This window comes from Sinohyriopsis cumingii, chromosome 2 (genome assembly GCF_028554795.1).
Source record: "Sinohyriopsis cumingii isolate HCF-2022 chromosome 2, ASM2855479v2, whole genome shotgun sequence".
Classification (NCBI taxonomy): Eukaryota; Metazoa; Mollusca; class Bivalvia; order Unionida; family Unionidae; genus Sinohyriopsis; species Sinohyriopsis cumingii.
The window spans coordinates 30,352,591-30,496,769 of record NC_142962.1 but is presented as its reverse complement, the minus strand read 5'-3'; the positions used below and the strand labels follow the sequence as shown (position 1 = coordinate 30,496,769).

Below are 144,179 nucleotides of genomic sequence, written 5' to 3'. Positions count from 1 at the left end.
AATTGATATTAAATTTTTCACCATCCGTGGTTGTTTATGATCGGCAGGACTTATTCGCCCATATGGACAATGTATCGTTCGGATCTTGGCGCACGGACAGACACATGAAGACGTACTTAATAAGATACACATAATATTTACTGTTGTATTGCTTTAATTATATGCTTCAAATCATTGGTATAAACATCGAAGTATGCGATGCCTTCGCAAAAGATCAAGGATAGAGGTACGTATCCAGTTTATGAAGATTGGTAACGTCGCAAAGGATACGGGGTAAAATATACCTACTTTTCTAGGTTGCATTTTCACACATTTCTATAGGCATAAGATCGATTTAGACTGATGAGAAACCTATCAATTAATATCAAATTTGTCAAAATCTTTGTTTGCTTACGATTGGTATGACTTATTCGCCTCTGAGGTAAACGTTCGTGTTGTAAAATGCTAGGCGCACAAAACAGACAAATGCTTATCATCGAATTATATGGTACCATCGCAATGCGGCAAGGGTAGAGGGCACGTAGGTAGGATATGATGATCGGTAATGTCGCAAGTGACACCGAGTGAAAAATATCAACCTTTTTACTTTGCATTTTCACACATTTATATTGGCACAGATCCATTTGGACTAAAGAGAAACCTATCAATTGATATCAAATTTGTCAACATCGGTGGTTGTTTATGATTGGTATGACTTTTTTGCCTATATGAAAAATACTCTTTGAGGAAGGCATTGGGCTCACGGACAGACACATGAAGACTTACTTAATAAGATGGATACACGTATTATATACTGTTGTATAGCTTTCCTTATATGCTTCAAATTTATAGTATTAGCGTTGAAGTATGTGGTACCGTGGCAAACGGCAATAGTAGAGCAAGTATCAAGGATATAGATCGGCAAGGTCTAAATCGAAACTGAGTAAAAAATACCAACTTTTTTATTTTGCATTTTCACACATTTCTATGGCACAAATCGATTTAGACTGATGCGAAACCTATCAATTGATATCAGATTTGTCAACATCGGAGTTTTAAAACTATTATTATGACTTATTTGCCTGTATGGAAAAAGTTCTTTGAGAAAGACATTGGGCGGACATACAGACACATAAAGATGCACTTTATAAGATGCATACACATATTATATATTGTTGTATAGCTTTCCTTATATGTTTGAGATCTATAATATTAAAATTGAAATATATGGTACCGTGGCAAACTGCAATGGCAGAGACACGTATCAAGGATATGAAGATCGTTAAAGTCGCAACCGATATCGAGTCAAACATACAAACTATTTTATTTTACATTTTCACACATTTCTGTTGGCACAGATCGATTTAGACTGATGAGAAACCTATCAATTGATATCAAATTTCTCTAAATCGGGGTTTATTTACTATTGTAATGACTTATTCACCTGTTTGTTAAACGATCGTATAGAAGACATTAGGAGAAAAGTCAGACAAATGAAGACGTACTTAATAAGATTCACGCACATAATATTTACTGATGTACAGCTTTATTTATATTCTTCAAATTTATAGTATTAGCATCGAAATATGTGGTACAATCGCAAAACGGCAATGGTAGTTTCACGTAGCAAAGGATATGAAGATCGGTAATTTTGCACGCGATATTCAGTAAAAAGAACAGTCTTTTTTATTTTGCTTTTTCACACATGTCTGTTGGCAGAGATCGACTTAGTCTCATGAGAAACGTATCAATTGATATCAAACTTGTCAACATCCCTGGTTGTTTGCGATTGGTATGACTTATTCACCTATATGGAAAATATTTGGTTAGGAAGGCACTAAACGCAAGGACGTACAAATCAAGACGTACTTCATAAGATGCATACACACATATTATTTACCGTTGTGCAGCTTTTATTATATGTTTCAGATTTATAGAATTAGCATCGTAAAAATGTTATACGATCGCAAAACGGGAATGGCAGATGGACGTAGCAAGGAATCGATGATCGGTAACGTTGCAAGCGATACTGAGTGAAAAATATTAACTTTTCTATTTTGCATTTTCACCCATTTATATTGGCACAGATCTATTTAGACTCATGAAAAACTTGTCAACTGATATCAAACGTGTTAAAATCGTTCTTTGTTTGCGATTGGTATGACTTATTCGCCCATATGGAAAACGTTCGTATAGGTCAGATGTAGGCACACGGAAAGGCAGATAAAGACGTGCTTAATAAGATACATACACATATTTTATAATTATGTACAGCTTTAATTCTATGCTTCAGATCTATAGTATTAGCATGGAAGTATGTGCGACCATCGCAGAACGGGAACGCTGTATGAACGTAGCAAGGATATGAAGATCAGTAAAGTCGAACCCAATATTCAGTAAAAAGTACACTTTTTTGTATTTTGCATGTTAACACATGTCTATTGGCACAGATAGAGTTAGACTGATGAGAAACCTATATAATAATATGAAATTTGTCAAAATTGGTGTTTGTTTACTATTGGTATAACTTATTCGTTTATATCGAAACCGTTCGTATAGGAAGGCATTGGGCGCACGAACATATATATGAAGACTTACTTAATAAGATACATACACATATTATTTACTGTTATACAGCTTTAATTATATGCTTCAAATCTATAGTATTAGCATCCAATTATTATGTGCTACCATCCTAAACGGCAAGGATGGAAGCATCAAGGATACGAAGATCGGTAAAGTCGCAAGCGACAATGAGTCACAAATAGCAACTTTTTATTATTCATTTTCGCCATATTTTTTTATTGTGTGTGTGTGTGTGTGTGTGTGTGGCATAGATCGATTTAAACTGATGAGAAACCTATAAATTGATATCAAATATGTCGAAATCGGTGGTCGTTTACGATTGGTACAACTTATTTACCTATGTGGAACATGTTCGTGTAGGAAGGCATTTGGCGCACGGTAAGACAAATGAAGACGTACTTAATAAAATATATTAACATGTTATGCTGTTGTTTAGCTTTAATTTTATGCTTGAAATCAGTAGTGTCAGCATCGAAGTATGTTGTAAACTCCCCCTCCCCTTAGTACGCTACTGCAAGCACACTTTGTCAAATTCTAACAGGCACTAACTTTCTTGAAAATTATAATTATCAAAAAAATTCTGGATTCGTATATTATAACCTTATAATGCGCCTTCATTTTCCCTCAGGTAGGTCTCCAGGTCGAGTTGTCAAGAACAACAGGAACCAATATCGTACATTCTTTGTTAAGCGATCGCTCCGGTGGTGCAGTGTCTCTACAGAGCGTCCGCCTTGGATGCGAGAGGTCGCGGATTTAAACCCCGGCCGAATCATACTAAAGACTTGTAAAAATGGTACTAGCAGCTGCCTCATTTGGCGCCCATCATTAAGAGGTTAGTGTTCGGATTGGTCGGACAGGTGTCAGGATAATGGGATTGGGTGGGACAAAATGCTGTATGTTTGTGGCATGATGCCACATTGCTACACATCATTATAAACTGTCACAATGCAGACATGGTAGCGATATGATTGCATTTTTTTAAAGCTACGTAAAAAATTACACACACACACACTTTACTAGGGTATTTGCTATTTAAAGAGATGGAATCTTGTTCATATTTCAACCGCTTTTTATTAATGATCATAGCTGTGACCAACATATACGATAATAATAATCCCGATGATGATGATGATGGTTGCTGTTCATGATTTGTTTTATTACTACTGCTCCATGGTTTTATTATATATCGAACTTGAAAACAGAAGCACTACCAGCAATAAAGTAACTTTGAAAACAAATCGCACTTAGTCAATATAAATAATATTGACATCAAAATGAACGTCAAATGCTCTTGTGCAAATGTATCGAAATGAACTATCACAAGCCGGGTTTTTATTTTATTTTTATAATTTTTTTTTTTTTTTTTTTTTTTTAATTTACATTTCTAAACCGAAATAAGTAGTACTTCAAGGCTCTGTCTATGGTATAAATATGTTCATGTACACTTTTCCATTGTAACTTTAAGTGTATAGACTGCAAATACGATGAAGCACAAATCGAGGACGTCGAGTGGTAACATTGGAACAATATTACTACTTCGGTCCAGAAGGATAGCGACCTATATATATATTCCTGCCCACTACCATGTAGGATGTATCAAACTGTATATTACTCAAGCGCTCTTTGTCGAGCGTGCTGGTGTGTGTGTAAATATAATAACTTTAACTGAAATATATACAATTAAATTATATTTAAAAGTGATGCGGCACCTGGGAGTAAAGCAAAAATGGAAGAAACAAACTTCCGGATCGCTACTATCAACAGCAAGGGGATATACAAAGCGAAAGCAGACAAAATAGCCAAAGAAACAAACTTTGAGATAATAATGATACAAGAAACACACTATGGAATTAAGCCAGAATTCAAAATTTTAGTAGAAGACAAACTTAACGCAATAAAGATAAGCAACAATTTTACAAACAATGATATTAGAGTGGGTTGCAACAATAATATTTTTTAATAAAACAGGCAGTAAGCTAGTAAAGGTTTGAGGTGGGGGAATTTTTTAAGGGACGGTTGCTACATGTTAAAATGTTGAATTGCCATATTATAAATGTGTACATGCCAGCTAATAAAAATAAGAAACTAATTTTAAAGAAAACTTACATACCTACCTACAACAATATTCGATGGAAAATCTAATCATAGGGGAAGATTTCAACTGGGTAGGGGACGAAATTGACAGAACGGCTGACCTAACAAGTGACAAAATATACCGAACTGAAATGGTAAATTTATTAAATAAACACAATTTACATGACATTCATAGAAAACTGAACATTTTAAGAAGAGAATTTACCTTTAACTATAAATAAAACCAGTCTAGCAGGTTTTATAAATTTTACGGGAATTTTTATGATCCATTAATATATATTAATGCTGCAATAACCAACCAAAAACTATCAGACCATTTCATGTTCACTATTGACCTAAAAATAAAAAATAAAAATAATAGAAAAATATGGGCCAAATAATAAAATAAAACGAGAAATTGAAACCTTCAAAAATGAAGAAAATATTAATATAATAATTGATTGGGATGTTTTTGAAAAACATAATGAAAAGAATATATATTCAGTACTCAAACAGAGGGCGGAAAAACAGAAAAAAGACAAACACGAACTCAAATTTGAACTAAGCAAAACAACAAACGACGATGGAGAAAAGAAACGATTGACAGACAAAATTATAATCGTTGAAGAAGACGAAAATCAGCGGAGAATAATAAGGGCGGGAAAATTTATAGAGATCTACAACGAGGCAAAAAACATATATAAGCGAGAAGAATTTAGAAAAGGGGGTGATACAATTTTAAACAAAATCAAAATAAACAATGTAACCCATACTGTAAAAGAAGATATCCTAAATAATATTTCCCAATATTATAAAGAACTATACACCACACAGAACATATACTTCAGCACAATCGACAGCTACTTAAAAAATGTCGACTGTGAGATGACATCAACAGAACATAGAGACCAATGTGATGACGTCATCTCAGATGAAGAAATCACAAAAAGTATATCTACACTCACAACAATCGACAGGGAACGATGGACTCACCGTGGAATTCTATCAAAAGTTCCACGGTGAACTGACCCCGATCTTAAACGCTTTGTATAACAATATATTTTTAAGTAAAAATAAAATGACTAAATCTATGAGGGAGGGAGTTATCACACTTATATACAAAGGGAAAGGGGATAGAGACGAGATTAAAAACTGGAGGCCCATATCACTTTTAAACACGGACTATAAGATTTTAAGTAGTATTTTAACAAATAGAGTAACGGGTAGGATAAACAAAATAATTATTGTAAATCAAACTTGTGGGGGAGGGATATACAAAACAAAATTTTAAACATTAAAACTATAATTAACTACATAAATGAAACATGTATGATGAGTGTTATGGTACTCTTCGACCAGGAGAAAGCTTTCGACCGATTTAAACAAAACTATATAAAGAATGTTTTTAAAAAATTTGATTTCAGACCCAGTTTCTGAAATGGACCAAAATCCTACAAACTGGGATAATTTCATGTGTACAATTAAACGGGAAATGCACGAAATAATTTGAAATAAAACGATCAGTGAGACAAGGATGTCCACTATCAATGCTACAATACGTAATGGCAATAGAAATCCTAAGTCACACGATAAGAAACAACCCAGAAATACAAGCAGGGGCGTATTAACCATTAGGCAGACTAAGCACTTGCTTAGGGCACCAGGGCCAAAGGAGGCACCACAAAGTTGAGAAAAGGGTGAAAAGAAAAAAAAAAGCGAATGAAGATTTGTAATAACAAATTGATAAAACTAGTGCCAATTGATCATAATGTTCTGTTTCTTGATCATGGTACACCCTAGGGTTATCTTCCCAGGTGTACGTTGAAAGGAGGGGGTCACCAAGATTTGTCAGTGCTTAGGGCACCAGTGAGCCTTAATCCGCCCCTGAATGCAAGGCATACAAATACCAAACCTAAAAAAGAATAAAAAATGCTCTAACATGCATATGATTGCACCAACTTTATAAGAGAGGGGAAATGCTATATGCATCTAGTAGAAGAATTTGAAAAATTTGGTAAAGCGTCGGGTTCCAAAATAAACCACAACAAGCACGAAATCTTAAAAATAGTTAACTGGAGGGGCAACCACCCTGGATTGCCCCCCCCCCCCCAACACACACACACACACACCTACTGAGAGACACGGTAAAGGCTCTAAGGGTTTACTTTGGTAAAAAAGAAAAGAAGCTGTAGAAAACTATGAACATATTATCAACAAAATAAGAGAAAATATGAAAATCTGGCCATGGCGCCATTACGTATCATGGAGCGGGCCCAAGTGGCCAAGACTTATTTATACTCAAATATTAACTACATAATTAAATACATATATATGGATAATACTATTTTAAACAAAACAGACAAGGAAATAATAGATTATATATGGAATCATAAAATGCATTATGTAAAAAAAGAGACATTATCTAGGGCCAAAAGTAAAGGGGGCTTGGGGTTGCCGAGCCCCCTACTACTATAATTAACTAACATAATCAATAGATTAAAAAATTGCAATCAGACCCGGCTACAGCGTGGGAAGCACTGTACATCTACTGGTTCGGCTTCACCTTGAGAAACCGACCAGAGATATACAAAAATAACAAATTAATATAAAAAATTGAAGTGCCACGCAAATTTAAATATATAAGAGAACTAATTTTAAAATATAGAGACAAAACAGATTTATGGAAAATAGAAATAAGTAAAAGTGACGCTTGGATTAGAGAGGAGGTAACCAAAAATATAAAATGTAGATTAGAGCAGGACAACTGGGGGGTAAATTGGACAAATTACTTGGAAAAATTGGTGAAAATAAGATCTGTCAAACACAAAGTATAATTTTTTAAATACCTGCACAACACCTGGCTAACAGACGAAGAAGCAATCAAACGTCGTATGCTCAGGATAATGCCGAAATGCCCTTTATGTAAAACAGCGAACTTCACCAAACTACATACGATTGCCCAATGTGAAAAAACTAAACATAATAGGATAAAGTTAATAATGGAAATTTGCAAAAAAATATAAGTATAACAAAAATAACATTTTATTCATAGATGTAGACTACGAAAACAAAATCGTTCTAAAAATGTATAGACTATATAGTAACTACGATGATATCCTGTGAACAGGTGATAAAGATTTTTAAATAGGATACGCCGTAAAAATAAGAATATTAACCACAATACGAACTCAGTACGTCTTACGACGAACAGATACTTACCGTCAGGCTGATATAACGCAATTTATGTTGGAATTGGGGGAGAGAGGAATAGGTATGACAGACCGAAGGGTCGCGTAGCGCAATTGCGAGCTGATGCCATACCCATACCCCCTCCTCGCACCCCACAACAGCCATATTTTAAAGAAAATTTCAAATTATATTTCAAATATTTCAAAGAAACCCATATAACTTTTTTTTTAAAAGAGAAAAGGGAAGAAAGGAAGAAAGAAAACAATAAAAGAATTTTGTAATTTATTTTTTTTTCTTTCTATGAAAAAAAATTCTAAAGACATATATAGTAAGGGATACAGGGAAAATATAAGGGGGAAGTAAATAGCGATGACATCATGGGGCTAAGTCACATGGCGCTAAGCGAAGTGGACAGGCCCATCAAAAGTCTTTGAAAACACGCCATGTAGAACATAAACAGACAAAACAGAGACACAAATACATACTGTATAACACTTAGTTTAAAACCCTACTAACTTCTTCTATATCTTAAAATCCATACAGCTCCCGCACTGCATGGTTGACCACTGCACAATAATGTGGTCTCATACATACGTTTGGATCTTTCAATAAAGCATAATCAGATAAACTAAATGAAGGAAGCCTAACGCGACCCTGGAGAAACACATAAAGAATAAAGAAGCGTGAACCTTGGATCGAGCGTAACCTACCTATCAACATCTTTAAAACCTATTATGAGGAACGATCATATTATCACTCGAATAATAAAATGAGAAATTATTTTTTTTTTAAACAAAATCTAAATAGTACACCATTCCATCGTCAAAATTAGAAAACCATAAAACAAATTAAAAGATACAATATAACATCATAAAGGAAGAAATACAACTGGGAAAGATAGTTGATCTATACTTGCTGTCTCAAACATAAAGAAAATATAGCATACATACAATATAGCACCATTACATATAGCAAACACTGAGACCTAGGCGACATATAGCAAAGGTCACAAAATATTTCAAGGGAAGGAACTTCGAGCAAGGTGAGGGAAACCAGACTCGGACGAACAACCCTTTAGATAACACTATGGAAACATAAATACCCCATCAAAATATCTACAAACTAAATTTTTTTATATAAAATTTTGTTTTAAATAAAACATACAACACACCTGAGGGGGAAAGACACAAACATAAAATACTTTTTAATTTTTTGGAAATGGGGGGGGGGGGGCATATTTCCGGCGGCCCCCCCCCCCCAAAAAAAAGTGTGTTTGTGTGTGCGTGTGTGTGTTACTATACCCATTACATTACTTGCAAAATATATATGGTGCTGACATTTTCGGCAAGAGGGAGACATACCGATATTCTGCATATAATTATTTTAATGTTTGTCAGAGCGAGAGTATTGGGGCCTGATCTGTTCAATATATTTCTCAGCTGATATAGCGGGTATAATAGAGCCCCCCCCCCCCCGAGTTCGCCACAGAGCGCTCGTGTAATATACGGTTTAATACAAAATACATGATCGTGGGCAGGAATATACAAATTTTGGTCGATATACATGATCGTTGTTATCTATTCAAACGAGGGCCATGAAATACATTAGCAAATCCCTACAGTATTTAAGGCAGGCGATTACGAATTATTTAAACCACATTCTTCATCTGTCACAGATTTTATAATCATTTTGAAGTGGCTGCTTTATCTCGAGGAAAACGAGCGGTAAGTGTTATATAAAACAAAATCTTAATAGCAATTTGATCACTTTTGCGTCATTTTACAGTAAGAATAGTAACAAATAGAGGATAATTTCTTTTCCTACGTTAGGCCTAATACCTGGTATGTTTCTTAGTGTGATACACACACAAAAACCAAAACAACACCAACAACATTTTAAAAAACCCACAAAAACGAGTGGCGCGCCGAAGCCACGGGCTAAAATGTTTTTTTAAATATTTATTTATAGTATCAATCACAAATTGAAATATATCCAGTATTAGAGTTGGAAAAGAAAGTTTTATTTTTGATATATTTTTTTAAAATTATCTCATCCTAGCGAAACACTTTCTGCAAATGACCTTAATAAAGGAAAATAATAAATTAACCTAAACCACTTTGAATGTCGACCGTAACTTGTATTTACACGGCATCATGCGCGGAAGAAAATACCAACTGAACCGGGATTTCAGACAGCAGATGAACTTGATTCATTGAACTTCATGAGCACAATCAAACAAATGCAACAGTGAAAAAGTGGAACTATGAAAAATCGAGAATGTTAGATTTGCGGAGGATTTATTCCGAATTATTGTCTGCTAATAAAGGATTCATGTCAGTTGCTGTGTCAGGGATGCCCACACAGCACGCCGTCCAAATGTGAAGTTGCGTCGTGCTGAAAGACATAACACTGTGCCATAATTTATCTTATGTCATGTAAAGAAGCTGCATAAATTATAGTATTTAAAATTTTCTTCATTTTGTAAGAGCTCAAGAAATTAATTCTGGTTTGAAAGACAAGATGACGGTAAAACTCAGAAGACGTAGCTGTACAGTACCGTTGGTGTTTGAGACATCATAAAAAAGGTAACTGCGTTAACTTCGCTTTTTGTTTGGTAATATGTTGGAGATCATCTTTTGCAGACCTTCTTTGAGCTTGGAGTAGCTTTTACATTCTAAACATTTTTATTTGCACTTATCTGCTTAACATGTATTGCTGGGATATCATATAGAATATGAAGTCAGTATAATGGTACTATATTTTAAATATTTGAATGATAAATTACTGATAAATGATATAATGATAAACTACAAAATAAATAATTTGCCCATTATCCAAAATATGTTAATTAAAACAAACATTGAATGTAAATTCAGATATAATGAGCAGTTGTAAGAAGTCAGAAATAACATTTTATCAATTGAACCAGTTATGTGTTATCATCATCAGTTGTAAAATAAACACATGGAGACAAGTATGCTTAAATTCTAAAATGAACACACACACACACATATGGTATTTTAATTTAATACAGAAAAGGTGACATTGATATATGCAGACCAATAATTTTTTTCTTTTTCAGATACAAATTAAAAAGCCTAATTCTGAGAGTTTCACCTACAACATTCATGATGGAAAAGGGCCACTAATTAAGAGCTGACATATGTGGAAGAAAAATACCATCCATGTTGAAAAGGGCTAGAGGTAATGTGAGAAAACATAATTTATCAATCTGAATTAACATTATTGTTGCTATTTTATCTCAACTGGTCAAAAGGCTAAGTGGGTTTATGTAATGGTCCAGAGTGTGTTATTTATTTCACATCCCTTCTGTCTTTCAACAGTAAGAAATTAGCTACTTTGGAGTCCATAGTTCTGATCAATTTGTTTATATAAAACTTGGTTTTGGGCTTAAATCAACATCTTGGATAAATCTAATAATGAGCAAAATCCAAGTATATACACGAGGTGATCATGTATAAGATTAGTTGAGTTCTTTTAACCAACCTAAAAGCCATACTTCCACAATATAGACTAAAATCATTAAGTTGTCCTCGAAGTTTGATGAGTGTTAACCATTAATAATAATAAAGTGATCTTTCACCTGACTGAGCATGTTACCACCGCATGCAGTATTTATGCATATAGTGCAGTTTTTACTAAATTTAGAATACATGCTTATATAAATGAGATCTAGATTGAAGAAGTGAAGATGCATACAAATACACGAGGTTATAACCACTACTGCTGATTCAAGTTTGATCATACTTGGCCATTGGGCTTCTATAGTCAAGCTTCACAATGATGCTTATTATGAGTGTGATAAAGGTATGTTAATGAAGTGACCTTGCATCTGATTGGCAGAGTTTCTTACGACTTGCACAACAGTGTTTATGGTCAAATTTAGATCTGACTTGGTTAATTATTTGCTTGTATGTCTGAGGCTGTAAGCAAATTCTATGCAAATAATGTGGTGGTTCTACATCTCACTCGCCATTCTTGCTACTGCTCTTAAAACTATTTCTCATTAATTTTATCAGACTTGGTAAATAGATTTATCTCATCAAGATATAGCAAAGGAGCAATTTTGTAAAAAAAATATTCATATTAAACTCAAATTCTGCATCTGATTGGTTGACCTTGCAAATACTATAAGGGCTCTATTTCTGACAAAAAGATTATTTTGATCTAATGTAGCAGAAATGCTTATATGATCAAAACATCTAACATATTTGATAACAAATAAGAAATAGTTTTTCATGTAAATTTGATAAACATTGATAAATCGGTTCATATCATTAAAAGCTTGGAAGAGTTTGATTACATGCGAGACCTTCACATATTAATCATGCTTTATTTAGAGAATTATTTTTGTCAGGATTTAGTAAAATAGGTAAAATCAATATGGACTGGTTTTGTTATGTACAGCAACACTAGTTGTTTACTGAGTACTGAGGGAATTGGAGTAAGGCAAGGGTACATTGCAGTAGGTAACCTGGTTGACTTGATAACAGGATTGTAACAAACATTTTTATCAGGAGTCTATCATACATACCATTGATTCACTGCAGATCCTGCCCCCATTAGTTACCTTTTAATACATAAAGCATTTGGGTTTTTTATGTCACAAATCCCATAGGGATTAAAATTAACATCATAGGTCTCACTGGATAATTTTGTATTTTGACATACACCTAATTTTTAAGGTAGAAGGCATGAACCTAATTATCACAAGCCTAGCATTTCTAAATTCACACATAAGCTAAATCTATAATGTGGTTTAGATTTACTTTGAGTTAGGCATGGAAATAGGTTGGCTTGTTAGTGACTGCCTGTCACAGTTAGATGAGCATTGGAGATCAAATGCTTGATCTGCAAATGAGCTGCTGACCTTTATGTGTGTCTGCTACAGAGGCAAATATAAAAAAATCTAGATGGTTGAGGGTGGATGAAAAAAGTATGCTAATTTGTTATAGTACTAGTGAACTTTATTCATGCATAAGCCACATACTGATTCTTTTAGCTGCCTTGTCACAGAAAAATATTGAAAATAGCTATTTCTTGTCAAAAATGAATGTAAAATTTAGGAGATGGTGGCAGTGATGGTTCAGTATAGAAATCAATAGCTGCATCAGGAATTAACCTGATTACTGCAGTCAAAATCTCACATGTATGCTTTCTACAAAAATCATTAGTTTGTTTTTGTTAGTATCTTCAGTGTAAAATTATTCTCATTTTTCTGTAATTGGTCATTGTCGGATGAAAATTCACCAGATAAAATGTCCAGTGAGACCATAAAATACACAATTAGAAAATAAAATAAATTTATTCTAGAAAGAAATATTGCATGCAACTCTGTGACACAAATGAAATTAATGAGAAAACACTTAAACAAATGGCTAACATTACTCATCTGGCTTATATAACTTAACAGTTGGCCATTTCACTGTGGAGTAGTCAGGTATATCTAGTATTGTAAGAACAGAGCCTAAACAGTAATCTCAAAACTTTTATCAGATCAATTGCATACTTAGGTTTGGAAAGTATTACATGGGAATTATGTTAATTTTTAAAGATCAAAATGTACCTGCATGTTTTGACCCTACCAGAACCAAACTAAAAGCTCAAATGTGTGCAGTGCTTTTTGCTCGTCACAACATAATTGGGATTATAACTGCTAACCCTACCCTCTAGCACACATTTAAGATCTTTAGAGTTTTTAAATACAGCCTTCTAATTATATAAGTTTCATTACATTGGTTAATAATTAGTCACATGTGATGACACTTGTAACTAATCAAACCACAGCCACTGAGAGCAGACTAAGCACTGATATTTATGTGGTACAGTGGCAATATACAGTCCGTCTGCTGCACATTTAGTTACCTGCCCATTAAACTGACAACACATGAAACAAACTGGACAATTCTGAAAGCCTTGAATTTGACTTTATTTATCTGTATGGTAGAACAGAACATGAGTTGAAAAGCTTTTAATGAAAGACCTTGATATCAAACCTAATAATAACTGCAGGAGTTATATTATGGATAATTAACCATTCTCTCAGTTTCAAACTGGGCATTCCATCCCATGGGGTTCTAAATGTAAACCAAGTGTAACTGATATCCTAATGAACTGTAAAGACCATAGCAGCACAACAGCAGGGGGCCAGATATGTCCAGATCCAGGAATCATAGACCAGTTTCAAACTGATAATGAGCCACATAAAAATGACACATCTGCTAGAACTTATGTGATGAAGATAACTTAAACTGCATTATTATTAATCCTCCTCCTCCACATCATCATAATTGAGATGCATCATATATGTTTTATTGTAAAATAGTTTATGCAACATAATTCAGTGAAGACCTTTACTGCCAATTTACCAGTGAACCATTTGTTTCAATGAACATATTTTATGTTGTAACAAGGAGCATCATTTAAACATTATGATACACTTATCATACCTGTATATGAAATCTAAATACTAACACTTATACTTGCAATACTACTACTAATAAAAACACCTGCACTGATAATTTGATTATGTTCAATTGGACTTGTATCTAAATGATCACCAGCTGTATGAAAAGACATATTTTAATATATAGATATTGGATGGAATACTAGTTACCACAATTGAATAGTCATATGATAAATGATATATTATTATTTTAAACAATTTATATTTGCAGTGAAACATACTTTTACATTATCTTCCCATAAATTTCATTTATAGAGCAGTATACTCTGCATTCATTAAATTACTGAAATGGTTAATAATACAACAACAAATACTGCAACTTCCAGAACCACAAAAATCAAAAGATATAAACAAAAACTTCCCTACATGTATCAACAGTTGTCACTTTATAGACAGAACCATGAAGATTTAGGACAGGATGTTAACAAATTAGGTATTCAAGTTAAAAAGAAAAAAATACCAAGTAAGCTTACTACCAAAAAAATCAAACATTAACAGTGAATTTTAGTACATTCCCAGGAAACAGAATATATAATTTTTCTTAACTTGATCTGATACATCTTAAATCTATAGAAAATGATTCATATTGTATGACTAAAATATTATGTAAACAAAAATTCCATCACTTTTTTCAGATGCAACATGCATACCCCAACCCATCCTTCTTGATCATAAAGTATACCAGCATTCCACTATAAGATGGGGAGCTGTAGTTGCTCAGTGGTTAGCTTTCTGGACCTGTGAAATAAGGTAGGTTCAAATTCTACCATCGGACCAACCTGGGTTAGCTACCATGGTGCGTCCTTGGGCAAGGCACTATACTTAAAGTGCCTTGGCACTAAATAACTTACTTGTGTTGCTTTACCATAAAAAGCCAAACCAAACACAAAACAACAACTTTAAAATATGAGTTGTGTCACTACTAAGTAAAGGAAAATCATACTGAAGAAATGTTTTTGTTAATACAATTTAATGGATCTAAAAATCTCTTTCTTCTGCAGGAGTTTAAAATGTTAAATTAAAAAGGTCATGGTACACATTGCTTTGTTCGTACACATCAGGCTCCGTATCCCATATCCAGCTAAAATTTTCAGTAGAGTCTGAATAAAAAATATTTTAATCTGGATGATAATATTCTTTCTCCATTCGTATATTACACCAGCAAGATTGATCCAGATAAGATTACATTTTACTATAACACTGATGATGAGTATGCCTCATAACAACTGACAAATGTGGAGAGAATGGAGTTAAAATGAACTCTGATTTCTTTTCAGCCATAACACAAGATGATCATTTATTATGAAAAAACCTGAATAAAGTTGGAGTTCATAACCATGACAGTCTTGATATAATATAAATTCAATATATTATTGTTGTCTTGAGGTATAGTTCTGTATATTACAATCTCACACAAGATCAGGGTATATTTTAGTACCATACAGTTAATTCAGGATTGTATTAATACCTATTCTGGTGAATGAAAACTGAATAAGTTTTACTATTTTGGAACCAGTTGCAATAAAGTTCACTACACAAGAGAAAATATGACTTTACTGTAATATCTAAAATGTAAAATCTGCAAACAGAATACTTGCTTGACTTTACACTTCAACTATATCATAATATTTATTTGAAATGAATTTATACAAATGGCATTAAATTGGGTTTCAGGCTGGTAATGACAATGGTCACACTGACTTAGACCCAGGGTGGGCAACCTTGTCACCAATTGCCACAAGTGGCAAATTGGCCATGTAAGTTTGGCTCAGTTGTGGCATCGTATGATGTTTTTCACTTCTCATTCGCCACACCTGTGGCTACATTGAAAAATAGTTTGCCCACCTCAGACTTAGACAACTAGTAAATTATGAAAGAAAAATGTCATTAAATTATGCTTTTCTGGATTGCTAGATTAATAAGTTATTGTTGACTTGAAGTTAGAATATTATGTCAGTGAAGATAACACTCACAGTGACTTTGACATTTTGAGCTTTTTGTGAAGACATTGGAATTATGTGTGTGAAGTGCTAGATTAAGTGTGTGTGTGTGATTTGGATTTGTTACATTACAAAAAAATGTAATGTAATTAAAAAAATTACTAGTTTAAAAAAACCTCAATCATATCATGGATTAAGTAATGATTAAATTGTATTGCAAAGATCAAATCAGCAAGGATAGCACTCACAATGACTTGGGTATTCTATATCCCTAAGAACATTTTTGGACCTATACTGTATAAGAAATTGAATCATGTATTGCAGCATAAGAAAAATTTCTCAGGCATGGAATTAGAGTCTTAAATACAGAAAATCAGTACATACAAAATAAACGTGTTGGTATGTGAAGATAACACTCACTTGACAATATAGCCAACTTCTTATAACAAATGATATAATTATATGTAGTTTGCTTGTAAAATAAGTTAGGAATGAATATTAATTATATAATTTAGAATAGAGAAAAGCACATTAAATTCCATCAATAAATATTTTGTGCTTAAATAAAATCTTAAACAAAAATGTACAAGTCCAAAATATTTTGTTTTAGTGCTATGTCTTACTACCCAAATAACGGCCATGTATATGTGTTCCAATGTCAATTGTCATCGGAATGAGTAGTCCAAGTTTCAGGAATAGCTCACACACTTGGCAGCCTATATCGACACTCTTCCACTAATTTATGTGTAATTAATATACTTACAGTGCTGTCTTTATCCTGGTGGAGTGAAAATATGACACTAGCAATTGGACACATTTTCATGTTCCATTGACATACATTTGAATTTGTTGCAATGCAACGGTAGTCGAGGTACGCCAAAGTTTGTTTAAGTAGGTTCATGTGGGGAATATGTTTCTTGAATGAAACAAAACATTGCTTACAGTTCCAATAGGCAAAACATATTTTTATTTGTTTCCTTAAAGAATAATGTTTCAGCTTAACCCGATTTGGGCATTCCTGACTTTCATCGCTTTCCAGCCAACTGAAATGTGGGCCAACAAAACTTGAAAACAGGTCTGGTTCTTTTGTGAGAATTTGAATTTATTAGAGAAAAGACATCAGGATAAGTGAAGTCTGACAAAAACATTATAACTTTACTTTGTAGAAATGCATTGTTATTGGTTACCAGTTGTGTGTGATATTTCGGAAAATTTGACTTTCATTACACTGTTAGTCGACATCAAAACGCTCCACACAGCACCCTTCGTTAGGCAGTAAGACCCATCAGCCCCCCAACAAATATATTGGGTGATGTGTCTTATGTTATCGGACTAGTCCAAAATATTGCTTAAAGTTTCTAAACTATATACAGAACAGTAAGAAACAACTTAAAGAAAATAAATAACTTTTAAAAAAGCTCATAGTAATTGCAATATTAGTTAGAAAGCTGCTGAGCTGTCTTCATACATGCAGCCCACAACACCTTATATACTTATGACATATTGCATAAAAACCCCAGCTTGTTAGAACCTTTAAACAAACATGGGACTTAGTATCGCAAAAGTACATTTAGTAAATCTGCACAATACTTATATTTAAAAAATTACCAACTTAATAGTTTACACATTAGTACCTAATGATTTTATAGCCAAGAAGAAAAAAAGTTGATTTCTAGTAGTACATGCCATGTTTACTGCTGCTGCTCATAGCAAGAGTTCGAAACCTGTGTTAAGCTATGCACTTTTACAGTATGATCGAGATACACCACATGACAAGATTAGTCAGCATGTGTTTGTATCAAGTGAAATAAAACAGAGAAAATCAAAACTTAAACACAGTGACATACAGAAACTTAATATTGGTATAAACACATTGAGAGTAGTGAAGTGGGACGATATAGCGTCAATGGGACTTACCATTAAAAACCACCCTGGGACGATATAGCGTCAATGGGAAATTTAACATTGTGGAAACCCCTGGGATGATATAGCATCAAGGGGAATTTAACATGGGAATATGGGACTGTTTAGCGTCAAGGGGAATTGAACAGGGTGGGACTGTATAGCGTCAAGGGGAATTTAACATGGGCAAAAAAAAAAAAAAATATCTTGGGCCTGTTGAGCGTCAAGGGGAAATGGAGCAGGGTCGGGACCCTATTTTAATAAGGTCCCGACCTGATGGGTCTATGGAAATGGAACAGGCGAAAATTGAAACAGGGAGGGGTCTCTATTTTTTATTTTTTTTAAAACAAAATAAAAAAATAAAAAAAGGGTAGGCAGTGAAAGTCAAGATCTTTTCGAGACCTATGAGTGGCCCTGAAAAGGGCCTTTGGGTTTATGTTAATATGCCCTTAACATAAAGGGCATCTGTGACTTCTTCTTGTTCTTAGGCTTCGCCTGACTGCAGGACCATAGACTAAAACTCTTTTGAGACATCCTTGCCTCTCCACATAGATCCGACGTATCCATAGGCTGGTATCTGTCCTATGGACAACTGTCCACTTGGATCGGACGTACATCGGTATGTCTGTCCTGAACATCATCGAAGACACAAGCGTAGAAGATTGAACGTTGGTCCACATGTTGAGGTGCCGAGAACAGGTGAAGGAATGCAGTGAACTACACTTATTTATAGGGAGAGGAAGGATTGAAACGGAGTTCACTGACCAATCCAAACACGCGTTACAAAATTCAGTCAGCCCACATCCAATCCGAAGAGAGCAGTCTGTGACGTCATGTGGTCTGTATAGATTTGCTAGCACCTGTGTGCAGTCAATTCATGCGACAGTTTTTCAACATGACGGAAACTCAGAAAATGATAAATTGGGGTGCACCAGCTGTGGAGACTACCCAAGGGAAACCGGACTTACTTTCAGAAGAGGTGAATTGGGATTTTGTGGATTTTCTTACCTCGCAAGAATTTGTTCCGGAACCTTCGTCACCTTCTCCTTCATTACCACACGTGGAGAAATTTAGACAGAGACAGAAAGAAGAATTGGAGAAATTTATACAACAGCAAAAGGAAGCGGAACAAGCTTTTCTCCTACAGCAACAGCAGCAAAAAGAAGAGGTAAGAAAAAAACAAGAAGAAGAAGAAGCAGCAGCAAAGAAACAAGGGTGTGAAAATCAAATGGTCACGGTACTGTTAGACATTTTAGCGGAGTTAAGAAGTCTGAAACAAATGTTATCAGACTTCTTTATTACGACCAAAGAGAATACGACCTTCCCGAGCTAAACACTCCAACCCTGTGACTAAGCCTCCCGTGCCACCCTTAGTGATTTCAACCAAATCATCATCATCAACACTACGCAGTCCAGAAGTAGGCCTTGGCCGTGGCAAATCCTTAAGGCAGTTAAAGTTGATTGCTTAAACTCACCCCTACACCAAAAAAGGCCCTTTTCAGGGCCACCCACGTCTGTCGAAAAGAGATAGACTTTCAATTGCCAACATCCATTCAAACTATAAAAAAAAAACATTTTACCTCTGTAGTACGTGTGTATGAGTGTGTGAGTGTAGGTTCTTATTTTAAAATCAAAACCCAAAGTCACTTACCTTTTAATACCTAATTTATTCTTTTATAAATATTTACAATCCAATTCACAATTCACAACAGAGCACTTTAAAAAGTTCATAAACTTCTTCTGTCTCATTGTTCACTCTCTGAGTTTTTTGAATTTCTTCACCACCACAGTCTTTTCCTCCTATTCCTCCTCACTTTCTTCTCTTCTTCTTTTCTTCTCCTGTTTCTTTTTCTTCACCTGTTTTCTTCCTCTTCTTCCTCTGAAGAATCCCTCTCTTCTTCTGACTCCTTGTTTCTTTTTTGGGCAATCTGGAGACCTGTGTCCTTTTTCTTGACAATAATAACAGGTATCTTGACTTTTGTCTTTTCTAGCCCCTTTTTTCTTTTTTGACGGTCTGGACACTCTGAAGACCAATGCCCTTTCTTCTGACAGATATAGCAAGTATCTTGACTTTTATCTTGAAAGGAAGGAGAGTAGTCCCTCGGCTGGTCTGAAGAGAATTTTTGGATGACCCCTCGCAAAGCTCTGATGAAACGTTCGATCTGGGTAGTCTCGTCCATCGTTGTGCTCGGTTTGAGAGTGAAATGAATAGTGAAAGGACAAGACACATACCCTTTTATATACGCTGGTCTGCTATGACTATAAATTAGTCCATGGTGTTTAAACTTTAGTCATTTGACTTTTTGCTATCAAGATGAAACGATCCAATTCATTTGAGAAGAAAGAAGAAGAAAGTAAGAGGCAGAAACGTGCTTTATCGCCTCGTACCAGGGCTAAAGTCTTGGCACAAATTCATGCCAGTGATTTTGAAGAGGACATGAGTGAACCAGAATCCAAACCCTCTAAACAAAGTTCACCACCCTTAGTCAACCGTGAAAAGTACTATTCCATTCAAGAGACGGAAGAGCATCCCTCTAGAAAATTTAGAACTACAGCTTACAAATACATGGTGAAGTTTAAAGATTTCAAGTCCGAAGTACTGTTAGAGAAAGCAGAAGGGTTCATCACCGAGATGTGGATTGAAATGCTCAGCATGTTTGGCCTCTCCACCCTGTCTGAGCGAAGGACAAGAACGAGTGCATTGTTCAACTGGTCTGCGCACGTTTGTCAGCCCTGCCTGTTACCAACAACATTTGAAGATGCAAGGTTCACAGAAGAAATGTGCTTGTCAGCTGCTGAGATTGTGCCCTACCTGTGGACAAGGCATACTTACCAATAATGCCAAGGCACACCTGTGTCGAGGAAAGAAAAAATGTCACATTTGCTGCCACATCGTGGACTTGGAACACGAATGCTATGTGCAAAAATACCAACCCCAACCAGAGAAAGAGATCGGTCACAAGAAGAAAGGCAATTTCATCTTTTTCGATTTTGAATGCATGCAAGAGACTGGTATTCACATTCCTAATTTCTGCGTGGCTCATCGAGCGTGCGAGAAGTGCATTCAAGAACCTATTTTCAGTCATTGCCTTCACTGCAGCAAGATTTCTGGAGGACGTGAAAAAATCTTTCGAGGACCGAACACGCTAGCTGATTTCGCTCGATGGGTCTTACACCCCATCGACAAGACGTGGATCCAAGAGGACATCGAACGTTACGGAGATTGTCATCGTCATGCCACAGTGATGGCTCACAATTTCTCCGGATACGATGGACAGTTTCTTCACAGATACTATACAGAACATGGCACCGAACGTCCTAAAGTCACTTTGAACGGAGCCAAAATCATTTTCATGCAAGTGGGACAAGTACAGTTTAAAGATTCGATGAGTTACTTAGCCATGCCTTTGAGTCGAATGCCTAAAACGTTTGGAATGACAGAAATGGCTAAAGGGTGCTTTCCACACTTTTTCAATACGGAAGCCAATCAACACACCGTTCTACCCCATTTGCCCGAGGCTCACTATTACGACCCTGACAACATGCGTACCGAACAACGAGAAGCTTTCTACGCTTGGTACCAGGCTCACGCCTCTGACCCTTTCGACTTTCAGGAAGAAATGCTAAAGTATTGTCGTTCCGACGTGGACATTTTACGGCGTTGCTGTGGAAAATTTCGACAACTGTTCATGGAACACGGAGGGGTCGATCCTTTCAAAGAAGCTTGCACCATTGCCAAAGCATGTTCCTTAGTGTACCGGCAATGATTCATGCCTGAAAACACCGTGGCTGTCATCAGTCCTCAAATGACCAACTATGTCAAACGTCAATACTCGGTCAAAGCCCTACGCTGGTTACATTACTTGTGCAACAAGGAAGACAAATGGATTCAGCATGCCCGCAACGGAGGGGGTGAAAAGACCATCAGAATGCATTCGGTCGATGGTTGGGACTTAGAAAACCCCAAGATTGTGTACGAGTTTAAAGGTTGCTTATTTCACTGATGCCCCGTCTGTTACCCTGACCGTGGCACTAAAAATCAGTTTTTACAATGAACCATGGAAGACTTGTACCAGGCCACATGTCAGCAACGCCTAAAGTTAGAACAGGAAGGATACTAAGTGGTGGAAATGTGGGAACACGAGTACCATCACCGTTTTGAAAACCGATCCCGAGTTTAAACACCTCGTGGAAAGTTACCAGTTCATGGACCCCCTGAACACGAGGGATAGTTTGTACAGAGAAAGGACCAATGCCACCAGTTTGCTGTACCAAGCCGACGAAGAGAAAGGAGAAGAAATCAAATACTTGGACGTGTGTTCACTGTATCCCTACGTGTGCAAATATTGTCGCTTTCCTGCAGGGCACCCACAATTGTTGACGGAACACATCGATTTGAAAAACATTCGACAATATGAAGGCTTGATCAAATGTAAAGTTTTGGCTCCCACTGACTTGTACCATCCCGTTCTACCTCACCATTGTCAAGACAAACTGATGTTTCCTTTGTGCCGTACTTGTGCTGAAACGTGCAACCAAGGCCTGCCTTGTCAGCACACCCAGGCTGAACGGGCCTTGACGGGGACGTGGGTCAGCGTAGAATTGTTCAAAGCTCTGGACATGGGATACCAACTGTTAGAAGTGTATGAAATTTGTCACTTTCCCAAGACAGAACAATACAACAAGGGTGACCCCACTCAGAAAGGCATTTTGGCAGACTACATGGATGCCTTTTTGAAACTAAAGCAAGATGCCAGTGGTTATCCGTCCTGGTGTCACACTCCCGAAGACCAAAAGACATTCAAAGAGAAATACTGGGCACAAGAAGGCATTACTTTAGATCACATCGAGAAAAACAAAGGCAGGCGATCGTTTGCCAAAGTGATGTTAAATTGCTTGTGGGGTAAAATGGCACAACGACCGTGTTTACCCAAGACAGAATATTTGATAGAACCTTCCTGCTACTTCCAGATGATTCACAACAAAACTAAATTCATCAAACACGTGGACGTCGTTCGTGAAGATTTGATCTTAGTCAATTATGAAGAAGATCTGGACTTTGTAGAAGCCGATCCTTTTGGAAATGTCATCATTGCAGCTTACGTGACAGCTCATGCTCGCTTAAAACTCTACGAAGCTTTAGAACTGTTAGGGGAACGCGTCCTGTACTTTGACACGGATAGTTGCATCTACATCGATCACCCGAGTCAACAGCACCCTAACATCGAAGGAGACCGTTTAGGAGCCTGGACAGACGAGCATTCTGACGACAAGATTCTAAGTTTCGCCAGTGGCGGTCTTAAAAATTACGGCTACGAATACCGGGACAAACAAGGAGAAGTGCACACGAAGTGTAAAGTGAAAGGATTGACTCTGAATTATCGTACCAGTCGAGTGGTGAACTTTGGGGTATTGAAAGAAGCTTTGCAGTCTAGAGAAGATGAACACTTTAAAGTGACCACCTATCAACCGAACAAGATTGTACGTTTACCCACTCACCACATCGTCAGTCGACCCTTGGAAAAAGTCTGTCAAATCGTGTATCAGAAGCGAGTGCGGCTTCCCAATCACTTTATATTGCCATATGGACATGTCGGTATAAAACATTGGTTGTAAGTGGATAGCCACTCACCAGAAGCATGACTATGCCACAGCAAGAATCAAGTGAGAAACCTGATGAGAACTCCAAGTTCAAACCCTACCATTTTCCAGTCTTCTTACCTGACTATTGTGATTGTGCCCGTCGATTGGACACATTTCAGAAATAGTTTACGGATAGGGAAGGATTACCTTCTTCGCATGTTTTAGCTAGAACAGGATTTGTCTACTTGGGACCTGAGTCAGGATTGGGATACGAAGTACAGTGTTTCGCTTGTGGACTGAAGTTACAAATGGATCTATGTATCTATAAAGGTTCAGCTATTCTGGAACACACTCGATGGTCTTTGCACTGCCCTTACCTTTCTATGGCCTTTCCACCCATTACACTACGGTACAATTATGACGGTACCTTAGAGACAGTACCTTCAAAAACTAGATATAAAAAAGGAATGATGTACAAGCTTGAGACTGCATTGTGACTAGTATAAAAAGGGGCTATGGTCAAGATCGATAGTTCATTGTGACTACCAAGACAAAGCGAGCAAGATGAATCCTTTCAGAGAAACACAAAACAAGTTCAGAAAGGCACAATTCAAGTTTGGGGCTTCTGAAGTGGAATGTGATTGTGAGCCTTGCGATGGGAACGATGCTGTACGCTGTGACCTTAGCGATGCCGTAAAGCATCATGAGAACTTTGTTCTCACTACCCCTCTCATGGAAAGTGATGCTGTGCGTGTCAAACCTGAGGGATGCGAAAGCGATGCTGCTCGTCCTCTTGGACACTTTACTGGGTTTCATTTTAAATGTGGATGTTCACCTTCACGTCTACCCCCCTACGGATGTCATCCAGACTTGAGCAAACTCCTGTCCATGTCACCCAGCCCTCATCGAAACGAACCTGTGAAAGACGAATATTCGTTCCCTGTGTGTTTGTCGGAATACTGCGACTTTGAAAATCGTCTTCAATCATTCAAAGGAAAATGGCCTAAGCATCTGGGAGGACCGATCCCCAAAGAATTAGCCAGAGCCAGATTTTTCTACTTGCACGAAGGGGATAAAGTCAAGTGCTTCAGTTGCGGTGTGTCACTTCACCACTGGGAACCACAAGATTCGGCCTATCTAGAACATGCTCGTTGGTCACCGAATTGTCATTACTTACCCTTAGTGGGACCGAGACATTGAAGTAACTTACCATGTCGTTAAAGAAGAAACCAGATTGGTTAGGAGTCAAATGTTGGACATCATCGAGACCAGTATTTAAACTTCATTTCAAAAACGATATTGAATCATTACCTAAAGAACTGCAAGAGAAGATTTACAAGGAAGTTTGGCAGGGGCTTGCCAGAGTGAAATCTCAATGGATAACTGTAGAACTTTTATTCCGAGAAATTCACAAGAGATAAGTGAAAAAAGTCAACCAGTGTGTTAGATTTCTCTGGGTCAAGGGTGCATTCATACTATTATATCGCTTTAGACCGTTTACATCAAAAGAGTTCAATGAGATTCTTGAACGTTACCCTGAATGGCAGTGGTCTGAAATTACTCACTATGTGGATTACTTTTGCTTTAGGAGAAGATTGTGAATTGTACGTTTTAAGTGATGATCTTGGTAATATAAGATTTTAGTCTTAGGGGGATGTTTTCCTTCACGTCCGCGCTTTAACTATAAGAACCCACAGTATTCGTCATTCAGACCGTGTGATCGACGAGAGAATCTAATCCGAAACCGGCTAAGCAATGAAATTATCTAAATTACACTAATAAATACTTACATAAAATATATATATATCAAATTTGGACCAATGGCGAAGACAAGGATTCGGTCTCCCCGAACTCTCCATTTATGAGAGGCGAGTGTGATCGACGAGGGAATCTAATCCGAATCTAGCCAAAAGTATTACAAAATAAATACACTCACAAAACAAGTACCAAATTCTGAACAATAGAAAAACTCATTTTATCAAAACTAGCCCACTGACTGATAAAACTCTACAAACAAATATCATTAAATTAAAAAACACCTAGTTCAAATACCAGGAAGAAATATACAGGGGGTGGGTGGTGGGAAAAACAAAACAAACCTTCTCCACTTCTCCTAACTTAATGCTCACCTAACACCCTAACTAACAGCTCCAAAAGTCTATCTTCTACATAGGTGACAGCTAAGACAAAAACTAGGTATAACCATATAGTCCCAAAATAGAACGTATAAGGTGGTCGCAAGAATAGACCATCAGGGATCCCCCGTATTAAGACCCTAAACTTACACATATAAGGTAGTCAAAAAAACCCAACGACTATCGGGCCCGGCGGCACAATGCTGCAAATATAACAAATATATAGAATACCACCCCAAAAATTACTTGTATAAGGTAGTCAAAAAAAACCAGTGACTATAGGGCCAGCAGCACAAGGCTGCAACCAAAATTTACAACTAGATAATTAGGACCCAAAAACAATTACTCAGTAAGATGGAAAAAACACCAACTCCATCCAGGGCCAGCAGCACAAGGCTGCAAAACCAATCGACAAATACTGTCACCTAAAAGCTAACATCGACCTCAATAGACTCTATCTCTCTTAAAAACAGCACAGAGTTTTTATGATTCAAAATTCCAAAGACGGAAATTTAGAACAAAAATACCCTGGATCGGAAAAACCCTGCTAACCTGTGGCAAGACAACTCCGCCCGAGCCTGACCACTTTCGCCCTTTGCGACGGACAGACATCAAAACACATACGTGCAGTGCACGCATCATAAATTAAAAATACGGACTAGATCGGGTCCAATCCCACTAGTCGCTAATCAATGCAAATGAATGACAGAGTGTGTGCTGGGTCCAATCCCACTCAAACAAAACATAGGCCTTACAATCAGATCGATGTGTACACAAAAGTACCTTGACCTGACGGCCCAATCAATTAGTGTTCTGTGAACACAGATATGCCTGGAGGAAGTGGCTCCATTCCTTCCTCCAAGGAGTAATCAGTTAGGTGCCTGTGGCATCATAAACCAGTGGTACATGCTCAATGCGAAGCGCACGCCACTATAATTCAACTCAACAACAACAACAATCGTTCAGACCATTCCACGGAATAAACAAAGAAGATGGAGGTGACAAAATTATTCAATCTATTAAGAGATATCTATTTTTGGATAATGGATGTTGAATATGTTGTAGGAAGAATAGAAAAGGAATGGAGTGATGGAAATAGGCAAGACTTGTTAACTATTCAAGTCAAAAGACTAAAGGTGGCCGGAGATCTCATCGCAGGGATGATAGAAGAAGAAGTCAACAAGTCAAGAGGATTTACTGACCCACCTTATGTCAGAGTGGGAAGTTTGAAGGAAGCACTGGACCATGTCATCCAAGTCGGGTGCTTCCTGGAAAAAGTATTGTATTGGATGGAGTGGTGATACGTAAAATGGGGGTTCGACCAGTTGACAAAAACGGAAGAAGTAATGAGGAAAGTGCTGACGGAAGAGGTAAAGAACATCAAAGAAAAGTGGTCTAAGGAAAGAAAAGAAGAAGAAAATAGAAAGAGAAAAAAAAGCCTTGAGAAACTCAACAATAACTGGATAAGAATACAGGAGAAATTCCGAGTGATAGGTCATCCTGACTGGATGCCTGAGTCAGAAATAAAGAAGAAGATGACAGGAATATTGGTAAAAGTTAGAAGATGGTTGAAGAAGTGGAAGAGTTAGAAGAAGAAGAAACCCAAAGGCACTTTTCAGGGCCACTCATAGGTCTCGAAAAGATCTTGACTTTCATTGCCTACCCTTTTTTTTTTCTTTTTTTTTTTTGTTTTAAAAAAAATAAAAAATAGAGACCCCTCCCTGTTTCAATATTCGCCTTTTTCATTTCCATAGACCCATCAGGTCGGGACCTTATTAAAATAGGGTCCTGACCCTGTTCCATTTCCCCTTGATGCTCAACAGGCCCAAGATTTTTTTTTTTTTTTTTTTGCCCATGTTAAATTCCCCTTGACGCTGTACAGTCCCACCCTGTTCAATTCCCCTTGACGCTAAACAGTCCCATATTCCCATGTTAAATTCCCCTTGACGCTATATCGTCCCAAGGGTTTCCATAATGTTAAATTTCCCATTGACGCTATATCGTCCCAGGGTGGTTTTTAATGGTAAGTCCCATTGACGCTATATCATCCCACTTCACTACTATTGAGTATATATTTATAAATCTGAAATGGTTAATTAAAAATAGTTATTAGTCAAATTAACAAGGATGCCAGTTACTAGCTTTGATACTCTGTTTTTGTTAACTGAAAACATGTAGACTCAAGCCACATCTATAATGATAATTTCTGGCACTTTCAAGGCTGATATAGCCCTTTCATTAAAACCTGCAAACATTTTTGACAATTTTATCTGCACACATTGCTGTACATTTTATACACATCTGACTTGCCAGTATTTCTCCCAGCCATTGAGCTACCATTGGCAGAAGAGATCTTTTTGCGAAAAATATTTCCAAATCAAATCCTGTTTGGTTACTTGTAAATCGACATGGAATAGCACAACCCTAGCACAAATATTACTATCCCTACTTCGTGGAGACATTGAGGCTATGACATTGTAGCTACTCAACCTTCTGTCGTATGACCATTTTGAATTTTGCGCTAGATATGGCTGTTACCAAATACCGGTGTCTAAACAGTACATAGGTGCTTTCTGGAAAGATTTGCATGCAGTAAGATTGCACATCAGATCCACAATATTTCCATCAATATCAACACAGATTGGAGGGGGGCCTTTGAAATTGTTTCTACATATTTAAACAGGTTTTCAATGAATTGTTGCTTTTTGTTTTTATTAGCAGGTATTTATACATTTATAAAATGAGTGTCCTGTATCACAATATGTATCAATCTTCCTGCAAAAAAGTTTCCCTTGTTTTTTTGCTCCCAAGTTACTCCCATTTTATTCTTGATAAAAGTAGCTACCCCTCCCCTTACATCTCCTTATAATCATTCACAATTATAACCCCATTTAATTTTTCCTCATATGAAGTTATTAGTTCTTTAGTCAACTTATTATGTGTTTCTTGTATGAAAATCATATCATAATTTGTCTTGTTGTTTAGTTTAATTATTTTTTCCCTATTTATTCAGTTTAAATTTGCTGAGGCTATATGGAAGTTTTTTATATCCATTTTCGCCTCTCCACCAGGTTGTCGCATTTTTGGTTATACATTAAGTATTATTAGTTTTAATTTAGAATTGAAATATCACCTAGGGGATCAAATAGTAATTTATTAGTCAACATGTAGACCCACTCCATGACCTTCTTGAATCTGTAACCCAGAAATTCCGATTAACTATGCATCTTTTAGAATCATACAATACATTATATAAAATATGGTAATGTATACCTTAAAACAATACTGCATTTTAATCCAAGTTTCCAATTTTGCAAGAAGTTGTCCCGCACATGCAAAATCATCTGCTACCCAATATGTAAACTTGTCGCCAGAACATAAATTCTTAAAAAATTCCCCAGCGTATAGTCTGTTTCTAAATTCTTTAGTAATTTTCCCCCATCAACAAGACGCAAACACATTGCATCCTATTTCATTGTTGTTTCTCTTCCACATAATAGCTTATTTTTTATAAAATGTTAAACTTTACTAATCTTTTTTCAAGATCACTTTAGTTTGCAAAAATATATCTTGTCATTTATTGGCATTCTACATTGAATTTTGTAAACTAGCTATAAACCTGACCTAATTACTCAACTTAACTGCTGACAGAAACAGTCTACAGTAAATGTATTTCATTTCTATAGCTCGATGGATAAACATTACATCTTTTAAAGCTGTGCACAGAATAGGCCGACATATCACGAGTCAGGAAAACATGGGGGTGGTATCCCCTGTGTCCAAAATTAATATCATTTTGAATAGAATATTCTAGTGACAATTGCCTCTTTTCAAATGGTAAGCATTGCTTTTTTTTATTTTCGTCAATCTGTCAAATTTGGTATGCATTTTGCTTTAATATTTGAGATGGAAACCTTAGGTGCATAGAAATGTCAGACAGCATTGTACATCATGGATGGTGTCCAACATACTTTTATGATCATAAAGCAAAATCCCATTGTTTTCGTTATGGCCACTGATTTAAAAAATATTCATCCAAGCTAAATATAATAATAATAATAATGAGGACTTTGTATAGCGCCTAATCTTTAGAAGCTCTAAGCGCTTTGCAACATTAGACAACATAAAAACATACACAATGATATGATTACAAAAACAAACACCATGAAATTAGAAAACATAAAAAACATGCTGAGAATATTTAAGGTAGTTAACATTATTAAGTCATTAAGTTTGTTTTTGCAGTCAGAATAAGTAGTTTTGAGAGCACTCTTGAATGGGATCACTGCGTCTTTGTGTCTAAGTTCAGTGGGCAATTCATTCCATGTTGCTGGGCCCTGGTATGCAAAAGAATGCTGTCCATGTGACTCTGTTTTCATAGTGAGAATAATGAGTATATGATTGTCGGAAGAGGAGTGTAAGTATCTTTCTTGTGTGTACACATAGGTGAGGTCGGATAGGTATGTTGGACTAGAGTCTGTCAGTGAAACGTAGCACAGAGAACTAATGTTGTGTTTGATTCTGGATCGAATGGATAGCCAGTGTTGGGTACAGAGCAGCGGGGAGGTGTGCTCTGATTGTGGTACTCTAAGTATGATCCAAGCAGCTATGTTTTGAACTTTTTGAAGTCTCTGCAGTAGATATTAAGATGAACCAGACAGAATTGAGTTACCATAGTCCAGTCTTGAAAGTACTAATGAACACACAAGTGTTTTAGTGGCATCAACTGAAAGATATCTGAGAATGGAGCTGATGCGTCTCAGCTCAAGATATGCAGCCTTGCATATGTTCATGACATGTTGGTGCAGTGTGAGAGTACTGTCCAGAGTAACACCTAGGTTTTGTACTGATTGTGTGAATTTAATGTTGGTGTTGCTGATATTTATTGTGTGAGGTAAAGGACGTGAATGAGAAAGTCTTTGTGTTGTAATCAGAATGGCCTCAGTTTTATCATCATTCATCTGCAGCTTGTTACAAGTCATCCATGATTTCACATCAGAAATGCACATCTCTACACCTTGGATGGTAGCATCAACTTCAGCTGGGTGGCTAGATTTGTATATTTGGGTGTCATCAGTGTACAACTGGTGAGACACTGGATGATGATCTATGACACTTGAGAGCAGCTGAGTGTATAGAGTGTAGAGAACAGGTCCAAGAACAGACCCCTGTGCAACACCACAACATAGATCAACTGGGCTGGAGTGTAATCTATTTGCAGACACAAATTGTGTCCTGTGGCAAGGGCGATATGCAGATTGTACATTGCTAAAAAGACTGTTTGAATTCAGACAAGATGCAAGCTGGGATTGAACAACCTTTTGTAAGATTTTTTATATGAATTGGAGATTAGAAACCGGGCAGTAGTTCTTTAAATCCTTATGGTGTAGTGTTAGTTTCTTCAGCAGAGGTTTTACAATGGGAGTTTTGAAAAATGATGGAAATTATGCTGATGAGAGAGAGGTATTAATAACATCAGTTAGTGAAGGCAATACTGGATCTAAGCACTCAAGCAGCAGTAATGTTGGAATTGGATCAAGTTCACATGACTTTGGTGCACTCTAGGATGATTACTTAAAAATGCATTTATTGGTGGTGAGAGACTAAATACATGACTTGATACTTGTGTTTAGCATTAATTGGAAAGCTGAAGATTAGTAATCTTTTGACATACATATCTTAATTGTACCATTTAATTTACAAAATTCAATGTAATTTGCATTGGTAAAATGTGTAGCACAAGAAAAGTCATTATGAATCAGAGATAAATCATATCTTTGTTTTGTCTGGAGCTTGACTAATTTATTGCACATTTCTGTACACTATTTTGTCTTTAATCCAGGATTATTCACTGCATTCGGATGCATTTCATGGTGAAAATTCACCAGCTGGATTTAAAAGTGGTGAATATTGCTAGCGATTGTTCTGCAAACCCTGTATGTCACAAGGAGTCAGTGTATTCAAGGACTCATACAGTATTTACAAGTTCTCATTGACATTTCAGATGAAAATGAAGAACTGAAAAAAGATGAAAATCTCAAGTGGAAACCTTTCTGGTCAGCCATCTCATCCAAAACCTCCTGAAATGGAGAGTATTTTGCAGACTCCAAGATTTCCTCTTATCCTGCTGGTATGTTCTATTTAGTTTATCTGGTCTCTTTTTATTTTTTATCAATTGCTTTTATACCATGCCACAATTGGAAATTCTTTATCAAAAGTATGTATAAATTTCATCATTTTTCTGTCTGTTTAATAAGATGTGTTTAAGAGTACTTACTTACTCATGATGCTGTATATATGAGATTAGATGTTTTGTTAAAAAAGAATGCATTTTGTGATATATTGTATCACTGCTTTATATACAGTGGTCATTGCAACCAGTATGCATTTTGTTTACATGCCAAAAAATCCAGTCTGATTTCTTTGTTTCTTTTTTACTGCAATTAAGGAGTAGTGATAATCTTTATACTCTTAGCTGCATCCAGAAGGACAACACCATCACCATCCCCATCCACTCTGGAGTGGAGAATATAAAGATTTCTCTCTGCCAGTTCCTCTGCAAGTAGTAAGTATTGAGGATGGAAAAAAAATGTACATTATAGAATAATGAAACAAATACTACAGGTGTTGACTTTTATATAATCTCTTATTTCATTTACAGCTCTCTAAATACGAGTAGGTCAATTATACACTGTATTTATGAATTTAATTCTCATCTAAGGTAGTAGAACTGTTTTATGTTTGACAAAATGTTGGGTAATTTGTGGCCATACACTAAAAACACATTTTATAGCATTTAAAAATGCTTATGTTCAATGCACGTAAAACTCATTGGTTTGTTGTCACTTCAGTTGATAATAGTCTTGTCATCTTGTAGACATTTTGAATGTTAGTGTTCAATGCTAAGGTCATATACATTGATTCAACATCAAAATTTGTTTGCAAAATGGAAGATTATGACATGAAAGCACAAGCTCTTGTAGCTTAGATACTGTTATTTCAGAACATTGTGAGATGTTAATTAATTAAATTATAGGTCATAAAACATACTGTTCAAGACTTATTTGTGCAAATAAACAATGAATTGTTTTTCATTGATGTGTCGACTGTTCATCATTCCATTGGTTTTTTTTATTTTTCTTTCTGATGTATACCATTGTCTTGTGTAAGTCAGACGCCTAAACCATCTACATTGAATGCAGACTTTACAGACACCAGCAGTGAAACAACATATCCAGGGAATAAAAAAATAAAGGATTATGGGAAAAGTTTTCATATAAACTGTACAAAAACCATGTATTTCATTCCATAAATATATTTCATTGTTAAACCCATGTTCACTGTACAGATCTTTTTAAGGAGGTTATAATAATGATCTTGATCTTTCAAAACTAATTTCATCACAAATCTGTTACAGATTTCCAGTTCAATGTACTTATGAAACTGGACACAAATATTGAGAATTTGTTGGAGCAGCTGGCCCTCCAAGTTCATACACAAGGCCCAGACACAGAATATAGAGAAGAAATTCTTGCAATGCCATGTGATTCAGTGGAGGAACTAGAGGGCCTTTGCCAGAGGTTGGAGGAGAATCCCAAACTCTCCAAGAAGATGGTAAATTGGGGCTTTATTTTCTATTTAAAAAAACTGTTATAACCTTTATTTGCTGTTGTGAACCTCAATATGCATTATGCAAGTTCTGCAGTGCCTGTATAATTATTTTTGGGGGTGGGGTGAACATGTAGTGGTCGGCTGTTTTGTCTTACGGATGTAGGCCAAAACATGTTTAGAGATGAACATGTAACAGGCATTTTACTACATTTACACTATTACATATTATGTGGCTACTTTAATTCAATCCTTGAGTGAATGTCATTTATGAAGTTAATAGATTCACGGTGGTTAATTTGGTTTATAATTGCTATTAGTACATTGTGTTGCATAGTTAATGTTATCAAATTTTTTTCAAGTTAGAGAAATTAAATTTGCTTGCAAAACCATGGCAAAAAATAACTATATACAAGCATATTTTGTCACATCGATCATGAAATACTACTACTAATAATAATATCAAAATCAAATAATAGTAATATTATTATTATTATTATTTTCAGATATGCTACTTGAGCTCCCTTGGCAGGTTTACAATTGGGGATAGTGTCCGCAGGATGATGAAAAAGCTTAAAACAAAAAGACTGGCCAGAGTATAGTCCAAAGGGACGTAAAGGGAAAAAAGCATTTCAAGAGCTTGTGATATGTCAGGTTTTGATAAGTAAGTATGGCTTGATTTAAATTGTGTTTTTCATGTGACTTGCCAGAGATTTTTAAATGAATTGATAAAGTAACTTGAGACCACATTTCAAAGTACATGTTTTAAAAATATTCCATTGATTATTGCTGGCATTTAGAAAAATGCAATGCATCCTTTGTTGTGAAACTTTTTTAAAACATTGTATTACTCTTGCAGAAGCCTGCTTGAAAACTAATGGCAAAGCAAAGGCAAATGGAATGGAAGAGACCATATCAGAGACCCTCAAATATGCACCCAACCAACGCAGAATGATAAAAAACAAGGTAATCCAAATGACTCTTATTTCATCAATATTGGATTCAGTTTCGTCTTTTAAAGCATAGTATTTGCAAAGCGGATGCATTTCTAAACTGATAACAAAACCAGCTTATCCTATTGCCCAGGACTATCAAAGCTAGAGTCCAGCTAACTACAATATGCATATATCTTGTCTGATCGGACAAGTGCCTCCATTTGGAATTTTTATTCACATGAAATATTTGGATGAAATAAATTCATCTTTGTGCAAATTGATTGCACCATCCACTTGCCAGAAATGATAAGTAAGTGCAAAGTTATCTTGTATCATGGCTTAACGATAGTAAGGGAAGCACAAGTGCAGTGAAGAAAATTTCATACATTTTTATAATGCTGATTAACATGACTTCTGCATATGTAACTAGTGCTGAGATGATATGACTTTATTTAAGCATTACAATTTTGTTTTAATTTGCAGGTGCCTGAGCAGAAGAAGTAATAGATAAACTTTACAGTGGAGTTGGAGACTGATTCTGATTCATAATCTTAATTAAATCTAGAAAATAAACATTAAAGTCATATTAAAATATCTGTTGTATTGTTTCCTTCTTTCATTTTTCTCTTAAAAACAAATGTCTGAACCTTTAGTCTGTAAATTCAGTGGATTCCTTATCAGCCCATCTACTTTTACTTTACACCATGCTACTTTAAAAAAAAATGAATTATCCCCATTGGGGTAGGTCCCCCCAACCCCCCACCCTACTTTGTCAACTTACCTGCCACATTTAAATCTAATGGAAGGCCCTGCTGTAAAGCCTGTTAGTAAAACTACCCAACAAGAGGATTTCATACATTTGCAACTCCTAGGTGGATGGTAATGTTTTCATTTTTGTAATGTAGATTTGGACATTCTTGCCACCAGTATGGAATATGTGTTTCAGAAACACAAGCAGCTTTCATCAGATTTCCATATAGGTTTTAGATGTTGTGAGTATGTTGTAGGAAGTTTTTTTAAATAACATCATATGAGATGATGCCATTGGAAATGGCAGAAAAGTGTCTGTATTGTTCACCAACTACACCTTGTTCTTACAAAATGTGGCTGTTACACATTCCCATGATGATGTCACTGACAGCCATCAGTGAGGAATGCCCCAACAAGCATAATACAAATTGCTTCCATTGTAATTGTTACAATTCCATTCTGACCACTCCGGTGTCCTAGTGGTTAGAGCGTCCGCCTCAGAAGCGGGAGGTCATGGGTTCAAACCCCAGCCAAGTCATACCAAAGACTTACAAAAATGGTATTAACAGCTACCTCGCTAGACGCTCAGCATTAAGAGGTTAGTGTTAGGACTGATCGGCCTGGTGTCAGGATAATGTGACTGGGTGCAACATCATACTACATGTTTGCAGCATGATGCCCCAGTGCTATACATCACTATAAACTGCCACACTGCAGACATCGTAGCAATATGACTGAAAAATTATTCAAGCTACGTTAAAAATCCAATCACACACACACAATTCCATTCTACGATCCAGAACCAACACTAATTCCGTACTACAGTTCTTGCATTTCAATCCAATTTTGCTTTTGAAATGTAGTGCCACTCAATTCATAATGAACCCATTCATTTCAAACACTCGCAAATACATATTATTCCTGTCTACAACTGAAAAATATCTATATAAAAAAACGTGTAACTGTGTTTTATGCAAGGGCATGGAGATGCACAAAAACTTGCACCTGAAGCTTGAATAAATCCCCGACTGTGGATAAGACTTTACCCATCGATTACCCCAGCTTGGGGATAAATTCCGACCGTGGCGATTTATTATATATCCTATGACTGCTCCAGCTTGAGGGCAAAATCCAAGCACATCCCTAAAAAGATAACAAGTATAGCGGCTCTTTACCTTCTGTAAATGCCACTTGAGCTTCCTGATGCTGTTGTATCTGCCATTTGACAGAATCATGAATGTGGATATATTTCTTAATTGCCTCTAGTTGTTGAGTTAGTTTAGCTGTATGAAATTCCTTTGTGCAGACTCGCTCATTATTAATATTACAACAGTGATTTAATTACACATTACCTGTCAGCACACCGATGATAAGTCAGTTATTTTATAACACACCAACAAGCTTGCCCCTTGCACCCCCCCCCTTTTTTTTTTATTTGGGCACCTGTGGACATGAATCTGCAAGGCTCAAATTGTCATTTTTAATATAAGATCTCAACATTTTTAAGGCCTTAATTTTAAAGACATCCTTAAAACCCCCAAAAGGTTATCAACTGGATCACCAGCCTTCGTTTAGAGTAACAGCAAGTATATATATATATATTTAGGTCTAAGGAAACACAATAAAAATGTTTGATTTAACAATGACATATTTGCCTGAGGTCTGTGATCCTGAAGTGAATATTAACTGTCCATTTAATTTCTTGGCTTTTCTTTACTAGGAAATTGATTATAGAGATTTCTGCGATGGTGAAGGCAATGTAAAAATTGGTTACTATAACATCCTTTTTACGCCATGTTTGAAAAAATAAATCCAATGGAAAGGTTATTGTCTGAACATCTTCATTAAATTAAGTTAATATAGGGGAAAAAACTTTAAGAGTTCATAAATATTTTTCAGTGCTGAATAAAGATATAACATAACACTTTCTGCTGTGATTTTAATAGTTTCTGAGAGCATGAAAAATTTCTAGAACTATAATGTATAAATGTTTTCAAAAGATTATATTAATATGAGGGAAAAATCTGTTATGAAATAAACCGACAAGATCTTGTATGAATTCATGTTATCTTTAAATATGATATTTGTGTGAAAATATCTGGAAGAAAATACAAGATGGTGCCACTCACACATACAATGTGGTTGCCACAGTAGCCATATTAAGAAACTTTTTATCGTTACTTCTGAATGGATAATTGTGTCAGCGTGTCAACATGTGTACAAAATACTTATGTTCATGTCTAGCAGGTCCTGAATGAGAATTATGGTGCTGTACAGACATCCTATAAGGCCACCAATGTGGCCATCCTGAAAATCTTGTTATAACTACTTCTCCTGAATGAATCGTCATATCAGTGAAAGACTTCTTATGTCTAGTTGGACGTAAATGAAAATAGTGCCAATCTAACCTCCAATATGGCTGTTTTAATGGGCATCTGGAAAACCCCTTCCTTGCTACTTCTCCTAGATGGCTGGTCATTTTGACATTGTGCTTTCACTAGATGACCTATTTGATGTCTGGTTGGCCGTAAATGGAACTATGCATATGGTTTTGATGTCTAGTTGGTCCTAAATGTGGTTTTTGCTGCTCATAAACTTCTAATGGTATTATAGTTGGTTCCTTAATGAAACTGCTGTACAAAATTAAAAGGCCTTCTGACTTTCTATCAAGTTGGATACAATTATCTTTACTAGCTAGGATTTCTTGATCCTCTTTTTTATACATCAACCCTTCGCATATGTAGTTAGCTAAAACAGTATTTTGAACAATTAATTGCCCTCTTGCAAATAAAATCCCAACTGCATGCTTTTACCAGTGTGAGAGCTCCTTCTATAAGTAGCTAAGTATTCAGTAACTGAATTTCCACATCCACATGCATCAACTCAGAATTAAAAGTTGCAAAACATATACAAATTTGAAAATCTTGAGACGTGTCACTTTGCATGGTGGGTGTTATGATTTAAATGCAACAAGGAAATTGAATTAGGGTTAATTTCTTTAAGCTGTATTCAATCATGGGGCCCTGGATTATAGAATGGTCTAGGCATACACATCACTAATCAACTCTCTCTAGTCCAACCAATGTGTGTATATGGGAAAGCTTGCCAGTAGCGTTATGTGTGTTGATTTCTTCCAATAAATATGTTGGCTGCCATGTAAAGTCTATGATGTCCTGAAAAATGGTGTTAAGCTCCATACAAGCAAGCTAAACAATCAATGATATAATGGAACAGTAGACACCATTTTAGCTAAATATGCCAAGAATTGATTTAGAGACTTGGTTAGTGATGATGACTTAAAATTGGCAAGGGATTAAAAAGATAAAAGAAATGACCTTTCATGGCACTGTAATATAACAAATGAGGAAAAACAAAAGTTTATTGCATTTGAACCTTTTGTTTTTTCACAGTTTCAATTTAAGTCATAAGGCCCCTTATTTTGCCTTACCAAACATATAGCAAGTTATTACCTCAAACCCTAGCACTAATAATGCCTCACAAGTAAGCAGTCTTTTATGAAGTCTCAGGTCTGAGTATATGTCTAGCAATACTTATGTCCAGTTTCTTTATAAAATTCTTTCTCACATGGTACAGTTTTCAGAGAGACACGATAAATTCAACAAGTGTGGTAATGAAGGGACAGGCATTCTTTATTTATGCACACATCCCAAAGGGACATTGCTATGTTTGAATCAACACTGAACTGAAGAATGGAGCATCAGTTGCATCAATTAAAATATTGTTGCCCACACAAAATACTGCAAGGACTATAATCAATTTATGAGTGCAATGGGCATGAATTACTGTAGCAGACTGGAGGAAGTAATCCGAATTTATTAATATCTTGAAGCTAAATATAGTAAAGTTTTCATCTATAATCTGTGGAATCGTTTTTGCACACAGTTTGCAGGATTTGTCTTTGGGTCATCGTTTTTCTTTTTCTTCATCTTTCTAGCTTATGGTATCTTGATAAGTCTTATGGTGCCGTGCAACTGCACTTGATGATTACCACAACCAGTGACATTGTATCAAATCTTCTGGGATCAGATGATTCAATGCAAATTCCACATAACCTATCACCATCCTCATGTTTGCCATCTGACTTACTAAGTTATTTTGCCTAAATAATAATAAAAACAATCTGGTCTGATGTATTGATAGCATTCTGAATGACCATAATATATTCTCTGTATCTACCCTAGAAAATCCTGAGTGGATCACTGTTTGGTTTTAATAAACCAAAGTAATCCAATGAAAGGCATTTTACAGACACAAGTGTCTGTTTCCTGTATGCAGTGATTAAATGATAGTATTATGTCTTTATTTTTTTAAAACTGATGATACATATGATCACCTTCAATGTGCAATATTAGTTATGTTAATTAACGAGTGGGCAATATTTGAATTTCAAAGATAAAAGTTTATGCCATGATCACTTTAGTAGGATGATTTGTCAAGTGAGGTTATCTTTTCTGTTTGAATAAATATTGTTAACTAAACTATTTTCGCAAGTTATGACATAAGAATGATTCAAAGAAAGAAAATTCATTAAATTGAACATATAAAATGTAATACTGCAACAGAGTCTAGATGAACTATTTCTTCAGAGACACAATCCAGACTCTGTGGCAGCAAAATTATCAAATAGGACACAACTAAGAGACAATCACATTTTCAGTCACAATGGTTTGACAATTATCAATGGCTTGAATTCATTGACTGTGAAGGCAAAGTGATTTGCAGTTACTGCAAAAAAAGTTCCCAAACTGTCACAGATTTTAAATTCTACCAGTGGACTTGTAAGTGTAGCTGACAAATTCAGGATTTAATCAAGCAATTCTCATGATAGTATTATACCTAATAAAGCAAAATGTAGCACAGTATATTCATGACACTTAGGCCAGCATGTACAAAATATTCCTCAAGTTACAGTTGCTAGCACTCCACTAAGAAATGTCATTTTATAATAAATAAAAATGTAATGGAAAAAAAAATCGATAAAGTGATTGCACTCTTTAACATAGCCTACTACCTAACTCAATAATGAAAATGATTTGGTTCATTATGTCTTTGTGTTTTATGGAATAAATGCATACATCTGATTGAATTTTAGGCAAGAGACTGAACTTTTGGGTTAAGTTAAAATGTATGTGGAACAAATGCATTTTCTAAAACTACTTGTATCAGTGTGCATTGTGACTTTTCTTTAAGATAACTCTAAATGGTACTGGGTATATATCATTTTCTTCAACTGCACACTGTTGTCTTCCATTTGATTTGATGACTTACAGCTATACTGTCTACACAGTAGGCCTCAGTATCAGGAAAAATTCTGTATACTTCAGTTACAGCTGAAATAAGTTTTGCATTAGTACCTGAATCAGACAAAATAGGTTGTGTTCTGGTGTGTGAATAGAAATGGCTAAAAGTAATATAGACAAAAGCCATAAGAGTACACAAGTTACATATGAAAACCACCAATTCACTTGCATGTGTGGCATACAAGTTCAAAGATTTGCTTCATGTTTATTTGTGTACACACATTGTTCAACTCCTAAGATATTTTAAGAGCTATTTCTCTATTGTATGCATAATTCATTTACAAATGTGATTAGTGGGCCACACCGAAAGCCATACTATTAGTTCACTTGGCAATATGGTAACGTCAGCTGAAAAGCATAATCATCCATTAAAAGAGCATTATGATATGAACATTAGGTATTTAGAACATATAGATTTTTCTTTTCCAAATGGAGTCCAAGTAATTATTGCCCAATCCAGGTATAATTTTGTACACAAGTAAAGAACAAAATAAGATAAATCTTCATTTATTTGCAATTGACAATACACTTCTTAATGAATATACACTTTTACATTTATCTTGTATCACTTGAATAAACAATATTTCTTTCAGTTCATTTTAAACTTTTATTTTATATCACTTGAGTAAACAATATCTCTTTCGTTTCATTTAACACTTAGAAACAGGTTCTTCAAGTTACAATAATCAACTCTGGAAACAATAAACAAACTGGAACTTTTGACCTAATTATATTACATTTACTAGGGTTAAAACAATAAATTCCTTAACATAATAAATTAACAGTTCCAGTTAATCAAACACAAAATCATCTTTTATACAGGGTGTGAACTGTTAATATTTACAGGATAAAGCTTATAGTTTCCAAATTGATTGAAGCTTACATGTTGCAGTTGCTGGCACATATCTATTTCCAGCATGGTTTGCATACATTCCACCTTTAATAATTTTGTTACTTCCCTACCCCACCCCATTCAGTAACAAGTATCAAAAATCAGGCTCATTCTAAGGCAAAGTCTGTAACTTGTGTACCACAGTCATCAGAGTGACAAAGATGCAAAACTTTATGATGCCTGTCAAAGGAAGAAAACAGTTTGTTGTTTACCCAAGTTTTGAACCAGTTAACTTGAATTCTCAGACCATCAATTGCTACAGCCCCACTAATTACAATTGTTAGGGAATAATGAGAACTCACCTTCAGTTATCTGTGTATATATATAATTTTAATAACCAAGAATACCGGATGTCTGGGAACATTATAGCATTCAATGGTAACGTCAGAACTGAGATGAGAGAATTAAACAAGCATAGTACATGACATAATATATCCATAAACTATTGACTGGGAAAAATACTACAGAACACCATTTCTGCTGGCAGTAAGATGTTGAACCTGTATGTCATAAATATCAGGTTGGAAATCTAGGACCAGTAATATTCATAATGGGCAGTACCCACCCCCCACCCCCCAAGTGAGAAGGGCCTGATTTGTAATCTAAGCCACCCAACCTATCACAGCCTTTATAGTACTTGAAACAAATATTGAGTAATAGTAAAACAAACTCTGAAAGTTATTAAAACCAATTTGTTATATTTCCATAACTCTGCATAGTTAACTGTGCAAGCAGACTTAAACATATCAGTGTATGACAGTTAAATTGAGCTATAACATCGATTAACAGAAGCTACGAATTCATCAACAAGCAGTGAACAATCATCTTCACAATAAATGTTAAACATTAGCATCCATAAGCTGTCAAGACAAGTTGTTACACTGGATATATAATCATCCATTTATTTCAAACAAGCTGTGAAAAACGAACCTCACGTCCGCTATATGTACGCTGGCCATTGCAAAGGATGCTTTAATAGATTAATGTTTATCGTCGTGTCTTGACAACCATTTTGCGCGCGCACACCGGAAAGTCATGCTATATATTTGTTACTTGTGAACGTATTCGTGGGCAGTACGCTATATATTGTTCCCGGGGCCGTATTCACGGGCAGAATGCTATATGTTTGTTCTTCGTGAACGTATTTTTGGGCAGTTACTTTGTCATCTTCAACCTAAAGGTCAAAACTGCCCATGAAATTTATATATCTGCCCACGAACCGAAAACATGAATAGGACTATAACATAAGTGTATATACTTATTTTCAACATATACATAATTACTATGTAAGAAATACAACCTATGTATATGTATTTTGATTTGAAATGTAAACTATATCATGTCCTTCCCGTAAACCCACTTTCGGGATGACTGCCCACAACGCACCTAAAACGTGTATATATATATATATATATATATATATATATATATATATATATATATATATATAGTATGTGTGTGTATTAACTGTGCTAATCAAGAAGCACTAATTACACTAATTGCTTCACAGTTTCACTGATTCAATCTAGGATTGCAAGAAACTGTTCGGAACTCTCGTAACCGTTCAGACTTAGTGTGACAAAATGAGCAATGCAAAGAAAATTGTTCAGTGTATTTTTTTTAAAGACCTAGAAATTAAAGCAGCAATCTACTAATGAGGCCAGATGCGAGCTCACATTCAGGTGATTTGATCGTTGATAATAAAGATGTCAGTGGTGATGGCCTAATCTATAGGGATCTACTTGAAATTAAAACGACTATAATTAGTGTGCAGAGAGGTATTACGTGGCTTAGTTTCTGACATTGTATCCCTGCTGTTTGAGAAACTTAAAGTCGAACTTATGAAGAAAGAGCAGACGAATTGTAAATGAAACAAACGAGTTGGAAGACAAAACTGAGTCATGGAACATAACTAGTTAAGAGAATAAGTAGAGAAATCAAGGAACGAATGTGGAAAGCTAAAACCATAAATACAAGATAGTAAAGATCGCTCCAAGGAAGCTATGAAAATCGCAAACCTCACTGATCAATGTGCAAGAAAAAAAAAATGGCATCATGATTTTGAACATGCCTGGATCCCAAAACGACGAAAGTCAGAGCAATATTTGCAGAGTTGGTGAAGAATGTAACAGGCCATGACTTAGATCAGAGGAACGTTCTTGCGATACATTGAATTCCTGGCAACGCAGAATGTTGATGATACTTTTCTATTATTAGATGGTTTTCCTTTGCCTTTGAAGACAACCATGCAGGTTTTAAATAACTGTGCATTGTTATCCGGTCTGTACTGAAATGTTTTTAAATCAAAAGCTAATTGGATTGGAAATTTTAAAAAAAAAATATTATGTAAACATAGGTCCGGAAATTTGTGTTAACTGGTCAACGTTCAGTTTTAAATTACTTGGAGTAGATTTCTCTTTTAACTTGGAGGATATGGTAGAACATAATTATTCAACGAAGACGCAAAGAACCGATTTGGCTGGTGGAGCAGAAGAAATTTATCCCTTTTTGGAAAAAGTACTTTGATAACATTCTTGCTTTTGTCTAAATGCAGACATCTTTTTGCCTCTCTGCAAAATCCTCCATGCCTTGTAAAAAAGGAATGAAAACATTATTTTTCAGTTCATTTGGGGTGGTAAAATGGGAGGGTTAAAAAAGACATTCCTATATCTTCTTTTAATGAATGGGGATTCGATGGGGCTCACTTGCACTCATTTGTGTGTTATTTAAATAAAAACTGATCATGCATCTTTTACAAAACATAGACGGTTTATAGCAAAAACTGAATTTAGAAGAAATATTTGAAAAATGTAGAGTTACGCTCCTCTTTAAACTAGAAGAAATTGAATTGAAAGAGATTCTAACATCAATTTAAATATAATATATCGTTACGTTAACTTTGCTTTCTGACAACGGACACATTAAATATCTATTCTTCATGTGTGTGTGTGTGTGTCTGTGTGTGTGTGTTATGTGAATTTTTAGCGTAGATTTTACAATTTTTCAGTCATATCGCTACGATGTCTGCAGTGTGGCAGTTTATAGTGATGTCATGCATTGGGGCATCATGCCGCAAACATGTAGCATGATGTCCGACCCAGACACCAGGCCTACCAGTCCTAACCATAACCTCGTAATGTTGAGCGCCTATCGAGGCAGCTGTTTGTACCATATTTATAAGTCTTTGGTATGACTCGACCTGGATTCCAGCCCGTCACCTGAGCGATCCTACTGTCAATTTAGTTAGTATACATAATTTTAAATTACGCATGAGGTGGAGAACAAAGTGTCGTACTTATTCAACATCTTTTTGATACATAAAGATCTCTATTAAGTTTTGATGAAATTTAAACCACAAACTTATAATTTCATACAATACTTTGCTTTTGTATAAAAAAAATACATGTGAACTGGAAAAAGATAAAGTATTTTTGAAAGCGGAAATAGTTTTCATTTAACTTTTTACATCAACTTCACTCCTTAGTATAATAGAAGACATTTAATTATAAAGAACTGATAAGAACCAAGACACAAAAGCCAAATAGTAAACATGAAACTTGGTCCAGGCGGCTAGAGTGTGCAATTGGTGTCGACGAATTGACCAACTATTGGTTTCGGCTAACCTTCGTGAGAAAGAAAACAAATTTTTTTTTCTTCAAATATTGCTTCAGGTGGCCCAAGTTCTTAGAGCGCGCGCCTCAGATGTGTGAGGTCGTGGGTTCAAGCCCGGCCGAGTAATATCAAAGTCTTATTTAAAAAGTTACTTGGCATTCATTTGTTACATACCAGTGGGTTTTTTTTAATTAAAGATTCATTTACTTGATACTGATAAATTCACAATTTGTAAGAAGTGAATAGAACAAATTGAGTTATTATTTTATGAATTTTTAGTTACTGAATTTGTCTTAGCTGTTTGATACTTACAATACATGAATGTATGTCTGTGTGTGCTGAATGTGTTTGGTGTCAAATTAAGGGAACATATGTAAGGATCGGGATGCAAAACCATATACGTTATTGCTCTATAAACCATTCCATTTGGTGATGTAAGGGAACGTGTACAATCCTCACGGTTTATGTTCAATACAAGAATTTTTAAAACCTCTCCTTAAACCACCCTGAGACAGTCCAGCACTCACTGATACCACCCTGAGACAGTCCAGCACTCACCGATACCACCCTGAGACAGTCCAGCACTCACCGATTGTCTTCAGATCACGATACCGAACACACGCTAGTCCAGGTTTTTGGTACTTGTAACTCCATAAATGAATGGCCGTATGGCCGTATGACCGGTGAGTTCCGAAGGACACCATTATTTAAGCCTAGCAGTGCTCACGTCAAAAATTGAAGATCAGTCAGTCAAACATGCACGTAGATTGAATTAGTACCTAACCCCACGCCATCTACTGGGTTTAGATATGCGGCCTATCATATCAAAAGAGACATATACTGCAGTAATACCGTCTCATCTGGTTAATTTAACAGTTTCCGGCTTCCGTAACATGATCTTAAACCTGTCACTGAGTATGGTGCTACGTTCCTCAGCGTCGTGTTTTAAAGCTATAACTTCAATTATATTTATATCTACTTAGTTAATTTGTAGACGGACATTTTCTCTTTCAATCACACTTTACATCTAAAAAATAGCGAATGTCATTCTTTCACAAGGTAACCAAAGCACAGTACCTTTATCAAAAGGACCTCCTTTTTAAGAAAACGAAAAGTGTGCATCATACCTTGCTGAAATTATGTCTCAGTTTTGTTTTGAAAACTGGATATTTTTAACGAAATCTCCTTTTCTTTATGTTAGCAACAAAGTTACTGCTGTAATTAAATATGTGTTTATAGGGGGTTTCACGGTTAGTATCTCCCCTTGAAAACACCAGAGGGCATCTCTGTGCAACTCACTTCCGGATAGTTCAATCAATTGAGATGGCAGATGCAGATCAAGAAAATGCGACAGACCGCTCACATTATGCAAGCAGGATCGATATCTCACTATCTTAAAAAGAAATTCTTTCAATATTTGATCAATTGTTTTTACATCTTTTACATCTCACTAACTTGCGCTGCTCCCAGCTTTCAAATAAATTTCTCTGCCCATTTCAGAACTTCATTATCTTTCCATTATTACCTTTTGCTCTAGTTTGTATTATTTGATTGTGCGAAAGTGTATCGCTGCGTAAAAAGTTCTTGCAATTTATCTCGCTTGAAGAATAATGAAAATATGTTTATTTTGTACAGCTTCAATCATAGCAGTTAATGGAGGTTGAACGAGAACGAGAAAAAAATTCTAACTTCTTATGGTTCTTTTATTATTGATTTAGACTGTTGCTTTTCTATTAATGTTCATTATGTCAAATGTCAACTACGCTTGAACAGACGGGCGCATGTACGAGTCTGCTTGGTGATTATTTTAATGTTATATCCTTGAACGGTTGGAAATTTTAGCGAACACAAGTACGTCACACCCTCTAGAAAAGACGCTGCAAAGTTAGCTTTCCATTTTATTTAATAAAAAAAAATACACAGCCGAGTTACAACTTAAGAAACACTAATGAATAGAATAGAATAGAAAGAGTGCAAACTTTATTTAAAACTACACCAGAATACAAGCGAGTCTTGGTTTTGGTGCTAATAGCTCTGTCACGTTTTAATCTGGGATTTGTTCAGTGCCAAAAGAGCTATCACTCTATGACAGATGAATTCCGAAGGACCCACATTATTTAAACTCGGCAGGGCACAAACCCACCCATATAGTGAAGTCCTTATCCATGTCACTATCGTTTAAAAAGAAACACTGACTATAATAATACTGTCTTGTCTGGTGAATTTCAGTTTAAAGCTCCCGAAATATGACATGAGCGTATATGACATACCCTCTTTTATAGCAGTGTTTGATAGGTAGGGTTTACATGTCATGTTAATTAGTTGAGACCAACATGCTAAGAGCTACGTCAAAAGATAGTGTTACCTTTGTATGCAAGAATAGCTGAATTGTTATCAAGTTACCGTAGATATGACACTAATAACCACTAATTATTCGTATGCACAAACAACACCTCACTACGCTTGAATATAAATAAAGCGCATGTATATTGAATGTCTGTAGATAAGGAAAGGACTTTGTGTATGTTTATCTTGTATTGCATTGCCCTTAGCATACAACAACAGCGGTAAGCTTGTCAACTATAACATAAAGTTTAAATTTTATATTATTTACGGCGCCGTGCATCATATGGTTTTGCTCTTCACCACGACATACCTTTACCCAAGGTTTCATGTTAAATGTCACAGAATAAAACGTTTACTTTTTAATAATTTCCCTAATAAATCCCAAACAGTGATATGCATAAATATTGCTTAAAACAAAAAAACACTTCTTCCTGTTTTAGCTTTGTAAAGCCAAAGTCAAAAATATGTAAACAGAATTTTATAGAAATAATTAGGTTAAGCTATGATTAGGAACAAAAGGATTCCACGTCTTTTGTACAATCTACTGTATGCAAGCTTGATTCACAAAATATTTTCTGCTATACCGAACGGAAATGAATCAGTTTAGTCTCCAACAAACACATATAAGCTTAACTAAAAAAAAAAAATTTAAAAAATCTACAACGAGACAAATACTTTTCACTGGCACTTGTGACCAAAAGGCTAAACTTCCAATTTGACTCATTAATAGTGTCTTGACGACATACACAATAAGGTCACAACAACCGAGAAAGAATCAGAAATAAGTGCAAATTTCAGTTTTGACTTCTACAACTAAAACCAATAAAAAAAATTTAAAGTGTCTGTTCTTACCCTGCATCATCAAGGTCAAGACAATTATTTCCTATTTGTAAAATGAAATATAACCAAAATGTAAACTAATAATAATAATAATGCAGAACTACACAAATCAGAAATACCGAATTTTTTCAACGAATCTCTCTCAACACCCCACCCACCCCAAATACGAGACGTTGAGCGAAAACCAACGGTTTTCCACTGACACACATACATAATGACTGTACAAATTTATCAAACACCTGAATAATTCATAGAAAAGCACAATCTTTTGATCGCAAAAAGGGGTAGGGGAGTATACCTTGATATACTTGATATATTCGATGTTTGAAGTCGGAACCCTAGGTGATTATCAAAGGCTAATTAATGCAAAATTCTGGAATATAACTGTATACCTTACAGCTGACACTTTCCAACATGATACCGGACAACTATCCTTTAGCTATGAATTAAAGAAACACTGAATGGGGCGTGGGCGGGAACCTTTGAAAACAAAAATGCAATTATGCATGTATCAGTACAGGAAATGCACAAATCAGCTAAACAAAACTATAATGAGATCATTTGACCTGGAAGTGTTGAGATGACAGTACCAAGACAAATTAAAGATTCTTACAGAATAAATATCAAGCGAGTCCAACAATAAACTCACACGGAAAGATTTCAAGCCAAAACTATAAACGAGAGAAATAAATGACATTCAAACATAAATCAAATGAACACATTTTACCGTCCATCCTAGGGTACAAAGAGAGGTGACAGTCTGAAATATATGACCCCGGAGTTGATAAAAATTTATTTAGAAATGGCGTTTTAGTTCGGTCAATACAAAAAGTAGCTAGGTCCATCAGAGAATCGATTACAGTTAATGCTGAGTTCCTAGGAATGTTTGCAACACATGTAAAGTGGATCACGTGCCACAGTGGGCCCAAACTTTATAATAAGGTTCGTATTAGTCTCAATATTTTAACTGATGTTCCAGAAACTTATTGCAGGACTTAATCAGCAACAAAGATATAAAACGGGACTAGTTTTCAACGCATCAAACATGATGCCTTCATTCTAACATGGCTCAATAGCAAATGCTTGTTACATATTTTTATATAGAGAAATATTTAATGAATACATAAATATAACGTAAACATTTATATGAGAATTACAATGTTACATGTCAAGCAATTAAACTGCAGGATGAGAGAGTGTTCTTTATTAAATTAATATTTTATGTGACGAGTTCTTCATATGAGATCGATATTTATATGAAAATCAACAAGAAACGATGTCAAGAAATATTACAAAAATTACATATTCTTGGCATATATATTGATCAAATTTACAAGAAAAGTATTGAATTAAGAATTTTAGCCAGAAAATATAATAAAAACGTACGTGCAATAAAATTATTAAAACAAGACTAATGTCTATTACATCATAAATGACGGCTTCGTTCAAATATGGTTAAATGGCAAATGCAAACAATCCAAAAAACAATTTGTTTCCTGCACGCAAGTGTGCATGAAGGGTTAAAAATCGATGTCTTTGCATTTATTTATGGTCTACTGTGTGGCTCATACCAACCACTGAAAGAAAAGACAGCTTTTACTTATGGCTCTCTTGTAACCAGAGCTGTAATCATCGTGGTAGATTATACATATGTCGATTATACAAACAAACTTAAGATATAGTAATATGATATAATTTGTTTCATGAAAGATTTGAGTATGCATAATTGTATCAGGTTAATTGGATGAAAACTTAAAAAGTAAAATCTGTTTGTTTTGACGTAAACCCAAAGTACATAACCTCTATGCATATGAATTTGCGTCAGACAGTTGGGCCAGTGAAGCTCAGGTTCCAGCCGGGGTTCAGAAGCAATACTTATGACGAATGGGCATTGTACTATTCAAAGCACTGCTTGGCATGTAGCGATGGCATCTCTGTGTATATTAATTTAGAGTATCATGCTAAGAGCTACTGCATTACCTTAGGGTAATTCAGTTATGCATGCAACTTTGAATGGTGGTCAAGTCACCTTTATTCTCTTGGTAATCACTTCAAATTAATTAAAGTGCACATAACCACACACGAAACTATCGCTGGATTTCAATTTTTAAAAAAAGAGGATTTTGTTTATGCCTTATGTTGTATGACCCTCATCATACATCAATTGGCGTAAACATATGGACCAGAAGATGTTTCCAAATGAGGCACAATGTATATCTCTTGATTTTCACTTTAATAATGACGTAAGGTTTCCATGATAAACACAAACTATATGACCCTTATGTGAAGGAATTTCTAACAAACAATGGCGTTATTACAGTAAAAACTGACAATGCACAACTTGTGAGAAAAAAAAAAATCACATCAAGCGCATAATTAACATTATGAGATTTGGTGATTGTAACCATGCTACCTACCATTATGAATTGATATGACATGGCGACAGTACTTCTAATATCGAAGTAGTATAGTTTCCATTGTTTTCTATATACAGTGCATTCTTAACAGCTCATTTGACAACTGTTAGTTTCATATGATGCATTATATTATTTTCGTTATTTCTTCGTGTATAAAAGTACTATTAAATTTGGTTGGTTACACTGACGGAGAGTTTCATGGACCTAACTTTCTGCAATACAGACTTCATCGGTCGCCAATTTGGGCCCAAGCAGAAACAAACATCTGTATGTCTATTTCTTCGTAAATGAAGATAGGACTATATATTGGCACTAAAATAAAAAATACTACGATATCTTGCCATGTCATTTCATATAAATAAAGTCTTTTTGTTGCAGTAATTTGTCCTTTAAATCTTAGTACTTTCCTTGAGACATTGCGATTAAAGGCATTTCATGAAATATGTTGTGTGTATCTTGTTCTTTCACAATCTTATATTATTAATCGGGCAAGAGCGTAAATATAGCACCGGAAATATAAATATACATATAGTTTCATCAGAAGATTGTTCTCTTTCGTTTAGAACTTCTTGCTTCAAAACCAAATAAGAAAAATTTGAAACCATTCTCTATATCTCAGAAAGCATAATAGTTAAGATATTTAAGGCACTATTATAAGTGACTGTTATTTGCAACAAAGACATTAAATTCCGTTTGTGACGCTGTTATATAGATTGATGGATTGGTTATTGTACTTTAAACGATCCAGTCCGGTTACTTATAACTAATATAATATTTTAAAGCTATATTGATATATAAATATATATATATTTTTTTAAAGGAATTACATTATTACAATGGCCTTTACTATAGTGGAGGGAATTCCTAATTGCAAACGAAGCTCATTGGTGAGTGACATCAAATTACCAATGCTCTTAATTAAGGAGAGAACAAGGTGGAGGCATCGAACTTGTTTATTTTGTACCATTTCCTTTTTTTATATTAAATCTTTCAATTGCCAACCAATTGCCACAGTTAACATAGCCTCGGATGTGTTATGTAAACAGATACATTCTGTTATTTGTGTCTGAACTTGAACCAACATCAAAGTCGCCTGTCTAGCGAAACATACAAACATATAAATATTTCTCCTAAACATATCCAGCCGATCATAATGAGACACAAGAGCTCGTTACATTTATAACTGCTGTTTGTATTTTTAATGTTAGTATTATTAATGTTGTTGTTGTTTTCATATAAAAACTCGGTAAATCTTATAATCTTCATATATTGCACTAGCCCTTAGCAAGAATCCATACGTGAATTCAAGCCTGTTGAAGGCTCAATGTTCTCTTCAAAACTAGTTTGAAACATCAATGTTGCGCAGAAGGGGTGATGACAGAAGGTAATAGGTACACCATTTTCGTTTCCTTCCGAACTTCTCATCGCTAATTAAGTACTTAACCAGACGTTGGCTCATTTTGTAAACATACCAACATAGTTTGGATGCTTTCACAATGACCCCTAATACGCAAAAGAGTATGCAGGAAACATTTAAACAATATGTAGCTATAGGGCTGATTAGCTTTCATTATATAGATGGTCGTCATAGAAGATATGTTAGGTTTGTTGTACTTTATTTAATGAAAATCTCAACGAGCATTGGACGACTGTAATGGAGAAAACCGGACAATAATCACCCTTAGGGTTATAGCTTAGTTATGATGGTTGAAAACTAATGGGAAGTGCAACGTAATGAAAGCAACCACTAAGGAATATGTCTTTTAATAGTTTCCTTTGATCAACAGGTGCTAGCATTTTTACCAGTGTTGATTTTATAGTTATCAATTTCAATATAACCAAACCTCACCAAGACAGTGATTTTAACAAATGAAGGTTGGGCACTTTTCTGCGAATCACAGAGGCAAGTAATTCATTTAGAAACTATTTTACATTGCGTTTTTCTGATTAATTAATTTAATTATCGTCTGGTACTTATTTGAGGGCTGACGGTTGGAACTCACGATCACTTGTAAATAGAGAATTTTTTAAAAAATTTGCTTAGTCTTGTTTCGAAATAAATAACTATCAATATCATGGTGTACACTTGTAGCTCTTCAAAAGCATTCTATGTTCACTACACGGTAATGGAGGAAAGTACGGTTCACGAGAGATAAACCTGCGATAACCAAAGCAACGTGTCGAGGGTATCTTACATGTAAACAGGGAGCGTGCTGATAATAAACCGATAAATGGAATGAAGTTCAGACAGTTACAGAGAATGAGACTTTCATTATCACTCCATTGTAGTGACCGTGACGGATTCGTAATGTCTGTTAAGTCTTTTATATACAAAGCTCTATCTATCTATTTTTTCTATCTATCTATCTATCTATCTATCTATCTATCTATCTATCCATCCATCCATCCATTCGTCTGTCTGTTCTCTCTCTCTCTCTCTCTCTCTCTCTCTCTATATATATATATATATATATATATATATATATATATATATATATATATATATATATATACATATATCTGTGTGTGTGTGTGTGTCTATATATTAAGTGAATTACATATTTTTATTTCTTTTTAATGTATATAATAGTTTAGTCCCTTTTTGTTTCGTAGCTTTTTTGTTTTTTAGAATGTTTTTAAAGTTCATCTCCTACTAGGTACATGTTTTTAGCACTAGCGTGTAGTATTTCAAATGTTTGTGCAAGTCAGTCCAAATCATTCTACAACATATATCCAGTTTCATTGTCCTCTAGAATATATAACAGAGGTTCTTATAACCAACTCATTTACTCATGTAATGTTTTTTAGTAGTATGTATCCAGTCATACATACTTTTATTATTCTACTATATTACGAAAGACTTTTTATTCGTTTTATGGTGTTAAAGTTTACTAGTATCATATTCATATTAATTATTATTGGCTTGTATGTGCGACATTGTTCTTAACACTTCTCATCTGTCATTCAATCATTCGGAACACATCGTGCTCTGTGAATAATTCTTATTTGACTCTCCTCTGCATACATCTGGTGTGATCAGTTAATCCGTGAGTATTGTAATAATGAGCTATATCCTTTTAATTATTTTTGAATAAATGCATTTCTAATCTCTTCTAATACACCATTCAACTTTGATGTTTCTCTACGTGTCATACGTGCAGACGAACCGGTGTGTTTAGTTTAATATGTACCATAACATATTTAATGTCTTGAGAATTATTCGACCTGTTTAGAGACGATCGAAACGTTTGTTTCGGTTACAAAGATAATTATTTAAACCTTTCAAAGTTATTGGTACAGTCATAGAAAAAAAATCTTTCCTCGCATATTTTGGCTGCATATTTGCTAACTGTTCCAATATTTTAGTAAATATGTCATCGCTCAGATAATTCGGTAATTGCTCCAATGATTGTCTCGTTAATTTTGAGCAGTCCACAATAATGACGATTCCTCCATTTCATTGCACTCGCTAAACGACATGTATTATCTTGGCTGTTTGGCATGGCCAATACCATCAGGTCAATATCTTGCATAATTTGACTCCATCATGAAAAGATAAATGTTATAACTGGACACGTGGACATGTGGATATGTGTAATTCAAACTGTATCTTTATGAGCAGAAAATATATACGTACAGGTCAAATTATCATCATCACAAACTTGATTTCTCCCACAGATATGACAAATACTTGGTGAGTTGTCTTTCTAGCCTTCACAAATGAAAATCAAAGGTTCTGCATATTTTGTCGCAACTCGATATGGCAAACCATAGGCTTCTCGATATGGCATATACTTTGCTGAAGTGTGTTTCTCGTCCTCACAATGAAAACTGTTTGACATTTTTCTGTCTCAACACATGCATTTTGACAGCTATATTTATGAAAGGATTGTAAATTAAATTAATGCAGCCCTTTCTTAATTAGATTCAAGGCTTGTTTTCTTTGTGTACTGGGGTGTTGTAGATTCTCTATATTTACTATCTGTTTGTGTCGATGAAAATGTGTGTCCAGTTAGTTTTTGTTTTTTGTCGATGAAGTTGTGCTTTCAGTTATTATTGCTGTGCCGATGAAGGATGAAGGAGTGTGCTAAGTTAAGTTTTTGTCCTTACTAGCTTTAAACTTAATGCTTTAAAAAAATCACAAGAAAAGACGAATAGAAACTTTAATGACTGCTGACATTTGTTGAATTTGACACACCTTTTGCATAGTCTTTTCTTTTCGTCTGATTTTGCGGTGCATTTATAGCAATAAACCTTTTTGACTAAAAAAATGTCTGTCCGTTGCGACTGATTATCATTTAGATAATAATCTTAAAGGAGTTTTATTCCAATGTAATGGACTTTCAATCGACGTAGTTATTAAGTCCATGACACTGAATATGTTTTTCATCTCGAAATGTATTTCTTTTTCCATATATATGTTATTCGCACTAGTCTAATATATGTGTCTTCTAAATATTTACAGGTATATCCATTTGTTTCGATATCCTCTATTTTACCGGTCTTCCGTCAAATAATGGTTTTACATCACGATTATTATTACAAGCCATGTTTTGATGTCTAAACATTGCCCCAAGTTAGAGTTAATTTCTCACGCAAGGTTACCGTGATCAGAAAGAAGACCCGACATCTTGGATCGGCACAGGTGTTAGAACGAGCGACTTCCCACCTTCCCACCTATGTGTTACAGCTTAGTCTTACGATTAGAGGAATCCGCGATGGACCCGGGCGTGTTTTAAATCCGTCCCCACGTGGACAGACAGCGAGAAGGACATTGTCCGCTAAGTTTGATTGGATCGGATCAAAGCGACACCCAATTGGAATTGTGATAATAATTTCGATCCGAATCATACCTTCTAACTAGCAAATTGGGTTATTCCTGGGAAGCCATTCGTAATTGGGCGGTAAAACTTAGGAGATTCTAAGGAAAGAGAAAACTTCGTAAAGGAAGCTTTTGGGGGGACAGAACTTCCGGTTCAGTTGAGTCCCGAGTGTCGAAGAGGGGAGACGGAAGTGAGACTGGCAGAGCAGTTGGATTCGACAAGTCTAGTCGGTGGAGAGAGTCGAGGAGAAAGAGGTAAAGCATTCAAGGAGGAGAAAGTGGAGAAGGATGAGGAGTATATAGAAGAGAAGGAATTTGGAAGAAGTCAGGAGGAATAGGAGAAGGAATTGGAGGAATAGGAGAGAGGAATAAACAGATGACTATAATACAAGGACAGGTGGAAATTTATCTCACACTGCTGATCAAAAGATGTCAGAGGCTATCACATGGTCGAGCGGAAGGAGAGTACATGGGGAATTTTAATCATTTGACTATTGAATTATTATTAAATTGTTATTCGCTGAATTTCACATTTTTGTTTATTCACTCATCTAACCGTCGGCATTGCTGATTGGGGGCTCGGAGCTTTACATATATATTTCACGAATTTAACTTCGAACAAACATTGAGTCTGGGTGGGACTTCTATAATAATTTAAATGAAATATTGGGAGCACCCAACCCCAACCATAACACACCTACCACAGTGACGGCATAACAACCCGTCACGGCACATACATAACCATTTGTTTTTTCTGATGCATATTCCACAGCATAGAACGAAAAAGAAACCAAACAGGAAAATATAATATTAGTGCTTTGTTTTTTATCATAAACTTTTCCTAGATCGGTAAATCAATATGCAGACTACCTGATAACAGTTTAAATTTATCAATTTTCATAGTGTTATATATGTTATATCGAGCATCCATTTATTATCGGTTATTGTTTCGTCAAAATGAATATGTATGTCGCCCAACAGCGCATCGATAACAATATCCATATCAAGTATGTGAAAGATATCTGCAACATGTTTGCATAAAAGAATATTTTACTATTTTCTTGGTATACCGCCTTGTATTGAGTAAACTTGCTTTAGTCTGTCGGTTGTTACCAGCTTACCTAATATCAGATACCTATTGCTTTTACTTTCGTACAAAGTATTTTGTGTGTGGCGTTCGAGCTGGCAAATTCATACGCAGATGTCTTGATCATTTGAACCCGTAAATTTGTATGTGTTAGATAACTTCATAAATGATGCTGTCATTGGAATTCAATGTGACTTCCTAGCCACTTTACGTTTTACTTTCTGACGATGGAATTCTACATGCTTTCGATGTTAGAAGGTTCTTTTTCTAAATCGCTCAATTACTTTGCGTTCCAATGGTCGCATTTTGTTGCTTTTCCTTTTTTTTTTTTTGTCTTTAAGGTTATTTAGCATTTCTTTTAGAATTTCTATTACATCGATGTCTTATCAACATCTGGAATTCTTCTTGCCGTTTCTCTGTTGTATGCTGAGACTATTAGCATTTTCAAATATCTTCCTAATACTACTATTGAAAAATGATAATTGGTGTATTCCATGAAAGAATTTATTCCTCTTGATGTTTTTAAGTCCAATATTTTCATACATTGGCGAAACAACACTATGTCAATAGAGGCCATTGATTTAATGGGTAACATTTTTTCATTATAAGGTCTGTCTGACTAAAAGCCATTGATTAACCTAGCGAAAAATTTTGATGGTTCAATTTGTGTATAATATCTTTACGACAGGAAGCGAGAGACTTAGTACGAGTAAAATCTTGATGGTGTAGAAGATAATGATTTAATAAATGAAACTGATTTGAATATATTTTTCAAAGTAAATTGTTTAAATAGTCTTATCTCGTGACACTTTGATTTTACAGCTGTTTTCTAGTTTCAGTAACCAGAGCTTTTATTCCTTTTTTCGAGACTTACTTTTCATCTATCCATAATTTGTGGGCTACTGTAACATATACAAATAAAATGACAGATTTTTTGGTCCCTTTTACTGCCCGCCACTACTGCTGATACTATTAAAAATATTATTGCACCATTCCTGGCAGTTCCTGTCATTTCAAATTAAAAACAACGAAGATGGATAAAATCAATTAGAAGATGACTTTAGGAACCCTAATTGTTCTTTTATACCAATGCTGAAGAGACAACTTCTTTATTGCAGGCACTTTGATATCTTCATTCACCGTGTTCTGTGGTTTTACCAGCAAAGTAAAAAATCGAATGAAAGCTTTCTTATTGAACCTGTTATCGGCCTTCCTGCAGATGTTAACCTTTCTCGTCATTCTTGGATGGATATGGAGTATATTGTGGGGTATGAACTTCATACAAATAGCAAGTAAGTATTTGTCTGCGTCCAGGATGAATTTGATGCACTTTTTGTAGAAGGAATATATATATATGACAGGCCTGTGCAGATTCAATTACACCATGACGAACTGGTTGTTGTACGTGATATAGGACGTGGCTTAACTGTAAACCGTAATTTTGCCATAAGCTGTCCTCAGATGCATACGAAAGTAATAACAATTTATTTCATATTTATAACATCAGTGAAAAACAGTTGTCTTATATATTCATGTAATAAAAAACTTCAATAACTTTTTTTTTTGGCAACGTCATTTTCAAAAGACAATTTGCAAGAAAACAATAACGGAGATAACAGTATTATCTCGAACCATGACACACTTCACATCAATCAATTGCTCGAACATCCATTATGGACACCATGACTGATAGAAGGGACGTTCTCTTTACAATAAAACAAGAAATAATGAACGTTCTTGTGAGAGAGAGAGAGAGAGAGAGAGAGACAGACAGACAGAGAGAGAGAGAGAGAGAGAGAGAGAGAAAAGAAAATCACGAACAGATTGAAAGTGAGAGAGACAGACACAAAATTATTATTAGTAGTAGGAAGGAAGTAAAATCCGATTGAGTTGGTCTGGAGGCAGTGTTAGGTATGACTCCGGAAGATAAAATTCTTCTGCTTTAGAAAAGAGGAATTATAAGAAAGTAAAGATTGACCGTTGGTAATCTGTGAGGTAACACTGTTCAAATGGACTGAAATTTCATTGAGATGTTACTTACCTCCACCGCCAAAATATCCCCAACAAAATGTAATTTGCAAGGTACGGGTAAAGCGTAATAAAGCAGCCTTACATATCTCAGGTTCTATGCTATGTAGTTTTCCATTTGTTTCCGACTCCTTGTTTTCTTTCTTCTTTTAAATATTATGTTTGTAATAACTTTGATGATAATAATAATAATAATAATAATAATAATAATATTATTATTATTATTATTATTATTATTATTAATTATATTATTATTATTATTATTATTATTATTATTATTATTATTATTATTAATTATATTATTATTATTATTATTATTATTATTATTATTATTATTATTATTATTATTATTATTATTATTATTGAATATACCGTAAAGGTCACACATGTCATAATAGTATATCACTTATATGTACTAGAGGGAACTTATAAATGTCTTAATGCTATTTCAGTGAATGCAGATAAAAAAGACAAAGCCATCTTGACTCCCTACTATTGCCGTCGTCAGAGCAGCGTGGACGTTCCAATTCTATAACAATTACATATTTTCGACACAGTACTGTCTTCATTCCGTCCGCCGAGTTACAGCATCGACACCCAAGAGATATCTAATATTGTCAAAGATTTTGCGCTTTTGGATGAGACGCAACAATGCAAGGCGTCAGAGGACTTAGCAAGGACATTGTCATGACAGACTGTGCATGAATAGTTGTTTTTACTGGTGTCATCCATGTTGATTCTTAGACTCTGGAGACCAGGTCTGGACTTCACCAACACAAGCTTAAACTTTAAATCTTGAATGCAGCAAACTGACTCTAAAGATTCAAATCTCGTTTAAAACTGACCAATACAATATATTTTGTCAATGATTTAACTTTAAGACAATCTGGTCAAACTGGGATCCGGTTTGTAAAGTCGAAACTGATGACGTTAGTGATGAAGAATCAGATGACAGTTTTTTTTTCTTCATGCGTAGACCTTTTATTGCAATGATAAAACATGTAATAATGATTGAGAAGATTATTTAGACAGTAAGATAAGTAAAATAAATCAACTTTAGGTACATTTGTTTGAAATACTAATAAATATATAAAGTATGGGTGAACTTGTTTCAAAATTAAACCATTTATTGAAATAGAATATACTAAATTTAAGATGAATAGTTTAGACTTGACGTTTTCATACGTGTGTTGTAAATTTTTTCTCTAATATCACTATTCATCCAAATAATTATTTTGTTTATTATGCAAATTGTTGCAATGCTAACTTAGCGTATTATAGATTACTGGGTTGACAGAGCGTATTATAGATTACTGGGTTGACAGAAAATGAAAAAATCTGTTACACATCCATACTAACGATAGTCCTAGACTTTGTTCACGTCTTTGAACATGCTTTTTCCGTTATTGTGAGCTTCGCCATCCTTGTAAATCTCTACTATGTTTATCCTTTTAAAATTTCATGCATGTTACCTAGAGTAGCAAAAATGTTTGTTATTTATTGATAAGCTGGAAAAATGTATGTAAGACATCATTATCCTGTTTTTGTTTGTCCATATAATCAAACATGCTATAAAGTACACGCGAAATGTGTAAACTCCGTTATAATGTTTTGTTTTATACTGATCTTTAGGAATAGTGTCATACAGTTACTGCAATAGTCCTGGTTTGTGGCGGAGATTTAAAATTTTCAAAGATTGTCAGAGAAAATCTTTTGTGAATAAAGACAAAGCGAAAAATGTGCATCTCCACATCTTCTTGGTCTACGAATTACTGAAACTGCTAAGGGCCAAAATAGTAAGAAACGAATAAGCCTTTCATCTTTCAGGTCACGATGGACGTTCTGTCTTTACTAAATATACTTAGCAAAACTACTGAACCGTTTAAGAAGCCATTTACCCCGGATGCAGTATTATTTTGTTTCTTACCAAAATAAATTTGTTGTTTAAGAAGCAAACGACTTGTCTTGATGCACATCAGAATAGAATAAAGCCATTTTAAAAATATGATTTTTGACTGTATTTATGTATGTAGGTACGTACGTATGTACGTACGCACGCACGCACGCACGTACATACGTACGTACGTATACATGCATGCATGTATGTATGTATGTATGTATGTATGTATGTATGTGTGAGTGTGTGTATGTATGTATGTATATCAAATTGTCATGCTAAAAGTTAAAGGCCATTTTAGGAATGAGACATTTTGTTATATAGGTTAGTTTTCTTTTTTGTTGTACTTGTAATAGTGCATTCAATTTACACATTTTCACTTGTTTTTATAATCAGTGTAGACTTGTGTCACGATGTTAATTATAACACCCCTACATATAACATTTCATATTGTAAATTTTTCACAGGTATTGCATGCTTTTCAGAGTTGCTATATACAGTACGTTATTGTTTCAATGTTATTTTATACAAAACCTTATTGATTCAATTAATTTTGTTATTTCTGTAGAATCACAATATGCATGTACCAACAAAATTATCTCGACCTTCCGACCTTTGCTTAATTGATCATACATGAAACCAAAGGTTTATCTTCTGGAGTAGAGATAAGGTGATGTGTAAATTAACACAATTAACCATTCTCTAACCGTTTCGAAATATTTACGTCATGTGTCCGTTGCAGTGTATCAACATACGCCTTGGATTGAAAGTTTATGGATATTTTTAATGCATCGATTAGTAGGAAGATGAGGTTTTATAAGCAGGTGTTATGTAGAAGGTTCATTAAATAAGTGCTGAGAATCCCGATAATGCGGATTAATCTTTGAACGTGACGAAGCAACTATTGATTTTCTGAAACGTTTTCTTTCAGATCCGTCTCATCGTCAGTAAGCGTTTCAACAGTATTACCTTGCGTACAATTAGATTTAATGTGTGGTTATAATTCAAAAGGTAGGAAGATAGTATATAATTTGATATTCCTAACAACATTAAAGTACACACAGTTCCTTTATTGATCATTGTGAGTTATCTGTAATCCATGTTTGTTATTTATTTTCTTCTATCACTGTGATGACTATGTTTGCCAAATATTTATGAATATGTTGTTTTACCAGCTGATGTATTATATATGAATATGTACATGTAGCTCAGCATTTTTCTTTTCTTATATATGTTATATCCTGTCGTATAACAATGTATGGCATCAAACGTGTTAGATCAATTCGGTATTAACATGACTTGTATTTGGTTATGTAAATAAAACATTTCCAAAATGATTAATATAATGACTTAAAATTTAAAACCTGGAAAGTCAGCAAGCACATCTTCTTAGTGGTATTATTTTACTCTAATGCCCCAAATGCGTAGAACAAATCATTAGGAAGTGTATGCACTAGATCGAATCTTCCAAACTACAAGAAGTTTCCATGGTTGCTTATTGTAACCTCAACAATCACATTGAGAATCTATCATGTGCCGAGGTAAATTCGGAGAAGACCACAGATGTGGACACATACGGTTCACAAAGAGATAAGGCCTGCATCATCTACAACTGCATGCTAGAGATCAAATCTTTCAAATGTTCGGTGACAATGGTTAGCTCTGATATCAGTCAGAAGGTAGGATGTCGAACCCCAAAAATATAAGGGGGTAGGGACCAGTTTTTATGTACTAATGTAATGCCGCAATCAGCGACCTAGTAAAAATATCATAAAAAATCAAAAACACAAGTTATGTAAAAAAGAAATCAATGGCAGTTCATAGCAAGTCATTTTTGACACGTTGTGATGCTAACAGCGCAAACACAATCCCTTTTCCTAGATGACAATTCTGCAAAACAGTGTGTGCTAAACAGGCTGATGCAACTGAAAATAGTTGTCATCCAAGCCGTTTTTTTATATATTCTACTTGCCTTGAACCCTCGTGTCTAGTGCTATGGGAGGCTAGCTCTTCTTCCTAGCCGACTAGTGGTATTTCACTATCAACATACTGCAGAGTAACTATGGAAGGTGTACATGCCTGACATCAGTTTCAATAACAACACAAGCCCGAAACACATAGTTCACAAATATATCCATATCTTTAAACAGTAAACAATAATAGCTGGGAAAGTCACACCATATAGCCTTAAGCTAAGAAATTTCGACACCGTTGATTTCAGAAACTTTTTGTTCAGAATCCCACTTCAACACTCCCATGACATAGGTATCTAAATCGGTGGATAAGAGAAAAACTGTGTACCAGTGTATTGTAATTACTAACATGATGATGAAGATAAGTTAGAACAACGACTGTAGAATCTAAATTAACCCACAAGTAACAGCGCTAATTCGAGAGCGAATAAAAGCAAATCGAACCAAACAAACTTAGTAGAAGTTACATTCTTGGTTTGTCCGTAACATAAATCATCTGACTAAAGCCTTAATATTGAACATTTCCATATTGGTCATTACCGGTCTTTCCGCAATTCGTTGTAAGAGAGAGAAATGTATGTTTCCATACTGTAGACGAAGCAGTAAGTTTGGGGAACTTGTTTTCTATCCATTTCCTTGGTATAAAATGCCTTTAAACAGCTTAATGTTTAAAACGGAGATCCATTTTTTCATCCGATTTCCATAAACGTAACAACGCTTAATTCCGAATAGGCTACGCAAATCATCATAACACTGCATTTATTGAACGTCATCCCAAGATGTTTGTGGATCTTAACAGAAGAGATTAATTCATTTCTGAATTTCGTTAGGGAAACCTGGTTCTAGATTACGCGAGAATAACATTGTCTCAGTATGTTTGGATTAAAAACAGCTAGCCACTGCTTTGACTAGTCATCAACCACTTGTAATCAGTGCTCAATATATATTCTATTTTGTAAGTACCATTATATGAATACGCCAGTGATCTATCATGTGAAAGTTGCTGAACAATTATATGCATGTTCTGTTATGTGGTTGTATAATGTGATGGCAAAACAGAGCATCAAGTTCTTTATCGTGTCCAGAGCGCATGTGCTCTAAACACAGTTCAGATACTTCTCAGATCCGGACTGGGCTGCAGCTCTATTCACCAGCACGCATAATTATGACCTGTGATAACACTCCTGAGTTCTTCGCAGCCGCTCAATGCTGGATGTGTGAGAAATCTTTCACTGAAGAGCAAAGCCCGTCCAATGACGAGGAGCAAAATTTTGGTTCCAAAGCTCGTGATCACTGTCATATTACTGCTGTGAACATAGGTGTCGCACAAAACGCATGCAATTTCCAGTTGAAAATTATGCCACCAAAAACAAGTATTTTTGCGGTGCTTCACAACCTACGTGGGTATGATGACCACTTAATAATGCAAGCGGTTGCCACGGCATCAAAATCACCGATACGCGTTATCCCCAATAACATGGAAAAATACATGTAGGGGCAATTTCAGTTCATCCATTCGATACATTTTATAAATTCATTCCTGGACAAGTTAGGGAACGATCTGACGGCGAAAAACTTGAAAATCACTCGTCGATACTGTCCAACAAATAAAGAACTGCTGTCGAAAAAAGGTGTGTATCCATACGAATAAATGAATGTCTGGAATAAATTTGCTGAATCTCAGTTGCCACCGATCGAAGCGTTTCATTCATCGTTGTCACGTGAAGGTATTTCAGAAAATGAATGCGAGAACGAAAAGAAAGTTTGGTTTGCATTCCAGTGCAAAAGTTTTGGCGACTATCACGACCTGTATTTATGCACTGATGTGTTGTTGCTCGATGATGTATATGTTTGAGAAATTTCGTGATACTGTCATGCACGTATTCAAGCTGGATCCTGCACTTTACTTCTGGTCACAAGGTATGGGCTGGGATGCGTTATTCTCTAAAACTAAAATTGAGCTGGAATTGCTCACTCAGATTGACCAGCATCTGTTTATAGAATATCAATGTAAATCATAGATTCGCTCGTGCTAACAACCCAAACGTGGAAGGTTATGACCCAGCAAGAACATCTCCTGTTTAATAACGCCAACAAAAAGGTGGGTGGCCATTTCAAAGAAGAAAGCTCAAGTAAACTAATCGAAAAGCATGTGAGTGAGTGCCCTAAAATATAGTCGATTGTGGTTGACTACGGCAAGGACATTAGAAAGGCCAAATGTATTCCAAAGGTGATTGTAAAAAAAATCTCAAACACGAAATGTAGCTGGAGTGTCTTTGACACCGAATCAATTGGACACACACTGCAATGTTATGTATATTTGATTTAATTTATATCTGATTTAATTGTTTTTAAGTTTAATTATTTTTTTCAATTTCATTATATGTCAAAATAATGTAGTTCTATTTACTAGGAACTCGATACTTTTCCAGAAAATAGTTGACAGTTTATTTGGTAAACACTTAAAGCTGACCTAGTTCCCGACCTTAATTCAAAATTAGCAACAGCCACGTGCACAAATTCTTTTTATATTTATTTTTTATTGTGGGAATAATAAGGGTGAGCTTGTGCCTGTATTGACCACGTGACCCTAGGCTTGTAAATTGATTTAGTGAAATAAAAAACTATTTTTCTCAGAGGTAAATGATTGTTGTTTATCAAGGTAATTTTTTATATGTAAACGCGATCACGTGATCCTCTGTTTCGCAATTAGGCATTTCCAAAATTGCACATTACTGTGTTTTAATAGTGATGTTGTGAGAGAGATCTCACTGTCTGGGCTTAAAAATGTTTTATGTCAAGTTATTTCCTTCTGTTGTAGCCATCGTTCGAGTTATATGTTAATTTTTCTTCAGATTATTTGGATTCTAATAGATTAATTCGTTTCTCTGGAAATATTGTGTGCTTATACAGAATTCTTGAACAAAGACATTTAAAAAAAGATTATTTTGTTTCTACCAGGAACTGTAGACAACAAAACTGAACGGGATACAACATACGTCATCGCCATCCATCTCGGATTCTTCGTCAGGACTCGAACTTGAAATCATTAGAACATTTTATTATTAGAACTTCTAAACTTGTATTCGTGGATTATTCTTGGATTATTTTTGGATTTGATTCTTAATACCGTAAGTTCTTATTTCTTCATTTTTACAGTATTTTCCAGGGAAATAAATAATTTTTTGAAATTTTCAAAGCTTGCTGTTTTCACTCTTTCTTGTGTTACTGTTTATTCGAGCCTAAGCACGTAACATAAGAGCAAATATAATCTGATCCAAGAAACATCGCATGGGGATATACCGATGTACTAAGTGAGTTTGTCTCCGCTTAATAACAAGCAATGGATACCTCCAGATGGAACCACCACTTACACGTTTAGTAACCGTGCTGTTGAGTCAATGATGTGTTAAAAATCCATGTGACGATGGCCTCAGTCGGTAACGTGGAGTATCAATCCTATCTGAACTCTACTGCCCACGCGGACTGTAGTATATTTTGGAGACTGTCCCGCTTTATTGTCCTTTGTTTTATTTGTATATATTGGTGAAACTAACTTTTAATAAGTGGACTTAACTGTTCCTGCAAATGGAGTTTTCCCTTTAGAGGTGGAACCTCCAAGTGCAGTTTGTCTTTAATCCTTCATTTGACCACCCATCGTGCGATTCTTTCTCACAGTATTGAATTAATCACATTAAGATCAACGTCGAGCGTTGACGCCCACCGTTATCGTTGGATGCTTTATAAGCAAGGTCATATCGGTGACACGTAGCATCAAAGCGGTTGATAGTTGCCTTACCCGTCTTTGGTTACTGGAATCAAGTCCTAGATTTTTTTCCTATACCAGGCCCACATAAATTACATCCAGGAAGATGCTTTTCAGCAGGCTATTTGCACTTTGGTGTCCGTGGTGGACTTTGTTATTGCAGCCACCATATCACCGCCGTCATCTTTTTGTTTTATAAAAACAAACGTTTACAGCTTTCCTGATACATGTGAATTTCTTTGCTTTACATAGATTTGTGGAATATGTTGTTGTGCGATCGCACACAATATGAAAACATGATCGTATTTATAAATGCTTTATTATTATTCATTGGCATCTGGCAAAGGAAAATATGCAGATGATTTTGGAACATTCAAAGATTTTTAAAAATCTAAGACTTTTAAGTCTTTAGTTTTTTTGCACAAAACACGCCTAAACCGTCTAAGTATATTGACTGAACCATGTTTTCAAGCTCAGTTCGTTCGCTGATCTTCGGCTCTGCTTGATCAGGACAAACACAACGTTTGCTAAATGTTGTAAGATGGTTAACCAGGGATCGGTTGTACATAATTACACTATCAGCTGATGATTGAACAATTTAATTGTGTTTTCAGCAGATATTGGCATCATTTGGCATACTATCTGGCGCGTACGATATATAATCGATCAGCAAAGAAATAAGACGAGGAATCAATTTGGTAACTGGCAAAGATATTAAAATTTTCTATCCGTGAAAATGAGCCCACACTCAATTATGCCATTGCCATTGAATCTCCAGCGTAAGCCATTAATATTGCTTGCACAGTCGTCAATAAAATCAGCTTTAGGTTGGCCTGGCATCATTCCAGGTGATAAAGGAATTTTACGTGTGGGATATCATGTCGCGCCTGACAATGTAAGGATTACTTCGACGAGCCACGTTGATTTGTCGGGTGCATCCATCAGTGGCATTTATGAAAGCATGTCTGTAAAGAGAGTTGTAGTTGTTCAAGGTTATATTCTGTTTGGGTTTTCACCAACTAGGGAACCCGATGATTTGGTATAGATTACACCTGTGTATCTTCCATGGCGATACAACTGTACATCCATATTACGGAACGGTGCTTGATAATTGTGTTCCTAGAATCAATCACAGCCTTATCCTCGCGCGCTGCACAACGTCGATCATAACTTATTAGTGATTTACTGAGGTTTTCGTGCCCAACTCCCCTCAGTTACATCTCTGGGATTTACTGAGATGTTCGCAAGGTTATTTATGGAGCCAAACACACAGTCATTTTCTTTTGTAAAAAGAACTCCAACGACGCAATATGACGTGTAGGAAGTGCTGTTGTTAAGCTGTATTAGAAAAGTTAACAATTGTGGTTGTCTGTTTTATCAATTCACTGAGTACATAATACAGTTCGTTAGCGTTTACCCTGTTGGAAACCACTTCAAATTGTCATTTCTCGCACATACCATATGCTCACACCCACCACCTGGTATTGCGGGATAATTTGCTTGACAAATAAGTACTCAGCATAGCCTTACTGCACCAAAAACTCGTGTTTGTAGCGTTTTAAAATCAAAAGAATAGTCAGTAGTATATTAAGATGATATACGACATCGTAGGAGCGACTGAAGTTTCATTGGGGTTAAACGGTCATCGAGCACCTTCTGAAGAAATTCGGCTTGGCTATCCAGTAGCCAATCCTCATATTGCAGGTACATGTCACAATATGTGGTCGTACATGGGCAAACCATCGACACCGGTCTATAGATTACAAATCAAGACTTTCGTATCATGTACCCGATTTATTCCTTCTCAATGGAACACTTTGACTTGTTCAGACAGTCCGTCAATGACGTGTATTTGCATGCTAGTGTAGCTCCAGCTTGTACTAATTACTGATGCTGTGCTGTGATACCTTCTGATGGGACACTGTTGTTGAAAAGTGGTTATGGTCGAATGAGAGTCATCGATGCACAAATAAAAAACGAAATAAAAAAAAATACTTTGTGTGGTCACACTGAAACATTCTCAGGCAAAACTAACTGGACATGTCCACGTGTGGTTGACCCAAACACAGCTCGCTCAGCTTAATATGACCAGCCACAATAAGCCCCTCAGTGGTAATGAAATTATCCAAATCAGAGGTGACAGAAATGCAAAGGCCGGTGCAATATTTCCATTCCTTGCAGCGATTCCAGCATTGTCGATATCAGCAGCTGCAGCGATTTCAAAATCAATCAGACAGCAGAAGACCACGCCATTGACCCGTCCATTGGCTGTTCGTGATTTACTCGCGATGGCATATTGAAATATTTTCGTGTTGATTTTATGCGCGACAAACTTGCATCAATGGTGCCTCACAAGCGTAAAACTAGCAACGTCAAGCAGGATTCAACAACCACCCCCGGCACTGACTGGGTCGCATACGTAGCAATACCTCAACATAGTTTTATTTTGAATCGAATAGACTTGCGCCACTAGTATAAGTTGATAATTATGTATCCCGGGATACTAAGTGCCCCAAATGCTGGACGAAAACCATTTTCTTCAAATTTACAAGTCCAGACTCAGTATGATCGCTCAATATGCGTTCATCTTGGCATTGAAGGGTTGTGTGAATTGGAGCGTTCACCAGCATAACAAGTACCTTTTGAATCAACATTAAAGTACTTGTAATATTATAAAAGAAAAACGTCTATTAACATTTGCGGACATAACTTTGCTCGAAGACACGGAGCTGATGAAGATTAAAGCCGATTTTCCACTAGAAAGCGGATTTGTTTACTTGTCGTGTTGTTGTTGGTGTTAATCAATGTAAGCTTCTGATTTAGGAAGATGAAACTGGCATATTGAGAACGTCAAGCGTAGACATTTAGGATATTACTGTAGAGTTCAAAGGCGACTTTCTCGTTAAAATAAAACCTGGCTGAGCTCACTGAAATGGTAGAATCAGAAACCTTAGCGTGTCGTCACGTTTGTTAAAGACTATATTCATACAGCTAATATTGCAATAAGACAATGCATGCAAGAAGAAAATCGCACATGTACCCGCGCCACCACGTGTAGTACATTCATGGAGTATATGTATAGGGAATATTAATCCAAGAAGGAGTGAAACACAATAGCCCCTCATCCTTAGGAAGTGGCCGACATATGTTCCATTCTATTAGCAACGGTTTTGATTTACTTAGCCTCACATCTTAAACGTGCCCGAGTCCGAATCATACTTGTTTATCATAAGTGGAATTAACGGAACGTGAGGTCAAATGGGTATAATGATACATGATAAGAAGCGTATTGGTCTTTGTTTCATACCAGGAATAATATATGCTTTCAATCTGGAGAGTAAGATCGTAAAAGAAATTCACAGTTGCAAAATCAGCATCATTGGTTGCTGGAGATGAATTTCAGTTATACTGCTACATAACCGTCTTTCGTGCTTGTGGTTAAGATTGTATCATTATTATATAAGTAATGGAATCTGAATGAGGTGATGTGTTGCGGTATCTACCGACAGGATGATAGATGTCCCAGCAAAGGATGTTAACATCGATGTGATTTAGTTCCTCTTGCCGATGAATATTTACGTCAAAATGGTGTTACCAGACACACGTATGAACTGTCAATCAATTTCGTTAAGGGTCAAATAGAAACTGATAGCTGTAGCCAACCTGATTTACCACTACCAACTCGAGGTCAGCTTGGAACCCTCATACTTGCGCGATAAAACGCTCACGTTTTAGCTGCAGCAGCAGATGGAAAACCTCTCCTGGATTGTTTCTACAACGATGAGGTGGCATGTAACGATGTATCCAACACAGGTACGTTCTTTGTCAATCATATTAAGCCATCATTGATTCGGCAAACAGCAAAAAACAATCAAGGTCCATTGAAAGTCAACAAGGACGCACTTGTTCGGGTAAAGGTTATTGGCCAAAGACGATCTATGGATCTAAAAGGTGTAGGCGTAATTGGTGTGTTTGCAGGTGTAAACGTTGCTAAACAAGTAGATCTCACTCTCGCAGGAAACGTAAATATTCCGGAGGCTGATATCCTCTATTATTGTACATGCGCATGTATTTAGTCGTAGATGAAATTTATGGTCATGCTGCTGTACCAACTGTACACCTCATCAGCCATTGTACGTGTACCAATCCGTATTATTGTCGGAGCTATATCGATATTAACCAGTAATTAACTCGTGTGGTGCTAGCAAATTAATGTCTATTCACAAATGCGCGTCTATTCCGATTTGCTTGCAGCCACACAAAACAGTCTGAAAACAAACGGCAAACGGTATTCTGCTCCAATCTCGGATACAAAAAATCAGTGAGTTTGAGACTGTGTTGACGAAGATGGAAAATCATAGAAAGTTAAAAGCACAAATAAGAAACAGCGTGGATTCACTTATGGAAAGTTAATTATAAAATTTGCAGAGATTGGTTAACGATCGAAAACCCATTAGCTCGCAGTGAATGTTAATCAATACCATATGCTTACCTGAATAGGTACACACCACGGAATTTGTTTATATAGCCAGATTAGTATCAGGGGCTGGTGCTTAGCCTTTTTTGAAACCCTTTGGGACACTTCCATTCGTGCGAGACTCTACTCCTAATGACTGGCGCACGCACATGAAGTGTGGTTGGGTTGCTTGCAGCCCCCGTGGTAATAACTAAAAGTAGTCAACAGGCAACGCTCACTTATAGGCGATATGTATCATGACTGATCGAGGTGAGGATGGGTGGAAGGACCACAAGGGTGACAATAAAGGCAAAACGCCAACTCTGGTACTACTCTCAAGACTGCAGCACAAGAACGGTACAAGAAGAAGCCATATATAATTACATAAATTTTTGCCTATTCGGTTAAAGTTTTTGTCTGATATCAATCGAGATTCTGTTATCTTGCATATCTAGAAAAACTAATGTTCCAGCATCCGTTTTTATCTTATATGTTGCATATTAATTATTTCTAAATCGCTGAATGAAAAGTGACCGACCAGACAATGACTCGCTGGAGAAACCTATGCTTTTGCGGCGACCTGACATACGTTAATGGGAGTTAGTATTGTCCACATTAATTATTATAGGCGTCATATTTGCCGCAAGTTTTACCGTCTTCATCCTCTTTTCTCTCATTTCTTTTAATTGTGTTCCTAATCAAAATAATTAAGAAGAATGGCAAGTTGATCTTCAATCTTGCATTTTACTTTTTATTAAGCATGACATTACAAGAGGTGATTTAGTATTATTACTACAATTGAAATTATCTATATTTCGATTGTCAATGACCAGCGATAATGTGGTCACACGTAAGGTCAGATAAGCATTGGCATATATACTGACTCCCAGGTGAAGTACTGTGTTTTAGCGTTACATGTCAGCCTTGAAGATGGATTTTTATGTTGTCCATGTGTTAAGTGTAGCACTTGTAGCCGCTGCTGCCCCCAACTTGCTGCAGAACCCGGATTTAGAGAGCCTGAGTAACTGGAATTGTCCCTCTCATCATTGCGAACTGACCACTGACAAACACAGCGGACAGCATGCAATCAAATCCTCTGGCAGGTAGGCATGCAATAATTTACATTGTAGAAACAAAGCGGGGATCAGTTCTAATTGTCAGTCAATGTAGCAAACAGCAATAAACATGATTACACAATAATACTACACCTAAATTCTGTTGTCTGTCTTCTGTTTTCCATATCAGGAATTAGCCATTGCATATAGCTTTTGTGTACCGTGTGTAAACGCAATTGTTTCTTCGTATCGCAGTCGTACTATATCGTACACATTGAAAGGGTTATGTTCAGGTCTCTTCCTTTAACTTCTTCGTTTTGTATCGTGGACTTAAATTTTGGAATAAGACATATCATTTACTGCTAACTTTATCAAAACTTTGATGTCTCAACAAGAATTTGTGTTCTAAGTTGGCACTCATACATGAAATTCCTGATGTCTACCCTGGGCAACTGTCAGAGGACAGAAAGACTTATCCAGATAGAGAGACATTGTCAGATATGTAACAAAAACATTGATTCTAGTAGCATTTATAAAATTAAGTTTCGATTGCCTGCGTCCAACACATAAGGTTGAGCTGTAAGGCGTTGACTTGTAAAGGTACTAAAAGAGAAATGCAAAAGACAGCTATTTGCAGGCAAATAAAGAAACTCGAGTCTCACACAAATTCACAGGCACACACACACACACACACACACACACACACACACACACATATATATATATATATATATATATATATATATATATATATATATATATATATATATATATATATATATATATATATATATATATATATATATATATATATATAAGAGAGAGTGAACGAGACAGAGAGGCATACACGTATAATTTGGCGACATTAGAAGCGTTGATAATGTTGAAGAGACTCCGTTTTTAAATTTTGTTTCATAGGTCAGAAGGGGTATCTTGTTATCATTTCACGGATCAGGGGTGTCACCAGGTTCATATGCTCCTACATTAAATTAACATTATTAAGTAATGCTATTTATGTATACTTACACATTATAAGTTTTTCTTGTAAACGAGCATTAACCAGTTTTTTATGATCCACAAAAATGGTTCACAAGAAACTGGTTAATGCGCATTTAGGAAAAAAACAGTACTTGTTTGTTTCGTCTTTTTGAAATACATTTTTCTTGAGGGCTTTAGGTTATTTCATTATTTTTTCCATATTGGGTTGTTTATCATAAAGCGAGTGTCAATTTAAACAGGAAAATAAATTAACTTTATATTAATGAAAGATTTGGTCTTATCATGCAATAAACTAGTATCGAAGTTTCAAATACATCGAATCTTTTGCTAATAAATGTCTTTTCACATATATTTTCTTTCTAGCTCTTGGCAAAATGTAACGGTAGTCTTTGAGGTTTTAACTCTAATAAGTATCCTCTATTTTTTATAAATATTAATGGAAATATTTCTTATCAGCATGGTAGGATAGAAAAGTGGCTTTCCTAACGTAAGTAATTAATACAAACCTGAAGTATACCGACATGAAAATTTTCACCGGATTAACCTTATTTCGTTCAGGTAAATGTGATGTATTTATATGTACAAGATCTTTCGCTGCTTAGAAATAGGGTAAAATAAGTAAATCTGTATGACTTCACTTAAGAACACAGGACTGGATGGGCCCATCCCAGTGGGTGACGCTAAAACAGAACACCAGATATGAAGCCGCTGCTTTTGCAAAACTTTTACAGAACCCTCATGGAAAAATGTTCACCAAAGCTTATTTGTCTGTAGAATTCGACTTTAACGGTAAGGAATGATTTATATTTACTTCATCAAGACATAAAAATGTATCTTACTCTTCAACAAATAAGCTTTTCGTTAGGCATTGAAGCAATGGAGAACCCGGTGCATTACGTCGTTTCAGCTTTTTACGACTTCGTGATATTCTGTCGAAACTACATGTCTTATCTGAGCAGGTTGGCATTACCGGCCAGAAAAAGTATTTTCCTTTGCTACAGTGTTTAATTTTATGATGAGAAACATGCATCAGAACTAGAACTCGTCAAATTACAATTATCTTCATGCCGTAGGACCCCATTTAAAAAGATATTAATTTATCTCACTCAAAAAACTTGAATTGAAGCAATGTATTAGGTTAACGTAAGGACATTACATAGATTAGGCAATATCATGTATTGGTGCGTTAGATGGTAAACTTTTAGATAAAATGTATCGAAAGTCCTTGTTTGGGTATGTGGTAAATGGTTGTTTTGTTGTAATCCGGAACCACAATTATGAGCTGCAAATTTAATAAAAATCCCATTTAATATTTTCATTATTGGAAAACTTATTTTTGTTCCATAAAATATGTGCATTTTCTTTTGATAGTAAGGCACACCTGAACGCACGCAGAACCTCTCCGCAAGTTAAGCATATCTACACACCGGGTATTGATCAATTGTTCAGCCTGGCTATCCTTGGAGGGTGGCTCATATCGCATCCATTCCATCGGTTAAAATTAAATCAAGGGTCTCCATTTTATCAAAGTTGAAAAGAAGGAGGATAAATCTGAAAGACATTAAAGCATTTACATTATCCACACTTTAAGACATAAATGTATAAATTGCAAGACTATTTGGGTACTGTCGTTGCAAGTTGGTGAATAGGTTGCTTGCTCATGTTTTGCGCTTCAATTTGTCATAAATTTGAGCCGAAATGTCCTGTTCCAAAAGTCCCATGTCGTCGAGGAAAGATCAAAGTGTGAAACAATATAACTTAATTATATAATTATATCGTTCTATATAAAAAAATGACAATAATGATAATATTTATAACCATCAATAACAACATTTATCACCAGTAATGCTAACAGTAATGTTACAGATGTCTTTGTCTTTTTGATCATGAAATATAATTTATAGTTCCTAATATCATAGTAACAGAGGGGTCTTCGTGCAAAATTACTATAAATGTTCAAAATGTGTTTGCTCTTCCACATTCTTAAAATGTACGTACACCTTAACTGGTCAAAAAATGTTTGATAATACCAGACGCAAAAGAGTATCAGAATGTATTATTTCGTCTTCGACGCGAAATTACTTTGTATAAAAGTTGTCTTAGCATATGAAGCTCTTCAGCTGCAACTATGTTGTTGGCCTATTCCAGCTGATACGTTACGTGTTATGATGCAACACATGTGTTTACACGTTACATGTTCTGATACATTACGTGTTGGCATACATATTTCACTGACATAAAATCTAAAACTTCAATTTATAATATTAGATGGATCGAAAAACTATGTGCACATTGCTGAGCAGCCAACCGTAACGCAAGGGCATTGGATTGAATTATCAGGGGACTTTATTACACCCAACAAAGGTAAGTAGCCCGATATATGTTCGAAGCTGAATTCAGTTCCAAAACTAATTTGACACTAATGATCTAGGTTTTGTATGCACTTCATCACCATGTAAAATGATCGAGCAGCTAAGAACACACATTCAATTAGTCCAGTTGTTTTTGCTTAGCTTTTGGGAAACCCCTTTGTTATTGACTAAAATAAAATGGACTCTCAGCTACTTGAAAGTTTTGAAAATTATACACGGTGCGCACGGGTTGTGAAACAATTTGTTCAGATGATATTTTGATATCGATTAGGTCTAAGATACTTTTGAATATAGAACAGGTTTTAAATCGGAACCAGATCGTTTGTCCCTTGGAAACCACCTTAGCCTATTTACATGTTATCTGACACAAACATACTGGGGCTACTGCTTTGCCCCTTCATTCCTGACTTGCTAGCTAAGGTTGTTATGTGGAGAACACACACGATTGCCAAAAATCTTAATGGGCACGAGACTGACTGCAATGTTACTAAAGGAGTTTTTGAGATTTTTTTTATTAAACTTTGGTCAATATAAGCCTTTCCGAAATATGTGATCGTACTTCTTCTGAAACGAATATTGTGTGATCCTCTAATAACAACAATGAAAAAGAATCATAATGATGGAATAAAATGTATGGTATACAAGAACGCACCACAATAAAATTCGGGCTGTCAATCAAGCAAAACTAGATTAATGTTTTTATTTTTAGAAAGCCATTTTATTTAAAAGGCGCAAAAGCAACCGAAATACCGCAGTTGGTGGAAGAGTCCACTTAAACAGCAAGCACGTTCTTATCTAAGAAAGATCAATTATATCAACTAGCTTCCATGATAATGAAAGATGTAGTTCATTTTCAGTCAGAATGTCTTTAGATATTTAGAAAGATACGATGAGAAATTTATAATTTTATTATTCATCGAAAACGTACAAATTACGTTACGTATATGTCGTTTTTCCGAGTCGCAGTAATGATGGGTACACTCAAACGTAAATGATTCCAAATGGACAATGTAGGTAGGTTAATGATTATATCGAAAAGGTCCGTGTAAATGTGAATATATCACAAATTTGCCTTTACCAGCGTACTTTGTTACGTGTTTAGGCTCGAATAAACAGTAACACAGAAAGAGTGAAAACAACAAGCTTTCTAAAATTAACAAATAATTTTTTCCTGGGAAAATTCTGTCAAAGTGAAAAAAGGAGAAGAACTTGCGGTTTCAAGAATCAAATAAAAAATAATCTAAGAATAATCCACGAATTAAATTGCAAAAGACCTAGTAATAAATGTTTTAATATTTTCATGCTCGAATACTGATGGAAAATCCAAAATGGATTACGATGACGTATGCTGTAGTCAGTACTGTGCTTATCTACAGTTCCATGTAGAAATACAAATAATGGCACTCCGGTGTTGGAAATCCAAATTAAATTCGTAAGCAATGTCTTTCCAAAATTTCTGTGTGAGCGCTCCTCAAAATATTTCCAGAGAAAAAAAGAATTAATCCTTTTGAAATCCAACTGATCTGAAGAAAATTATAACTCAAAATATGGCTACAACAAAATAACTTGACATCAATGTAAAAAGCCCAAACGGAGAAATCTATATCAAAGCATCTATATTAAAACTAACAAATGCGTAGTAATGGAAAAACCGGGATTGCGAAATCACGTGATCGTGTTTATGTCACGTTCACCAACAATGACCCTGACGACAACGAATCGTTTTAAAATAAAATAGAACTTGTTTACGAATGTTGCTACAAATTCTGAAACAAGGTCAAGATTTAAGATCAACACCTGATGTTTAGGAATGAATGATTCAGGTCGATTGCTTTTCTGGAAAAATATCATCTCGAGTGAATAAATTTACATTATAAAAGCATATAGTAGAATAAAAAATTTAAAACTGACAAACAATTAAATTAAAATAAATATGAATTAAATCAGATATATGTAACAACTTTATATCAATAAATACTGTCATCTGCCTTCCAAGTAAAATTATGGGTAGTATTATTATCAACATTCACAACAGTAGCTTTAAATCTCCAAGGTTAGGAAGCTCTGCATGGCGAAAACTCGTAAAATAATTTGGTGTTGAGTATTAGTATACGATGCCATTTTTAAGTCTTATGTTACATAAAACGGGTCATATTGAGATTGCAACTTCGACCTTGTTCTAAAAGCGACCAATAGGTATCATAATCAAGGCGCTTCATTTTAAAAAACTCTATTTCCTTGAAAAGGAATCAAATCCAGTCGAATTTACACAGAAGGCTTAGACCCTGGTATAGATTTCTTGATGGATTCTGCTTCCCTCACGGAATTGCCTGAGAATACCCACTGGAAAGCGGAAGCTGACAACGTCATCAACAGTAACCGAAAACAGACGATGCATCTTAGGTAGGACATATCATAAACTTCGTTTGTATTCTATTGGTCAGGTATCTATTGACCACATGACTAAGTGATCCCCGCCTGCATGTCTGTTATTTTAGTTTTTTAATTCAAAATTTACAACCGTTGTTGAAGAGGGATGTATTCATGTGCTCAAACTAAAACACTAAATGGATTGACAGAGGAAAGCCAAGGTGTATCATGTTTGCCTCTTTTTTGTTAGTTTATTTGTTTGTTTTTAAAAACTTCAGTTTTGTTGCTTTGTTGCTCTTTTATAAATAAAAGTTTGTATAGTGGATTATTCTTATTTGATAAGCAAAAGGAACATATAGTCATTTTTACCACCAGGTAGACAACATACCACCTTCAAACACAGTTGTAAGAATAAACCTGATCTTTCTCAAGGTAGATGCATGCATAATTCGCAGATTAGCTAAATAAAAATGACGTAATCTTTCTAATATAGCACTAATAGGTATTTATTATGAACTTTGCTATTCAGATGCTGTACACAATGAATTTAAAATGTATCTTTAAACAGTTGAAAGCATAAGATTGAAATAGTTTGGATAAAGCCTATATGCTGTGAATGTATTTACAGGGTGACGGCAGATGGTCACATCGACGCCTCGCTGGTCCAGATCGAGGTATGCAACTATTTATATTCGTGTTCGTGACATCCTTTGGTGTCCAGATAAACGGAAATCTCTCTACAAAACTTTTACATAATCACTACTTTGCACTCTGGAACAACACCTTCTTTTAAGTGCAGATATGAAACTAGGTTTTTGAGCATCTACCTTTTCATAAATGTATAAGGTGTTCATTGACGTCATTATACAAATACGGGAACTCATAGCATCACACAGATCTTTAAATTTGTAATATAACTGCATTATCCTCAGGCATACCAGATTCTAACTTTATCTGATTTTCTCTAACCAGTTTCATATCTTCGACAACCTATTTTAAGACCATAAATGTTGGGTCGAATATTGGTTTACAAAATCATTGTCACATGCTCTACGGAGGAAAATAATACTCTTTTCATCATTCATTAATTATTATATACTAATTTTCCAGAAGCCTAACTGTAAAATAGTTATATTCTATATGTACAGATATCCCAAATGTTTGACAAAATTCCAATATATATATATATATATATATATATATATATATATATATATATATATATATATATATATATATACATACATATATATGAATTTTGCAAAACACTTTGGATATCTAAATAGGATGCTTGTAGTTCTTAAATCATTTAACGTTACGAAGGTCATTTTCCTTTCACACACACACACACATTATATATATATATATATATATATATATATATATATATATATATATATATATATATATATATATATATATATATATATATATATATACCCTTCATAACTAAAATGGAATGCTAATAGTGTCATCAAAAACATATAAAAACATATACAAAAATTATTGATCGCTCTGGATTTTTGCAATGGTAGCAACGTACTAAACTTAGCGTTGACGTCACGTCTAATGATACCTCATAACAGTGTTGGACGATTTGTTTCATGCGCAGCTTTCATTGTGGCATTTCAGTGCGCGACCGGTTTGTAATGGATACAACCTTTAAACGAATGAGTCAAAAAATGTCGAAATAACGCGAAAAATTGTTATTTAATACCATGTATAATCACATGCTAAAAGACAACACGCATTGCTGAAATGGTAGTGAAATAATAAATGACAAGCATGAGTTGTACTATATATGTGCGTGATCTCATTACGAGGTTAAATTCATTTCAGTTCTTTAATAGATATATTTCTAATAATATTCCATTCTCTTTTCATTGTACTTACTCAGAAAGTCTTGTTCTCCAAAAGACTTACAAAATTTCAAATGAAAAAAGCACTTAGAGCTTCGTGTTTTTCATTTCTACGCTAGGTCATCCAGACAAAGCACGCTTTCCCGTTCGGCACAGCAGTGTCTGCGGACTTACTACTGACTGGCGACGCCCGTTATAGAGATTTTATATATAAACATTTCAACTGGGCAGTCCTGGAAAACGCGCTCAAGTGGCAGCTTATGGAAGGGCAGAGGGTAATGACCCATGTGGAGTTTTCAAATGTTTCGTAAAATGAGGGTAACGTAGTAATCAGCTAATTTATGTAATGCTTTCCATATCAAGACCTGCAATATAAATACTGTTTGGGTATATATGGAACCCAAAACAGAAATATACCTACATACCTACCTACATACCTACCTACCTACATACATACATGTCATACACACACACACACACACACACACACACACATACATACATACATACATACATACATACATTGAGGTAGATAACTGGGAGAGAGGCAGAGGGAAAAAAGGTGGGAAGATAGAGATTAATGCTCGACTGTAACTATAAAATAACATTTGATTTGCAATCTCGACTGTGTGAGACGTTTACAGAGGTTTATATGATTACCCATTAGGATCTGAACTTAGGAGAAGGACTATACTAAAATATAGTTCCGCACCGGGACTTAAAAGATGCACATTCTTTGTGTTGTTTTTACAAGTCATGCAAAAGAAATAAACACAAATAAATAATAAACAACGGTGCAAATATTTAATTGCAAGTCCACAGTTATATCGATATTGTCAAAGTGTAGGACAGAATTTAAAAACAAGATAATGGAGAAGCATCTTCTTCTTATTATGATACTAGTAATAAATTTGTTAATATTTTCTCAAATTGGACTATTCGGCCTTTAACGAAAATTGATATTACAGCCTGATTGAAATGGGCCTATATGATATATAACGTGAATTCAACAACGTGGTTATACTTTTTGGTTTCAAAATTATCCATTGGGTCTATATGGCCTCTCACGGGAGGCGTAATTTTAAAACTACTACTAACAAGTACGCCATTTAGACTGGTCAATTCTCAGTCACATACTGAACAATATGCAATCATTTATTTACCACGACATTAGTCATCTACTAACTAATAAAAAGATTACCAAACATTCAGTCATCTACCAAGCAACTTTCCGTTGCAGTGACCAACACCCCACACATACTAATCAGCGAATTAGGTGTTTAAAAAGGGTTATGAAATCACACATTATTAGACACAAGGGGCTAGGAGTACAAATACACATACTATGCACACATGAACAAACTATCAAACACAATAGTAGATGTACTCACACATGTACAAGCATACTATTAAACAAACTATCCACAAAATCATACTATCACACTAAAGAACAATTCGAACTTGAAACACGAATAGATTGGCACTAATTAAGTAGTATGTCTTTCCTAACAGAACCGAGTAACCCTGATAAAGGGCGTTGTGATGTTTAATGAAAGATGATTAACACAGGTGGTACTGTTTCACTTCCTCTTCTCGGGTTTCCCGTTACTAAAGATCCTTAGACAATTAGAATTTTGAGGAACCCTTGCCTGTCCACACGCAATGGTCTATGCTAAATAGCCGTGCATGTGACGTTCGTGATGGTCCCCAATTATTTGATACACGTAAGATATTCTAGAATGAAGAGCATACTGGAATTACTATTCGATAATCCCAAGTTTGTTCTCATCTTGACTTGTCTTGCGAAATGATGACACAGATGGTGAAAGCATATATAGAGAGAGAGAGCAGATCGAACTTGATTTGTAGATTCGACCAATCAGAACACATGTAACTTGGTTCCGTCTGAGGTCACTCTGTGAGCACTTTTACGATTTACAAGTTCAGAATAGTGCAGTTACTGCATGACAGGGCTGAAATGAATGCATTGTGTTGGGATGCGCCTGCAGTGGATGTTTCTTATACTGGGGGTTACAGTATTGTGAGTTAATTTGTTAATGTATATTTGTGTTCTTTTAATATCTTGTCCAAAATTTTAAAAATTCCATACAAAGATACACAATGGTAGAAATCCTTCTTTCGAAGCCATACAAATCAAACGCTAAATCTTGAGAAGAAAAGAAAGAAAAGAATAGAATCGAATGCATTTTCTACATATCCCAGAAGGAAACTGAAAGAAAAAGAACCCACTCTAGAAGAAGAGGCAATGCAGCTAGTACGAAAACCTCGACATGTGTTCGTATCCACTTTTCTTCTGTTATTAACGATGTAAGCTCATATTATTTAATAATTTGTTTCCAATCTTCTGAAAACGAACGGACATCCATCTCAACATGTACTTCTTCTCCGTCAACCTCTTGATCTAACGCTCCGGCTGTAGACGCAAAATGGCATCCGCTAAGACAAAACAAGACAGACCAGGCATGTTACAAAGTTGACTGGTTTTGGCCAAAAAAGAACTTACACAATTCAGTCGGGTGAAAATACCACTTGGTCAAGTGCTGCCTAAAGTAATTTTCTACGGGTAATTGCCATCAATTGGAGACAATTGTAACATAAAAGAAGAAGAACATATATCGAATAAGATTCATTACATTTTCCCTGAACAAAGATGTTTTCTCCAACTTCACACCATTATCCAAAAATGTCTTCCAAAAATGGAAAATTAAATAGGCTATCCCTTCCCTTTTATCTAAACATTTGGAGCTCATTAAAAAAAAACACCGAAAGAAATTATCGATGTGGTGTGTGAACTTTATTTGAATGTTTCAGTGGAACAGTTCCTTCATCCTAAATACAGAAACATAGACTTTGGATGACATCGCCACCTTCTTGGCCAAAATGTTGAAAAAACCAATACCAGTCTGTCACAAAATGTCCTCGTTCAACGAGGATGAATTTTTCCCATACTGATATTGTTAATTTTGTTCCTCTCTTGTTAGGTGATAGTGCTGGGACTCTTCGAGGAGGAGCTTTAAAGTGAAGATACAAATGACAAATGTTTCTGTAAAGACACTACAATTGTACCCCTGGGTCATATGGAAAGACGACAATTAGCATTAGTTCATTGCAAAACAGATACCGCACTTACCTCCTAATCCTAATTTCACCGACATGACACATTTACAACAAGAGTTATAGTCGTTGATGGATCAAACATACTCATCTTAAGGCTAAACTTACTCGGATAGCACATTCTTTTCAAACAACTTCACCCTGTATGGCAAAAATTATTGAGACTTACCATGCTTCAATTCGATCGGAAATGAAAACATATGGTACAAAAAGATTTTGTCGATACCCTCTTCAGCAGACACAAACAATGGGAAGTCTGAAGTGAAAAAGAAAACAACAAAAAGAAAACAACCGATTACTGTTATGGAAACTTCATTGCTCGTTGGATTTATCAAGGGTTACAATCCAAGAGGTGTATCGAGCAGTGGATGACATACTTAGCAGCAAAGAACAACATTTAGCCAACATATATTACAACCATGTTCATGTCGCTTGCTACGGTGAAATTCAGAAACTTGTATCGTGCAGCTAATCGCAAGTTCAGAACTATGCGTCTGCAAGATAAGCTGCAATTGTTACAAGAACAATCAACGTGTACATTACACAAACTGATTCGACGAAAAGCTTTAAGTTCGTGAAACGAAATTTGCAGGAATTGATCAGTAATGATAAACCAATTTAACCGATGTCTCAATAGCTTTGATGTGTTTTTAAAATCGGCTTAGGTAGTTCTTTGACGTTTAGTTCAGAGCTTGAGCATTAAAATCTTCTTGCAACCGTTTGGATGACACCTGCTCTAATGACAATAATACACAAACATCCTATTTCTGAACATAGCTTCAAAATAAGAACTGAAAAATGGCCCATACATTTCTTCAGCACTTGATTATCCTGAACCTAATCCCAGTGTCGTGGAACATATTCAAAGAATTTTTGTAAAATGTATGTTTTAATATTATACACATTAACATACTCTCAAATGCATATTTGAAAGAACGTGTTACACATTAACACATTTACACATTAATATACTGTCAAATACATCGACGCAATACAATGTCTAGTTAAAGCTTACAGTGAATCGTACCATTGGGGCATCAGTTGTTTCATCAACTGTTCAGAACGTCGGAGACCAGACAAGAGAAGTATTAAGCAGGGAGTGGGTCACCATGAAAACACCCTCACTTTTCACAAAGGCAATGTATTCATCTGGGACACAGAATTGTCTCATGTAACGCAACAAGAGTGTGGACATGACCTCCTACCCCTACCTCGCCGCCCCTTGCGTATAAATTGTCAGATATGAAACAAGAAGTGTTGAAAGCATTTTTTACTTGCCTACGTTTCAAGTAATGCCCAGGAAAGAAGGCACTCTTGGTAGCACCAATCTTAAAACAAACGGCAACTCCAGGATTGAAGGATTGCAAGTGATAAAAAAGATACAGCCTTCAGGAAAGGAGATAATGACTTTCTCCAAATGGCGCTCTCAGATCAACACATACTAATTAAGCCTTGATAAAAACAGGAAAAACTGCTGATTAAGATAGGAAATGAACTGGATCTCCAGACACACCGATAAACTAACTTTACACTCCTGGCCAAGACGATAATTCCTAATATATGCCACAGCAAGGACAAGTTAAAAAGAGGCGTCAAAACCTGTCCAAACCTCATAACCAGAAACAACGGTAAGAAATTTTGACTTTTTTTCTTACTAAAAGAAAATTATCCATTGAGATCATTGTGAATGCTTAAAAGTATAGTCAATGTGTTTGCATTGCCACTAAGAGGTGGTGAAATGATTAGTGAGATCCCACTCTCCTTATGGGTATTGGTTATCATTATGTAATAGAAAAAAGACTAGTGTAATTACCCGGAACGAGTAAACAATAAATAGAACATGAGACTAATGGATGGAATAACTGAAACTGACCAGAGATATAGATTAGAAGAACATGAGCCCTCTGTATGGAAAAGATAACAATTTAATCAATTACATAAACAAAATGAACTTGAACCTGATATTTGAATGATGCACTTTCTTTTCTTGATAGAGCTACTAAATGTATGCAAAATTAAATTAGCCGTTCTGTGATAACGTTAAGAAAATATCATCTTATGATTGAGTGACTGATCGAAGTCAAATTGCCCGCATGTCAGCATCATCTGGTGCCTCCAGTCTTTACCAAATCACTGTTTCTGATAGGTATTGTTACTTTCTCGCCTCTCTTTCTCACGCCTGTCTTGGTTGTAGACTGCGATTTTTCCACTGTGCAGTGCAGTATGGAGCAAGTGTTTCCTTCAAAAATAAAAGTATAATACCCAATCTAAATACGTGTCAGGTTTATTTTCTTTTCTTGCGATCACAAATGTTCCAAATGAAACCTTTATGATACACTATTTCTATTATATACAAAACAACTAAATTCAAACTCATTGATATAAAACACGAGTCATATATCATTTAAGAACAAATGCATGCAACCAATTACTTCTGGAATATAGGGAAACTCATGCAAAAATTTAAAATGAATAAATTCAACATATAATTAAAAACATAGCAATGAACATATATTGTATACAATTAAGACTAACCATGTGCATTATACGAGACTCGCTCCTTTCAGTGAAGTCGAATCCTTTCCTTTCGTGTCCCTCACTTTCCAACATACGTCCATAGGACAATATAATGAGAAAAGTACTTGTTCTATTTCTCGGAGCTAAATTTTTGAATGCATCGGAAACCTAGATTGACTATATTCGACAGGGAAATTTCTTAAAGGACCGGATTCCGTCTGGGAATCCACACCCGACTCGTTTGCTTCAGTTAATCAGGGTTACTTTCTTTTCTCGCCAAACGTTTTTACCACTAACATCGAAGTCAGAATAATCATCTCTAATCTGCCTCTTTAAATAACTACTTTGTAAAATATTATTTAGTACCTATTATGAATGGTTTAATTCTTCCTAAAAGTTTCCTGGTTTGTCTTAGGTATCGTCATTTACATCTTTCATAACCTTACACTGACATTTCTGTCCGACCGTTGTCGAATGGACACTAATTAAAATCCAATTCATTCGCGTTCAACAATGTATGGCGAGTCTAACACATACGTCGAACGTAATGGTTACGCGTCATGCTGTACTGGAGAGTCAAAGTTCTCAACACGAGTAACAACAATCTAGGCGTCGATGCCAGAGTAGCTCCAGTCGCATTTATTGTTCAACGAAGTGAACTTATATGTGAACAATAAACTGGTCACAGCACATTGACACTAACATTTACTTCGCTTACCTCGAGGATTTCTTGCCAAAGAGAAATGTACCTAAGCACACGTGTGTGTGCTTCATTGGCATGGAAACCAGACACATTGGAAACCTACAACAGTACAAAGTTGACAGAAGGTAACGATCCTCACAATATTCGATTTAGCAAACACCCAAAATAAATCACACACAAGATGGAAGATGTTTAGAAATGATCGATCCTGTGCACTTGGACATGTGCTTGCGCGACAATACATTTAATGAATGTATGGATCTATGTCCGAAAGTCAATTATAGTAGCACTTAAATTTTTAGCAACTGTCAACTGGTATGAAACTGTCATCGAAGAAGAAAGACTCGAGTGGAAGTCAAAACCATCACTTTGCCTATGAAATCAGACCCAAGATAAAACATCATGTCTAACGAGGTTAACTGCCTGAAAGCTTGTTTATTAGCATCGTCAGCAATGGCCTTCCTCGACAGAACTATTGATTAAACTCCTTTCGAGTTCAACATTTGAACATGTACAGTACGGGACAGAAGGCCACCGAGATGACCAAACATTGTGTGCCAGACCTAACCTTTCCCGGAAGCATTACTTGATATTTATTTTGTCTCTGTTAGAAGCCAAATTACAATTTAGAAACAACAGTACCCACCATATTTCCTAAGACAACTATGAAGGAAGATATGCTTCGTGGGGTTTTGATCCAGACCAAGACAGCGACGAGAGACTTTCCACCCCATAGTTTTCAGGCCAACTATGCAACGTCAGTTTACTGTTGCTCTTGTAAACACAGTGAACGTGATCTAATATGCAGACTTGGTAACACTCAGGAAATCGACAGTTGGAACACTAAGCCATGACACAAGCGAAGATGATGCTTACCATCCAGAGCAGCACTAACATACCGCAAGTGAACAAGAGAAGAAATATTCAGTTAAAATGTCACTATGTCAAAAACAAGAATACCACATAATCTCCTGTTTTGGTCGACACATGGCTGAAAGAGTCCTAACCAGAGATTATTCTTAGGGCTGTCACATCGATCATCCTAGTAAAGTGCAATGAAAGAAATATTTGATACGAAGTCAACAAGAAAAGTATTTAGAAGAACCATGGACACATTCGTCTCAGAAGAGAAAATCTTGAAAGAGGATTATAAAGACTTGAGTGACGATTCCCTACATTCATTGACTTTTTCGGAGACCGAATCCACCGAAACTCTGTCGCAAGCGAGCGGATGTAGTTGTTTATTTTACTTCCAATTTAACTATTTACTTGACAGCTTATTTTAAGAAAATGTCAGGTCTGAACTCATTATATATCACGTGAAAATGAATACCTGGAAGCTTCATTTCCCTCTGAAACAGTTCGTACACCACTACTTGAAATCATAGCTTATGTTTATCAATTGGCGTTTTCTCCTGTCATACAATTCGTTGTCAATTCGACAAGAAAAAAAATATGTTCGGGTATTAATGAAAAACATCTAGAATCCACAATCCATTTAGAAAAGATCAAGAATTGCCTAATAGGTTCAAGTCATGGATCTCTTTCACTGGATATGTTAGAAAAACGAACAATCACATACACTTAGATGTATTTCCCTGCTAATCTAACTCGGCCTGAGAGGTACATTGAATATCGACATGATACTTGATTCAGGTCATCATGCAACGGCCCTTTTAAGAGCTACTCAAATCTCTAAGAAATATATATATCGCTCATATTCCAAAGTGTATGCTTTTATGTGTGTATGTCTTTTTCTCCAACAACAACTAAAACTTAATCCAATCACATCAGACCTGAACAATCTACTGTCCGCTACCTAGTTTTATCCCCTTTTTTTTAAATCACAGGATATTAAGGTCACGTGATATGCTCTACAGCGTTCAAAATTGAGGATGATAACGTTGTCCCTACATTCTGATTGGGTGACATTACCGAAGATGAATCACCTCCAGGACAGAGTGGAAGGAAAAATATGGTTCACGGAGCTCAAGGCATTCATCAACCTTGATTTACATTCTACTCCATTCGCAGCTTAGCGAGTGTATGGTTTTGGTTAGCAGATGAGTGTGTGTTAGTCATTACAACACGTATTGGTTACTAGAGCGACTGGGTGTTATTTAGTAGGTGATTGGGGTTTGGGCAGTTCAAACGGCAGTCCAAACGGCTTACTCTCTATTAGGTGTAATTTTAAGATTACAATTCCCATTAGAGGTCATAGGGACCCAAAGGATATATTTTGAAACTAATTGCCTCACTTTCAAACTCACGTTTGAGGCCATACAGTTGTTGTTGCTACTGGTTTCTTTTTTCTGCACATGATAGGCTATACATCGCGTCCAGTATATTTGATGGATGAAGAACCCTCGAAAACACCTGGGAGAACCACCAACTCACGGGAAGTTACTGACAAACTTTCTAAGATACTCACTTTGATACTCACTTTGACTGAGCTCCTGACACGAATCAACGAATGCGGAAGTGAGATATTAGTGATTTGTAGGCCACCTGGGGTCTCTAGAGGTCATAGAGACATCTTTTCAAACAATGGACATTTTCAACATTACATTTCCCGTTAGAGGCCATAGACACCCATATCCACAAACTATTGCTGACAGTTAAATTCCCGTTAAAGTTCTTAGCTACCCATTTCAAAGCTGGTGTAATGTCAATTCTGGTTTGAGTCATTTTTGACCAATTTGAGGCCATGTCAGCTCACGGTACTACCAATAGATCATTGATATAGACTTCGGATCCTAGTGTTAATTGACTCTCATTAAAGCTGGCCTAGTATTTCAAATGGATATCGCCAAAAATAATGTGCAGTTAAGTTAGCATCTAGCCTAATAGTTTTTGCGATATTTGAAACGTCGTGGTACATGGGCCTTTCGCTCATCGAAGAGAAAACATAATTTTGTCAACTTATTTAGGACAAGACACCTATTTATAACATGCTACAAAACGCGTTCGTTGACAATTTAAACCAAACCTTAAGATGTGGTACTACATAATAATTACACTGTCACTATTTGAAACAAAAACTGTAACTTCTATGTTATGTTCATTTAAAAATAAATACATTCTTGTTGCAGCATCACATCGACTACGACAAACCTCTTCGAGCAATACACGAGTTGAAAAGTCATGGGTAAGTGAGTGAGTGGCTAAACGGTCAAGGTAATGAGACAAAACAAAATCAAACCAAATTATCCAAACGACACTTCTGGTGTAATTTTAAATTTGTGCAGTGCATAGAACCGATAAAGAGTTGTAGGATCGATGGTGGAATACCGTCTTGCCCTTTCAACAAACAACATTGAAATTAATGATATTGAAAATGAATATTTTTCATAGGATTGGCAACGAATACACGCTGTAGATCATTTCATTTCTTATTTACCAGTCATAGCTGCGTGAGGGAAATGTGCGTCCATCATGCTTTCACGATTGAGAAAATCAAACAGCCAATCTATTTATCAAATAAATAAATAAATACATACATCTTCTATGTCTATTGCTCTTTAGGCTCAAAGTGCGGGCTCACTGCGTGTTATGGTCAGTTGATCAATTTAATGCTAAATGGGTGCAAGAGCTGCATGGGAATGACTTAAAACAGGCAGTGACCGAGAGAATAAACGGAGTGGTTCCCAAGGTAAAGGGGCTGTAAGTGTTTATTGTAATATCTTTTTTTAATTCATTTAACATTTTTGCTATTACAATGGTAATGCCTAATGTGAAATAGATCCCTAAACTAATGAAGTTTTTCTTAACATATATCTTTCACGACTGATAGATCACGTATATTTAGTTACAGGTTCAGATGCTCCAAGACATATTATTTATTTTAGACACTGACGTCGGCACTAGGCATAAAAATCAGAATAATTTTGAGAGGCATTCACTGTTTATTGACTGTTTGTCGAAGTCATAAAATAAATGGATCTCTGATTCCTTATGGTTGTCAGTTAAGCGTTAATAGGTCGAAACTAACACTTGCTTTCTGACCTATTTCTTGATATGCATACTTGTTGCATTAATCACCCTCAAGCTGAAATATAGCCATCTGGCTTGTCTGAATGGCTCTGACGTTCTTTATGGTTGCCACAATGTACCATGTACAATCTTAATTCGTAATAACCTCAAAATGTTCTATCCAAGTTTATTGAAAAACTGTCGTATATACAAAGAATTTGCGCAATTATCGTTTTTGGCTAATAAAGATTTACATTACATGTAATTGATATGCCAATGGGTGGCCGGATCTCCCTCATCATCATCTCTCTCTCTCTGTTATTGCAATCCATTCTTAACCGTGAACCAGAGGGAATTCTGGTGTATTTTACACATTTTTCTGCATAAAATTGAGAAGCAGACTTTGACAGAGGTTTCCTATATTTTGTTTGATGTCTTTTGAAAATGTTGTACAATTTTGGAGGAGTTGATATTGGATGAAGTGTGAAACATTGCTACACCGCTAATATAGTAAAAATATAGGTCACACAAGCTATGCTAATGAGATTTCAATGATTATGCTCACGTATATTTTTGTTTGGGCCCTATATGGTTTTGACGGTACATATAAACATTATTGACTGTCTGCCGAGGAAATGGGAGCCAGGAGCCTTTAACAGGGATATAAAGGGGAAGTAACTTGATGATATGTGATATGCAAATGATTTGCTAATGTGCAGGTTTGATTAATATACTAATGAATTAGTAGCACATGCTATACTAATGAGATACTATCGAGTAGATAACATATGTTATATTAGTAATATGCCAGTCAGCATCAACATACCGGTGATAATATTGCGCTAATGAGTAAGTTACATGTCTTATACTCTTATGTTATGTGTTAGACACTTATAAACAGTATCAAAAGAAAAAGTGAAAACTACAAGCTTTGAACAACTTAACAAATAATTCATTTCCCTGTAAAAACACAGTACAAATGAAAAATAAGAACTTACGGTTTTAAGAATCAAATCTAAAAATAATCCAAGAATAATCCACGAATCAAATTTTAGAAGACCTAGTAATGAAAAGTTCTAATGTCTACAGTTCTTTTTTGATCCACAAACAATACTCCGGTGTTTGAATTTCCGAATAAAATTTAAATAAATGTCTTTGTCCAAGAATTCAGTATGAGCACTCAAATATTTCCAGGAAAAAGAATTAATATTTTAGTATCCAAATAATTTGAAGAAAGATTAAAATATAACTCCAACTGGTTACAAACTCACACTTTCCAGTATGAAACCCCAACTCCTTAATTTCTATAGAGACACCGGTATGAAACCTGAATACAGCGCTAGTTCGAAAAACCCAGAATTGCAAAATAGAGGCTGTTTACATATAAAATTATGTACTCCCGGTATGACCTTGATAAAAACCAATCATTGTACTCTGAAAATAAAATAAAAATAAAAGTTGTTTAGTTGTCTCAGTGATTTCTAAATCAATATCGGGAACTAAGGTAAAACTAGAAACAATGTTTCTATTATTAGTTATTTATAAAAAGATTCCGGTCAAACTGAATTTTCTAGAAATTGTCAAATTCTTAGTACATAAAATTACATTACACTGACATGTAATGATATTAAAAATAACTTTTTCAAAAACTTAAGACAATTGAATAAAATGATTAAATCAAATATAAATTAAATCAAATATACATAACAATACACGTGATATGCTTATGAATAACGGTAACGAATGCAATGCTAACCATGTCTAAATAAACAAGCAACATAAACATGATGTAATCTGCTAATGATAGTTAAATGGTAGATGGAGCATTGGTGGAATATCAGTTGTGAACGTGGTCAACATTATTCATCGATATTAACTGAATAAATATATGATCCAATAGTATAATAATATCTTAAAATGAAGTCTGCTAATTATAGTGTTTTCTTGACATCCCGTTTGTTTCTACCGACCTACAACAGATTTTAGAGACAAAAAAGCATCATGGATATTGAAACTAAATGCACATAACACAGTCGTTTCATTCACCATTTTATAATTTCTAGCATGATTGGCACCAGGTGGACCTTAACATTGTCATCTTGTTCGCATTTCAAACCAATGGGAAGCTATCGGTGTAAACAACCATACAGATTGCACGCAGTCCTTTTACGGTTTTAAGAACAGTCCATTTTAAGTAAATACTAATTCGTCTGTATCCAATATTTGCAAAATAATAGTTTTAATATCACTGAAAAAGATTGGAAAAAGTAAAAAGGTACATGTGCTCAAAGGCAAACTAACTCTTAGAGTTACTGACATTAACGGAGACATTTAGAACTTAACAAAGACGGCGAACTACATCACATCTGTTTGTGAATAAAACGAAATAAAATCGCCCACGCAAAATAGCAATCGTGTCACTAAAGAAAATTCCGTTTGGTTTTAACGTCAAGAGGACAGTGTTAGTGACACTCTGGAAATTAATTTGGAAACTATAAACTGATGAATGAAGATACTAAGTTTTGTGCAATTTGTACATCATTGATGCTTCTCATTTTTAAAATCGCTGTTGGGGTGCTAATAATCTGGCGGTTAACCGAATACAATGGTCAAACTACACTCAGTTTTGTCCAAAATATTTTAGACATGAATAGAGCTATGTATAAGTTATATTGTGAGCATTATCTTTGTTCATGATTGAGGATAGAGTTTGTGTACCTGACTTGTTATGGTTGAGGGTTTTGTCTGTCTGATGTTTGCATGTTGTTTACTTAAATTTAATTTCAAGACCTGACCCTGTATAAAACTTGTCCATTTGAAATGATCCACATGCGTGGCATCCTGTTTCATCATATGGCTATCTATATATAACAGAGACTAGGTAAACATTTATTCCTTCCCATTTCATATCGGTATTCATGAATCTATGATTAGAGTTTCTAGTTGTGTTCAGATGTAATTTGAAAGGAATCATTAAACTTATCATTGGAATTACAAAATGCTGATTGGATTTTGTAATAAAACACCATTTCTTAGTTATTGTGAATTTATTTAAAGACATTTCAGATAGTATCAATGTTATACATCAAGACTATTGGTATATCAGCACACTCCAGACTATCGGTGCATCAGCTCGTTCAATATTGGAACTCATTTTATATTTTTGGACTTAAGATAAAAAAAGGATTATTTGCGATTTAATTGGCAATGTTGTATAGTGTCATTTTAATATCAACTTTGTATCCTAAGGAAATAAATATTATTTGTTGATTTTACTAAACTAGTTGATTTCATTTATTATCTGTTAGATAGTCTAAGACAATGGAGTCGCAACAATAACAACTTATAATGTGAAGGAAAATTAGGATGTTATTCTGGCTTTTGTGCATTTGTTTTTGTGGGCTTAATTTTCAAAAGACATGGATCTATTGCCTTTTTCAAAAGAAGGCTAGCTCATCAACTGTCAGGTTTTTAAATAGATAGATAGATAGATAGATAGATAAACTGGTCAACCGGTTGATTCAGTCAGTCATTTTCAGCGTGGAGGCCTGGGATGTAAACAACGAGAACCTCCATGGGTGGTTTTTCCAGCAGCACACCGGGGACTTTGATTACGTCCTTGACATTTACCGGCAGGTTCATCTTGCTGACAACACTATTCCTCTCTTCGCCAATGACTATGACGTAGTGGCGAGCGGTATTATGACAACGGTTGGTAAATGATACAATGTTTTATTGTTAAGTACTGCGCCCCGCTGATCAGTAGTTTACGGTGGCATATTGTTAGTTTGATATGTGGCCCAGGGATACCATTTCGAGTCCGTGCTACTGGCAAACATATATTTATCACAAATATTATAGGTTATTCGGGGTTCTGTGGCTTTTTCCCTTATTTCTATCAAAGTGGCAAATTAGAAATTTTGCTGACGGAGTAACATTGATTTCACTTCTTGACTGAATTATAAAATTAATTTATTTTCACCCATTAAGGTTATAGGCAGATAGTCGTAGGTGCTAAGCTGAAGAGAGAAACAAAAACCCTTTGTCTTGCAACTTCACAATTTTTATTCCTTAATATCGCTTCGAGAATAAATGAGTTATGGAGAACATAAGTACTGAAATTCCAAAACAGAACATTCTAGAGACAAATTGATCTGCATACTACCCACGCTATCATTTTTTTTTAAAGTTCAGAAGCTATATCTATTATTTGGGACTTGTAAGTAAAAAAAATCTTGTAATATCATCACGAGCGTATGATAGGAAAACACCCCAAAATCTAAAGTATGACTAATAACATATTTAATTCTTTCTGTTGGTAAACGATATTTTCAACGTGATAATAATATTTATATGCCTAATATTTGTCCGCCGAGTAATATAGAGCCGTTTAAAGGGCAGAAGTCGCTTGATGGAAAGTGCTTGAAAGCATGTCGAGACACGAAACCTTACTGACAGACGTTAACAGGCTTTAAACATGCAAAGAATAGTATGCGATAATATTACTGACATTTCATAAGCATTCATTATAAAAAGAACTTGCATCGGAAATGAAATTAGAGCTATCAGTCTAAATATTTTTTACTAGATCAAGGTAAGAGCTTAAGTGCATCCAAACCAATGACTCTTTAATACATACATACATACATACATACATACATACATGCATGCATCCATCCATACATACATACATGGCTTTTCTTATTTATATTAATGACCTAATATTCTTACTGGTGTCCTCAAAATATGAATGCAAGTTGGAACCTTAAGCATCCAATATGCTTTACCATCTGATGACACAATGCTGCTCTCCTTATCCTTTAATCGCATTGCTTTCTAACCTCCATGAATATGCATTCAAGTTGAGACTGTGACAAAGTGCAGATAAAAGCAATATTGTCATATTTTAAAAGAAAAGAATTTTGCAAGAAAACACGTCCATGGAGATAAGTAGGTTCCTACAGTTTCATCAACAATGTATGCTTGGGTTACTCTCTCCTAAACACCGTTCTAATACTGCTATAATGAATACTGCTGGTGGAAAAGAAAGAACTGTATTTTATTCCCTTGTTGGAATTGGCATAGGAAAGGGTAACATGAATCCAGCTACAATCTGGTCTAAAATAGTTTTGCCTGTTATGAAGCATGCATGCGAATTGTGGTCAAACTTGGCTCGGTCCAAGATATATGACTTAGAATTCTGTCAAAGAAAAGCCGTAAGACGAATTATAGGTCTGAATCAGCGCTCACCTAAATAGACGACAATAAATAATATTGGATTCTGGTCTGTTGATGGACATGTTCATAACATGAAATTTTGTTTCCTCGATAAAACCTACAGAGTTAATGGTTCATTAACATGGCAAATTCTTGTCAACAGATGAATTCTTGATTTCCTGACACACAATTGTGACAGCATTGATTTTGTTAAAGATACATACTGTGTTCTTGTGAAATACCAGCTTGGAGACTTTTTCTATTTATACTCGAACACCCTATACTCTGCGCCGAAACCTATCTGTAAGAGGATTATTGAAACACCAGTTTACTGTTTCAAAGAAAGATTGTGGAAATCTAAACTGGAATCAAGACCTAACATTTTATATTATGCAAGTGTCCGTACTGATAGTCCCTGGAAGCTTGGAAAATGTTTGCCTGATAAACCTTGGTCTGTTGCAAACATTGCTTATTTATCATTATCTTCAATTTCGTCAGATGATAAGTATAACTACAGTTTGTAAAATATAAGTCACAGACTGCGCCAAGCATATACTTCTTTACTGCCAAACCCTGAAATATGACTACATTATTATCTTTGAACAAATGCATGACGCAATAGACATATTAGACTCACATGGCTTTTTGTCAATACACTGACACCCTACTCCACATCCTTTTGGGTAAAAGAGGGTGGAAAACTTTATGGATGACCTACACACTCGCTGTGGCATTAGCAGTTCCAGGCAAATATGTGTCAATGGTTGGGACTATATTGTTTCTCATGATCTTGTATTATATATAATCCTTGTTTTTATTAACCTGATGTAATCTTTGCTGGAGAGATAATAAAGGCAGTCAGTCCGACATAGGTGCACGCACGCTCACGTGCATACAAACATTTGTACATGCAATCATTTGTCATGTAGAAAGAAATACACATATTGTTACACTTGTATAAGCTTTCCATTTCCTTTTCTTTAATATTTGAAAGTTAATATTAATCACAACACAATATATATGTACTGATATTCGTTTCATCAATGTCATCACCAAGCAAATGTTTAAAGAAGACCAGTTCCATGTTCAGCCAAATGCTAGTTAGCTCTGACTACATATGCGTATGCTTGTAGGTATTGAGATACTTCATTCTGACAATAAGGTAGCCGACACCGGACTTCTCTTTTTATTTTTATCACTTCTCTGTTGAGTTCATGATCTTGTAGTATCCTGAATTTGATTATTCTGATATAATCTCTGTTGAAAAGGAAATAAAGTCAGTCATACATACATACATACATACATACGTACGTCCATACATACTTGGTTTTATTTTCGGCTTAATAGAAAATACGTATCTATAGACTCAAACTATCGGTAATGAAAATGTTACCGATATTTCGTAAAATTTAAATTAAGCCAGTTATTACTGTTTGACAGTTTATTTAGCTTGTATGTACTACTTGTTACGCTTCCATTAGTTCAAAAGGATTGTATGCATGCACCTTTTTACCGACACTGTAGTATAGAAGTATAGAAAGAAGATGCAAAAAGTGCAGCTTCTATCTGTTTCAATTGTTATTTTTATTTTCATTTTGAATGAAGAACGAGCCACATGTACAGCTGAACGTTTGTCTTGTTTATAACGAAGCCTAATCTATACACCAGTTCAATGTGTCAGTGAAGAATGAAAATTCTTGTTTATAACTTAAGTCTAATTTATACACCTGTACAGAGTGTCAGTGGAGAAGGAAAAAGATTTTCAAGAATTATATAAGCTGCTTGTTTTCGAATGTAATTGCATATTTAACAGTTTATCCAGATGATGTCTGAATAATTTCCCTACATAATTGGACAAGAATTTGGCAATGGTTTAACAGCAATTAGAAAACGGTACTTTGATGTCATGAAGGAAATATTTCTTGACTTTTGCGAGAAAAGTGATGTTAGAAGTAAGCAATCTATAATCATTTACAAAATATATGACAGAAAACAATCTTTATGAATGGCAAATGCATTTCCATTAAATTGTCTTCTAAAGATTTAGATAAGATGTTCTGATCCATGTAAATTAATGTGTATGCCGTGTTGTTAGCACGCACTTATTGATCCATGTAAATTAATGTGTATGCCGTACTTGTTAGCACGCAAATGTTGATCCATGTAAATTAATGTGTATGCCATGTTGTTAGCACGCAAATGTTGATCCATATAAATTAATGTGTATGCCGTAGTTGTTAGTACGCAAATGTTTATCCATGTAAATTAATGTGTAGGCCGTAGTTGTTAGCACGCAAATGTTGGTCCATGTAAATTAATGTGTATGCCATGTTGTTAGCACGCAAATGTTGATCCATGTAAATTAATGTGCAAGCCGTAGTTGTTAGCACGCAAATGTTGATCCATGTAAATTAATGTGTATGCCGTGTTGTTAGCACGCAAATGTTGATCCATGTAAATTAATGTGTATGCCGTAGTTGTTCGCACGCACTTGTTGATCCATGTAAATTAATGTGTATGCCGTAGTTGTTAGCACGCAAATGTTGATCCATGCAAATTAATGTGTATGCCGTAGTTGTTCGCACGCACTTGTTGATCCATGTAAATAAATGTGTATGATTTAGTTCTTAGCACGCACTTGTTGTTGAATGTAAACAAATGTGTATGCTGTAGATCTTAACACGCACATGTTCATGAAAGTAAATAAATGTCTATGCTGTAGTTCGTAGCACGCACTTGTTGGTAGATGTAAATAAATGTGTTTGCTGTACTTCTTAGTACGCACTTGTTGTTGAATGTAAATACATGTGTATGCTCTAGTTCTTAACACGCAATTGTGGATCAATATAAATGTGTATGCTGTAGTTCTTATCACGCACTTGTTGGTGAAGGTAAATAAATGTATATGCTGTAGTTCTTAGCACACACACTTGTTGTTGAATGTAAACAAATGTGTATGCTGTAGTTCTTAGTACGCACTTGTTAATCCATGTAAATAAATGTCTATGCTGTAGTTCGAAGCACGCACTAGTTGAATGTAAATGTGTATGCTGTAGTTCTTAGCACGCATTTGGTGTAGAATGTAAATAAATGTGTATGCTGTAGTTATTAGCACGCACTTGTTGTTGAATGTAAACAAATGTGTATGCTGTAGTTCTTAGCAAGGCACTTCTTAATCCATGTAAATAAATGTCTATGCTGTAGTTCGTAGCACGCACTTGTTGTTGAATGTAAATACATGTGTATGCTGTAGTTCTTAGCACGCACTTGTTGTTGAATGGAAATACATGTATGCTGTAGTTCTTAGCACGCACTTGTTGAATGTAAACAAATTTGTATGATGTAGTTCTTAGCACGCACTTCTTAATCCACGTAAATAAATGTATATGCTGTAGTTCGTAGCACGCATTTTTTTCTTGAATGTAAATAAATGTGTATGCTGTAGTTCTTGGCACGCACTTGTTCATGAAAGTAAATAAATGTCTATGCTGTAGTTCTTAGCACGCACTTGTTGTTGAATGTAAATAAATGTGTATGCTGTAGTTCTTAGCACGCACTTGTTGGTGAATGTAAATAAATGTGTATGCTGTAGTTCTTAGCACGCACTTGTTGGTGAATGTAAATACATGTGTATACTGTAGTTCCTACCACGCACTTGTTGAATGTAAATAAATGTGTATCTTTTTGTTCTTAGCACGCACTTGTTGTTAAATGTAAATGTGTATGTGTAGTTCTTAGCACCCACTTGGTGGTGACTGTAAATAAATGTATATGCTTTAGTTCTTAGCACCCACTTGTTGGTGAATGTAAATACATGTGTATACTGTAGTTCTTAGCACGCGCTTGTTGGTGAATGTAAATGTGTATTCTGTAGTTCTTAGCACGCACTTGTTGTTGAATGTAAATAAATGTGTATGCTCTAGTTCTTAGCACGCAAATGTTGATCCATGTCAAAAAATATGTATGTTTTAGATCTTAGCACGCACTTGTTGAATGTAAATGTGTATGCTGTAGTTCTTAGCACGCATTTGTTGTTGAATGTAAATAAATGTGTATGCTGTAGTTCTTAGCACGCACTTGTTCATGAAAGTAAATAAATGTCTATGCTGTTGTTCTTAGCACGCACTTGTTGTTGAGTGTAAATAAATGTGTTTGCTGTAGTTCTTAGCACGCACTTGTTGTTGAATCTAAATAAATGTGTATGCTGTAGTTCGTAGCACGCACTTGTTGTTGAATGTAAATAAATGTATATGCTGTAGTTCTGAGCACGCACTTGTTCATGAAAGTAAATACATGTCTATGCTGTAGTTCGTAGCACGCACTTGTTGTTGAGTGTAAATAAATGTGTATGCTGTAGTTCTTAGCACTCACTTGTTGTTGAATGTAAATAAATGTGTATGCTGTAGTTCTTAGCACGTACTTGTTGTTAAATGTAAATGTGTATGCTGTAGTTCTTAGGACGCACTTGTTGTTGAATGTAAATAAATGTCTTTGATGTAGTTCTTAGCACGCACTTGTTGTTGAATGTAAATAAATGTGTATGATGTAGTTCTTATCTCGCACTTGTTCATGAAAGTATATAAATGTCTATGCTGTAGTTCGTAGCACGCACTTGTTGTTGAATGTAAATAAATGTGTATGCTGTAGTTCTTAGCACGTACTTGTTCATGAAAGTAAATAAATGTCTATGTTGTTGTTCTTAGCACGCACTTGTTGCTGAATGTAAATAAATGTGTATGCTGTAGTTCTTAGCACGCCCTTGTTCATGAAAGTAAATAATGTCTGTGCTGTAGTTCGTAGCACGCACTTGCTGTTGAGTGTAAATAAATGTGTATGCTGTAGTTCTTAGCACGCACTTGTTCATGAAAGTAAATACATGTCTATGCTGCAGTTCGTAGCACGCACTTGTTGAGTGTAAATAAATGTAAATGCTGTAGTTCTTAGCACACACTTGTTGTTGAATGTAAATAAATCTGTTATAGTTCTTAGTACGCACTTGTTGTTGAAGGTAAACAAATGTATATGCTGTAGTTCTTAGCACGCACTTGTTGTTGAATGTAAACAAATGTGTATGCTGTAGTTCTTAGCACACACTTGTTAATCCATGTAAATAAATGTCTATGCTGTAGTTCGAAGCACGCACTTGTTGAATGTAAATGTGTATGCTGTAGTTCTTAGCACGCATTTGGTGTTGAATGTAAATAAATGTGTTTGCTGTAGTTCTTAGCACGCACTTGTTGTTGAATGTAAACAAATGTGTATGCTGTAGTTCTTAGCACGCACTTCTTAATCCATGTAAATAAATGTCTATGCTGTAGTTCGTAGCACGCACTTGTTGTTGAATGTAAATGTGTACGCTGTAGTTCTCAGCACGCACTTGTTCATGAAAGTAAATAAATGTCTCTGCTGTAGTTCGTAGCACGCACTTGTTGAATGTAAATACATGTGTATGCTGTAGTTCTTAGCACGCACTTGTTGTTGAATGTAAACAAATGTGTATGCTGTAGTTCTTAGCACGCACTTCTTAATCCACGTAAATAAATGTCTATGCTGTAGTTCTTAGCACGCACTTGTTGTTGAATGTAAATGTGTATGCTGTAGTTCATAGCACGCATTTGTTCTTGAATGTAAATAAATGTGTATGCTGTAGTTCTTAGCACGCACTTGTTCATGAAAGTAAATAAATGTCTATGCTGTAGTTCTTAGGACGCACTTGTTGAATGTAAATACATGTGTATGCTGTAGTTCTTAGCACGCACTTGGTGGTGAATGTAAATAAATGTCTATGCTGTAGTTCTTAGTACACACTTCTTGTTGAATGTAAATACATGTGTATGCTGTAGTTCTTAGCGCGGACTTGTTGATCCGTGTAAATAAATGTGTATGTCCTAGTCCTTAGCATGCACTTGTTGATCCATGTAAATAAATGTGTATGTTCTAGTCCTTAGCATGCGCTTGTTGATCCATGTAAATAAATGTGTATGTTCTAGTCCTTAGCATGCACTTGTTGATCCATGTAAATAAATGCATATGTCCTAGTCCTTAGCATGCATTTATTCCTTTCTTGAATAATGTATTATTTTTTAATTGAATTTCAATATTCTTCAGATTTTCGTTTCAAATGGTCTGGGATTATTAATAAAGAATAACAATGGCAACTGCAGAAGAAAATATAGTATTATTTATTCATACATAGTCTTCTGTTATAATGGTTAAGAAATTTTTTCAAAATCAGTGGGACGGTGGGTTAACCTGAGGGCTTGGATCACATCTTTCCTATGTGCTAGCATACCTATCATGGAACCTATTCCACTGAAATCTTCAGGTTCAGTACATTCTGACCTATTCAAGCCTTATTATTATTATTATTTACCTGCTGTTGCCTTGATGGTCAGTAACTCCTCTCTTAAAGTAGTCGATCATATAGCATATTAAAAAGAGCTGAGAATGTACTGCTTTCCAGAATTAAACTGTCAGGCAATTGGTGACAAACGTTTCAAAATATACTAGATCATATATGGCATGATAATGTTTATAATGTAAAATGCTGTGAGATTCATATCTTATTAGTTTATATATGTAAGTACATAATTACAGGCCTATCGTGACCATATTCTCAGGATTAAAAATGCTAATGTGGGACTTGGAGGGATTGGAGTCCAGGGGCATTTCGGGAAAGGTGTCTGCCCGGACCCCACTCTAATCAAGGTAAACAATATTTTTTCTTTCCTTTCCATCGGTTTATCTTTCTTACATTCAACTTTTTGTCTTGCCAGTGAACTACAAGGCACGACCAGACTAATGTTTCAGATGCTAGAAGTGTAATCCAAGCATTATAAACATCCATGTCTTTGCGCGCGCAATAAGTTCCTGAACGTCATGAACATGAAATGCAAAATTATGTGAATGTGTTTTCCCTAATCATTTATGTAATTTTTTGACAGAAATAGAGTTCTTCCAAATAACACGTTAATGAGCTTTCAATTTGTCCATGAGCTTGTTTTGCCGTCTTAGATGGTTTGCTTTGTTTGTTTATAATTTTGCTCGTGTTTATGAGGATTTATGAAAGTATGTTAGGTTGGTGTTTCTTTGAGTAACTGGTTGACTTTCGTGTGATAATTGGGTACAAATTAGAAGTATGATTTTATTTACATCTCATGAATGAAATAATCATCAGTGTCATCAAATGCATCCTTCGTTTTTATACTTTCCTGGTTTCTTCTTCTCTTCTGTTCATATTACTACATTTCGGTTGAATTAATGGTTCCTTAGGTCGCGCATAGTATGGAAAACATTGTCTTCAAGATATTGTCAACCACGATATGTTCATAAATTAAGCTGTGCATCTAAACCAGTGACATATTTTGTGCTTTACGAAACCAATAATTTGGCAACATTTGATATTGCAATCGAAGAATCAGGAACCTAGGGGTATATTAAGTGTGGCTTCACATTTTTAAACTTTTTAAAGCAATTATTACATATTGCATATTTTACATAAGACATGATTGAGGGACTTTGATATGGATCGGTTGCAAGGACTTCCCGTCTGCATTAAAGTCTTTGAAATGAGATGAACTAAAGTATCTAGCTGAAAATCACTGACAACAGAAAAGTTACAATATGCTTGTGGACATATCACAAAAAAGAATCACACCGGCAATTCCTTTTCAGAATCGCGTGTGTACGAATTTTGACTTTCAGCAATTGCGTTCCGAGGCAATGATAATCTTTCTGTATATTTCAGAGAAGACTTGATAAACTCTCGGAAACTGGGCTACCCATCTTCATAACTGAGCTGGACGTTGCGCTCTCCGACGAGAACCACAGGGCCGACTGCTACGAGAAAGCAATGAGGTCATTTTTTGGCCACCCAAATGTCAAAGGTATCCTGATATGGGGTTTTTGGAGCAACCGGCACTGGAGAGGGGAAGACGCATGCCTTGTCAGCGGAAATGAGTTTCGGGTATGAACAGAAAACTGAACACTATCTCAGGTCAGTCACATGTTTGCTGATGTTGCAGGTCTTTACTGTTTCTAGTGACTACAGTAAGAGTATTATTGAAGGTAACTATTCATATTTCCATGGTATCATCTGTTGTGGAGTATGTGCTAAATTATTATGCGGTCGGATCAGGATCAGATCTCTAAGGTACAACGAGGAGATATGACATAAACCGATCTTCACAATAGTACAACGAGATCTGATAGACACCAATAAAAGGATTCGGTGACTTTTTGAATTCCCTGTATGTATATGTTTAGTTGCGAATTAGAATATTGCATTTCGTGTCAGGGAGAGTATCGTTAGTAATGTTATGTATCAGATGACGCGTGTCACTTTCAAAAATTTGAAAACTGTGATTTATTTGGTGAACCATGTGGTCAACAGAACACAACCGCTTATCGGTGTTAATCGGATCTCCACCATGGAGTATGGAGTTATTTTATTCATATGGTTAAATTATGTTGGTTTAACGTGATTCACACATTTTTTCCCATCAGTAGTCACAAATATATTTACCCTACTACTGGAAATACATTAACAAAGACGGAGTCTACTTGCTACCTTCCAACCAATCCAGATTTTCATTGCTGAAGCGTACGTGTCTGATCACCAATTCTACTTGGAGAAATATTAAAAATCTTGGTAATGTATTATATATAGTAACTCTAAGAAAGTTTCAAAAACGGGACGAGAACAAATCACTCTTTTACATGCAGTAATGTTTTTTGTTTTCACTCGCAAAAATAAATCTCTTCTTAATGGTGGAATTTTCATTAGAATATGCTCTAAGTAGAATTTTGAAACAGGCCCATCATTATTCATATGAAAATGTCTTGGATCATTCATGGTTATAATTACGTATTTTACAAAATTTCAATCCATGCATCTGGCATGTGAAAAACATAAATTTTCTTTCAGACTAACGCGGCCGGACAGAGGTATCTACATTTGATCGAACAAGAATGGCACACATATACGAAGCGTCTGTTGTCCCAGGGTGGTAATTTCGATGTACATGGTTTCAAAGGGGAGTATCAGGTTAAGATCACGTATCAAGGTCGCGTGCTAAAGGAGCAGCACGTGGCCCTCAGTGACTCTCCACAAACTGTCAGTCTTCATGTGTCCGCTTAAGAGGGCGACAGAAAAAAGTCCAAGCTATTTCTTTACCATCATGCACACATTTATAAAACTGTTTCTTTTGAAATTCGATTAGATAAAAATAAGCATCAGTGTACTTGTTTTGTTAACTGTGTTTTCTCTACTCTTTCAATCTCTATTCAATTTTCTATTTATTTTTTATGAACTTTATAGAAAGGTTATATGCAAACATGTAGCTTTTATATCAATGTTCCTTTCCCTAGCTGCCTGAGATGAAGTCTAGTCTCTTCAACACCTAACACACACACACACACACACACAGATATATATATATATATATATATATATATATATATATATATATATATATATATACACACAGAGCATTAAAGTATTTTTTAAAATTCCATTTGACTATGGTTCTGTACATATTGCGAATAATAATACTATACTCTCCGCTTTGAATGGTCATTATTTTAACACTCACAATTAATGGGTTGTGGTTTGACTCTGGCCTAGACCGTCATCCAATGACACAGTGGTGTATATTCTGGCAAACAAGGTAATTTACTAACAGTGCCTCAACACGACGGGGTATTTAGCATTTACAATTAAACTCAGTCAGTACATCAAGTATTCGCATTTTGGCTTTAGCAGAAAACTTGTTTTGTCATTATTATTATTGTTGAACAGGCATGAAATAAGCATGGGCATGCACGTGGACTTTTTCTGGAGAGGGGCAAATAATAATGGCGTAGTCGGTAAAACCAAAATTTAAGGGACACACACACACGCGCGCGCGCTCGTCGCTGTAAAGCAGGATTCATTTTTTGGGGTAGGGTGGGGCTTTTATGATTTGCATACACCCTCCTACTAAAATAGTTGTCGTCCGTCAATCGTTCTTTTGCAATGTATATTTGTAGCGAAGAGTAGGGGCTGACAACCAATAATATAGCAAGATAAAGATGTATGAATATTTTACACTCGCTAGCTCTCGCTTCTGTGAAAACTTTTCTCGGTCTACGTGGTGTTAGTCCTGCCGTAACCCTTGGCTATTGTTGATTTGGTGTTCGTTGACTCAGTTATCTAACGAGAAAATGCACTTGGTATTGCATTTGGCAGGGTCGTCTGATGGTCTTAATACCAACTGACTCTTTTATTTTATACACGGTATCGAAATCGTCGATTCTCAAATGGTCACTGCAGACTATCGTGCATGCCACTGATCGGATAACGCACAGTACCAACTACTGAATGCAACTAACAACCAAAGTAGAAATGCATTGTTCCTTACAATACGTCACTTCCGCTTTGTCTTACGGAAATTTCCGAGCACGAAATCGGCTAGGAGCGTGATGCCTTGTGCGATAAAAAAAATCGATGTTTCGCAGCCATTATTTTCATTAATGGTGAGGTATTTAGCATAATACCTTTAAAAATCACATCTAGAGGATTACATTTATCATATAAATGAAAGTTGTGTGACTACACTAGTAGACCACTGCCACGACGAAATATTTCTTTAGTACACATGATGAACCGGCATTTTAGTTTTATGTTATCAAGCCGAGTTACTGACTGCAATGTTGTTGCGTGCAATATTAATGCTAGCTTCGCATTTTGGACTAAATTTTGGATTCACAACCTCTCTTTTAAACTTTCGTTCTTACTGGTATTATTATCTTCTGTCTGTAATTAAGTAGTCTGTTTAAAAATACAAGAAAAGAAAAAACAAACACCGCTTCACCCACTGTTATCAATTAAGCGTTGGTATATGCAGATAACATTGATAGGACGATATTTCATAAAAGAAGCTTCATACACGAATTGATCCGTCACCAGACCCAAGATAGCCCGTCTGCTATGTCAATAACATATTGTTTTGAAATTACTTTCTTTTCTTTTATTCTCTTTGGATGACCCGGATTAACTGCCTCTGAGTGTCCTTGGAAATTAAAAAGCAAGTAAGCATCCATATATAATCTTCGCATTAAACTCCTCCAATAACCAAGAGATTTTTGCAATATCTTCTTTTCCGTGTGTCCGTTATATGGTGATGAGGAAAACAGTGAACTATAACCACTCCAGTCAATCTCAATTTATTGTTTATAATCTACTACTGACAATGTGAAACCTGTATTTGCAGACTCCTGTATATAAAGAACGCTTGGTCCGAAACGGCGCATACATATTAAGAAAACTTGCCCAAATAGGAAAGATCGATTTATTGAACATATTTTCAGAATGGGCACTTCCATAAATAGATGCGTATTCAGAGAGGCGGTCTCTACCCAAGGTACAATGAATCTGACGTTTCATGAAAATTCGATGGAAATCGTGCAGATTTTGGTATTTTAATGTTACATATCGCAGTGACCAGCTGGTTTCTGACATTAATACCAGAAGAAAACTAAGAACTCCGTCTAGCTTCTAGCATTGTGTGTGGATCTCCGTTAAGAATTAAATGATTGACATCTGGTGATATGCTAATTTATAATTCTAGATTGAATACGTATATTTAGTACATTTCTAAATTTGATAAAGACCCTTAATTTACGTTCATTATTTGACACATTAAAATATACGAAATGTTATTATATAATTTCTATGGAAAGGTAGATTATTTCTGTTTGAATCTGTTTTACTTTACTGTGTATGTACAAAAGATCAGCATATTTTAAAACACATATCCACACATTTTGAGTATTCTAGAGTATTTTCAGTAAACACCTCAGAGTATATATATATATATATATATATATATATATATAGAGAGAGAGAGAGAGAGAGAGAGCACAGAACATAACAGTTCAGACGCAAACTTTCTCCTGTTAATATGTAACTTTCCTGTGTCACTGAAAATGGTTGTTTTGACCGCTAAAATGGTGAAGAAAAATATAATTAATTAAAACAGCGATGACTTCGTACTTGATACGGATTTACTGTCTTACACATGAGACGAATATCCTATTAACTTTCTGAGTGATTGGTAACAATTTACACTTCTGTAAATATCCCGCTATGATAATGTAATCCTTATATCTTCATTCGTCCTCCTTTCCATCGTGAAACCAGTGGATTTCATCAATTAAGCATTATTTGTTGGTAGTTCTACCTCATTAGCCTCTTTACAATACGCCTGAATACCAAGCCCAATCATAGCCAGCTAAAGGTTATTGATTCTTATTTAATATGTATATGGCAGAGTGTCAGAGCGGATCATAGCAGTAATCTGATGTACTTTTGTTACTCGGTATGTTTAGTATTTTTTTTTTTAATTGCTTTGTTTTGCATTGTTTTAGCATTAAGTGTTTGTCCTGCACCTATTGTTTAAGCATTCGTTGATAGGTCGTTCTACTCATTTCGATCTTTCAAAAGCAAAATTGTATCCATCTTTACAGAAATCCCCTATTCTCACGTCGTATGGCCATGACCATCTGTATCAGCTCGCGAAGCATACTGGCGTAGCAAAAATGCGGTAACTTGTGAATGTAGAGTGGCTCGTAAAGCCTTCTGAATATATTGCTTGGACAACGGACGTGAGTGTCGGAAAACACGAAGGATTGTGCAACTGCATTGCTTGAACTTACAATCAGTTATTTTATATATGCCTAAAAAATTTTATCTGAAGTCACGGGGTTGTGGATGTTGTTGTTGTATAAGAAGTTGGTATAAACAATGATTCACCCAAATTGTGCTGGAAACTGCAGGTGAAGCTAATGTAGTGCCCCATTTTTACCGATGTTCACAAAACTCAAGCTCAGTATCATTTGACCGTTTTTATCCAATCACATTGCAGAAAACTTGGTCGCTGAGATATTCCCAAGTGCAAGAATTATGGGTCATTCCTAGACCTGCACACGCATAAGAGCAGACTCCTTATTTTTTCCCCAGATTGTTTGTTATTTCATTTCAAATTATTTAAAAATGTCTGGAGCATAGAATGCTGACGTTATTATTGTGCTTTGGAATAACGCAATGTGGAAATTTTTGTTATAACTGGGAAAAACAAATTCCATAAAGGAGAATGTTTTATTCGCTGTTTATAATGGAATAACCATGTCCTGGTGTTGCTTCTAAATTGTAGTGATTAAAAATGGGTTTTGCAATGTCGAAAAGTTAGGGTGTTGATGCATGACGTGTTTGATGCGGGACAGATGTATTACATTGAAACATATTTATAATGTGTTGCACAGTTTTTCCTTCTTTAAAGTTTTAATCAACATGGCACGGGTTATAGTTATAACGTAATCAGAAAATAGCAGTCGCCATTTATTCATTCCCATCACGTCACACTAATGTGGCCGCAGTGAGAGACGTTTTACAAATTCAGTCTCTGTTCAGTTGGTGCTCACTGAACCACACGTCCTGAAGGATTTAAGCATTACTTTCCGAACTATTGATACTGCCATTATCAAAAGCAAACCCAGAACTTGTTCTTTACAGGAGTAGTTCCAAACATTTTCATTTTTTGCAAGAAGTCATCTAAATAAGTCAACGGAATAAAAAGCAACAGTAAAATTGCGAAAATCACATCATTTTTATTCAAAACTAAAGAAAGCTCCTAAGACGGAATCTGTTTAAAGAATTAGGTTACAAATCTATAAACATTGTATCAAGAGTCTTGAACAGCAAAACGTATTCAAAGGATAGGAAATAATACGTGGTACTTACGTCTAGACAAATTTTGTGGGTGTAATATTTGGAAACCAAAAAGATTAACTCTAGTAGAACTACGTTTTATAATGGTCACACTGGAAAAGGATGTGAAGAGTTCACTCCTTCCTTCAATAGATAATTCATCGTAGCGAATCTTATCTTTTTTAAAAATATGTGTATTTGCGTGTGGTATAAATAAAAAATATAATACGCACGCTATATTTTTTGAAATACCACTCGTATAAATATTTTACTAAAACGAAATTCAGCAAGCCTAGTTTAGCTTTAATCACAGATTTATAAAGCTCATGGTACATCAGATCTACAGCACACACATCATACATAATACACAAACACACACATCATACATAATACACAAACACACACATCATACATAATACACAAGCGCACACATCATACATAATACACAAACACACACATACATGCAAATAGTTTACCTTTCTCTCCGAAAATATCTTACAATCGTAAATCCTTTAAATTTTTGTCGCAATACGACGCGGTTAAATATATTCATCGAAGACAGCGACAATGATGATGCCGCCGCCGATGATGATAGTCAACAGGTCAGGCATCAACTGCGATATAGAATGTTCTCAGTTCACTAAATACGAGAGATTCAAAAACAACAATCTCAAAGGTCCTTTTACGCTTTTATACAACCATCATCATACCATCTCCTACTGTTACTACTGCTATCGTCATGATTGCTTTACATGCTAGGTGTAATATATTGCAGTAGTTTTCATGTGAAAAAAAAACTCGAACAGCCAAGCCACGGTAAGTCAAAAAATCGTAGATTCCGTTTATAATATATGATATCCCTTTAGAAGAATACAGGTCTCAAGCAAATATAAACCATTATTGATGTCATCTGAATCTGTTAAATATTTAAAGGCTGCTTATGATTATTTTCTGAGATATAATGTTTCCTTCTTTTCGTGATAGAATATACAGATACACATTATGTGTCATGGGTATTTGTCACTTAGTTTGGACAAGTCATCTGTAACGATTATTTATCACTGATTTTGAATATGTCATCTGGAATGAGTATTTGTCACTGAATTTGGACAAGTGATCTGGAATGGTTATTTACCACTGAGTGTGGACAAGTCATCTGGAATGAGTATTTGTCGCTGAGTTCGGACAAGTCATCTGGAATGGTTATTTACCACCGAGTGTGGACAAGTCATCTGGAATGAGTATTTGTCGCTGAGTTCGGACAAGTCATCTGGAATGGTTATTTACCACCGAGTGTGGACAAGTCATCTGGAATGAGTATTTGTCGCTGAGTTCGGACAAGTCATCTGGAATGGTTATTTACCACCGAGTGTGGACAAGTCATCTGGAATGATTTTTTTGTCGCTGAGTTCGGACAAGTCATCTGGCAAGATTATTTATCACTGAGTTTGAACAAGTCATCTGGCATTACTACCACCGAGTTTAGACAAGCCACCGGAATATGATGGATATATAAAACCATATACAGCATGCGTTTATCTTTTCCTTCTGGTCTTATTTTTATTTTCATTTTCTATGTACTTGTTTTCAGTAGATAACTTTTGCTTCAGTTTTTCATCAATTTACCTTAGTGCATGTATATCTTAATTGAAAACTATATCAGCGGTTTTCGTTCAGTGGATTTGTTGTTGATTACATTGCTGTTATTATACAATATCCTTTATTGTAAATTTCCATTTGTTTGGGCATACTGTTTAAAAATAATTGTTCATATAATTTTTAATTTATATGAAACATTCATTTAGAATTTTTATTTCAATAAGATTTCGTCGTCACCGTCAACATCATCATTATCATATATACTGTATCCAAAAGATGACGGCTCCGTGGCTTATGTGGTTAGAGCGTCCGCCTCGGATGCGGGAGGTAGCGGGTTCGAATCCCGGCAGAATCATACCAAAGACGTATAAAAATGGTACTAGCAGTTGCCTCGCTTGGCGCTTAGGATTAAGAATTTAGTGTTAGGACTGGTCGATATGATGTCATGATAATGTGACTGGGTGGGACACCATCCTACATGTCTGTAGCATATGACCCAGTGCTAGAAATCACTATAAACTGCCACACTGCAGAAATCGTAGCGAAATGATTCTAATATCGTTAAAGGTACGTTAAAAATCCAAATCACACACACACACACACACACACACAAAATTGATATTGTTACTCACTTTATATTCTAAGCGAGATAATTCAAAATGCTGTGTGACAGGAGTAGTTTCAAAATATTGGTTCCCTTGTCAAGGGAATATATTTTGTCCCTGAAATCGTGTGAAATGAAATGGTAATCAGATGTTGTAAAATATTTTTCCATACGGTTTTTGAATGCAAAGACTACAGCGTAACATTAAACTTTGTATTTTACAACTGCGCTGGAATGACAATAGCACTGCATAAGACAACAGACACATTCGCAGTTTAATTTAGTGTATGCTCGTTTCATCTATGTTTTGCATTAGATATTGTTTTTCCTTCTTTGTGATAATCATGATGACAACTGTTATCATCGTCATTGTTATCATGATCATGATCATGATCATCATTCCCACTGAATAATATCTTTCTTTGAAAAAATATCTTATAAATCTGAAACATCGTACTGAAAAAAAATGAAATCTAGAATAAAATAACGAACCATTCTTAAATTAATTAACTATTTCTTGATCATATTGCACATCTTAAATATACCTGTAGAACTTGCCAAACCTCATATTTGTTAGACATAAAGCATACTTCGAAATAATACGTGATCAACAAAAAGTAATTATCAGGCAGGTGGAATATGCGTTTTACGAATCCTTTTCTAAAGTTCTGAGCTTAGGCGTGTCTGATTTTGGCTTGTGGCAGTGTCAAATGGGTGCCCTCAAGCTACCGTTCCACTGCTTAGTCCGATTTTTCCATCTGTTCCTGTCCCAAGGCCTCCTTAATATTCTCTATACTCTTCCTCCCTATTTAAATTTTCATTGTCATGTAGAAAAAAAGGAAACTTTAAATAAAATCCAGAACAACAAAAAAAAGAAGAGAAAAAAGCAAATTTCTTTGTTTCGCCTGCTCTCAGATGTTAGTAAAGTCATTTTGTTCCTCTTTTTTGTTTGTTGTGTGAAGTTTCTGTTCAGCTGTGCCCTCCTTTCTAGAGCCTCTGTGTGACCCCTGCTACCTCACGTTTGCCACTTTGGCACACCTTCAATTGCTCCTTTGTTGGCTGAATACAACCCCTGCTTCCCTGTTTTCGTACTTCAGGTTTAGTTAGTTTCTTACCTTAGTTCTGCCGGCTCACGTGCTATAGAGCTATTCTTTTTCAGTGACTTTAATTTATTTTATTGCGTCCTGCAAAGATTTTCAATGGGGTCAGACCATACATCATCACAGAATAAAAGTCCTCTTCCTTACAGTTAATACACATACCAATCTCCAACATAGATTGTAAATATTACATCTAGTTCAGTGGTGTGGACAAAAAAAAAATAGATAAAGATGGGAATGGGGAGGGAATTGCTATTTCCCTCAACGATTTTGTTATAATTTATATAACAGCTGTTATAATTTATATCACATCCGTAAGTTTGCGTTACCAAAAGTATAATACAAAATTAATTAACTTTTGAAAATAAATAATGGTTCCAATTGTTCCCAAATTACTAAGACACTTTCTTTCATGTTCGATTTGACTCAAGTATATTTTTCTAATATATAGTGTTCTTTAAATAAGATTTTAGAGTCATTTAATGTAGATATATCTCTATTTATTTTGTATGCATTTATGCAGTATTACTTAATGAAAAGAAGGATATGAAGGATTTCCATATAGTTGCTCTGCGTCTGTATCTTATAATAGAAACATTCTGGTACTTGAAGTAATTGCTACGTTGAGTGCATCTTGAATCAAGTCAGAAACACCAGCCCATAACCTATTAACCAGATTACATTCCCAAAATAAATGTAATAATATTTCTGGTGAATTATTACAAACGGTAAATTTATCAGTATCATTAGCATGTATTTTATGTGAAACTGAATTCAGATATACATTAAAAAGATTATAAAAATGTGTGAATAAAAAGGAATATGTAATATATACAAACCAAATAAGTGTTTTGTTATATGTAATATATACAAACCAAATAAGAGTTTTGTTCCGAGTTCCGAGTCGAAGTTCTAAACTAGTCTGCTACGGTGTAGGAACATAAGTCTGGCCGAATCAAACATGTTCCTCCCACCCACTCGAAACAAAGCAGATATGTAGTTTTAACTATATATATATATATATATATATATATATATATATATATATATATATATATATATATATATATATATATATATATATATATATATATATATATATAATTCAGTACTGACTTTATTATTTTGGCAATACGTCCTGATGCTAAATTGTATGTAACATTGTAAGTAATGATATAGGGCTCCAGCTTTTTTGAATGCTGTTTTCATTTATCTTCCTTACGTAAACAAGTTATAGTTCCTTGTCACAAACTGTTTGAAAAAGCTCGAGTGTCATATGTTCTGATAATTGCTGTGAATCCAGATGATTTGGAAATTATACCGTGAAACCATCTTTGCCTGGGGTTTGAGTTTTCATCCCTGCCAAATTATACCCTGAAACCATATGTGCCTGGGGTTTGAGTTTTCATCTCAGCAAATATATACCGTGAAACTATCTGTGCCTGGGGTTTGAGTTTTCATCTCAGCAAATTTATACCGTGAATCCATCTGTGCCTGGAATTTGAGTTTTCATCCCTGTAAAATTATACCGTGAAACCACCTGTACCTGGGCTTTGAGTTTTCATCCCTGTAAAATTATACCGTGAAACCACCTGTGCCTGGGCTTTGAGTTTTCATCCCTGCAAAATTATAATGTGAAACCATCTGTGCCTGGGCTTTGAGTTTTCATCCCTGTAAAATTATACCGTGAAACCGTCTGTGCCTAGGCATCGAGTTTTCATCCCTGTAAAATTATACCATGAAATCATCTGTGCCTAGGCATTGAATTTTCATCCCTGTAAAATTATACCGTGAATCCATCTGTGCCTAGGCATCGAGTTTTCATCCCTGTAAAATTATACCGTGAATCCATCTGTGCCTGGAGTTTGAGTTTTCATCCCTGTAAAATTATACCGTGAAACCATCTGTGCCTGGGCTTTGAGTTTTCATCCCTGTAAAATTATACCGTGAAACCATCTGTGCCTAGGCATTGAGTTTTCATCCCTGTAAAATTATACCGTGAAACCATCTGTGCCTAGGCATCGAGTTTTCATCCCTGTAAAATTATACCATGAAACCATCTGTGCCTGGGCTTTGAATTTTCATCCCTGCAAAATTATACCGTGAAACCATCTGTGCCTAGGCATTGAGTTTTCACCCCTGTAAAATTATATCGTGAAACCATCTGTGCCTGGGCTTTGAGTTTTCACCCTTTTAGACAACCAGAAACCTTTTCTGTGTAATTACCCACCCTAATTTGGAAGACTTATCTTGGTCTTCCAGTAATAATGTTATAAGTTTAAAGAGTTATATTTGTCAAAATGAGGAATGTTATAAGTTTAAAGACTGAACTTGGTCTAACTTAGAAATGTTAAAATAACAAAGACTTCTCTTGGTCAAAATTTTCTTTTGAAGACGAGTATTTCAATTTTTGTTATTTGTTTCATTTCGTCTGTATATATATATATATATATATATATATATATATATATATATATATATATATATATATATATATATATATGTGTGTGTGTGTGTGTGTGTGTGTGTGTGTGTGTAAAATATCATAACTTCTCTAAGAATATCAGATTCATTCCAAAAGAATCTCTGCTAAAGATTTAGCACATTTTCTATTAATTTTGTTTTAAGGGTTGGGGTAGAACAAGAACAATTTATAGAATAATCACAAAGTGTTATGTTTAAAAAATAAATTGCTACATGCTAAATACAATCATACAGTTTGAACGTGAGCGTAGCGTGTCCTAATTTGACGGTAAAATATGAAACAGGACAGGCATGAAAACTACCAATTAAAAATAGGCAGGTCTATTTCATTGCATATTAATGCGTCAAGATGCAGATAAGACAGGCAAGAATAGTACCAATGATAAAGAGGCATGTCTATTTCAATGCATATGAATGAGTCACGATGCACACATGGCTGGAAGGGAAAAAATGTAATTGGTTGTTAGCATTTATTGAGATCATAGATAATCATGTCGTCTACCCAACATATACAAATCAGTTTAAACGTTCTTTTAAAGATCTGTAAGGTCAAACTTTCATTAAATTAAATATAAATTTAAGGAAGAAAATCATCTTAGAATGATAAATACACAAACCGACATTGTTTTGTCCCCTAGGTTACTATATTTTTGACAGCGGGAAAATATTTTGTTTTAAATTTGGACGCAGCTGTGTTTTAACAAAAATGTAATATTTTGAAGCTAATTATGGTTTACTGTAAATAAATACAAGCACCAAATTAAAACAGATCTGTGTGTGTTATAAAACGAAAGAAAGCAAAATACTTATTATTATTATTATTATTATTATTATTATTATTATTATTATATGCTCATTGTTTTCTCCGTTAACCTTACTTTGTCAGAATCTTTCAGTATTTTACGATATTTCACACTTTCTATTGCATTCACGTGCATAAAGGAACTACTTTCTATTGTAAACAAACAATGGACGCTGACGCTAGCACTTTTGATTAGTAAACAAATCGTGTACACTCTCGTAGTAGGCGCTTTGCGTTTTGATTATTTAAATTTGTTTCTGAATGAAGTAAAGCAGATGTTTCGTGGACTGCCATATACCAGCTCCTTTGGCACATTGCGCGTTAACGTTTTTGATGCAATGTTTCGGATTTAGGCTAGCTATACAGTAGACGCAAGAAAGGGTCCTTGCAAATAACATGCAAGTGACAAGGCATAAACTGTCTTCTTTAGTTGGTAATAAGAATAGCAAAATTATACTCGCAATTTTACATCCTGAATTTCATCAAAATGTACTTTCTTAGTTCTGTTTATATGCTAGTTTATATGTCAATGCTCATCTGACCTTATGTGTGACCACATTAACGTCCCGTATTTTAAAAAACGGAATACTTGCCTCATCCAAAATTATGCTTTCAACTCATCGTCGATAAAGAAAAAGTAATAAAACACGTTGTAATCCTACTTGCAGATTTGATTCTGACGAAACACGCAGAAGTTCCTGTTTTTGCACCATCGAAAAAGTTTGTAATTGCCGTCAATGCAGCTTATGTGACAGCCAGTTTCTTTTCTTTTTAAAACTGTGTGATGCTTTGGAACATTTAAGAGAACATGTTATTTACCTCGACAACGACAGTTTGGATGTACATCCATGGACCTGGAGGCTGCTACTTGCTTATCGTAGGGAAAAGTTCAGGAGCTTTGACCGACGAACACCCAGATTACACTATTGGGAGTTGTTTGTGTGAAGGCCTAAAAATTACGGTTACCAGTACTCTCTCTCTCTCTCTCTGTCTCTCTCTCTTGCATAGTCGCCTAACTGTTCCAATGTTTCGCTTAAAGATATTGACGGACTTCTAATTACCCACAGACCTCACGCATATCATAAAAAATTATTTAAAATAAACGACTCTTCTTCTCTCTGACACCAACATATGTCGGGAGGTCCGATTGTTCACGCACCTCGCATATGCAACACAAAATTAAATTAAAATTAGAACATTGAAACCAAGCGGTTCAAACCAAGAAGACTAGAAAAAGACAAGCATGCACAAATAAAATTATATTTTGCCGCCGACACATTTTCTTTTAAATAATTCTCAAAATTTGCTTAATAGCCTATGACTACTTTAACAATGAAATATCCGGGATATAATATGCGCTTCCACAAATTTGCATAAAATAACAGATGTCATTATGGCTCATCAGTTTCTAGGTCAATACAAATATTTTCCAGTATCAGCATCAAGCTGAAAGAAACTAGTTGAAACACAATAAAGTTAAAAGGTTGAATTCCTGTAGAAACAGCCATGTAAAGTTTCACAAACATAACCATTTTACTGTTTTATTTGTTTGTCTTGTCTATGTTTTGTATTTGCCTTTGAAAAAGACTCATTAAAGAGTCGAAAGCGCTCAAGCTAGCTAGATACTAGTTTCGCACTATTCCTTGACAGTGTATTGCATTTATCTTAATCAATCCCTGACTCAACGTGACCCCTTGCTGGATCCAGTGCACTTGAAAGGAGTGTTATTCGCCATATGATTAGTATTCTTTATATATAACTACGAGAAGCATTTAACACCTAGCAACTGTTTTCCTGTTTATATTATGTTGATCTGATGCAGACAATTTAAAATGTTGTGGAAAATGTCGACAATTATTTCTGGATCACAGAGGTATTGATCCCATGAAGGAAGCTTCTAGAATTGCTGAAGAATTTGAATTAGTGAACAAAACAAGATTAACTACCGAATACACCAGCCTTCATACATCCATAAACCAGAGAAAGCAGTCCGTCGTCGACACTCCCAAAAAAAGTTTTGCGAAGGCTCTATTATTTGTGTAAGAGTGAAGATATGAACAAACAACATTCTACATTGTACGCCAACATGGTCATGCTGTTTGCTGCCAAATATGAGGTTTAGATTTTTGTAGCCACTGATGCATATGACCTTCATATCTGCAGTAGTGTTTTCTTTTACTTTCTAGCATAAATATTTTCTCACAGTTGAGTTTATATCACCTATTTGGAAGTCATTTTGGGGCAAGCTTATTTTAAAAGCCTATTTTCATTAAGGCACTCAGTTGTTTGTTGTTTTTTGCTGGTTTTGTTGTTTGGGGGAATTGTGGGGGGTTGTTTGTCCCAACTGGTTCATCCGCATGGATTACATGGGCAACGCAGAATGTACGGTCAGGTCACAAAAATAACTGTAACGTTTGTTCCTATAACGTTTGTGATACATAAACCTATATTAAAATGTGTAGTTGGTGTATATTCTTGGTTTTTTCATTCCTTCTGTTTGCATATCCCACTCGTACTTGTCTTCGTCTGTCTCTTGTTAATCTCGAAATATTTTACATTTAGTTCAAAATCGCTTTAAAATGATATCACCCCACCTGATGTTTTGGTGTTCATCACCCCCTCGCCGTACCCAAAGCGCAACATGATTTTAAACCATGCAGTGTAATAAAGTTGATGACGTCTTAGGTCACAATAGCAAGGATTCAAGCAGTTTATTTATGTGATCAAGAGTGATGGCCTTAGCAGTTTTGGGTTGTATGATACACTTTTACTAATGAGGTATACTAAATTCATCGACATCGTGCGCGCATACGTTTGTCGGTGTCTCAATATAATTTGAATGTTGTGTTATCAAAGTTGGAAAGGGAAAGACCATAAGTAGCTTTATAAATGAAATCCTTTTGTGTTCTGTATATGTTGTTGTTTTTATTTGATTTTATAACAACTAAGTCAACTACAGCAGAAAAAACAAGGATTTCCTCGTTGAAGCGCTATAGTTCCTAGCTCGTCATCAATATGACTGAGACAATCAGAGCTGAGATTAGAAAAGTTGGGTAAGAAAATCAGCTTGATTTTTCTGTCGCATGCGATAGAAAATATAAAACGACGTTTTGATCTTGTTTCCACTGGTAGTATAACTTCATTACAACGGTAATTTTATTCTTCCATCTGTGCTAAAATTCGTTCTAGACACAGAGGCATGGGGGCACTGATATTAGAAGTATTTTTTCCATGATATTGTCCTATCTAGTTCATGCAAAATTTCGTACGACATCAAACATGGCTGGATGACCAAATAACACATATTAACAAACAAGAACACTAGGGCTTTTTATATGTTCAGATTAGAAATGAATAAGTTTTATAATGGACATATCAAAACAGTTTGATTTATGTCACTCGGACTCTTAGCTAGAAACATGCAGACGCACAGTTTGTGGAGAGTCGCCTAGTGTCACGTGCTGATCCTTTACCACGCGGTTATTGTAGTGGACCTTGACCTGGTACTCCCCTTTGAATCCATAGACATCAAAATTCCCACCTTGGGATAAGGCATGTGTCACATATGTGCGCCACTCCTGTTCTATCAAATTAAGATACTTCTGTCCGGCCGCATTTATCTGGAACAAAATTACATAGTTCATCTAAGAAGATGAGTCAAGCAGTCATATGCATCATATTGAACTATTGTAATATATTTTTCTCTTTCCTTTCTTCATTCTTATGTTCTTTTTTCTCTCTTGGTCCAGTGTAAACAAGCACTCTATGGTCACATTCGGTTTTTTAAACATTTGTTCTCCAGTTTCTATCGTTGATGCCTTCCGACATAAATTATCTCATGTTTCAACCTCTAAATGGTTACAGCTTACAACAGCTTACAACAATTAGCATGAATGATAATTAAAATATTTTCCATTCGTTTTCGTGCATTGCAGAGAGTTACGATATATACTATAATAGCAGTATTTTTATTTGAATATTTGAGAAATGATTTGTTTGTCCAAAATACATGTACCTTATTAGGATGTAAATATTTTGATCGATTGAGTGACAAAGCACTCGTTTAAACGCCTCACGCTAAATAATTTAGCAGATCTTGAACAAGTCATGATGCAATATCGAATACATGGCAGCCTTCCGCAACATTATATCTTATAATTACCAGAAATACGAAACAGCCATATCATCGCGGCCGATAATGAAACACTAAAAGATATAAATAGCATCAAACAAAAACATACTTGCATAAAATGAGTCAAAAACTGGCTTACTGTGAAAAGCAAAACTGTGTGCCGAAAATGTGGCTATACGTTTTGATGTTATTTGTATTTCAGTTTGATGTACGGGAATAATACATATATTGTTTTGTTTATACCTTAAATTCATTTCCGGTGACAAGAGAAGCGTCTGACCCTCTCCAGTGCCGGTTGCTCCAAAAGCCCCATAATAGGATACCCTTGACGTTGGGGTGACCGAAAAATGCCCTCATGGCTTTTTCGTAGCAATCAGCTCTGTAGTTCTCATCCGCCAATGTAACGTCCAGTTCAGTAATGAAGATGGGTAGCCCAGTTTCTGAGAGTTTATCAAGTCTTCTCTGAAATATAAAGAGAAGATATCACTGCCTTGGGATAAAGTGGTAGAAGCTTCCAGCATCGCACACACGGAATACCAAAAAAGGTTTATACATTCTATTTGTGGACGTGAATTGTGCAAGATGATATTGTTACATTTCTGAGATCAGTGATTTTCATCTGGATATTTCAAATTTTCTCTTCCCGTATACTCTAACGAAGTACATAAAGTCTATGCGACTGATTATGCTTCCGAAATCATGTCTGTCGTAAGCGACTTATCGTGTTTCCGAGATTCTTTCAGACGTAAAGTGTGTAATAACGGATGTTAAAGGTGTAAAGTAACACAAAAGATGTGCGAGACATCTGATTTGCTGGTTATTTATTAAACTGTTGCCTAAACGTAGATTTCAGATACTTTAAATAATGCAATAAGTTTGGATGCATAACTTAATAAAGCTGTCAGTTATGGCGTAATATGTTTCGGTATATTTTCAAAATAATATTTTCCACAGTAATCATGACTTTTAGTAAGCACCATTTATTTCAACAAAGTGTAATAGGAGAAGTCGAATAAGAAAAAAAGAAGCGGAGAATAAAAAGAAACGGTGCACACCAAGTTTTGATTACTTTCCGCTTGATAGTAAACGAGTAACTCAAAGCAATTCCATCCTCTCAGTTTTTCACGCTACATCCTAAGTACTAGTACAAGTTGAAATCAGCAAAACAACTCTGAAATCAAGATTACTAACAAGCTGAAAGCTCATAACCGGGACAGTAGAAATATCATATTTCTTGTTGCAAATGTAAATGATTATTTGGATTTCAAACACTTTTGTGTCGAGTCTGCAATATATAGAGGAACATGCTGAGCACACAAGATGATAGGGTAAGAAATTAAATATTATATGATATGCATCCGACGTTTGATTCACTAGTCTTATTATGTATTGCGGTTGTGTGGGAGGAAATTTGTATTTTAAAAAAGGAAAGGACCGAAAGGTCGAGATTACCTTGATTAAAGTTGGGTCGGGACAATCCCCGGGACTGAAATGGCCCTGGACACCAATCCCTCTAAGTCCCACATTGGCATTCTTGATCTTGATAATATGGTCACGATATGCCTGTAATTGTATGCATATAACAATTTGAATGGATCAGAATTTATATCGTAGAATTATCTAGCCATTTATGACACTGCACCTGTTGAAACATTTAGCAAACCTCTTTCTTGCCTCGGGCTACAACATCCCACATCTAGGTTTACGAATATCATAACGATCATCCGAACAAATAGCATTAAGTTTCATAATTATAGAGTTATCATTACAATTTTCAAAACTGCATGCATTGTTAAACATTGTCTGTTCGGCTATGTAGGCGGTAAAATGTTATGTGTCACCGAACTGTATGCAGTTCAGGTTTTGTTACTTCCTTTGAGTTGGTCTTGTTACCATTCTCCTTCATGATTGTTTATTGGTACTCCTAAATTTCAGCAAGAAATATTCACCAAGATTATTTTTAATTCATCTTGTACCATTACGCCTATAAAGCACATATCTACATGTCCTTCATGAAGAACGTTCTCACTTTTATTAGAATTCATGACATTCCTCTTCAAACTTGTTTCTATATTACCTAGGTATGCTTATATATCATCCTACCCTGTGTAGTCTATAAACAATTTAAATATCCAGAAAGGTTATATCTATATTGAGTTAACGTGCTTCTATTGATATATTTTAGTTTACTATTTTTCAACGTAGTCTCCTTGCTAGTAATGTACTATTGGCATTAAAATGATTGAACCCCTCCCTCCCCAAACACCGTAAAAGTTATAATATTTGGTGTTTCTCAATATTGATTTAATTTGCAAATGATTTATGATACTATAAGAAATAACCTCATTCATTTTGAGGATCGGTAGTCAAAGACGATTTTCACTGTTTCACCTCCATGGGTCTAACATTACAGTTTTGATTCTGTGCTTGCACGTTTAATTTTATAGTGAAATCTCCACAGCTAGCACTTTCACTTCGTTTAGATGCACCTTAATGATCAAAAGACTTAAGATACATACATTGATCAGTTGTGGTTACATTCCGGTACTTGGAGAAAAGCGGATATGTTTGAGTTGCTTGGATGATCCACGGGCAGTCAAATGGTGAACTTGGAGAAAAGCGGATATATTTGAGTTGCTTGTATGATCCTCGGGCAGTCAAATGGTGATATCACGGTCTCACCAAACCAAGTCAATAAGATTAATTCATACAGTCTCACTGGGATAAAGTACATGAAAACTTGCTTAGGTCTTTACCACGGAGATCAACACTGCTGTTCAGAGAGGTAAAACATCCCAGAAACGTTAACTATTTTTACAAGGCCATCATTTATGGTTGTAGACTTTTGAAGCACTATGCATTTGCTGTGTTATAAAACATGGTGCTGGATCAATCGCAATGGGTTATCAGAGTGTGCTACTGTCTGTCTGTCCGAAAAAATAAACGAGTACTGACAAAAGTATAGCATAAGGCTTGTCATACTTTCTTTTTTGTTTAGATATACACACATTTTAACACTTACACTGCGTTTCGCTGAAGATACTCCCACTAAGCTATCAGGACGTTCCCCACTCATGAACATATACTTTAGGTTACACGATCCCATGCTATGCTGTGTAAACTCTAGCACATTTATGTTTTGCGTATGTTGGAAATTGAACGTTTATGTTTTCGCTTCTTTTCTAAATTGTAAACTTTTGTTTCAAATTCTATAAAAACCACCACGACAATTTTAACTTCATGGTCTTAAAATTATCTGGTTGAAAATCTAAACACCAACGTTGCATGATTTCTAACTCCTTTTCTGCCATGAAAATTAATCACATTCGCTGAGTGATATTCAAATATTGTGACATTCAAAGATAAGAATTTGACAAAAACATGTCTGAGAGGTCATTAGGTCCACTATAGGTCAGCGAGATTCAGAAATATATTCCAAAGCAGTTTGACAGATCATTAGGTCAGCTGATAAACAATTCAAATGCAATAATAAATCCTCAAAAAACGTATTAGAGCAACGCTTATAACTCACTATACGTTCAAGAAATTCTGCGGATTTTAATCCAGAAAAGCACTGATTAAATTAGAACTGCTTAAGTTTATAAGACTGGAAATATAATGTCACTGCAATCTTTAACCAATTATATTTACATTACTCCTAGCGTATCGTAGACTAAATTACAATGTAGAGAAAACAGAGTCATTTAAAGTTTCATCTTTAAATAGACCTGATTTCGTAATCTCTTATACAGATACATGAATATGTCATTGTTGAAATACCTGGTTTCATAGGGTAAGACTGAAATTAAGTTCTGAGCAGTTTAGAATACCCAAGTCCACCTTGCAAGCATTGTAAAGAACTTAGTCATATGATGAAACTCCCTACCAAAATCACAAACACCTGACAATCATGATGTAGTAAAGCTATAGAAAGTACAATGTCCTTGACTCAGTTTAAAATAAAGATCCTTTCTCGAAGAAAAAAATATGTTTACCAAAACTTGATTTGATTTCGGACATTATCAGCCATTAGATAAAATGTTTCATTACCCACAGAATATAATGAAATTAAGGACAAACAAGCCATTAAGCAAAAAATGCAAATTAAATATAACACCATTTCTCCTCATAAAAAACAAACATTTTCGTAATGAATGTTTTTAATAATAGTCAAAAAAACATGTGATACAAAATTAAATCAGCTGATATTGTATGAATTACAAAAGTATACCTGAAGCAGTATAATATTACTGTACATGTGAAAGTGCTCTTGCTTTTATATTGTTTTTCCTTTGAAGTGTATAATATCAATATTGTATTCCTGCAACATCAAACTCGACTAAAGGAATCTCTGATTTTTGTTTTTCATCTTGCCAATGAATGTAAACGGGTTGTGATCACTAAACACAATACTTGGAGAAGGAGCTGAACTGATATACAGTTCCAAGTATTACAATGTCAATATCATGAATATAACCACCACAATTATCTAGACCAGATGTAATCATGTTCATTAAACGCTGAAAAGTAGAAGGCAAACCTTTTATCCCAAATGGCATAACTTTACATTGTTAAAGTCCATCAGGAGTCACGAAAGCTGAAATTTCCATTCCACTTCTCCGTCAGTAGAATTTGCAGAATCCTATCAGGAGATCAAACTTTCTGATATATTTTTCATTTCTAATTTTATCAATGCAGTCTTCGAGTTTTGGCAATGGAAAAGAACGTGTTTGTCTTATTTTTCACTTTTCTATAGTCTATGCTCTTGCAGAAAGCATTATCTGGTTTTGGTGCAAGTATACATGGTGAATTCAAGTCACTTTTATTAAATTGTATGAAATGATACTCCAGCAAACACAGAATTGCCTTTTGTAAACATTCGTGTGTGAGAGGGTTCATTTAGTATGGATGTTGTATCACAAGTGTGGCATCTACAATTTTACCGTCATGGTAGATTTTATTTGTTCGTGTAGGAACATCTGGAAACAAGTGCTCATATTAAAGTAACAGCTATTTAGTTTCTTGTTACTGAAAATGCGACAGTTTTTTGTCCAGATTATAGATAATTTCTGAATTCCGAAGATTGGTTACTCCAGATTCACTACATGTTGATTGCTTTCCGTCGCTTAAATCCTCACTGTGTGGAACAGGTACAACGCAACTGAGTGCCTAATTAACTTGACTATCTATATCATCATACTGATACTCCTTTAATATATTTACATTACAAGACTAATATTATTGTACTTAATTCACTAATTGTCTTGTGAACTTTGTAAGGACAATAATATTTAAGCTGAAGAAAATTTTAATGCATGAGCAAGTGATACAGAACCCTCAACATGACTTACAAGTTCTGTCTATTGTAGTTCTGTCGTACCCTAATTTCATTTTTGACTTGACTTGCTGGATGTTAATTCATGCATAACTTGCTGAAACATTCCAGACATAAAATTTGCCCCTTTATCAGATTGGACAGATTTGGGAATGTCAAACTGAGTTTTAATATTCCACAAAGGAATTGCCTCTGGGAATCTCCTAGACTCACACAGTATTGTCAATAATTATAGGCTGCCTGACTTGGTCTTGGGTAAGGGACCGACACAATCTACCAATATTCTGCTAAATTGTTCATTAAATGCAAGAAAAGATTGCAGTTGAGCCTTAGGTATCTACGGTTTGGGTTTTCCTACCATTTGACAAGTGTAACAAGTTCTACAGTCTTTACGAACTTCACTTTTAATTTTCGCCAATAACAATGATTTAAGATCTTGTGATAAGTCTACATGACCCCTACATCACCATCCAAAGGAGTTTCATGGGTTAGACAAAGAAGATCCTGTCCATAAGACTCGTGACCAACAATTTGATAGCTCACTGACCAGTCATCACCTGCTGTTATCCATACGGTCTCAATTTTCTCATAAGGACCCCATTTGTAATAAAACAAAATAACAAACATGTACTTCTGTGGATTTAGTTTCACTAATAGCCCTCTGAAACAAACAGCAGATCTCAGAATCAATATCCTGTTCGACGACAAGTGGTTGTCGTTTGTCACCCTGATTAGAATAAACAAAACGAGTAGTTAAAGAAAATCACTGTGATCGATATTGTTTTAGTGATCCAAACAAGGAGTGAAATTGACCGGTATCAAAAGCCTAACCAATACAACTGTCAGCTGAAAGAATACTTTCCTGATCAACATCATTATCAAGAGCTTTCACTGCCATACTTCTAGTAACTACACGAGCTTGGTATCAATCAGGGATTTCTTTTTCAATAGGATCGTCTTCCTCATCGAAACAAGGTTTGTCAGCTACAAGTCGTTTGACCACTACCTTATATCGAGCAAGGTATTTACCTAGTATTAATAAATACCCTCGTTTGGTAAAGATGGCACTATTCCGACTATCACGTGTCCTGAGACTAAGTCTGAAGACAAATTTACACAATAGAGAGGACCATTAACAAATCCGCACTCTACTCCCTGAATAATAACACTCGCATTAGAATAAGACTTCTCAGAAAAAGGCAATGACTTTGAGAAGGTCATGTGTCCCTTAAAATTTCAATAGGGATAGAATTGGCCGAATCACCCATGCGTGATATAGATCCGTTCGACATGAACGGTTCATAATTCTCCATAATACTATGAGTCTAGGGTTTCAGTGACCCGGAACATGTATTGCTTTCAATACATGGCCGTGACCTTGACCTCTTGTAAATAAGAGCATTTAGGATAGGCCAAAATGAACTATTAGACACAAAAATAATACAACTGATTCTGCCCAATCTAAAAGCATGAATGACTAACTTTCAAATAAGCAAGATTCATAAGTTAAACTAAGACATAAAAGAGCCCCCGGATAAAGGTCAATAGTATATTGTTCTGGAAAGATCTTAGTTATAAAAACTGGACGTATTTTATTTGTGTAAGTGAGGATAAAGATTAATTAATTAAATGGCAGGTATCGAAAGTATGTATGTATGTATGTATATAGGTAGGTAGGTAGGTAGGTGTGTATGTATGTATGTATGTATGTATGTATGTATGTATGTATGTATGTATGTATGTATGCATTTATGTAAGGTGCATTAAAAAATTGAAGGCTCAAATTATTACCAACCGTTGTTAAGGTGCCTCGTGCCACGACGTCATAGTCATTGGTGAAGAGGGGAACGGTATTGTCGGCATTATGAACCTGTCGGTAAATATCAATGATGTAATCAAAGTCACCGCTGTGCTGTTGGAAAAACCATCCATGTAGGTTCTCGTTGTTTACATCCCAGGCTTCCACACTGGAAATGACTCAACCAATCGGTTAATCAGTTTATCAATGCGTCTGTCTTTATGCTTTTCTCATAGAAAAGCAGATGGTGAGGACATCATACAAGTACATAAAACCCAGGAGATAATTTCTTATTTACGTTAAAATATAAATTATTTTGCAGGTCTTAAATATTGAAAAGACATCATAGATGCAGGTTGATTAGTTAGAAAATTGAATATTGGTTTTAAATTGTATTTGCAAAATACTGGACGGATACTTATTTTGGTGCTGCACGAATTTTTAGTATGCTATTGTTGCTCGATGATACTTTAACTAATTTCTAAAGTTCCACCTATACTTTACCTGTTCACTGGCATAGTAAACGCAACCACTCATAAGCATATAATTCGCAAAGCATATGTTAAGCACACGCCACCTCCTCCGAAAGTTTAAATTTTCCATTTGTATTTACGTCTTTATTTCAACAATATTTTTAGATGCGAAGTAATCACTTTTGTAAAATGAGAAATCTAATTAATTAATATTGTGTTTTAGCATATGTAAACTGGGGCTATAGGTTCAACAACTCGAATGTGCCTGGCAGACTGGCCAAAATATCGACAAGCCAGGTTAGCCAGATGTCGACCTGCTAGGCCACATGATGTTGACCAGCCGAACTTGCGCACGGGGATTATCGTCTGGCCCCAGAAACCATAAGAGTTCCAGAAGATTTATTCAGCGACTATCGGCGTGCTTTAGTGAGCAAAAAATCACAAAGATAGGTTCCAGTCTACGCCTAAAAGAGTATTTTACCGTGAGATGGAGTTTGACCAAAGAGCTTCGATGGCGCCATATATACAGCTAATCACAGACAAGAAAATTAAGACGAAATCTGAGTACGAAAAATGCTTTATCAAGCTGATGAACAACTCTGACTTCGGAAATATTAAGCAGAACGTAAAGAAATCATTTGATTAGATCTTGAGCAACCTAAGAGCAGGAACGACAAGCTGTACAATCTGATTGCCGACTCAGTGTTCCAGTCGCAGAAGATCTTATGCGCCTATCTTGTTGCCGTGCATTTCATAAGCGCAATTATTACATCTATATGTGGCGGGCGATATACAACCTGAGCAAGTACCTGATGTACAACTTGTACTTCTATCAGATCAGATATCGGTACGGTCCCATAGTGCACTTGTTGTGCAAGGACTGCTACAGAATGTTGGTGGGCATGGATACCGTTGAGATTTCCCGGTATATGATCGAGGATGCTTGCCTTTAGGACATCATCTACTAGCCTAGGTTGATCCCCTCTACAACGTATTCAGAACGATGAGCAAATAGGCTGGAAGCCTGTTTAAGGACGAGTGTACTGTAAGGCTCATTCATGAGTTTGTCAGCCTCCGGTCCAAGATGTACTCCTCACTGAGAGTTGACAGCACAAAGATACGCAATGCCAAAGGCATCTCGATGAAAGTCGTTAACGCCGACCTCAGGCAACACTTTTACATCAAGCACTTTAGAGAAAAGAAAGAAAATCTAAATATAAAATACCACTTTGAAATGGGGATGTACCACATAAGCAACAGAAGCCTAAAATTATTGAAACCAAAATGTTAATGGCACCGTATGGTAACACGAATCTTGTATACGGATTTTACCACAACACAAAAGAGAAACATGTCACGATGGAGGAGTACCTCAACGAGATCTTGACGTGTTATCAACTCCTTTACGTGATGGCTGGGTCCCTTCAGGCACAGTTTGTAGTTCCTTGCTTACGAATATTTCACGTGGACAACTAATGTCAGCAATATGGCATATAGACGACTGGCCTATCAGGCCTATGAGCCTAAATGAACACAAGAGTCTTCTCTCCACTGTCACTGCCGTACTTCTCCCACCAGTCCGAGCTCTTATCCAAATTAAAACTCGTTACAAAAACTTTGTAGGCTACCATACTAGCATTATTCTCAAATAAATTCCACAGCGTTTCGTCTGGAATGGCGCATCGCATCTAGTTTCTCGCCATAACTAAACATGAAACCAATGAAAGCTTCACGTCATCTCTGTACGTTTGCTTATTTTTGCGGCATTGCTAGAAAACATATGGCTGTAGAAACCAACACCACATCCGGTGGTCTTGCACAAGAGGGCAAAGTTGAACTAATTTTACCAAAATTTTATTTTATCAGACCTCCGGCCCAAAAGCCACTCTCAGTCGACGAAGAACAGTACATGCTTTAAAATTATTCCTATAAATACCATTTGAAACGAAACGCATTATCATTGGGGTTGAAAAGCAGAGAGAGTACAGCTGATCAAGCAGCATCACTGTTGCTAAGAACACCGCCCACGCAATATATCGCCGACGCGAAATGCCTATGGCAGGCAATACCATCACTTAGTCATTATTACAATATATGTTGTATTGACTAATCATCTAGGTGAGCAAATGACTCTAGAACAGGTAATACAAGGTTATATTTCTACCCGTGTAGGGCTCTGAGAAATATCGTTCTGCCCATGATGGCACAACATTTTGGCTGCGCTTGATAATAACAAATTTGTTGTAAGCTAAACCAGTACCAGCCAGACGGTAGGCGTTACCATTCCCGATGTGTTTACAGCGTGAATACGCTTGAAAATATAATGTAGGCCTCCATTCCTCTACTGACTGTGGACAACATCACAGCGATTGGGTGAATCAACCTCGACCTCACGTACCCAAACTGTCAGCTCTATCTTTGCTGGTGGTGCCCCATCTTTGGATTCACATTACCGGGTTCTAAGGGGCAGGCAAAAAGATGGCACCAGCGTATATCAGTATCAGACGACTTTATGTCTACCTCAATCACACAAACACACCTAAGTGTATCCTTGATGAAAACAAAAACTGTACTCTGTTCTGAGACCTCGGTAGGGGAAAAGGCTGAGGAATAAACAAGCTGCGTGGCTGACAGCGGTGGGGCGGGGATCGTACTATTTGCAATAGATATTACTGCCCCCGTGGCAAGCGCCCTTGACATCACAGTCGATGCTTCCGCTGCATTTCCTATGCTAACACCAACTGCGTCATCACTGTATTGTTAGTAAGGTTTTATTATATTTCATGTTTGAAGCTAGTCCAGAACTACCATAAACGTATACGAAAAATGGCAAGATAAAACACTTCGCAGTTCACATAGACCTATGACGTATACGAGGCTGAAATTAGAGCCAACATTATCATTTGGCATATCCATCTCTGTTCAGCCATTACACAGAAAGTAATGCGGATAAAAAGACTCCTCTGTCTCCAATGAAGAGCTCAAACATGGCCAAGATTTCATCGGCAAAAAATGGCTGCCGAGCACAAGAAGCCATCATCTTATAGTCGCGAATATGTACAACAGAACCAAACCCGCTAGTCTATCACAAATATGCTTGCAAGAAAAAAGGAACTATTATGCGCTGGACTAGGGGACGAGGGCTCGGCCGACGTAAAAATCAACATTTTCCCTCGTGGTCGCAAGAGTGCTGTATGTACGAGCAGGCTGACACGTGCCAAATGACCTGTCTTGAGCATTATATTTAAACTCTAATTAACTAAAATTAGTTTAATTTTAAACTAATTGTACTAACACCTAGAACATCAACTTTAAGCAGCTTATGGAGAAAATCAATTCCGATGAGCATTATGAAAACAAAGAAAAATTTATGTTTTGCTTAGATGACATGGCTTTACAGTTAAAACAACACACAGAGAAACGCTATTAATTGGCACTACGACCAGTTCCGCGTTTTGTTTCCTTAACACTGCCAACGCCTGCCGAGCGAACTTTAGTTGTCCTCTGTGAAACATCAGGGAAAGTGCTAACACAGCGTAAATATAATGTGGTTCTAGCTTGCGGACATTTGGGAAGCCTGGCGTAAAAGCGTGTGGCAATCCTGAATGGTCGATATTTGGCAGTTATTATAGGGCTAAATTTAGTTATTACAGGTGCTATGGTATTTATATTAGTTTTAGAAGGAAAGATATATTTGTGTATAAATTTTCTAAATTCTCTACATAAATTTAATAACAGTATGTCTATGATAGAGGAGTAACTCTACAGTCACTGTTAGATTTAGAGGCAGAGATTTGGGGTCAATACTAGGTTACCAGCAGCTATTCAAATGCTATGGTGTCAAGTTACAGTCCAGAGAAATTGAAACAAAGGAGTCAGTAGGACAGTTGGAAGATGTGTTTGTAAAGCTAATTAAAATCAATTACAGCAAGTTTGCCATAATACTTAAACATTAAAATTAGTGACCATTTGAAGGGAAATTTGAATCTCTTTTAGTAGGTATAAAGTGCTTAAAATAGAGTTGGGTAGTTATAGTTTAATTTTGAAGTAATTTGTTCAAGAGGATAAAGTTTACAAGTAATTTCATATTCAAAATAATATTTTTGTAAATTCTAACACACAGCATCAGTGGAAAAAGAGTGTGTATGGAAAGTACATATATGGCTTCATTTTGGATTACAAAATTTAGATTCTGTGCATTTTGATATGTAGATTAGAGTTAGATAAAGGGTCTGCACCTAACACAGTCAGACCAGAATATTAGTTTAGAATAGGTCTTCAGGGAATGTTTTCTCTGAAGTCCGCTAGGATTGTTTAAATAACCAGGTCAAACATAGTGCAGGGAGTCAGCATGAAGAACTAGGGGCAACATACATCATTAAAGGTAGAAAAAGAAGAAACCCTCTTGCTTGTGACTAATTCCCCATAGCGCAGTGACATCAGAAAGGCGCTACTACACAGTCCTGGCTTGTCGGAATAATGGCGAGCCTGGTTGGTCGACATATTGTGAGCCAATATCCCAGTTTATATTTACCTGCATATTAGATTCTAAAACAAAGTCAATCACTTTATTTATATTATAAATAGCACTAACTATAACTATAAGATGATAAAAATAAGAGTACTACTTACAGCCCTTTTACCTTGGGAACCACTCCATTTATTCTTTCGGTCACTGCCTGCCGTAAGCCATCTTGGTACAGACCTTTCAACCAGTTGGGATTAAATTCGTCCACTGACCATACCACGCAGTGAGCCCTCACCTTGATTCTATATATATATATATATATATATATATATATATATATATATATATATATATATATATATATGTGTGTGTGTGTGTGTGTGTGTGTGTGTGTGTGTGTGTGCATGCAAGCATGTATGTATGTATGTATGAAGGGTAATTGATATTCTTTCAAATTGTAAACTCGGAATGAGGCTGAAAACACGTTTCAGTCAGGCTAGGTGTATGGGTTGTCATAAGATGAGCTACAATGAGTATTCTGTCCCAACTGGACAAGAAAATCGTTCTTCAAATAATGATGATTCAAATGCTTCCTAAGGAACAAGATGGTATTCTGGTATGTCGATATCACCTGCTTTTCGTGTATCTGCTTAACGGTTATTTCGGAAAATATTAATGAGGTCATCCTGATTAAATAGGTCATCCTGATTAGATAATGTGTCATCCTTTTGTCTCAATTCCTTGATCGCATGGACGCTCACTCACTTACCCATGACTTTTTAGTTCACGTATTGCCTGAAGAGGTTTGTCGTAGTCGATGTGATACTGGAATACAAATATATGTATGTTCGAAAGCATGCGAGATTAAAACAATACTTGACACACGGAACAGGGATGACAATATACTAATCCAGTCTTTGTACCATGCAAAAGGACCATATCGTAATGACAGCTACTTGAATAACTAAATACTTGTAAGTAATCCGTTTGATAAAACTAGTTTTATCTGATGATTATATGATTGTGATTGATGTTGTTCATTTGCGTATCTAATCAACACAATTTGGGGCATCGTAAGCAGGCCTCGCTTTTGATGTTTTGCCAAAAACAGTATTCAAAAAGTCAAATTCACTCAATTGATTTTCAATGGAGAAAAACCAGTCGACACTTCTATCAAAGTCACGTTTAAGTCAAGTGACTTTGATATTCCTACCATTTATGAGGTCACATTTTAAGGCTCTTGACCTCTTGACCTCTTGACATAATTCATGCATTCAAGGCTAGATAACGAAAACATCTGCTGCGTTGTCTTGTGGGTAAGACAGATTGTGCTGAGAGCTTTGGCGATCTTTGTAAACAATATACTATGTTGTACTAATTGTGAACATAATGAATTATTCGGAGTATTTATCATTCATGTCATTGATAAGTCTAATGGTCTTATAGTAAAGTTACAAATGTATCTCATTCCACTGATATTTATTTTGACGAGGACTGTGCGTAGAGCATATATATTTACTCATGTATTTAACTAACGTTATATGATATGAACGTCGACACCATCTATTTGAAGTACCAGGTGGAGTGTTAGTGGTTTCAATCGAAAAATCCAAACCAAATCAAAGGTTAAAGATGTAATCGAAGACTCTTCTTCATAATGTGTTATTTTTGTATCGGTGTTTTCTTCTCCTTTTTCTTGGGGGTTTAGAATAAAGGAGTCCTTTAAATTTTGATTCACACTTTGCCAATTCTGACCTTACTACTTTACAAACTTGCAACTATCTGTTCCCGTTTTTTCTGATGGCTGTTTTGTCTCTGTTTTTTTAAAGGAAGGGGAGTTGACATGATTTTCATTGCATAAATCCTATGCTGCCCGTGTATCTCTATAGGCTGCTATATTTATTTATTATTTTTTTTGCATTCTGACGCTGATCCCAGTTTGAAAGAATCTCTCTGTCTCAATCAACAGTTCAACAAATTTCTGCTTAGAGTTACATAAGTTATGATCGTGACAAGTATGTATGTATGTATGTATGTATGCATGTATGTATGTATGAATGTGAGTGTGCGTGTATGTATGTGTGTGTGTGTGTGTGTGTATGTGTGTATGTTCGCTGTTTTCTTTACCCATCGACCCCATGTTAAGATCATTTTAAAAAAATGTACATAGGTTATTACCCTGTCCCCTTCCATCTGTTGCCACTTGAGTGCATTCTCCAGGACCGCCCAGTTAAACTTTTGGTAGATAAAATCTCTATATCGGCCGTCCCCTGTCAACAACTCGTCAGCAGCCACAGCCGTGCCGAAGGGGAAAGAGTTCTTCGTCTGAATAACCTAGTGAAGGAAATATACATGATCAGAACTATAATAAGCGGTTATTATCAACTTTATAAGTCTTAAAGTGAATAGATTCAAATTTATCACGAAGTTCGAACGTGTACATTTACCACATTATGTTACCTATATTAATTAGGCAGAGAACAAAAACGTTAATATTTATTAAAGAACAAAAATAACTCATTTTGAAAAGAATCTGCTCTACAAAATAGTATATCAAAAGTGCATTTACCTGTCGAGGAGAAAACGAATTTGATACCATACCAGAACATGATATTTTACGTCGGAAAGTGATATTACACGCATGAATAACCTCGAAATGGGAGGTAAAAAAGCTCTTACGTCCTAATACCCTCTGTATGTATATTGTAGGAAGGAAAAGCACCATCATAACACCGACTGCAGCAACTGTTGCAGTAGCGTAAGAAGTTCAAACATAGTATTTAGAAATGTCAACAAAATGTAATGGTTGAAAACCCAAATGTTTGTCTTAATATATCCATAAAACTGACTTAAATATGAAATCTAGCTTTTCGATATCAGTTTTCATGAATATTACGGTGAAAGTTCGAAATGAAATTGGTACACATGTATACATGGAGTAAACAATAAAAACCATAATGTATTACTTAAATGCTTTTGGATTGTACCACTGGACTCTTCAGTTGTCTATCAATAGTTAAAGCAGGAAGCCCCGAAATCTAGGAAACAAACGTTTCAGTCTAATAGCACCACATAGCATGAGATATTCACTGTTAGACAGTGGTTTTCCTTTGTGACTCTAGGTTTGTTAGCTGAGACTGATTTATTCATTTTCCAGACTCCGGTTTTCCTTTGTGGCTTTAGGTATGTTTACTGAAACTGATTTATTCATTGACAAGACCCATTGAGTTTTGCTTTGTGACTCTAGGTTTGTTAGCTGAGACCGTGATTCATACAGTGACAAGACCGAGTCTGTTTTCCTTCGTGAATCTAGGTTTATTAGCTGAGACCGTTATTTATTCATTGACAAGATCCGTTGGGTTTTCATTCGTGACTCTAGGTTTCTTAGATGAGACTGTGATTTATTCATTGTCAAGGCTCCTTGGGTGTTCCTTTGTGAATATGGGTTTCTTAGCTGAGACTGTGATTTATTCGTTAACAAGACCCACTGGGTTTTCCTTCGTGACTCTAGGTTTGTTAGCTGAGACTGTGATATATTCATTAACAAGACTCATTGGGTTTTCCTTCGTGACTTTCAGTTTCTTTGCTGAGACTGTGATTTATTCATTAACAAGACCCATTGGGTTTTCCTTCGTGACTCTCAGCTTCTTAACTGAGACAGTGATTTATGTCAGATTATTACTTGAGACTCACTTTTTCACTGCATTAAATAATAATGTCCTCCAACACTGATTTTTCGGGGATTTTTAACTATGGTTATCTTATAGGGTGCTATCTATCTATCTATCTATCTATCTATCTATCTATCTATCTATCTATATATATATATATATATATATATATATATATATATATATATATATATATATATTGAATCTGCTCAGACTGTATTGGTGTTGTATTGTGTATGTCTTGATACAATTTCGAGCGCTTGCAAGAAAGGTTTATGGCAGGTGGAGTGGGGAAACTGGTATATTCCGTAAGTTTCTCTCTCTCTCTCTCTCTCTCTCTCTCTCTCTCTCTCTCTCTCTCTCTGTGAACTCAACCAATGTTGCAGATAGCAATGATATTTGCATAGGAAAATGTTTGTCCTCTTTTCCATGTTTGCATCTGCAAATCAAAGCTGTGATAAGGTGAGTTAAAAGTGACATATCGTAAATGCTAAGTGTGATACATAGTTAAATATGTAACTCAAATATATATTGTATTATATAGAACTATAACAATTTACATTCTTGTTTTGTTTACTCATTGTACTCGATTCTCGATCTAGACGTTATCAGTTTTCTACTTTTTGGCTACGTACGCCGAGAAGATGGCTTTAGTGTGTTACTTCAGTGCACTAGAGTGCTTAGTCATTTCGCCATTTGATTATAGTGGACTTAGTGGGTCACGGTCGAAACTCTAGAATGCATGGTCATTTCTACATTTTGTTATGGTGGACTTATTTAGTAGTTTCCATTTGATTATAGTGGACTTAGTGGGTCACTGTCAGAACACTAGAATGCTTAGTCATTTCGCCATTTGGATATGGTGAACTTACTTAGTGGGTCACTGTCAGAACACTAGAATGCTTAGTCATTTCGACATTTGATTATACTGCAATTACTGTTGGGTTTCTCTCAGAGCACGTGAATACTTTGTCATTTCACCATCTTTAAAATTGGTTTTGATGGACTTACTATTTAAAAAGCAGTGTTAGATTCAGAACCTCGACGGAACCAATTTCTATCGGCACTCCTCTTGTAACAAAGTTTGCCATAGTTAAAAAGTTTAACCCGAAAACTTTTGGAAATTTGCACCTAAGTTTTTGCAGTTTTGCTCTTTGAAGATGCATACTGCGGGTACAGACATCCCGTTAGACTAGACAAATTGTTGACTTAAGACGAACTTCTCTACTTAAGACAAATGATAAATGTGTAACTGGATGGATCCATATGGTGGTAAGAGTTCTATTTTAGTGCAATAATGTCAGATCATACCATTTCCATCCACCATAAAGTAGACTGATATTAGGCATTTGTATATTTCCATTGTAAATAAGTTTGAGTTAAATATTTAAAAACATTGATCATGTAGACAGACTTCCGTTTATCTGGACAGGAAAACAATATGATCAATGCATATTGAGATAGTTACAAAAGTGATTCATCAATGTAATCTTCGTCTAGGAAATATCAAAAACTGCTTAGAAATCATATACCTCGATCAGGACCAGCGATCTGTTGACGTGAGCATCTGCTGTCACACTGTAATAAAATCATAATATTGACATCATGAAAATGTGTTACTTGTCATAACTGGAGCCCTGTCTATATTCTTGTTTTGCAGTTCTTCTATATCTGAATTTGAATAATATAAATGTATTTTTGTGGTACAGTTCTACAGTTATTTTCATTTAGGTAATCTGCATATTCTGCACACCTGTGTATCCCACAAGGTTGACGCATCATGATCGTTCATTCTGACTGATTGAACCAGTCAAAGCTTCTCTTCTAAACATAGTCACTTATAAAAGGGCACTTGCTTATTTGCAAGACCTTATATTGCTGATGAAGTATTTAGTTTTGCTTATGTATATTCATGTGAAACATGGACATTTTGTTGCGGCAGCAATGAGTGGAAAATTAACGTAGTGGACTTTTGGCACGTGGCCTTTGACAATGATTATGGTTATTAAATAGTACTAACATGTTTTAAAAAAAAAAGAAATTTGGGCTGTAAAGAAAAGGAAGTATCTGCTATATTTGCGGTGATCACGTGATCGCTTGGTGGATATAATATGCTGTTGTTGTGAGTTTACCGACATTTTTCAGCACAGCACAGGACAGGCTATACATGGTGGCCAGTATAACTGGTTGAGGGAGAGCCCGGAAAAACCTCGGTACGAACTGCCAACCCACAGGAAGCTACTTGTAAGCTTTCTCATGTACCAAATCTGGCCCAGCCTGAAACTCGAACTCATGCGGACAGCAATGGCAGCGATCGATAAAGGTAAGCGCTTTAGACAACTGAGCCACCCGAGGATACATTTGGATACAAAAAGGATGCGAGTAGTCCTACCTGATATGTATTGTCTGTTTTCGCTGAGTACTGTTGATAACCTTGTCCGATTCCGCCCGCCAGTGGGTGTCCTCGGGGATTTCCGTCAGGGAAGCTGAATCCATTAAGAAATCTATGCCAGTGTCCAAACCCTCCGCGTAAATTCGGCTGGCTTTGATTCCTTTTCAAGGAGAGTATTTTGTAAGATAAAAGCAGCTAGATTATAATACCTTTTAGTCTCTATTAGGACCAAGCCGAAATTCCAGCTCCATTTTGTCTGATAGACAAAAAAACTTCATTCAAAATTTGTTTGGATCACGTTCTTCGTACTACGTTAATGTACCTGCAATCATCCAATATTGTATATTTAATTATACAATGGTGAATTTTGTTGATACTGCCATACATTATTTTATGTCGAAGCCAGATATCAAGATATGGTCGGGTAAATTACGCTGTGTTATATATATATATATATATATATATATATATATATATATATATATATATATATATATATATATATATAACCTTCAAAATGTGTTATATCGGAACACTTTCATCCATTTTTATTGTAACTTCGTGTTTGCAGGTTCTATACTGTTACTTATGACTTTGGTTTTAAATCTTCAACGAAATCTAAAATAACAATTTATTTTCATCAATTTGGAAAAATGTACAACACAGTGAAAAGCTGCTTCGTTATATTCTATTACAAAATGTAGGCCTTATTTATTTTATATTTGTTTTTAGATTTTAACACATATGCCTTTTAAGTCGATTCTTCCACCTACGTCTGTCCCGTTGCGCCCTTGAGATGAAAATGCATTTTTTTTAAAGATTTTCCTAGAGGGCTTGAACGGCACAAATTCTGCCGCTTTTATTCAACATCTTTTTTATTCCATCTTCACAATTTTGTATTATGCTAAACTTTTATCAGTAGAGAAGCACACAGTTTTGTGTTTAGCTGAAAATCACAAATGTTACAAACGTTCACAGTGACCCAAGTTGAATCAAAGGTCTAAGATTCCCTTTCACTAACACGCATGAATCTAATTGCCTCGAAAATACGGACAATGCAGATTTATTCTCCAATAATCGCATGATCACCATTTAATAAACCTGTTGTACGAAAATATAAAAAGAATGGTTACGGGCAAACATTTTAAGACAACCTTCCATTTCCAAAACAAAAATCGCAAAATGAAACAAATGCATGGTACAAGCAACCTTCCATTGCCGAAACAAAAATCGCAAAATGAAATATAGACATGGCACAAGCAACCTTTCACTGTCACAAAAGTCACAAAATGAGATAAAGACATGACATAATTCTGTATGTATTTGTATGCTTTATAACCTGGGGAAAATATCCCATTTTCAAAAATCCTCTACGCAACTGAATGTCATCAATATTAGTTTAATCTTCAACAGAGGGGTTTCCCCAAAAACTAGATAAAACAGAATTGGCAGATCAGGATGAAGGTGTTTAGCATGATAGTCGTTTCACAGAGTTATTAATTTTAAAGAAAACGCTCGTTGGTTTAAAGTTTAATTTTGGAAAGAAACGGAACCTAACAATATATGAGACTACTTACCTCTGTTTGGTGTGATAAAGTTCCCTGATAATTCGATCCAATAATCTTGCCATACAGTGGGCTGCTCAGCAATCGGAACATAACTTTTTGATCCATCTAAAAGAGTAAAAGAATTCTTATGTCAGTGAAATCTATCAACAAAGAGGTAACACATCAGCAGGAATGGCTCAACAAGATATGTCTAATTGTAAAGCTTAATTTGGTGAAAATAAGCACAACAAGCAATTTAGTGCAAAGAACGAATTTAGCGTAACGGACATATTCAGCGTAAAGTACGAATTTAGCGTAAAGGACGAATTTAGCGGAATGGAGGAATTGATACATTCATATTATATCATTGCGTTAAAAATTAAAACATTAACAAAGACATTTCGACTAGCAAAACTGTTGACTCGTTTAGAGAACATACCGTAAAAATAAAATTTCAAAATACTTTTGGAAATTTACTTTCCATAACATTCCTCTGATGAGAGCAATTCGAAACTATATTAAATGATCATTCAAGACGAAGGGGAGTGTAAACTAACGGTTTGCATTATTTGGTAATTGGTTTATTCATTGATGGTAATTTCTGTTGAGAGAATGGTGTCAATATAGGAATATAATATACAATATTTGCATGGTTGGTTGTCGTCAACTGTAAGAGACTTTTGGAATAGTACATCAAGATTCAAACATGATAATCATTTGCTGAGCGGATTCAACCTACTATAGTAAATAACTTATTGTGTCAAGGCATAACAATTTAGATGAAAAAATTCACGAGAAAGGGAATCCTGAAGAAAACCGGATGAGTGCAATTAACTCTCACTTAAGTTTAGTTCTTTAAATACTTAATAGAAAAACAGATTGTTTGAATAGTCGAGTTACATATTTATATGTTAATAACGTAATTATAAGTCATGCCTTACGGTCAAAGTCAAACTCTTCTGTAAGATATAGTCTAACGTTATTAGAAATCATAGCTTACCGTCAAAGTCAAACTCTACTGTAAGTACTACTCTGGCGAACATTTTTCCTTGAGCGTTCTGTAACAATTTCACAAAAGCAACAGCTTCATATCTGGTGTTCTGTTTGAGAGTTACCCATTGAGATGGGCCCATCCATGTCTGGGTTCTGAAGAACGAATTTGTCTCTGTATTTCCCATATTTCTAAGCGGCCGAATATATTATATTTAAATAGATAATATCTACTTGCAGATACAGTTTAATTCCCACCTATTAGGCAGACAACTCTAGCTCATTTGCTAACTTTACTTTTTTTCTCTTAGTCTGGTTGTCTCAGCACATTTGTCCTAGTCACAGTGTCCATGCCCTAGGAACTATTTTCAAGGGAAGAAACCCTTTGCGTCTTCTGCTGTGCTTGAAGTTGTTATAAGATCAAGCGACAACAGTTATGTAGCAAAAATGAGAACTTCATTCATAAAGCGACTTAATGTCTGTACATCTTTGATAATTATATTGTTATGGGACAACATGAACGTTTTTTATCGGATGGATATAGCTCGACCTGTAAAAGTGAAGTATCCACCAGAGAAAACTAAAAGGAACGAAAATCCAAAAATATACACTAACCCCATATTTCAAGATATTAATGTTCTTATTCTACCTAAGGCTTAATTATGAATAAAATACACTACAAGAAACAAAGTAATTAAATGTATGCTGTATTCCAAAATAAATACACAAATGCAGATTCATCAATGCACAACAACAATATTAATGCGCACATAACCCAGCAAAACTTTAATTTGGTCGTGCCCTCGAATAACCCAGCAAAACTTTAATTTGGTCGTTCCCTCGACATCACTTTAAAAACAAAATCGTTTTGGTCTACTTAAAATGTAAATTTGGAGTCATATTGTGAATAAATACGCATTGAAACAGCTTTCTCCAGTTGGTCTGGAATGAATAGATATATATTCGAGTGTTTTTGTCGCTTCTAATCAATTCCACTGGTTGTAGACTGGGTTTATCTGTGTAGGTACCCCAGCTATTTTATGACGTGTGGGGTCTATCGACTGCTTAAATCTGAAAGAATGTATGAACAAAGTTAACACGTAAAAATTGCAAAGCAACTGGTATGTGACAATCCATTCAGTTAGCAGAAATAAGAATTCGTCGTCTTAGCTTATTGTCTCTGAGGCCCTTGCTTTTCTCCCAAAATCTTCAGTTGCATTTGTTTCCACGAATTTAGTACTTTCCCTTATAACATGATACATCTATGGTATATATGCTATTGCCCTTGCACTCAGTATGATTTTATATACTATTCCGTTATACCCTTGAGAGAATCAGTAATTGTCAGAACCATTCCATTAACGGTAAGTTAAGAACATTTTTCCTAAATAACTGTTTTAATTATCAGAATGGTATTTTCAATACTGCGTCTCTCACGTTTGGTGTGGACTTTACGAATATCACGCTCATTCATTTGCTTGTTTGAAAGTTCATTTGTGACTCATCCACATTGTTCACTTTAATTTCATATCGATGAAACAGCTGTCTTAGTTCATCCACAGACAAAAATCAAATAAACTAACACATAAAGTCTACTACCTGAGTGTTCATGGTTTGTTTGCAAAGTTCCTAATACACTGTACTATTTTTATGCGCACATATCGTTCACGTGCATGCAATATCAAGGTATTCAGTATCGTAGACTACTGCACGAGTCAGACAACGTAAAGCTAACGGAGAAAGAAGGAGTACTGTATATAATAAATTTAAAACATTTGGAGAGAGACAGACAAACAGGCGCGCACGAAGTCTAACTATTTGGTACAGCTGATGACATGAATAAACGTTTGGAATACTCGTTGTTGGGCCCAAACACGCCATAAGCTTTATTACAGTTTATGGTTTAAAAATATATTGCACTTTGGGGTACCTGGATGGGTGAAAGCAAAGCAACATCAAGTGGGGTGATATCGCATTAAGACAAGATTGTGAACTATATTTCTAGCTCAATGAGAGACAGACGAAGACAAAGACAGGGGAGGACATAAAACCAAAAGGAATGAAAACAGAAGAATATACACTAACCCAATATTTCCAGATAGGTGTCCTGTATGTGCCAACGTTATAAGAACGAACATACCAATGATTTTGTTTTCTGAATATACATTATACCTTATCCATGTAATAAATGTGGATGCATCTGGGCCAAATGAGCAATGAAACTGAACGGACAATGGCTGGTGCAAGAAAGTTGTGAGCCTTAATGAAAAAGGTTGTGAAAACAATCTTGAACAAATGACTTCTAAACATATCACACACACTCAAGCGTGAGAAAATATTTATGATTCAAACTAGCGGTAAATATCAGAAGTGTGTTATGTTGAATCTACTTTCTTCAAACTTCGGATGTCACTGTACCGAATATGTAGCACCAAAATACTAAATGCACGTAAACAATAACAACAACATGCATACAGGTTTACGCTACAATCTGTGCATTTTTCACCATAAAAGGTCACCTGAAAAATCATTGACCAAAAAAAAAATTAATACGCAAGATAATCAGAATTAGATAAATTAATGTTTTAGTACTACATATGATAATTGTGACGCTTGAGTAACGATGTTAAGAGGTGAGAAATAAACAAAAGTACATTGTATCCTTGTCCTGCATATGTGTTTAACTCTCCATATAAACGAGAAACTTTATAAAATAACAATCTTCTGCACTGAAGAAATATTGTTTTGTATACACATTTAAACCATATTGATAATTATATTTTATGGTTTGATAGAGACAACTCAGTCAATATATATAGCGTACATGGTAACATGAAATTTAGGCAAAATCAATTAAACTGGGCCGTATCAATAGGAACGGCTACATATGGAAAATCGCATGACATTTTACAGGTGAATGAGTACCAGAGTTAGTAAAATCGGTATATAGGTTTCACCTTTGTTTTAAATGCGAAAAATGTTATCTGAACGCAAACTAAGTTTGCATAATGATAATTTTTCAACTCTTAAAACAATGAAATAGATTTTAAGAAATTGAACATATATCTATCAAACTTTAAACATCCCAGACAATCATTATTGTAGATACAAAACGGAATGCTAGGTTATTTACATTTAACAAATACTATGAATGTTTAACTTTTCTTTGCGATAGTCCAACGCCTACTACTCGTTCTGTTCCGCCTAATCATTCTCGTGCTTCTACTCTTACTCTGAGTAAACCCTATCCCATGAAGCCATGTATTACTTGCGTGACTTGGTGGAAATAATATGGTTCTACGTTGCCATTAAACATTCGCTCTGCGAGAAGATACACAAAGCAATGTTGATCATCTAATTCTTCAGACTGGAAAGAGGAGAACAATAAAATAGTAGCTTTTTATATTTTGATATGCGGTAGTACATTGTTGTGATCGTAATGCTACGTCATCACTTTAACGTTTTATCTTAACTGATAGAAATGATCAACGCATAGCTTGTGTATGTAAATCATATGCCTTCCTACCTGCCGGAGGATTTGATAGCATGCTGTCCGCTGTGTTTGTCAGTGGTCAGTTCGCAATGATGAGTGGAACAATCCCAGTTGCTGAGGCTCTCGAAATCCGGGTTCTGCAGCAAGTTTGGCGCAGCAGCAGCAACGACTGCCACGCCAACGATGAGGGCAATATTGAAACCCATCCCAGGCTTGTCTGCCATGTCACCGTTAAAGCATAGTTTTTCACCAGCGAGTCATTTTATACGCTGGTGCTTATCTGACCATACGTGTCCACCTTTCGCAGCTCACTGATAAACCAAAGATAGTCGCACCCTTCTGACTAGCGTAGCTGTATAACATTAGAATACGCTCATTTATTTGCTCGTGATCACTTGATAGCCTTTGCCAAAACTGATATTCAGCTTCAAAGAATGTTAAATAAGTTTTTTAAATATTACGTCAGGAAAATTTATATAAACCTGATAAAATATTTTTTTCAGAAACCGGGATATCTGAGATAATATTAAAATTGGCGTTTATTAGTATCGTGATTGTGTATTTACTTCTAAAAACTCATAGTATTATATGTCAAATACTTTAGCAACACTCGCAGAAATGGCATTCCGTGGTATGAAGACTAGATTAAATAAACTGTCGACAAAATCTATATCATACATTTGACTCTAAACTACCACCAGTTCGGAATTAAAGGTCAGAG

At 35.5% G+C, this 144,179-nt stretch overlaps 3 protein-coding genes and 1 long non-coding RNA gene across 6 annotated transcripts in view; 3 read left to right on the top strand and 1 right to left on the bottom strand.

The window, feature by feature from the left end:
- The window catches only part of LOC149804558 (protein stum homolog), a 193,437-nt gene extending 131,671 nt beyond the window's left edge, over nt 1-61,766 (top strand). The window contains exons 2-3 of the mRNA XM_089941487.1: nt 57,623-57,796; nt 58,985-61,766. Of these exons, the coding sequence (XP_089797613.1) occupies nt 57,623-57,796; nt 58,985-59,067 (257 nt within the window). The 3' untranslated portion in view covers nt 59,068-61,766. The remainder of the gene's footprint in view (nt 1-57,622; nt 57,797-58,984) is intronic.
- On the top strand, nt 9,887-35,011 carry LOC149804559 (uncharacterized). 3 transcript variants are annotated; one of them, XR_016416125.1, is made up of 9 exons: nt 9,887-10,412; nt 10,910-11,031; nt 14,950-15,064; nt 31,879-32,004; nt 32,323-32,439; nt 33,292-33,488; nt 33,989-34,146; nt 34,342-34,448; nt 34,901-35,011. It is a non-coding gene; the product is annotated as an uncharacterized LOC149804559 (long non-coding RNA). The 3 variants fall into 3 exon arrangements; XR_016416121.1 differs by having other exon boundaries at nt 9,888-10,412; nt 32,350-32,439; XR_016416127.1 differs by lacking the exon at nt 32,323-32,439 and having other exon boundaries at nt 9,889-10,412.
- Nucleotides 61,767-71,491: 9,725 nt separating the features above from the next.
- LOC149804557 (uncharacterized) lies at nt 71,492-104,063 on the top strand. Its single transcript, XM_089932817.1, has 12 exons — nt 71,492-71,727; nt 73,322-73,467; nt 74,947-75,042; nt 77,297-77,453; nt 78,049-78,094; nt 79,399-79,554; nt 88,727-88,782; nt 89,160-89,297; nt 93,146-93,317; nt 101,421-101,531; nt 102,571-102,789; nt 103,750-104,063. Exons 1-12 carry the CDS (start codon nt 71,540-71,542, stop codon nt 103,960-103,962), a joined length of 1,698 nt encoding a protein of 565 aa, XP_089788943.1. The 5' UTR covers nt 71,492-71,539; the 3' UTR covers nt 103,963-104,063.
- A 14,413-nt stretch (nt 104,064-118,476) lies between these two features.
- On the bottom strand, nt 118,477-143,737 carry LOC149804556 (uncharacterized). The gene is made up of 12 exons (XM_089932809.1): nt 143,492-143,737; nt 139,976-140,121; nt 139,006-139,101; nt 137,429-137,588; nt 136,569-136,614; nt 133,544-133,699; nt 132,135-132,190; nt 131,530-131,667; nt 126,422-126,593; nt 120,744-120,854; nt 119,535-119,753; nt 118,477-118,779 (listed from the first exon to the last, which is right to left on the bottom strand). The coding sequence occupies exons 1-12, from the start codon at nt 143,680-143,682 to the stop codon at nt 118,567-118,569; spliced, it is 1,704 nt and encodes a 567-aa protein (XP_089788935.1). The 5' UTR covers nt 143,683-143,737; the 3' UTR covers nt 118,477-118,566.
- Between the last annotated feature and the right edge of the window lie 442 nt (nt 143,738-144,179).

What these genes read in the sequence shown, in the direction of transcription:
- LOC149804556 (XM_089932809.1), bottom strand. Translation starts at nt 143,682, where the DNA reads ATGGCAGACAAGCCTGGGATGGGTTTCAATATTGCCCTCATCGTTGGC. An exon ending in AGTAGAGTTTGACTTTGACG is followed by an intron (nt 139,102 to 139,975) that starts GTAAGCTATGAT and finishes TTACTCTTTTAG; the next exon opens with ATGGATCAAAAAGTTATGTT. An exon ending in GTTCCCAAGGTAAAAGGGCT is followed by an intron (nt 126,594 to 131,529) that starts GTAAGTAGTACT and finishes AGTCATTTCCAG; the next exon opens with TGTGGAAGCCTGGGATGTAA.
- LOC149804557 (XM_089932817.1), top strand. Translation starts at nt 71,540, where the DNA reads ATGTCAGCCTTGAAGATGGATTTTTATGTTGTCCATGTGTTAAGTGTA. An exon ending in GCAATCAAATCCTCTGGCAG is followed by an intron (nt 71,728 to 73,321) that starts GTAGGCATGCAA and finishes ACTTCACTTAAG; the next exon opens with AACACAGGACTGGATGGGCC. An exon ending in CCTCGCTGGTCCAGATCGAG is followed by an intron (nt 78,095 to 79,398) that starts GTATGCAACTAT and finishes TTTCTACGCTAG; the next exon opens with GTCATCCAGACAAAGCACGC.